This window comes from Melozone crissalis, unplaced genomic scaffold (genome assembly GCF_028551555.1).
Source record: "Melozone crissalis strain CALT ecotype California unplaced genomic scaffold, PUWL_Pcris_2 ptg000027l_1, whole genome shotgun sequence".
In the NCBI taxonomy this organism is placed as follows: Eukaryota; Metazoa; Chordata; class Aves; order Passeriformes; family Passerellidae; genus Melozone; species Melozone crissalis.
The window spans coordinates 30577320-30721498 of NW_026535805.1; the positions used below are offsets into that span (position 1 = coordinate 30577320).

General features: G+C 37.1%; 2 protein-coding genes across 2 annotated transcripts; both read right to left on the reverse strand.

The window, feature by feature from the left end:
• Window positions 1–9267: 9267 nt before the first annotated feature.
• On the reverse strand, window positions 9268–94702 carry ADGB (androglobin). Its single transcript, XM_054279029.1, has 34 exons — window positions 94632–94702; window positions 94126–94270; window positions 91010–91102; window positions 88619–88690; window positions 87167–87355; window positions 84399–84538; window positions 83035–83121; window positions 81293–81504; window positions 71189–71283; window positions 68664–68838; window positions 67849–67939; window positions 65021–65165; window positions 56993–57038; window positions 55257–55422; window positions 53341–53404; window positions 51627–51729; window positions 50382–50514; window positions 48805–48919; window positions 47205–47372; window positions 45096–45234; window positions 39602–39796; window positions 38137–38230; window positions 36448–36582; window positions 35492–35645; window positions 32337–32524; window positions 30662–30846; window positions 25453–25649; window positions 24171–24282; window positions 17414–17523; window positions 15736–15891; window positions 13816–13924; window positions 12610–12697; window positions 11278–11461; window positions 9268–9648 (listed from the first exon to the last, which is right to left on the reverse strand). The coding sequence occupies exons 1-34, from the start codon at window positions 94700–94702 to the stop codon at window positions 9499–9501; spliced, it is 4506 nt and encodes a 1501-aa protein (XP_054135004.1). The 3' UTR covers window positions 9268–9498.
• A 19187-nt stretch (window positions 94703–113889) lies between these two features.
• On the reverse strand, window positions 113890–134116 carry RAB32 (RAB32, member RAS oncogene family). The gene is made up of 3 exons (XM_054279947.1): window positions 133888–134116; window positions 117862–118139; window positions 113890–115692 (listed from the first exon to the last, which is right to left on the reverse strand). The coding sequence occupies exons 1-3, from the start codon at window positions 134114–134116 to the stop codon at window positions 115543–115545; spliced, it is 657 nt and encodes a 218-aa protein (XP_054135922.1). The 3' UTR covers window positions 113890–115542.
• Between the last annotated feature and the right edge of the window lie 10063 nt (window positions 134117–144179).

A 144179-nucleotide genomic window follows, 5' to 3' on the forward strand; every position in this document is an offset into this window, starting at 1 on the left:
GCCTGATTAGAGCTATGACCATACATAGGAGAAAGCAGTCCATTTTGGGGAAGCAATTTACAGGAACAGCTTGTTTACTTTCGGACAAACAGTGCTGCCTGTGAAAGCCCCATCTCAAGCACAGCTCCTGCTGACTTCAGTGGGAATCTGCTATGAGTCAAAAGTGGAGGCTCAGTGGTGCTCTATGGAGAAGTATAATCATAATTATAGCACAGAATATAACTGGAGGCTTTCAAAGTCAATCAGCCTGCTTCTGGTAATATCAATAGCAGTCTGGTGGTTAAATTGCCTAGACTAATTCTTTTTTAACACCTCAGCCATAAGACTCATCATTAGACAAATGCCATATCCTAATATATACTGCAGCTTAAACACAATGAGAGCTTCAATCTGTTTTTTAGTTTCTGTGATATTCTGTCTTTTTGCCCACATACAGGGAAAAAAAGTTTATTGTAGGCAGAAGACTGCACGGACTGTTCCCCTTCAGAAGGTTCTTGTCCCTGGGAAGTGTTGAGCTCCTGCAGACCTCTGGTGCATGATGACATTTGAAAAATAAGCAATAAACAAAACAAAAATTTGCTGAAAGAAATTATCAAACTAATATGTATCAGATTCATAAATGGGAGAAAAAGGCCAATCAGCTGTTAAAAAATCTAAGCAGCCCCCATTATAATCCAGTTTACTTGTACAGTTGGACCTACTCAGTCCATGCAAGAATACTTGGAGGGGAAAAACCCAACCCTTGCTTGTCCCATCCCACATTTTCCTCTTGTACAACAAGCAGAGTGTGGATTTGGTTCCAGCTGAAGAACATGTCCAGAGTCAAGCATTTGCATATCTAGCAGTGATGGCACTTGTACTGTGTCAGGCCCCTTAGTGGAGCAGGCAGGGTCAGTAGCACCGAACAGCACCCTGAAGTTGTCTGAAATATTTTTATGCTTGTTCATTCTCTGGATCTGTTTCTAAAGGAAAGCATTGTACTTGGTGACAGCAGCCCGTGTTTTTAGAGCTAGGCTCCACCAGCAGTTAATTCAAACCGGCCTGATTTTCAGTGCTCCAATTTGAAGCAATTTCCTCAGCTCCTCACTCAAGTAATTTTTAGTTAGAGACCTACCTTTGGGTAACTGACTGGGAACATTATGACCTGCCTTTAAATGTAATGTGTTACAAAATTAGAGGGACAATTTATGGGACAGCAGATACTTCCCTTCGCAAGTTTCTAACTTTCCAATGCATTATATCCTTATAATGAGTCAATAAAACAAGTCACAGCTGCAGCACAATGAATGTCAAGAGGCACAATGGACAGCGGGTATTTTTGATGATTTACTCTATCAGCCTCCTGAACAAGCACTTTTACTTTCAGGAAGTTCGCTGTGCTACACTGTAGGAGGTGAGTGCCTCTCGGTGCTTTGGCTGCACCTCCCGCACCGCAGTGAGATCGATACCGCACCGCCGTCAGCCTCGCTGGGGGAGGAAGGTCAGCCGAGTTAAGCCGTCAGCTGGCCCGCAGACAAACCCTGAAAACAAAAAGCGGAAAAGCCTTCAGGGGCTCTAAGGCTTAAGGCCATTCAGGCTGGGCCCGGCCAGCGCCTGCATTCCCGGGGCCCGGCAGCAGCCGGGGTTCGGCCGCGGGTCGGCGAGCCGGGCTCGCGTTTGCCGTGCGGCGGGGACACACCCGGGGCTGGAACGGGCAAAGGGGCTGAGAGACACACAATCCTTCCAGGCCACCCCGCTGCCTTCTCTTTCATGCGGAACAGGGGCAGACGGGGCACAGCTCTGCAGGGCCCAGAGGAAAGCACGGGGCTTTGTTACTCCGCAGACCTAGTGCCCCCCAGTTATTGTTTTTTACTTTATTTATAGCGCTACTTAAAACTGAGTACACATCTTGCTATGGGGGAAATAAAAGACTAAAGAAACAGCTATCCTTGCCTTCAGCCTCAAGGAAATTAGCCCGGGTCAGCGAGAATTCAGCACTTCTCTCTGTAGCCGGGAGCTGCTGAGGCACGGTGTTTGGTCCCAGGGCAGAGCGGGGAGCAGGCGCTCCCCGCGGGCCGCCCGGGCCGTGTCCCGTCCCCGATGGCGGCGGGGCCTGCGGGCAGCGCTGGAAGCGGCCCGGGAGGGCAGGGCCGGACCAGCAGTGCCGCCATCCCGGTGCGGTGTACGGGCAGCGCTGGAAGCGGCCCGTGAGGGAAAGAGCAGCCCTTAAGGGCAGGAGCGGCCCAGCGGCGCCGCGATCCCGGCGGGAGCAGGCACGGGCGCAGCGCCCCCTGGCGGGCACGGTCGGGAGGGAATGGCGGGGCCGGGACATCACAGGGAAAATCGCAACTCCTTTCGTAAAATATTCGCAGTGTGTATTACCTGTTCTCACCGACACGATTCACAGTGAGTTTTAAAAATTCCTCCAGGATACAATCATAATTATGAATTTTTCAAAGTGTCTGAATGACTACCGAATGACTCAGCCTCCAGATTTAGATGTTCTGGAGTTAGGCGTCCCCTCTATACTATCTGCACTATTTTTGATTAAATAAATAATTTTTTAAAAAATTTAAGAAAAGAAAAGAATACTGTGGCACAACATTTCTGTAGGTTTCTATTTAAATTAATTTCTATATTATTGCTCATACAACTACGCTGCTACCAAGGTGACTATGAAAGCAGCAATGAATACAGTGGAACCTGTTAAAAAGGAGGGAACAAGGAGACTGCATCTTGTTGAGTCTTAAAGCAAAGTACATAACTGGACTGCCAAGAGTGCTATCTGTGTTATCTCACAATGTTCTGCCCTGTGCATCCTGCTGGTGAACTCTTGGCCTCTTGCAAATCTCCAGCTGAATGTCACTGAGCAGGGACTTCATCTAATAAAATGTCTCACACTTGATTTGCAATTGTTCTGCACTGCACGCCAACTCTGTTGTCCAGTGCTGGCTGTGTGTTGAATTATAGCAGTGATATACTCAGCACACATGTGCTGATAGATGGGTGGGGGACAACAATAGACCTCCAGCTCATGCTAAGTTCAGTGAGAAGACTGAAAAGAAAACGATACTTGATATGGACTTGTTTGTCTCTGCATCCAATTTGTAAATGGTACCATGGGGATCTACATTCTTCTCAGCCATGTTTCCAGATTTTTTGTTGTTGTTTTGTGGTAAACAAATCAGTGTCTTTAGGAGAAAGCAGATATGGACATAGACAGACAAATACACTAAACAGAACTTAAATATCTCAGCATATGCATATGGTTCTTCAGAGCATCAATTATCAAAACAGTTTCCATCTGCTACATCACAGCTGCAATGTGCTAAGCCAATAATATATATAGGAGAAAAAAAGAAACTACTTGAAAAACCTAAGTTACCAATGAAGTCTTTTAAAATCATAACACTGAATAGTTCAGGTGAAGGCCATTTAAGCAAGTCTGAGAAATGTGCTTTTAGGAAACCCACCTTTTGCACTAGAACAATAGAAAAGCATTTCCTTGCTTTTCCTAATGCTTTTGGTGAAATGCTGTGAGAGGCATTCTACCATGAGTAGGGACAAGGTAAGAGGAAGTTTCTCATTCCTGTATTGGCTGAACCTCACATTCTCTCATGCCACATTTTTGTGGTGTAAGAAAGAGGAGTGCAAACATAGCTTTAGGCACTTGTGGATAATATTTAGTTCCTTATCTTTCTCCAGTTCCCAAGAGTGAAATATTTATGATTGCCTGATCTTTCTTTATGATTGCCTGATCTTTCACCTGTGATATACAGGTGTTCATTCCTTTGTCTGCTCTGGTGGAGTAGTTTTAGTCTTTCCTGGGTTTTTGGATCTGTTATTCTAACCTCTGCTAACAATAGTCTCCAGAGCCAAGTCAAAGCTTCTCTGTAGTAAAAAAACCAATCAACCAACCAACCAACCAAACAAACAAACCTATAATAATTGTGGCCTTAAAGATGAAGGACTGGAGTACAGCAGAGGAAGGACAGATTTTTTTCACTGCCCCTTTCTGCCCCTTTAGGCACTTTCTGTATGTCTGATGCAGTTCTGGTTGCTACAGTTGTGCCATCGCTGAGTGCTTGGACTGCCTCTGTACCTGTCTGACATCTACTGGATTTTGCCATGAGTAGAATGTCCAGACATTGGATGGAAATCAAATCTAGCACACTACAGGCTGCAAAACAGTAATCTCCTTTTACAAATACATTAGCAAGTCAAATCTTACAGAAGTCCATGGATATGCAGCTGCCCCTATCCCTCCTTGTCTGTTCCAGCTTTACAATGGGCTGGCTTATACACCAAGCCCTATGCTTGGTCTTGTGAGCATGGCTCTGGTGAGAATGGGTCCCCCATGGTGTCTGGGAAATACAACTGGGATGTCCTGTCTGTGGGCCCATGGAATCCAGCTTTCTCAGGCTGAGAGTAGACAAGCCTGGGTATTATTTTCCATGGATTGTGCTGTGCCCACAGGGCTGCCATGTGCAAGGAAGCACCTCACATGTACCCATGGAAGAATGAGCATTTTGGGGCAAGAATGAGCATTTGAGCATTTCCCTTTGAGGGAAAGCCGTGTGTTGGGCAGGGAAGCTCGGGTTTCAGAGAGAAGTCTGCCCCTAGATTTACCCAAAGTAACATGTCCTGGCTACACTTGGGCCTGTACATTATCCCATTTTCAGAATAGCCTGCCAGTCCCTGAACCACTGACCCTAACTGCATTCTTGATGCCACACAGATCAAAGCTCCTGAGTCCTATCTAACAATGTCCCCACACTCCCCCCACCAAATATTTTTTCTTATTGTGTCTACTGACATCTTCACTGCACCTTCCTATTGTGCTGTTGTCTCACTTCATACAATGCAAATTGTTTCCTCTCTTTTCCTGACTTCCTACTTCTCTACTTTGTCCTCTTTTGAGATGGAGGACAACATCTTGTTTTTCTGCAAACAAGAATATTTAAATCTGAATCTATTAGGACTGATTCAAAAAATGAATGAGAATTAAAAAGGGCTCTGAGAGTGAGATTTCTTCATTCTGCAAACTGCCATGTGATTATGCAAAGCTGTTCTCTTATGTTTTCTGCCAGACAAAATATGTAGACACTTTTCTTGCCTTTTGGAGGGGAAATGGTATGTATGTGCATAAATTCTGTCTTCCTTAAATGAAAATGAGACCTTACAGAGTGGGTAAATTGCACTTTGCTGGGGTGAGCAGACTGGCAGCTCAGAACCGAGCCTGGTTTCACAGCACATTGCTTGTCTCGGTAGCGACGCAACATGGAACAGGCTTGGTCTGCTTTTTGGTCTGTAACTCACTGTGTAAATGCCAGCCAAATTAAAGCAAAGCAGATGGGACAAGTAATATGAAGATTAATGAAGCTACTTGCATTTAAAAGTAATTGTAGATACATATTTTAATGGAAAATATCCTTTCTAATTCAGAATGGCTGGTCAAAAGAAAAGGATCAAGCAGTGAAAACTGCTAAAGCTTAGCAGAACACACCTACAAAGAATTATTACAAGTGAATAAGTCTTTATGGACTTAATCCCCATTAAATTGAATTATCAGGTCAAAGACTTATTTTCTTTCTCAGCTACCTGCACCACACTGTGAATCTACCATTTCTCCTAAAATGTAGAAGAAATCCAATTCTGATAAATTCTTTAGGGATTATTCACAATGAAATCTGACATGTTTTCATTCTCCTGTGGCTTTTGCAGTTTCCATCCAAACTTTTACAAATTTCTACTGAATAGTGACATTTTTCCTTTGTATAACTGGCTATACTTCAGTTGAAAGAGAAATAAGTGTCAGGGAAGAGTACAATAAAGAACTTCATTTAGTCTTACCACACAAAAAATGCAGCTCAACCTTAATGATATGCTGAAAGATGCCCTCTGCTCTAATCAAGTTCTAAATCAATATTCAGAATTCCAGCCAATCACCAAGGATATTTTTAAAACATTCCAGTATTACTCTAAACTCTGGGCTCAATAGGTATTTCCAGCTGCATAGCTGGTTCACAGGAAGAAAACCAGGCTTGTCTTTCACATGCCACTGTGCTGCTTCTTGAAGTTGCTTCTTCTTGATGTTTAGATACTAACAGATACTTCAACAGTGTTTTAAGTGTAGAGAGTGGAATCAGCTTTGTATTTTATTCATGAGTTGAAGGTACTTAAAAAGTGGGGGAATCACAAAAAAATAAAAATAAAATCTCACCATTAAAATGGAGACTCTCTCTAAGAAGCACACAGTCTTCTACCAGACACGGTTCAGGATTTTTGAACTGCTGAGTAACCAAATTCTCTTTATCTATGTAAAGAAATGGCTGCCAGACTCTTCTTCAGGAGTCAGACATGAAATTTCAGGGGAGAAGTATTACAGTTAAATTGCAACTTTTTGAGATCAACATAGATATATGTACTGTTTTTTTTACACAGAGTCTTTCCATGAAGAAAAAAAAGAGAGGCTGTGTAAGTGACAAATTGTGCCAATACTCGCAGAGAGGATTTTCTGTAAGAAACAGTAGAAGGTCCCCACTCCCACTCCCTCAAACCTCTTCTGTGAGTGTGATGCCACCAGATATCTGGTAGAGTAGGCTTTGATGCAACCATTCTGCTATTGCACCTCCAAAATGAGTGCCATCTTGAAAGATCAGCCAATCAGGTCTTGATCCAGAAAAGCTTGCCCTATCTGTTCTGTTCTGTAAAGGGCTTGACTCCATTTGTGAGTCCTTTGCTGAAGTTCTTCACTGAGTAAGAATGCACATAATTTCAGGGCTGTCCTTATGCCCCTACTGAATCTGGCCCAGTATGGCTGAGCTCAGTATAAGCAGGACTCATGACTCTCCAAATTCCAGTACTTTCATTACAGTAAATGTTATAAAGTTATGGTGCTTAAAAGTTGTGTTACTCCTACAGGGCAAAAGAACAAATATGTTTTACCCATGTGAACACATAATTTGGCTATTGAGCAACCTGGTTTACAAACTTGAGGCAAAAATCCTATCAATTAAAACACAACATACCGTTCTTGTTTCCCTTATAGTAAAGTGCTACACACAATGGCTCTTTAACTTACTGCAGATGCTGTTTTGAAATAGCTTTGGTTTAGTTTTTGTACATCTTTCCCCACTAACTTAGCTTGCAATATAGTGCACCATGTAAAAAAGTTGTTTTGTTGGTGTAAAACTGATGCATATGAAATGTCATCAGTCATCTGTTTCTGGTCCAATGTATGTAAATTCTTTGACACAATCTAAACAAGGCATTTTCTCTTCCAGGCTCCATTGAGGTAAGTGAATATTTTGTTCTTCTGGAATATACACAGGGATTTAGTAAAACTGTTACTGTGCTTCTCTTAAAACATTACACACTCCAAAGTACATGCAATTAAACAGTGTGACAATTATTCACACCCTCATCATATCTGCGTTGTTGAAATTATAAAAGAGCCAATGAAGACATTCTCAAATCACACAGCAGATTTCCATGATGCCACATTATCCATCAAAATGAGAAATTTATGAAACTTAGAATCATGTTTAACATCAGAGCAAGATTTGATAACGTAGATCTGACTATTCTTTGCCTGAGTTTAAGTCAGTTGACAGCTGATTACACATGGGGACAGGTTGTGATCATGAGAGTTATTAGCTGAATTTCTGACATTTAGATATTGATAATGCTGGCTTTTGGAGCTGGATTGATTTTTACAACAGAATGTCATTATAGCACTTGCAGTGACATGAAGAACAGAACTCCAGCTTGATCTTCCTCTACAGAAGCTCATTAGAGATTCACATAAGAAGACAACCAACACGTGCTATTGCCATGGAAACAAGATGGAATATTATGAAGCAGTATATCCCATATTCCAAAATAGAGAGGACAAAGACCAATTATAGCAAAAGACTGACAGGCTTTTTATTTGCAGACTGTATGGGGCAAAGCAAAACTTAGCTCCTGCTCTTTGAAATTAAAATCACCAGTGCAGTTTTAGGCCTCTGGTTTCAATTCTTCCTTTTCAAAGACAAAACCTTAAGCTAGTTAGTTTAGTTTAGTTTATTTTAGTTTAGTTTAGTTTAGTTTAGTTTAGTTTAGTTTATGATGTAGGGGAGGAAGGAGGCTGAATGGAGGCATTGGCATGGCAGCAGGTGGGTGGGTGTGATGAGGAACAAAGCACACATCATAGAATTGTCAGAAGACTGAGCCAAGTTCAAGCCAAATAGTGAGGCATGGATAAAACAGAGGTGAGCAAAAGCACCAAAAGGTGAACATTAGGTGGTCATTAAGACACAGAGGAGGGTAGTTTCAAAGACAATGTCTGGCCAGTACCAGTGGCCAGAAATGCAAAGGATAAAATTTCTTGTGATTGACATTAAATTGGTGAGTCTCATAGTTTCTTACTTTGCCTAGATAATGAAAATGCTTCTGGACATCCTCAACCTATTTCAGGTATACAAGACATACTTAGTCTAACTTCCTAGGCTTCTGCTTGTGACTATATGCATGGAAAATACTTTTATTTAAAACACCTGTCTGTTCTAGAGAGTTTTCACAATTGTAACAGTCTAGATCATTGTATTCAAGTAATAGTGATAACTTCTGAGTGATTTTATTTTTGGGAAAGAAAGATGGATAGGGAAGCAGCATTGTGTCATTGATGTCACAATGACAAACACAGGAATTCTGTGATAATGGAAACAAGAGCTTAGAGGAAATATTTTGCCCCTTGAATAAAAAGCCTGTGATTGCTACTTCATTCACAAATTGGTTTACTTTTAAGAAATATTTTAAAATTCCAGCTGGGAGTCTATTGTAATTAGTCATTTGAACAAAGTCAGCATGGGCAAAATACATCTTGGAAAAGAGAAATAAAGATAATAATAGGGCTTTAGGAGTGTTTAACAAGCCTTGGAAGGTTGTTTCATGAGTATGTCACTACAGAGAGTTACTGTGAGATTCCAAAACACTTTAAGAGAATGATGGAAGGGAAAAATATTACAGTACATAGAAAGCTTGTGAGCCTACTCAATCAGGATTTGGTAAGCCTCCCAGTGTTAGCATATGAAAAGTGTGGTTTGCCACTATTTAATTATGATAAACTCCACAAATTGTCATCCATTTAAGGAGCCAGGTCAAATGACTTTCAAAACTGTCAGGTTGCATTCACTGTTTCAACTCTGATTCATTCTTGACTGGTTCTGTTTTGATTGAAAAAAAAAGACAAAGACACTGGGATTTTGGGAGAAGAGTCTGAATGGAATATGAATTTTATTGCAAAGTTATTCAGCAAAGCATAAAAACTTAAATAGTAGCAAGTAGCTTTTTAGAATACTAGATAAATTTTTTCACTAGCAACAGGCAAAGAGATAAAACGTGATATAGTTGCCAAAAGTACTTGAAAATAAGAAACATTTTTTCTCATCTTTGCATATGAACTTTAACTGTTAAATAACAAACTGTTAAATGCAATTCACAAGTGCTAGCAACTACACTTTTTTCACTGAACCTTTACCGTTTTCTGTTTTTCTTTCGCTCTGCTTTCAGGGCTGCTTCCAGGGCTGCCAGTTCTTCTTCTTTTCTGCGCTCGGCCTCCAGCAGCTCATTTCTGTATGCTTCCCGAATGCTGTAAACTCTGCCTCGTGCTTCATCCAAGGATGCCTGGCCAAAAACAAACAGCAATACTGCCCTGCTCAACACATCAGTCTTGGTTTCACCACAAGCAGCTGCATCCCTCTGTTCTGTTTCACTTTGTGACTCTCTAAGTACAAGGAGGGCATTTCTCCTTTTCTTTTTACATGGATGCTTATTGACTTTTCAAAGGAAACAGCTATATGTCAATCTTTTCACCATGAAGAAGAGAAAGTTCAGGAAAATCCTTTTTCAACTGCTGGCATAATAAGATAGTTGTGTGAAAGAAGAATAGGACAACAAAGTAGTTACCTATCTGGACCTAGTCCCTTTTCAGTTACTGATTTGCTTTGCAGTCTTAAACAAATCTATTAAAATCTAGGTGTTAGAAATGCTGGAATGGCTTAGGAGTTGTGGCCTTTTAAGAGGCTAAAGGAGCATAAATCATAATGACCTTCAATGAGACTTGGGGCAAGTGGAACTGTGACACGTCTGAAAAAGGTGCCACCTTTTCCCTTTCCATTTCCATCCCGAAAAATGGGGATACCTGGAAATCTGTATATAGTTCTTTTTGGTCTACATATGAAAGTACTGCAAAAGTGTCTATCAGCACAGTGTGCATATTCACAAATAATCTCTTCTTAAATTCATACTGTGAAACATTTTTAACGGAAATAGTTTTTAGAAAGAGTCGAGGTTCTACTCTTGTGAAAAATTTGCCCTTCTAATATACAATATGTTAGGCATATAAAATCATAGCAACATCTGAACACCTGGACTGGCATCCTTACTAGGGTCAGCCACTGTTGGAGAACTGCGGCTCCTTGCTGACCTGTAGTTGAGTAATATAAATCAGGCTGTCTGGGAACTAGCTAAGGTGTTTTCAAGTAAGATTTCTGTAATTAGGTTGATTTGATGTAAAATTATTTTTACTGTCCCTTATCCACTTTTAAGAGCTCTGAATTGAGCAGCTGATTGATACTGGCTATTGTATCACCACTATAACAAACAAATTTTTCCTGTTGATGCTCAACAGTTAAGCCAATTTGGTAAGATACTTGTGCAATTTCATGTGCAGTGCATTGGCTGAGTTAATCCTCACAATGGATCTTACACTATTGCTACCACATTTATTATTTATATACATGCCTTTTTGAGGTTTAATAATATAAATTCTTCATTTGCTGGCATCGTGCATATTCCAAGGAAACTGCATTCTCTAAATTTTCTGAGATACATTAAGAACTTATCGCCCTGTATAATTGCTTTTTTAATTACTTTTCAAAAAGCTGTATACAAGTCTATAACCAAAAAAATAGTCAGACTGGAGATGCTTTACTTAATAAGCATCTGGTCATGTATGTCAGTTTTCAGTCAGTTTTTTTCTGACTTATAACCATCCTTTTATGGTGATATAATAGTGTTTTTGCAGAGAATGTATCAAGAAAGTATCAAGAATATCATATTAAAGATATCATGCAGTACTATTTTTTTACTTTAGAACTTTTAGTTTTAACCTTTGCCCAAGTGAAATTTCAAGTTTGTTTGTTGCTTCTAATCTGTAGTAATGATAATGGTTGATAATGGTTGACCAGGATATTCAGACTAGTGGTGGACATCCCAGCAGCAGTTAACTGGAAAGTAATCTTGAAAACATACCTGCAGGTTCTCATACATTTCAAGTATATTTTGCTTCAATAAAATTCTCTCATTTTCTTCTTTTTGTCTTTGTTCCATAACCAGCATGCAAAGTTGTCTAAAATGATTGAACTTTTCTTCTTTACGTATCTGTTGCTGTTGAATGATAGACTCATTTATCAGCACAGGTTCAGACATAGTTTTTCTGAAAGAAATACAAACCAGATATTTATCTCATATCAAACGCAGTTTTGGTTGATGTCTATTTTCCTTAACATCTATATGCAGGTATTTGGGTTATATTTGGCAACATCACCATTATATGCTTAGATATGGTTAAGGAGTCACTTTTCCTCTGCTTCTAGATAACACCAATAAGAAAATACATTCCTGAGACCAGATCTTATACTTGAGTGTCTATTTTAAATCTATTTGTAAAATCATGCTTATCTTCGAGCATATGAAAAACTCCTACATGTGACACCTTTAATTTGCAAGAAATATGTTTTCAGAAGTTTTTGATACTTCTGAAAATTGAGACAAATGCAATTTATTTTTTAGGGTTCTTTTTTTTTGCTTTCAACATAATGGCAGGTAAGTGGATAATACACTTTTATATTTTTGTCCTAAATGACTAGTATAAAAGTCAAGGAGGTGAAGACAAATGAAATGCTTACAAGATTTAAGCTCGTGGAAGATATTTTGTCATATTTTCGCCATACTGTTTTAATGCTATTTGCTTCAATATAATGCCAATTTCCTTCTCAATTTAAAAATAAATTTGAGCATATTTTTCAGCATTTTTGAAATCTTTTGAAGATCAATGAAATGCAAAAATGCCACGTTGAATACAAATGGACTTAAGCATGAAGTGCATTATAGCTGCAGCACAGCAAACCAGGAGGTGCATTTAAATTAGCTCAATAAGTTCATGTCAACACTTGTAATAAAAAATATAGTTCTTTTGTATAATAAATGTAACCAGTACAATTATTTCAGCTATTAACTATTATTAACTGCATTTGTTAAATATGTTATTTTAAAACTGCATAACATCTTCACAAATTTTTTATGACCCTGGGATTGGCTCAGTTGGTTGGAGTGTGGTGCTGATAACACCAAGCTTGTGGGATCAATCCCTGTATGGGCCATTCACTGAAGAGCAGGACTCGATGATCCTTGTGGGTCCCTTCCAACTCAGAATATCCAGTGATCTGGATGATCCTTTCAAGAAGACTGAAATAAGCATATTTGCCCAAACACTCATTTTCTTCAAATTTTTATGTCAGATACTCATTACATGCAGTGCAGTGATTCAACCCCTTTGACATTTATTATGTTAGGGCAGTTTACCTTGTGTAAGGACTAAGGTCTATAAGCTCCCATTTTTTTTGCTGTGTTTCTAATCTTGAGTCAATAGCTCTTTGTGGTGATTGCTTTCCTGTGGTAACAAAATAAAAAACAAAACAGATTAAACTGGTTATGTGGTTATGCTAGGGAGCTCCACCTAAATTCTTTTACCAATTTCTCTTCCTTTGGCTCAGCAAAATACTTTATTAAATGAGAATATAGGCTGGAGAGGTATAATATTTCTTCCCTTTTATTTCCAACTCTTAGGATAGAATCAAAGATGCTATTAAAAACCCACATATACTAGAGGGAAATTAATATGTGTGTTTTAGCTAAAACCCCTCTACTTATCAAAGTTAGTAAATCTAAGCAAGAACATTGACTTTGCAGTCAATGTTGACTTTGCCTAAAAGATATAAAAACAATTTCTGGGTATCATATTCTTTTGTTTAAAAAAATCAATAAAAATCTGATTCTGCAGTCCTGGCTGTAGTTTAAAAAAATTATATTCCCTCTTGGGAAGAAGATTTAATTTAAGAAATGCCTGTTTAAAGAAGAATAATAACATAGTAAAACTGGTATTCTGAAATCTTAGACTATATTTTTTAACCACATGGATAATGTGGTTAAAACATGCTGTGTTTTATTGTAGCATTCTTGCAGTACAATGACACATCTGATATTAAGCATGGCAATGGGCTGAACTGCTTTGTCATTATTTCAATGCTTCCTTCTTTCAATTTGTCTCACTTTTTGACACCTCACTTCCAGACCACTCTCCATGAACAGCTTCCATGAACTTTATTTAGGTGTATTAGTCTCTTACTGGCATGCTATTTTAGCTGTTAAACACTTTTTTAGCATTTCTACACTAAAGAACTTTGGTACTTGGAATTGAGGGAGAAGGGATTTTCCACTAAACTTCCAAAAATTTCAGATTAATTAATTTAGAATTGTACTACAGAGGGGCTACCTGAAGCTTGCTTAAGGGTAACTTGGCAGCCTCCAAGAGCTGTGAGGCTGTATCTGTCTGGAAATAGAGCAATGAAACAATTAAAATAAAGAGGGGATAGGGAGCAAGCCTGCCACTGCACACTTGGACACCTTAATCGGGGCTGATCTATCCAGCTACTACCAGTATTTAATGTAGAACCCTTTCCTAAGTAGTGGAACATGCTGAACAGAAGACACAGAAAGCTGTACTCTTACCTTCTTCTTCTGAAGTAGGTGTTAAGGTGTCAGTCTCAGCCTCAGCTATGGGTTCCTCTGAATCTCTCACAGCATACTTATTAATAAAACGCATACGTTCCTGAAAAGCCTACAGATCAAAGTTTTACAATCCAGATGACAAAACTTTTATTGCATATTTCAAATCTCAAAGAATTTTCAAAAGTAGGATTCTATAAGTCTTCAATAAGACCTAACATCAGAGTGCAGTGTGCAAGTCTGCCTGGTGCTGGAATCAGAAAAGATGCCAGGATCCCACTGAATCAGTCATGAGACATTGCACACTAACACTAAAGATCTCTGTCCAATGAAATGCTGGGAAATCACTGATCTCTGGGCAGTTTAAAATATTATTGGGATTAGAAATAAAATAAAAACTGTATAGCTGGATGTATGGCTAATTCATCTCCTCTGGGAGCTCCTATAGCCTGATGATTTAGACTTCATCTTGAAAAATGGGACCTTTGGGTGCAAACCCTTTCAGACTCAATTATCTTTGATGCCAAAACCAGACATCAGCACTTCTGTCTTTTCAGAAGATGACTTTGACTCACTTGGAATTCTCTTAAGGGCTGTCATTGCCAGAATGGACAGAGAAGCCCTTTGGCTTCTGGTCAGCCTGGAGTCAGGAACTCAATTTCCTGAGTCAGAGAGTCTGTGACCCCTGGAATAGGCAGACATTGGGCCAGGGTTGTCAAGAAGAAAGGAGCGGAGAAGCTACTTAATCTGGATAGCATAGCCCAAATGTACACCTTTTTTTAAGCATATTCTGTTGTTGCTGCAGTTTTCTTAATGCCAGCTGTTTTAAAAAAAAGTCACAAACCTAAGGGGATTCAAAAGTGGAACCCTGTAGTTGCAATTCAGTTGATTTTCTGATTAAAAGAGATAATGGTGATAGAACCAGATTCTGAAGAGTCTTCACACATCAAAGGGGATTTATTTCTAGCTAACCTTTAGGAGGCTGTACTTGCATTTTCAATCTCAGCACAACAAATCAAAGCTGCAGAGCAGCATTTCTCCTTAGTTCAGAATTTAACAGAGTAGTGTCAGGAAAAGTTTTGAGCTTTGAACACACTGAAAAGAACTGAGAAAATCTGAGAGTGTAACTGAGAAGGCTCATGTTTCAGGTTCATTTCTGAAAGTTAATACTAAAACCCCCAAATTTCTAAGCTGGGGATTCTAGCTGAACATACCTTAATGGTATTGGTGGTGATAGGGAATGACTGTCAGATGAGTTTGAAGACTGCAATTTGTTATTGCTAATGATGCTTCCAATTCTGAATCAGCACTGCACTTTTTGCTTTGCTAGAAAGAACATGTATTATTTTTCCATCTAAGCATATGTCACTTCAAAAGCACCCAGATGCACCTGGCAACTAGATCAGTATTGCTTCTCCAAAACTGTGAATTCATACTGAGCGTGTTACAGGCTCTTGGGTAACCTGCAATGCAGACTGAATTTGGAATCCTGGCTGGAAGGAACAATTTTGGTACTGATATGACCAGGTGCCAGTTCTTCAGGAGAAATAATTTTTGGCATGTTTATAGCAGTGTATTTCTGGACAGAATCTGTTCATGCTAAACATTAAACTTGTCACAAGTAGCAGCTTTGCAAATGTGTAGAGGTAGTGGGCTTTCTAAGGAGAAACTTATCTATGTTTTTTAAAGTAGAATCTAAAGTCTCAGTGATCCACAGAAGCCTGATGTAGATATCTGGATTCCTACCCAGAATTCAGGCACATAATCACTTTTAATTCTTTCAAAAGTAAAATTTCCTGTCTTCCAGAGGGGCAAAGAGGACAGCCCTATGAAGGCAGGTTTCTGTTGTGGCAAGTGCTCTAACATTACAACTCCTGGAGCTTGTGAAGAAACACCACTGCAGAGATAGCACTCTGATATTACCTTGACAGCTCTCCCTGGCTCTGCAGACTCCCATGCTTCTTTCATGGCTCTGATGGCATCTACTCGCCGGGTGTCCTTCTTCACCTCCAGAAACTCTGCCTCTTTCTGGTCACTTACTATGCGTAAAATACAGTAGGGGGCATTTGACTCTCCTGGCTGAAAGCATCATAAACATAATGTAGTCACTGGTATACATCTGCTACCACTCTTTAGGATGAAGTTATGGTTTTGCGTACTGGTAATTTTTCTGACTGATATACATTGTACATTGACAGACTTTGATGTGCATTATGACACAAACAGAGGCTGCCAAAGGAAAGAAAGATTACTTTGCAATGCCTGGAAGCTCTTTGAGGTGTTTTGTTCGCATGTTTTCCCCCACCCCCATGCAGCATGCTCCACACTCCCAGTTCTTCTGAACAGTCTGTCTGAACAAGAGTATTTTGTGTGATTTTTCATGCAATTGTTTTATCTCTCCTCTCCTCTCCTCTCCTCTCCTCTCCTCTCCTCTCCTCTCCTCTCCTCTCCTCTCCTCTCCTCTCCTTCCACAAGCTTCTTTACTAGTAGCCTTATTATATTCAAGTGGGATTTTTGTATAGAAATAAACCTTGCTCTGTCTTGTAAGGTTCTTTTCCAAGCACTTTCCAGTCTCTCCAACACCTTAATGCATGGCTTCTCCAGAATCACAGGGCAAGTAGGGCCTGAAGTCTATCAGACTATTCTTATGCCTGACCAAGAAATGAGATACTGTGCTGCATATGTTTCAGGAAAACATATCATTTGGAGAGGCTTTAAGTCCAAGACTTAGATTTAGGGTTAGGAGTTGAGCTCTTGTTTGAGACTACAGGTGGACATCTTCTCTTTCTGCAAGGGCTCCATCTCAAGATTTGTATCTGTTTTCGTGGTGGATTCTCAAGAACCATCATCACAGCACCTCTAGTGTAAGGCAGAATCACAGGGAAGTCTGCTGTGCAGCAAGGTTAGTTGACTAAAAAAAATCAGTAGAGATTTCTTAATGAAAACCTCTATGGTTTTTTGATTAAACTACACACCATGAGGCAGCAAAATTCCCAGCAAAAGCAATGCCATTAAACAAGCTGTCAGTTCCTTCATTGCTTTCCATTAATCTGTTTGCAACCAGTAATGTCAATTATTCCTTTTAAGGCATAAAGGCTGGCAATAGCTTTTCAGATAGCCACAGAACATTCAGATGATCCACCCCAGGGGATAAGAACTTCCAAGTAAGCAAGTACACACCAATTTTTCTGCCACTGTATGTCTGCATGCTACTGACAATTGTGATATATGAGACAGGAACTGACTACAGTGGAAAAACCTATTTCATCTCCCTAGGAACCCATGGAAGCCAATACAATGCAGGATTAATGTGACACAAATATGGTGAATTCTTGGAATTTGGTAAGCCTTCAGCAGAGACAGAAACTACAACAACAAAAGAAATAACCACTTTTTCCTTTATACATAAACAAAGAAATGAGCAAATTGTGTATCTAAATCCAGGACACACATCTTTTACTTTCAAATTTTTTAATTCAACATTTCTCAAGTGTTAAGCTAAAAAGGTGGCAAAGGGACATTAGAAGTCCTAGCAGTACTGATCTGCAGACCTGAAAATATCTCAACATTCAACAAATTGAGGCTTTGGCCTTGTTCTCACCTGAGATTCAAGTGGCGCACCTTCTTTCCAGGACTCCTCTTTTTCTGTCTTCTCAGATACTGTATCTTTTGATCCTCTGGTTGATTTAGGACTATTTGCAATCTTTTTAACTTGGAAAGAAGTGAGAATTAGGGGAAAACTGTGCTCCTCATACTTTCTTCTTTGTTTTACTCAAATGTATTTATAATGCATTAGGATTTAGAGAATGTCATTGTTATCTATAAATATAGCTCCCCATATAAAACCCAGGGTGGAATAACAGCACAAAACAGCCAAACAGAGAGGCAAAGGAAAACCAGTTAGTTAGTTGACACTTTCAAGTACTATCAGAAAGAATATGAAGACCAAACAACTTTTAAAAACATACTTACAAGGTGAATACATTGTGACAGCCCTATCTGTCCTAAATAAAACTTTATCCAGGGCTTAACTGAGAGTTTTCCATGGTGCCTGCCAGCAGTCACTGCATTGCTGCTTTTTGTATGGGTCAGTACAAAGACTGCAATGCACAAAATCACAGCCTGACTCTCACTTCCCTTCTACATACAATCTCTACATACACACAAGTCAGTGTTTGTTATGTTTGTTATGCACCAGGAAAGTATGAAGCTCAAAACAGGTAAAGTAAATGTTCTCATTATTGCCCATCCTAAGACTATCTAGAACAAAGAATGTAGGTACACCCTATAAAATGCAAGGAAGTTAAAGCAAAGAAACATGTTTGAGACTCAATGCATATTTAAGAAATGCAAATTTGTCATTGTCAGGAATATCTGGGGACATTTTAAATTAATTATATTATCAGTGCATATGTATACGATATGTTTGAATTAATGATACTGTTAATTGATATTTGCAACAGTTATTTTGCAAGGTCTTAGCTGATGAGAGCTGTAAACAAGACCATGCGTGTCATATTGTTTTTAAAATAAATTAATAAATAAAGCATGTAATAGCATATAACTTTATTACTTATAAAGAATGTGTCAGTTGAAACAACCAGGGATGAATCCAAAACACTATGACAAAGATTAAAAACCTGAGTCTGAAATCTCCATTTCCCTCCACCTTCCTACTGTCTGAAACATTGAGAGAAGAGCTGAAAACCTAGATTTAGCCAATACAGTACAACAGGGGACTTCTCTCAGAAAAAAAAGTTTATATGAGTGACTGTTTCACAGTCTGATGACAATAATAAGATATCTATCTTTCATTTAATACTTTTAAGGTAGATATCTTTCACTTAGTGCTTTTCCAATTTCTTTCCACTGAAGATAAATCATTGTACTGCACAATTAATGAGCTTTGGATGGGACCTGTATTGTCATGGCTGAGGTTATACGGATACATAAATATTAAAGACATAGAAACATATTTGTAGCTCACATATAGCTCCACATACAAATATATATTATATGGTATATAAATGTGTTACATCATACATCATACTCGTGTTCATCTAGAAATAGTATTATTCTTACCTCCTCACGGTACTTAAAAAATGTCCAGTGACATTTTACACCAAAGTGCAAAGGTTAAATTGGTTCAGTGCTACTAAGGCATATATTAATGAATAAAAGCAAAAAATTAAGGTGGTCTCCACAAATACCGAATATAGTAAAACAACTCCACAGGAAATGCAAATATAAAACAGTGATGACATAATTAAAAGTTATAAAGTTGTTACATAAATGGCTCTCTCTTTAATTTCACATTATCATTACATAGTAGCACCATAAATCAGTCTGCTGTACATACATTATTCAAGGTATTATTAAATTTTAGAGATAAATTATTTATTGTTTGCACAAACACTCAAACACATTCAGTGTACTTATCTAAATGATCCCACACAAAGATTTTCTATGTCATGGGATACTACAAGCTTTGTCTGGTTTCTAGAAATATTTTGTGACTCTGAATTATAACACTTTGATGCTCTGAACTTATAGCATACCCTGATAAGTTAGTAAAGAACAAACAAGCATAAGAAATTACAGGGGCTAGAATGAGTAAACCTACTTTAACTCCAGATATGTAGGCTTAGGGCAGGATTAAGCTGAGATCTCCAAGCTCTCCCATGTACTGCACTGTCCAGGTTCCCCCAGCCCTTCCCACTTCCTCAGCAGAGCAAGCAGTATCCCAGTTAAGGGATGAACCTCCAGAAATGCCTGGAGGGGTCAATGACTGCATTTTGGCATGCTGCCCACTCTGAATCAAGGGGAGATGTGAGCAGCAACTTGGGGCTTTTCTAAGGGCAAAGCCAGGCAAATGCTTTGTATGGGATATGATAAGAAAGGCAGGCAGATGATAAAGAAAGTAAAAGGCCATTCCAGCTCAGCTTATGCATCAATCATCACAAACTCTCAGTGGCAGTTTTTTATATCTGTGTGGCACCAACAAAAGCTTGGTCATCACACGGGCTGACAGTGATGACAAACAGCTGACAGCAACTTTAAAATTAGCTTCTCTACTTCTTTTCAATTATTTATACAAAAGTTCATTTAGTCTAATGCCAAATGGGACCAAAGTGATCATCCAGTCTGATGTCCTGTCTACAACAAGTTAAACAATTGCACCAAACGATTCCTAGCTGAAACTCAGTTTCAGATTGAGATACATAAATTCTCATTTTTAGATAGGCAGCTACTCCTGGTTTATGAGATTTAAATTACAGAGAATTTATCTTATTCATAGGGATAACACAGAGGAGTCTTTTGTAGCTTTCTTTGAGAAGATATCATGCTACTGCTATCTGAAATAGGCTCTGAGCATTTAGTGGAACTACCCAGTAGCTGGTAGCAATGACTGTTAGTTGCCCAATGAGGGACTTTCAGATTTCATTAAGAAAAGAATGAGAAGTTCAGATGTCACTTATCCTGTCTTTGACTGGACCCTCAGAAGGATTCTTAACAGATGGCAATGTCAAAAGTCTTTCCAAAGCTGGGCTCACACAGACACTAAAATTACAGAAAAAATGCACCAGGACAGAAGCAAACCAATAATCTGGTTGCAGTACTGGTGTGGGCTTAGGGCATGGCTAACAGATCTACAGCACCATCATGTACCCTCTGTGAACTATTTGTTCACTGAACACCAGGCAAGTGATTAATTACTACTGACAGGCAAGCTGGGAAAGAGAAAGAGAGAGAGAGAGAGAGAGAGAGATCTGAACATCCTGTTAAACATCCCATGGAATCCTCTCCTTGGCATGAGCCAGCAAGTTCTCCTGTGGAAAATAACACCTGTGGGAGAAACTTTGACCGCTCTGGAGGATAAAAGGGAATATTCCAAAGCATATTGTCTGTCCTGCCTTTCCAAACCTACCTTTACTACCTGGGCTGGGCACTCCATCTTCTCCTGCTTTCCCAGTTGCATAGACAGCCCTCATCAACAGCTTACACTCCTAAGTTAATTTAAGGCAATATGTAAAATACGTGCTGCAGTTAGCATTCAGCACACAGTGATGATTCAGCTCAGGGTTGTGACAGTTGCACAATAAAAGTGATGATCTTGCTACAAGAAAAATAAAACCAAAGAACCCAGAAACGTAATAGCCAAAAATCCTAAATACAAAATGAACCTTAAAATGATGTTGTTCACACAGTCACGCAACTGAAAATGGTGCTAGCAGTTGCAAGATTGCCTGCTTATTGTTCCCCTTTTATACAAGAATCTTGAGCTTACATTTTAAAAATTCTTTTTTCCATTGAAAGCTTGCTCCATAACAGTGCTCAGAAGAAAGAGGCAAAAAAAAACCAAAGACCAAACCAAACCAAAACAAAAAATGAATAAACAAAAAAGGGAGGAAGAAAGGGGAAAGAATAAAGACACTATAAATAAACTACATGGAACTTCCTAATTTCTGTGTACTTAGGTTTTCCTGCCTAATGCCTTTTTAATGTTTTGTTTGTACAGTGGGTTCTTTAATGAAACATTTAATGGGATTTTATATATAATAAATATGACTAAGTATTATTCACAAAGTAACTTTTGCTAACACAGTGCTTTTTACAAGTACAAACATCAAGAAATACAAAATTATCATAGCATCTGTGTATCAGAGAATTTACTTTCTTCAAAAATGTTCTAAATAAGTATTTATCAGATTGGTGAATAGGAAGAGTATAATAGCATGGGTCTTAATTTAAAAGGAGACTATTTTAAAAGATTTTAGTAGCTCTTAATACAGAGTTCAAATATGCTTTTGTCATGATAAATTAGCTTTAATACAAAATTAACTCTAGATGGCAGTCTTGGCTTACATGAAAAAAGGGTACTTGGGAAAACGTTTTGCATAAATTTTTCACCTGGCTCACTGCAGCATTCTTAAAAATCATGTGGTGAAACAATACCTTTATGGTTACATTCCAACATTATTATTATATGAATTTCGTGTCTGACAATTGTGTTGGCAATTTTAAATGGTAAAGGTCAGTTTTCAAACTGATTTAAGACTAGCTCACAATCAGAGAAAGGAATAAATGTTTGGGCTTTCCCCCAAAATACTGAACTATAGTAAGCACTTCAGATAAATATTGCTGTCAATAGGGGTACAAAAGATAAACACTAAATATCAAGTGAGTATTGTTGTTTCAACTTTTTGATATAAGTTGTCTTTAAACTCTGGTGGTGGCCTAGGCAATCTGTTGGTATCCTTGTATAAACACAGACACTCAGTTAATAAGAACTGTGAAATTGATTTGGTTACTTTGAAAGGCAGCATTTATGAGAGGGCACAAAAATTAAACCATTTAAAAATTATTATATTTACACCATTTTAAAATAATCCCAAGAAAAAAAGTGCTTGTGTTCACTGACTGCAAATGAGCATCAATTAGCATGGAGAAGGGGAGTTATGAACTGGAGTAGTGTTACCTTGAATTCAATGAGAGAACACTCATGACATTGCCAAGGTTTAGTGATATGAGTTGAGAACTAATGAAGAAATTTTCGAGATTAAGTCACCTCCTTTGACCTGCAGTTTTACAGACCTGCAGTTTTACAGACCATGGTGAAACTGTATAAAACGATATTGTCATGTGCAAGCTGTCACTATGAAGCCAACTCAGAAGGGTAAGAGGATGCAATAGAATGTCTATGGTGAGAAGGAGTGTAACAGGGAAAACTAAGAGAATGAATTGAATAATCTAAGAAGAAAGTATGATATTGTGAAGAACACAACAAAATACAAGCAGGTGAAATCACTAAAAGAGCTGTGACAAGTCTGTAAGCCCACATGACATAGCTCCTCAAATGCTACTAAAACTGGCTACAGTAAACCAAGAAGATACATATTTTTAAAGTTGTGTAATAATAACTGAAGAAATAATGAAAAAAATCTCAAATACTGCATATGTCCCAAACCCAAGGAATTAAATAATATCCATCAGCAATCACTGCTGCTGAATCTAAGTTCAGTCCAGAGTACTAGAAATTACTGAAAAAAGACCTGACCAGACATTTAAAAAGAAACATCTAAATAGAATAAAAAGTGAGGCATACCACTAGTAAATAAAAACCAAACCATCCTAAATAATTTTTTTGAGTATTAGCAAGTGTTTTTATATGAGGAAGCAAATAATTTTTTCATATATCTTTTAAAAATTGAGTTATAAAACTTTAATATTAATTATGCAGAAAATCTTCTGAATTATGGAAAGTAATATTTTAGGTTCTGCAGGAATCTACGGGTGAGAACACAGGAGCATCACCTGCATGTGTATGTGATGTTCTGCACCTGCAGCTGGAGTAGGGCTGCAGCCTCAGAGCCTGTAGGGGATGCAGAGGCAAGCTATGGGGCACATTAGATGCAGCTGGTGGAAGAATCTGCCTTTTCAGAAATACAGTCTATCTAGGGGATTCCATTCTTTCCAGCCTACGAGGGAAAACCAAGATAAGGCAGCTGGTGCTGTTTGTGTTTGTGCTGAGTGTCTGTCTGAGATCTCTGTAGCTGGCAGTGTGTGTGTGTTTCTGTGTACATATACACCCTTACATACATGTATACATCGTGTGTGTCTGTGTCTATGTGCACGTGCTTGGTGGAATTTCATCTTCAGCCTCACAAACAGTTGGATCTGGGAATGTGGAGTGGCAGAGCCTTGCCTCTCTCAGGCTCTTGGGTCTAGAGTGATAAACTTTAACCTAATAAAGATCTATATCATCTTGTGTCAACCTGGCTGATAAAAGAAGAAGAAAATATGAGACACTTATGTAATTTACAGAATACTGACTAGGATTCTAAGTGCTTTTAATATGTCTTGGGATTGGTTTTTACAGTCCCTTAGGAAGAAATGCTACAATAATCTGTAAAAAACCCAAAACCTTCTGTAATTTCTCTGTCCTCTTCATGACTTAGATATACAGACTGTACTTGGGAGCTTTCCTAGCCTTTTCTCTGGCTAAATTCTTCTCCCAGCAGTACAGAAGAAATACATTTCCCAAACTAGGCCTTTCCCCACATCTTGTTCAGTGCATTTTGTTAAATTATCAGCAGGCACACTTCTGATCTAGATCTCTACCTAAAGCTGGGCCCTAAGAAGGTGTCTTGCAGTGTAGTCTCTGTTTTTCTTATATTTTGTGAACTGAAGATGTAGATTTATGCAATCAAACTTAGTTTCTAAGAACTACAGAAGAAAAATTTTTCTTGCCGAGTTATTTCACTCAAACAGTGAAAAAATGTTGCTTGGAGTAATAGATATTTTTTTAAATCAGTGACATGATACATTTGACTAAATATGTACTTAGATTAACCTACCTTTGATATAATCTTTCTGCTTTTCTTTCAGTTCCTGAACAAGCAAAGCCTCACTCTCAGTAAGTGGCCAACTATCATGCAACACCAATGCCTCTATTGAATACTGGTGAGACTGTGAAAGAAAATGCAACATGCTGAAGTCATAGCAATTGCAACAAGCATTCAAGTCCTGCAGGTTAATAAAGTGCCAGCTATTGAATTCAGCAAATAAAACACATAATTAATTTACAAGCTTGCACACAGCAGTACTCACAAGAAGCTTAAAAAATTAATGTTAATTCCACAGATCTCATTTTAATTCCTGTGAAGTTAAACAATTACTCATGTGTTTATCAAGTAAAACTAAACTGGGCTACACAATAAGGAGCTACATTCCTGTAAGATTTCCATGTAACTTCCCTATGTATGCCATGTACTACAACAAAGACTTTTGTCTTTGATTTTAAGACTTACTACACGGCTTTGAGCCCTTGTACGAGCACTCAATAATGCCTTAATTTGAGGCAGAGGTGACAGGGTCCATGGGCTGTTTCAAGCATTGTCTAAACTGAATTGGAAATTATTATATTTAGAAACTGTTTTCCAAAATTCTAATGCCAGTTCTGAGTCAAAGGAACAACTTTGGAGTCTATTTCTCAATATTTTTTGTTTTCTTTCTTTATTTTGTTGTAATTTAATTCAAGTATCAAGAAAAAAATCACAGCAGAAAACCATGTGGAGATGTAAAACAAGAATTGTTTTAGAAAGTATACTTAGTTTCTCTAAAATAGACAATACTAAATGGCATCAAGAAAAACCCATGGTTTGACATTGGCCTCTGACAAACCTGACTTGAGAAGCAGATATTATGTGTCTGTTACTAAAACTTGCAGCTGAGTGGAAATAGTTGTTTCTCTATGCAAACTATTACAGATGGCCTTTTATAATATCATATTTCAAAGAAAGCTCATATTGAAGGATCAAAACTTTAGTTTTATTTCTGGAAATTTTTGATCTTTATGTGAAAGTTATGCCGTACTTGTATTTGATTTGCCAATTGAAGAACACTTAAAGATAGAGTAAATCACCTTGACATGAAACCCCCTACTTATTTAGTCATTCATACATGTACATTAACCTTTTTTTATCACCTCATTCAAAAGCTACCGACAATCTTAATTTTAGATTCTTATTTTTACTCCAGGATAGAAGATCTCTCCACATGTACCAAAAGGATTAGCAATAATACTTCACTGTTTGCTTTTTTTTCCTTCCCAAATCCCAGTGATTAACAAACTCTTACTTCTTCTGGGCTTCCAACATTATTTTCAAAGTTTTCTGAGGCTGAAGATTCATCTGTTAATATCACTGAGCATTCCTGTACAAGGTCTGCCTTGGAAGAAGCTTTGCTGTCCTTTGATGAATTATGACTTCTTTTTTTTAATCGTCCAGTTTCCAATCCCTTCACTGTATTACTTTGAATAACTTGTAACTTTTTTACTGCAAGATGACAAAAAAAGAAGTCCTGAAATTCTATGAATTACTGGTATGAGGTAAACAGATGCTCCCAGAAAGTATCAGAAAGAATTAACATAGTCCATTTTCTCATACTGGATTAAACTCAGAAGCTTCCAATTAAAATTATGCTTATTCCAAATACTACCCTAATTTCATTTTGCCTGCAAATCACAAATATCTTCAAAGTAAATAATGAGAAATTGAAGGCTGTATATATGACTGTTGTTAGTTTATAAAGCATATAATTTTTCCCCTGAAAGCTCATGCTTCTTTCCTGCACTAACCCTCATAGCATCATGCTATCCATTACAAAATGTAGAGAGCCTTGTGCTCTCTATGATGGGATCCCTTTGTGGCTAACATAATTTAGTAAATAATGTAAAACTGGATTAAGGGAAGAGGTGCATTGACCACAGTTCTGGCACTGCATACCTTTCCAGAAGTCTCTTATCTCTTTATGCCAGCCTGAAACAAAATCATAGATAACTTGAGCTACAAAAGAGCCAGTCTTGAAAGGATCCCTTGATTTGTGATCCATCCTTTATCAATGTATATAAATCTCAGCTAAGGAAGATGTTATGTGGAAAAACTGTGAAAACGAGACTATTCTAAAGAAGGTCTGGCACAGAAATATTAAGTCAGAAAACATAAATTTGTTTTCATTTCTAATGCCATTGTGATGGGGTCTTATGCCTGCATGTCTACAGAGAAAGTAAAAAAGAATTCTAAAAGTGAACATCTCATAGAAAATTGAATAAGGACAGAGAATAATACCTCTGAGCAAGCAGCTTCACCTGTGTTACACTGGACCATCAGCTGGGAAAGAGATATCATTCTGCCTTCATTGAGACAAGAGGCTTTACTCCTCTTAGGGTTCATTGCATAAAAATAGGATGATACTGCATCATTTCAACACTTTGAAAGAAAAATGCACACTTTCATGTATGTTAATGAAACATCCAGGGAAATTCACAGGAGGTGGCAGGACTATTAGACACCAGATGGAACAAAATATAATGCTGGTGTGTCAAAGAATAAATGCCCAATTAGAGGTTAAGTTTGCCCCTAGAAACTCAATTGGAGCCAGGAAATATTGTTTCTTATGAAAGCCAAATGCCATGGATTCCTTCCTACTGCATCTTTCCTCTACATAAGCCAGTGCTTCCTTGTTCCTAAGAAAAGCAGTAGAAGTCAGGAAATCAAAATAAGACCTTGCAGAGATGGTCTCTTAAAGAGGTCTCAAACTCCTAATCACAAGTTCTAAGTTGCTCATCTGCATTGCATTCAGAACCTTTAGCACCAGAGCCATCCCTCTTGCTGTCCCTGTAGCAAGGACGCCTGTGAGAGAAAACCACAAACCATTTTTAAGGTGCTGCAACTCCATGGCTGCTGTTTTGTAAAAGGTATGCCTAAGCAAGCCTGTAACTATGGAATAGTTTCTCACTCAGCTGCTGCTGAGCTTTCTAGGTATCAGTTAACATCCCATGCTGTGAAGGTGAGAGTAGATGTAATTCACAGCAGTTAGATTATTAGGTCTTTCATCAGAAGGAATAAAAATCATGAGGCTTTCACTCAATAGAAGTGCATTTGGATGAATAAGAAACAATATCCACAGATCTGAATTGTGAATATTCTACATCTGCAAGAAAACCCGTTTCAAAGAAATAACCTGTATTCCAGATGGAAGAATAGCTACATAAAGACATTTTCTAATTGCATAAATTGCCTTTAGTTTACCATTTGCAATATTTGCATAAAGGTTGCAAGTCAGGAATGATCTTCAGTGCCTGTCTGAGCACTGTTAGCAAGGGCCAGTGGAGGTAATTTATAAAAGGGTAGCTTTAAAGCAGTGAGGCTACTTAGATGTACTGCCTTGGAGTCAGCAGAGGGGTGAGCTCCACTCTAGATGCGTTGTGTTGGGGCTTTAGGAGATGTGCGCTGCCCTCTGCAGGACCTTAACTCCACCGAGCAAGACAGGTAGAGCTCAAGACAGGTTGTATTCCTCGGGCTACAACTGGTTTTCATGAATGCCTCGCTATTCGCCTCTTCTCTCTCTCCTAAACCTGAGTATTGACAAATTCTATAAAGATTTTCCCAGAGGAAGATCCTGTCATGAAGATAATTCCTCTCAGAATGGTGGAATCCCCCATAAGAGTCAATCTGCTTCCTTTACAGGAAAGATCACTCAGAAAAGCCCCCAAAAATACATACACAGCCACACAGCCACTAAATCTCGCAATGGTCACCAGGTGGTGCTGTAACACCAATTTTTTTTTTTTTAATTTTTTTTTTTTCTTTTTTATTTTTTTACTATATACAAAAATGTGCGTGTCATTCTTGGTTTTCCTAAATTCTGGCTAGAAGAAACTTCCACCTACCTTACTTCCATATTCAAACAAATATCTGAAAGATATTTTTATACTTTTTAACAGGATTGTATCAGACTGTTACTGTGGAAAATAAAAGGATTGTGAGCATTCACTTGCCTATCTGTTCTTAGGCAACTGCTGTGCTTGTATCAACAAAACACGTGCTTGCAATGTGTGTGTCAATATAAGTCCTTTATTGTCAAGCAAATGTTCAAGGTCCAAGTCATTTGCTACATCTCAGAAGAGGTGAATGTATTCAAAATCTGTTGGTTTAATGTAGTTTTTGAGCTGTAAAAGACATTAAGAGAACAGCTGTGACTGGAGATGAATTAACAGGATGTGGGTGGGCAGGGAGATAATGTTTTATTGGTGATGGTTGTGCAATAATGTCACTTAAGAGAACTTCTGGCAACACAGTGTTCAATTCTATGAGAGGCAGAACATGTGTGGTAGTGAATAAGTGTCAAATTTAGGGATTGTATGTGGCTTAACTAACAAGATTGGTGCCAATAGTATAGCAGTGCTCTCTGATTATTCTTATTCTGAGAAGACACACTTTTTAGAGAACAAAGAAATACTGACAGAAGGAATCTTGTTGTATTGAGCGTCATTTGTATGAATCTTCACCTGAACTTGGAATCAGTGTTTCTGAGAGTTTGTATATTGTTATTGTACAGGCCATAAAAACACTTTTGACAATACCAAAGAAACATGCTTTTACAATGCCATATATTGAACCCCTAATGAACCTAGAGACACTCATTAGATTGAGTAATACAGTACTCTCATATTGGTTATACTGAGTCCATTTCACAATATTTTCATTTAATTTGGATGCTATGAAAGATTATACACAAACTATCTTCTTTGTGATATACAGGATGTATATTAACAGGAGAAGAACTTCAGTGTTAAGGCCAGTTGGTCTAGCATTGTAAAATTATAAATATTGTAAAAATATAACTAATAGTAAAACAAAAGAACAAACAGTGATCAAACAGTGATCAAACAGCTTCACAGTCATTCATTCCAAATGGCAACTCTCTATATACTCACACACACCTAATGAGCATCAGAATATTAATTTCAACTTCAAACATAGCCTAAAATCATAACAGGATTTTATGTCCACCACTGCTAAATAGACCCTGACTAAAAAACCTTCCTATTTTCAATCAGGTTAATGTAACAGATATTTCATCAAATAATTCAAAGCGGATTAAAATAATTTTAAATTAACAGAAATTATTTGTATGATTGCATATTAGAGCTAGAATGTTTGTGTCTGATTTCTGAACATATTTTGCAAAGTTCTCACATGTTTGTCCTGGTAGACTGGCAAAAGCAAAACACCACTTCCAGTTATTTTTATTTTGCCCCATCCTCTCTCTTTCAGCCTCTGGTGGAATCCATTTCTCTTCTCTGTCACTTGATTGTGCTTTTTAACTTATTTCAGTCTTCAGACTATCACCTTTGCAAGGAGACATTCTCCCGAAGCAAAGTTTCTCCTTCACTTTACTGAGAGTATCTTGGCAACTTCCTGACACTACTGTGATGCTGATCCTAAGCTGAGCTATTTTATGTATTCCCCTTTCTATTTCCACCAGTCTACCATTAAGTTTACTAGTCCACTTCCACATTCCAAAAACATTAACCAAAAATAGCTACTGATTATCTTGGTAACTCAGAGAGAATCATGACAGGTTCTTCTCCATGACTTCCTTTAAAAACCTAATGCTTTCATCTGATGAATGACATTTTAAGAGCATGGTTTCCATAGGACTAATTTTTTTTTAATTTTTACATTTCTGGTAATAACAAGGTGCAGTTGAGACAGAAATCAAGATATTTCACAAATATGATGAATTTTTTTTTTCCCATAAAGCATTGGAATTTCATATTGCACATTATGCTAAAGGATCATGTTTGAAAACTTCACAGTTCAAAATAGTGGAGATGAGCATAAGAAATATAATGCTCTTCTGGGCTTTAGCAAAGCAATAATCCAGTATTTGAACAATTTGTCTTTGCCTCAGGTTCTCAATATGCTCAAACAGGCAAACTCTGATTTATAGAAGATTTATTGTTTAGAAGTCTTCATAGAAGGACTGAAGACTTTCATATCTTACATATCTTATGTATAGTGGTGTCACTGGAGAGTACAATAGCAGACTTGGCTTATAAACATCTGCTTTATTTAAGCAAACTTGTAATTCTTATGAAGAATTAATTTTAAAATTGAAACCCAACTATAACGAATAACTCAAAATAGCACACAAATGAAATGGAAATCATTTGATTTACAAGTGAGGTGTAAAGAAAACAGGAAAACAAATGTAGATTATCAGAGAAGATGGCATGGCAGTAGTCTTAAAATCTATTATGTATAAGAAGTATAATGGAGACAGGCAGATGGTACTTAATTTTTGTCTAAAATTACCTGAGCACTACAGGGTCCATTGTTGAAAATATGTCTAAGAATTATGTCCCTCATTCAATTGTACTTCTTGGAACAGTAATGAAAAGAGCAGGGGAAAACAGTATTTTCCATGATTATCTACAGTTACTGAAAAAATATATATCCTGCAGTGAATAAAATTATTAAATATGGCATACAATACTTACACTGGGAGCTCAGAAGTGATTGATTACTCCTGAAATTAAAAACTGGGATGACTGCATTGCCCTTTCCAATGACACTTGTAATTTCCTTCTCATTATCTAGGACTTGTAGTTTAATGAGCACATCTGAATTAGAGGTTTGTACCTGCAATGTAGCAGTATGTGGTGCTGTGACCTTTACAAAATACCTAAAGAGGAAGAAAAAATTATAGCAATATAACCAACTATTCTTTTTAGGAAAGTACCTAAATGTTGTGCTGAACCGGAAGCAAACGCTTAAAATTGAGTCACAAATCAACTGTTTTCCTGGAATCTGATGGGCTAAGCTTCCTGTAGTGAAGTTTAATGCAGTGAATCAGCAAATAAAGCAATTGCTGCTGCTGAAAAATTGGGTGGTCTAGCTATTTATTTTTTTTTTCATTGCCTTATCTAATGTCCAAATAAACATTTGAATGCCTACTGTACTTTTATTTGTTGAATATCATTACCCAGATTAGGGAACTGTACCATTATAAAAGTACCTGAGGAAAAAAATAAAAAAGATCATTTGCTTTCAAAAGGGTAGGTATATCTCCTTTGATGGCAATAGCTACTTTGGTCAGCTTAAAAGAACATGGTATTAAAAACCTGTTGAATTAGAGTCTGAAGAAAAAAAATCAAATAATTGTTATGTTGTTCGAATAGTTGTTATGTTGTAACCCATTGCTTTATGCATGATATACTTTTTGTGCATAAATTCAAATTGTTATGACTAATCTCACCAAACAAGCAAAGAAACAAAAACACACAAAAACTCCATCACCCTGACTTCAGCACATTTGGAGTTAAAAATATATCATTATTTTTAAGGTTGGTAACATCAGAAGGGTGAAAAAATGAAAGTCATCAAGAAAGAGAATGCTTACAAAATTTTGGTTTTTGCATTTGATTTTTTATCATTACATGCTTTCTTCAATTATGTTGGAACTGATTCCTTCTCTTAAAGAGACCTCTATCCCAATAATAACAATTTGTTGGTTTGAATATTGAAAATGCTTCCAGGAATTAGGGTAAAATGTTTTAGAATTAATCTTCAAAATACACATATTTAATTAACTCTAAGCACAGGGCCTGTTGTAGTGCAATGCAAAGTTCTTTGTGTAAAATCTTAAGTATAGCAATTTAGGAATGGTTAGTTCTTAATTCAGAATGGATTTTAATGAACTTTAATTAATTTAAAAATGATTAATAAAACCTGAAACTCATGTTTGTTAAATATATTCTCCTAAAAGAATCAGCACACAGAAATAAAAAAAATATAAATTTTTCTGTCAATACTGCAAGATGGAAATTGGTCTGATATATTGGGAAAAGAGTGTTTCATTACATGTTTATTTCCCAAAAATACGATAGAATTTCAGCAATTGGCATATGGATAAGACAGAGCTTACAGAAGTGCAAAACACTGAATTTTGATTTTAAAGTTATAGTCTGTGCACTTCACACCTGTTCTTCATTAAGTAGTGACACTATTTCACAAATAACATTTTCACTAACCAAATGTTAATTTGATAGCCCATAACATTCAGATATTTGAATCAATATTTTCCCCTTCTAAGAAAGAGGAAAAACCACACTTTTCTGCTAGGGATGACTGATATAAACCTCAGAATTTATTAATCCTTCTCGCAATATTTACCTAAACAGTAGGAACTCCTTGTTGGGTATGTAATACTCCTTAAATTGAAGAGTAGAGAAGGTATCATTGACAGCCTCACGAGAGAGAGATGGAAGGGCACTCTGGGAGGTGCAGAAGCGCAGCTTCCATTTGCCACCTGGCACAGGCTGCTCACCAGTGTGTGCTTCAGCCACAAAAGTGTATCCTTTCTGAAAGGGGAGAAAAGTCATTTTTACATTTTACAACAGTTTTGGCAATAACACTACCCAAAAGGCACTCTGTGACTACATGCAACATACTTTTTTGTCCATTACACTTATTATTATAATAAGATGAGCTTCATCAGCAAGAATCTTATTACTCCAGTCTACTCTAACCTAGGGAGCATCTCTTATTTTAGCAATTTATATTTGGCAAAAAGGTACATGGCAAGTTAAGTCCAATTTCATCTACCTGGAAAGCTGTCAGGTGTTTTTAGGGGCAGAAACTACCAAAGTCCTGAAGTCACTTTCTAACAAAATTATTTGATGATTTAAAATGCTCCTTCATGCTTAGGGAGTGTGAAAGTAGGGCTGGATGAATTTGCTATATGGAAATTTAGAGATCACGTTACTTCAGTCTTCAAATCTGAGTCTTTCAGACTCAGATTACTTCAGTCTTCAAATTAACATTTACCCTAATTTAATAATGCCATTGCAGATATAGCATGAAATGACAAGATTTTTATCTTATTTTTATTAATATATTAAGAAAAAATATTTCTAGTATTACAAAATTCAAAAAATAATAAAAAATGCAACACACAATTAATAAGGCTGATTCAGATGCTCTTTATGAATCCTGAGAATAGGAATATGAGGAGCCAGGATACAACATAAAAAGATTCAAACCTTGATTAATTTGTATTTGTGAAAATGAAGGCAATGTGAATGTGATTACTTGAAAGGCAGGGACAGGAAAAAAGGATATAAGGAGTGAAATGGCCACTTGTAATGTTGCAGGGGAACTCAGCATTAAATCCCTTTTTCATTTTGTCTGACTAGCCCTACTATCCCCATATTTCAATTATTAAAATTTCATGTTGCACCTAAGAAATGGTCCAAATGAAAAAACTTTGAAAGGATCTGTTTCTTTCAGCCCTCTTCTAAACTCCTTTTAAAGAAATTACCATTTGCCAGCAAAACGCTTTGTTGAAAAATCCTTATAATAAATAGGGTTGTGATTTCAGAACTATCCAATAATTCAGGGCTGTGGCTCCATAAATACTGAATATTTAGAATGAAATAATGCTTTTTGACAGCACAGCATGCATGAGAAGAAAAAATTCTCACCATTTCTCTTGTTTACCTATCTATAAAGCCAATGTTATACAATCCTAATGTTCACTAAAAATATTCAGAAAATTCAGACTTAGGACCAAAAGTTTGTTTGAGTGGGCACTTTGTGAATACTACAAGCAATTAGAAAGCACAATAACTGAATTTTGTGTCTGGTAGGAAGACCAAGTCACTACTGAGAAATAAGAAAATATATGTCAACAACCCCATTAAATGTATGTCTCTTTTGTAAATAACCTTCAAGAGGTTTTACTACTTACTTAGAAACCTTGTTACAATTCACTATCTCTAGAATCAGAAAGGATTGTTTGCTAATATACCACCCAAATTAACTTTATGGCAAAGTAAGATGAATCCCTTACATCCTTCTATGTCTAGTCAAGAGAAATATCTGAGCAGTGTCCTTGCTCAAATAGACTTCTATTTTCTAGACTAAATATGGTGGTAGTGATGATTTCTTAAACTCTTATCTATGTAGGTCAGCTGAAGCTTGAGTGCTTATCTCTATCCTTCTCTACAATCTATTCAAAAGACTTGTGAATAATAAAGAGAGTAGAATTTAAAAAAAAAAAAAAAAAGCACACCAAGAACTAAAAGAAATTCAACTGTATCCAGCATTAGGGAAAAAAAACCACCAAAAAAACTTTAATGCAACCAAAAAAATCCAAATAATGCTAAGCAAGTACCCAGTTTCCATCTAGGTTGTAAAGTCTGCAAAAAGAAGACAGACTTTATTGCTAGTGTGCAGATTTTATCTTCATTGTCAATCATTCTGAAATGAACTTTAATGTGTTCCAGAAGTGTCTCTGCAGCAGAGTACCAGTATCTGTGACAGGATTCCTTTTTACCACTGTTGTAAATTTCTGAGTCATAGTTTGGAAGCAGAACTGGTGAGTGTATTCTTTTCAAAAATTACTTTTTATGTTATAATACTGACATTTAAGAATTCAGGCATACTGAAGAATTTCTTGCTTGATGTACTACATTGTTGACTATTTTTTACAAAATACTGTTACAAAAAAATATAACAGATTAAAGTAATACCATTGTATTCTGTGTTTACCAACAGCAAAATGTCTTGTCAAAGCATCAACAGAACTTTCCAAAGCATGTGCAGGTCCACTGAAACAATAGTCAACTATTTGGAAATAGGAAGAAGCAAGCTAAATTAGAGAGCATAAGGTGATATCCATACTCAGGAGCTCAAGAGCTAAGTGATTGAGAAATGTAATAAGAACAAGTAAAAAAAATACAGTATGCCTGCACAATTCTCTTTTAATACTCTTAAAATCACTCTTTACTCTATTAACCACATTTAATATTACAAAATATTAACCATTAGTTTAGCAAACAATAACAACACTGTGGGTTTGAGGGGGTTTAAGAGAGGACTTCTTAAATAGGGAGGAGCAGGAATCCAATGAAAAGGGCCATTTTCATCAGTAGTTGACAAAATCACTAGGGCTACTGTGCTGTACCCATGGGAAGAAAATATGTACCCTTATCATTTCTTATGCAAACTTTTTATAGCCACAAGTTGGGTATAAAACATTGGCACCAAATTTACTGTGCTCAGTGTTATGCACGATAAACAGGAAAAACCCCCAAAAAAACAGCAGCTGGAAGGAGTATATAGGAGAAATAATCAAAAGTTTACTAATAAATATTTAGCACGGAAGCAGATCAGGGGTGGTCTCTGTTCAAACTTGCTAATAAATAAGGGTATGCTTTTAAGTAGAACACTACTAACACTATGACATAGCTAAAAATCTCCACAGAATTTGGGCATTGTTTATTATTTTTAAAATTATACTTTTCACAACAAGTTCTTGCATTTACCTTATTTTTGGGATAAACATGAGGTGCCACATTGAAAAAGGCATGTGGCATTTCCTCCTGTGTGTCATTATCAAGAACATGAAGTCTGCAGGAAGGGATAGTGGTAAAGATCTTTGTCAATACAAACATGTCTTCTGGGACAATAAATATTTCTCTAAAAAAGAAAAATTAAATTATATCAAAAAAAATTTTCCCAAATAAAAGGATATGTGCAACACAAAGCAAAAAATATTGCCATGATTTAACCGCAGCCAGCAATTAAGTACAATGCAGCTGCTCACACACTCCCCACCCTCAACATACCTGAGGGAAAGAATCGGAAAGAAAATACAAATCTCATGTGCTAAGAACACTTTAACAATACAAAAAATATATACTAATAAATATTCTAATAATATGAATACTTTTAACGATTAGGAGAGGGAGAGAGAGTAACAGAACCCACAAGAAATGAATGATGCTCAATACAATTGGTCACCACTCACTGACCAATGGCCAGCCTGTTCCTGAGCAGCGATCAGCCCCCTTCCAGGTAATCCTCCCCCAGGTTATATACTAAACAAGACATTCTCTGGTATGGAATATCCCTTTGGCCACTTCAGAGCAGCTGTCCTGGCTGTGCTTCCTCCCAGATTTTTGTGCACCCCCTCACTGGCAGAGCGTGAGACATTGAAAAGTCCTTGACTTGGGGTATGCACTCAACGACCAAAACATCAGTGTGTTATCAATATTGTTATCACACTAAATCCAAATACGCTGCACTCTACCAGCTACTAGGAAGAAAATGAACAAATTAAGAAGAAAATGAACTTTGTTCCAGCCAAAGCCAGAACAAGTACATGCCAGAATTTAAGGAAAGCAGACAGGTAAGTAAGTTTTTAAGCAGCTTAGTGAAAAACCAGAGTGTATCAATACTATAACCCCATAAGAGTTGTATAGGACTTTGTGAAACTCACCTGAAAACCAGAAACCAGGCATTTGGTGGTTGATCAGCATATGTTACTGCATAGTCAGTGAAAAACATCTTACATGATTCATCTTCATAACAAGGAAACTTTTCAACTGAATTAAAGTTTCTTTTAAATATTTCTCTGGAAAGCAGAAAACAAGATAAAGACTTCAATCTAATCAGGGTGGCATACATATATATATATATATATATATATATATATATATACACACTGACTTTTACTTAATGCTGATCATGAAGAACACTACTTTGTTCATGAATGAAAAACAACAACATAAAATGTGCTACTAATGTTTCTCTAGTAGTTGTAGACTCTAAAATAAAAAAATCATGGAGGGATCAGTTCTTTCAGACCTCATGGCAAATATATACACATATTTCTATCCATCAGTCTACCTGTGACTATAGCTGCTTCTAATATCCCAAGATGTTATGGTTTCTACAAAACTTTACCTTTTTTTTTTTAATAAATATCAGTTAGCATAAATTCATTTTCTTTATATTAAGTTGTCATCTTAAAGCTGTAGATTCATTAGGATATTAAAATCCTTTTATTTAGTTTTAAAACATTTTGGAACAATAAAGTAATAAAACTTATTGGTCAAGGTGCTAGATTGTTATGTTAAATAGAAATCTGTCAGCTGTTAAAAAAAATTAAGCACAAGCACATTAGCATGATTTTAACACTCAAATGTATCCCTCAGGACAATGCCTATGAACCCCGTAAGTTTTATAGTTGGAAAGCAGGCTAAAAACTGCATTTAATTTTTGCTGATGCTACAGATCTAAAATGGAAGGCTAATATTTGGAACAAGGTTGTGCTTGCAAAGTCCTGATCCCATCAATGTATACAGGTTTTACAAAATTAGAAACACTAAAAGGTGATATGAAATTATACCTGGTGTGAATGTTGCTCAAATTGCTGGTTATAAGGAGTGAGGATTTATATCCACAGGCAGTAATTATTGCCAGTTTTCACTCCTCACCCCTGGAAGAATTGATTTACTGCTAGATCAGTTGTGTGAACACTTGCAGAGAGATTTTTGGAGGACTTAATGGAAATATGTGATCCCCAGAGAGTGTTAGGCTTGCAAATGACTTAATGAACACTGTTGAAATTAGAATAGCCATCTTTCCAAAAGCTGTAATAAAATAGCAGGAAAAGCATAGAAATACACCTACTACATTCCTACTACCTAGAAATACACCTACTTCAAGCAAGTGAGACAAAAATGACCCCTGTTGAGACAATAAACTGTGTACAAACTACATAGTAAAGCTATCTTCTTTCTACTGTCAATCATGATTGCTTAACAGATAGCACAAATAAAAAAAATCCTTAAATCAACTGGTTAACTGCTTGACTAAGGAATCAGTATCAGATCTATACTTATGGAGCAGCCTGAAAAATACTAAAAAAATTAAACATATGCAAAAGGTAATATTTTAGATCCAAAAAATTGGGAAAAATCAGTAACATATCTAAAAATTAGATTTTACTCATGTAGGGTATACACAATAAAGCATAGCATACATTTAGTAAAAAATTATTTCATCCCTTCCATCAGGTTTTTGTAATTTTGACACTAATAATGCTCTTACTGTGCTTATTTAGTGAAAAAACAGTTTATGAAAACTGCCTACAATAAAATAGTTTGATTTATTGCATGATTACCTTAACAACGTTACAGCACAATCTTCAAAATTTAACTCAATCATAGTCCACAGGTTTTTCAAAGTTTCTTCAACATCAGTGTTTTCTTTAGTACCTAGAGATAATCAAATAAGTTACAAAATATAACATCCAATTTACACCTGCCAAATACTTCTGAAAAATATGACTTATACAAGTAAACTGCCTTATTTATTTGGAGTTTTACAGAAGTCTCACTGAGCTCAAAACTGTTTTTTCCTTTGACAGAGTATTTTCCATTCATCACCATCTTTGTACTTTTAGGCACACCTACAACTGCAGAAATTATGTGATCAATATTTTGTCCAATTTACAGTTTTTTCACTGTAATATGTTGTTGTGATATTTGGCAATCTCTGTCCTCAGAGAATATGTTATTTAGCTATTGCTATTTCCCAGAAACTTTCATCTGCAGATACCAGGAAGGGGTAGGGATGCACCTAAACTATTTGTGTAGCTAACAGGAAAAGAATTGGGCAGCTCCAATGGGTAATTCGCCCCATCTGTGTTGGATAACTCACATAACAGGATGTGATGTCACCTCAAGGCATCTGCTTCTATACATGGAATACGGATGAAGATGAGACTGATTTGAAAGTTTTCAGTAGTACAATACAAATGTTGGTTTATTTCAATAAATACCTTATCTTTTTAAAAATAAATATCACTTTTCCTAACATGAATGGGTCCAGATTCAAGCCACAAACTTTGAATCTCAGACTAAAGATCTTCTTGTTAACCTTTGGATATCAGCCTAAAGAGACTGTTACTATGAAATTCCATTCCTCCTGTGGGTACTTAAAAATTATAGCAAAGTCTTTTCTTATCTGGTCTTTCTGAAATGACAAACTAAAGTAAAAGGCCTATATTCAATCCTGATCCTTACAACTCTACTCAGAATTTTGTGGTTGTTATCTTTCTTTCTTCCTGGACTGTGGATACTGTACCTGGACACAGTATTCCAGCTGAGATAACAGAATTGCTGAATAGGAAATATGCTATGAGTCCTGAACTGCTATGCAAGATTCCTCTATCTATATGCACAAGAATGAAGGATAGTATCAGTACAGTATCTTTGGAGGACAGCATCAGGCTTTGATATTGTGTGTGTTCCACTGACTGCTCATTATGAGGCTTAGGTTCTTGTATGATTTCTTTTACATTTCCAGAAAAAAACCTTAACATTTATCCCAGCTCTGACCTAAATCTACATTAATACAAATTCTGGTTTAGTATCTATGCAAATCTAGGGGGGGATGTATCTTTCATGAACTTTTTAGTATCATATGTGCTGAGTGGTTAGGAATACTTAAGAAAACTACAAGTTCTATTTTATTAGCTTCAGTTAATTTTACCAAGATATTAATTAGTAAAAAACTCTTTACAGTGAAGATTTTAATAAGATGAAGCATGAAACATTTTTGAAAGGCATTTATAAATGACACACCTGGTTCTCTGCTCTTCAGTATTTTCCTAATATAAGTCCCTCGCCAGATGGCTTGAATTCTGAGAGCTGCTGCTTCTTCTTCAGATGTGGGAGTTTGATTCTCACAACTACTAAGGGATTTCTCCTCACTGATCTCTGAAGGATTGGAAGAATGAGTAGCATCAACTAAGCTGGAAGTCTCGTTCCTGTTGCTTTCTGTAACAAATTTAAAAAATAAAAAACAAACAAATAAACACAAAACAGCAGAAGAGTGATTTCAAGCATAAATCTTCTATGATGGAAATATCACTCTTGCAATTTTTTTATCATAAGTTGAAGAAAATATACTGTATAATTACACAAAGTCAAAATGTCAGTTAATTTGCTAGTTACAAACATCGAATAATTTAATTTTTCTCTTCATGGACAGCTATTGCAGGGCATTTTTAAAAATCACATCTCTTACTGTGGCTTCAAAATGTTCTTCCAATCATGAACCCAGATGGTACACTGAAGCCTGACTCTGTACACAGCTTAAAAATGCTTCACTAGATTTTAATTACTTTTACCTCTCAATATGATAATTTTATTAAGTAATAATTTCAACACCAGTGTTGTTCAAAACATTTTTTTTAACCTTCACAAAGGAGCCATGGAATAAGGGTAAGATCTATGATAAAGGGAGAGCTCATTTATTGGACTGACTTTATGTTATCAAGGAGTTTCGAAGTGCAACAGAAATTAGTGGGTACTGACAGGTTAGCAATGAAGGCATTCTTGCCTAGAAATTAGCATCCTGGGAGCCATCAGAACCAGGACTTAGGGAAGGGTGTGGAGAGCAACACTCCAAGGGGCCAATACCAGAGGGGTAGTTTGGAACTGCACACATATGGAAAAAAGGGAGCAAGACAGTGTGATAGGAAGGAAACAGTGCTGAAAAAGGAAGTACCAACAAACAAGAAAAGTGGAATCTGCTTGAAAAATGTAGACAACATTGCAGGCAAACAAGCTGTCTTAAGATATTGCTTTCATCAGCCAGATAACACATTTCAATCTAATCACTTTTACTCAATATCGCTAAATCTGGCTGTGTTCTCAAACCATCATTTCTTGTCAGTATTGCAACTCCAAACCCTAAAAAGCCTCTTTAATGCTTGAGGACTGGAAGATTACACAACCCCACTTCAGTAGAAACCTAATTAGAAGTCAACAATATGAATGACAAAACCACTTTTATAAAACAGAAACATATAATCAATCACAGAATATAGACTTGAGTGAACCACTGAAGGTCATCTGGTCCAATCCCATATCCAAAGCCAGATGAATTTAGACCAGGTTGCTCCTGTTCCTGAATAAATGTCCAGTCCATTTTTTAATATTTCCATAATAATGGAGATGCCATAATTTAAATAGGCATTCTTTTCCAGCTTTTGACTACTCTCATGGTGAAAAATGCTACCCTAATATCCAGCTGGAATTTAACATGTTCTAAGATGTGTCCTGTCTGTGCATCTCCAGAATGGTTTTGGCTCTTCCATTCATTCATCCCTGTAACACACTTCAAAGTGAATTTGTTCAATCTACAAACTCGTCTATTTTACAATTAAATAACCCAGTGGCAAGATGACTTCTGACCTCACTAATCATTGTCTTCATGGAAGGGAAATAGACTTTGATTTTCAGCTCGTGCTTTGGCCCAGAAAAATGAGTCCTGCTGCAGAGCCAACATTCCTCATATAAGGCAAAAAAATGTATTATAAAGTAACAGTTGTATATATATGAACACACATATACACAGATTGACCTAATAGGTAAGAATATTCTAACATGGAGCAGGAATCAACAACATAGAAAAGTAAATACAACAAGTATTGGTGTGGTGTTGCCCTGTGAACTAGCTAAAAACTTCATCCACTGAAGATGCCAAGTAGATCCCATAACTAGAAGTAAATACCTATAACACACAAAAAACAATTCAATTTATAGAAACTTTCAGAAGCTAGCACAGATCAGGCCAAAACCCAAAAATTATGAGTATATATTCCTAAAGTATATATTCATAAGGAGATTCTTTTTGTTCTAATTTTTTAAAAAATCTCATAAGAACAAAATTTTTTTGCAACATTTAAGGCAAAATAATGAGGTCTTAATTAAATATTCTGAACTTTCAAGGCTTTTTTAACTTAATATTTCTTAATATTTTTTCTTGTAAGCAGAGAAATGTATATTGTGAAATGCTTTTAATCAATCAATCTTGAGCTAGTGAATGCTTTAAGTCCATCAGTATTGAAATAATGGATGTTTCAAATTTGACATTATGATTGAAAAAAATTTGTCAAAATTCTCTGACACACCTTAGCTGTTAATCAGAAGACACTGTGCTAGTAATAAAACTGAAGCTCTGAAAGCAGCCTAGCAAGACACTGTTCACCATAAAATCACTGCAGTTCCTGGAGGCAATGTAGGAATGAGTTTTTGAAAAAGAAGTATTTTGCATGAATTCAAGAGGCGTTTTACATATTCAACCAAATAATGCCAAACTTTCCCTCACCCCTCCAGTTCAAATCCAAAGTGCAAGAAGAAACAAATGTTCAGAATTCTCTTTTCATTCACATAATGCAACACAACCATATAATCAATCATCTTAACCTATGTTTCTGGAGGAGAAAGAAGCTTGTTCTGAGAAAGAACTGAGCAGGACTTTCCAAATACAGTTTCACAGTCAAGCTTATAGAGAACAGCTTGGAAGCTGGAACAGCTACAAAGATAAAATTTCAGACCAGAAAGTTTTAAGAGAACTGTACACAAAGGGCACTCCACTTCCAACTTGAAAGTTGGAATTTAACTATGAGAAAGAAATGTAGCCCCTGAAATGTGCCTAAACGACTGTTAAGTGTTTGAGACTCTTGAAAATCAGTGCCACAGACCTCCACTGGTTCACTAGTGGAGGGTCCACTAGTGAACTGAAACCAGGACAACGTAAAAAAAGAAAATGTGCAACTGAGAGCAGGCAGGAATTCTGATATGCTTCCTTTCCCAGGAAACATCACATACCTCTGTAAATTCACTACCTCATGATTGCCCAAATTCTGCAGGGCCTCCTTATTCACTCTCCTCCCAGAATACATTAGAAGAGCCATGCCATGGGGAAGCACTCAGCTTCAGATACTTCCATCCTTTTTTCATATGTTCATATGGTATGGTCTTCCACTTGTTTACTGTGGCTCTTCTGCTAATTGCTCCTTAGGGAGGGATGATACTTGGCAGTCAAACAGATATGACTGGATCATTTTCAGGATCGCTTCTCAGAAAATGTAGCAGCCATGACCACTAACTGCAGTCAATCATAATATCCTTGCCCGTGATAAATCTTGAGATTAATTCAGTACACAGTGAAAAATGAATATGCCAATATAAAATGGAGGTGCTGTTTTAGAAAAATCTGAGATTTGACCTGATATACTTGCAGATCCAGATGACAAAAATATTTTATTCATCTGTTATGGTAGGTTACACTGATGTCTGTTAGGTTCCAAAAGGTTACAGCCTCAGGTCTTGACAAGATTTGAGCAACCAACCTGACAATGCAGCAGAGCTAATGTGGGGGCAGGGCATTCAGCTGATGCCAATCCTTCTAGGCCTTTCTACCATGTAGTTTGCAACTGATATTTCCTGCTATCTACCTCTTTTCCCTGACAGTTCACTTGGTTTTTGCTTTATTTCTTTAGGTTTCTGGATGGAACCTGAACAGAAGCATGCATTTACTCCAAAGCAACTTTTATTAAGCAGGGCAAAATGTCAATAAAGGTCAAAAAATATACAATATCAATAAAACCAAAGGGAAACAATTACCCTTCCAGTCCAATAGGGATCTCTTGTAATTTAATTTTAGAAAAGCAAATAGTTTAAAAGGATATATTGGACACTGGAAGAATTAAAACTGAAACAGAACTTTCTTTCTCCATATATTTTTCCACTTTTTTTCACTGCACAACTCCTAAATAATATTCTGTCACAATGGATCTCATCCTTTAGTAATTTATATGAGATCTTTGCTACAACCTGTCAACTGTGCTAATTATTCAAATCTATTTTAAAAATGTCTTCTAATGCTGACAAGTGTTTAAGGGTTTTTTTTGGAATGCAGAAATCAGTAGCACAGTAATCTTTAAAAAATGTGACAGGTGTTGTTTACTTTAAGTGGTTTGATAAATGTCAATATGCTGACCCTTGCAACATACTCTTGTCATGGGATGCAATTCTTTGAAAAATACCTGATGTCTCACAGTAAGAATAACCTTCAGAAGAGAGGAGATTCAGAGGAAAGTTCACAGTAAAGAGAGACAAATATATGCACTTATAAGTGCTTTATTATAGGGATAAAAATAACATTATTACAACATTGTGTCAGTAAAACTATTTGTGTAAATTTCAATTTAGTTTTTATACTATTTTTCCAGAATAAACTGACTAATCAAAAGGAAGTTAGTATAATTTTGTTTGATCAAGTAGAAACACTTTATTCAGTAAGTTCACAATAGACAAAGAAAAAGCTAAGTACCCATAAAGAGCCTTCAAATGGTGATTGTGTCTCTTCCCACCCATCAGATAAATTATTTTTCTGTTGTGATATGAAACCAAATACATAAGGCTTTTATTGGTAAACTAGATGCTAACATTAATAGATTAAAAAGTTATAGACACTAAAAAATAAATCCTAAAATGGAAAAGAGCCAAATATTTGGTTGCCAGGCAAACTTAATTCTAAATGCACAAAACCCCAGCCTGCATAAAAAATGAAGCAAAGAAACAGTAGGAAAAGAATTATCCCATATTTATTGTAATAAATATGTTGGCCTTCCAATGGCTTCTCTCAGAGTATGTTCAGGTACACAGCACTCCCTGGCACAGGCGGTAGCAGAGCCAGTTGGTGCTGTAGCCAGTACTATGCTACATGGGTACGGCTAGCCAGCCAGTTAGCCAGGCAACACAGTCATTTCCCAAATAACAAGCTTAAAAAACAAGCAAGCAAGCAAGACAGAAAAAATTTAAATACCCCTCCCCTCCAAAAAAAACCAAACAAAAACCTCTCAACCCAACATTAAGAAATAGCCGAACTTTCAATGAAGGTACTAACTTGAGTCTTCCTTCACTCTCATTTTGTGAACAATACAAGCATTTAAGGTGTTTTCAGCTGATGATTTGAACATAAGTGGTGAGGTGCAGTGCAACAGGTTTGCTCATGTTTGTTAATACTGACAAATGCTACTCAAAGAAGACCAAGGGCAGTTTTATAAATTAACAAAGGGTAAACAGACTTTCTGGAGCAAAGAAAAGGATAATTTCCATTCTGAGACGAGCCTCGGATGTCCTCTCAACAGTAAAAGTCTTAGGCTTAAAAATTAATTGTGCCTACTTAAGCAAGAAATAACAAGAAGAGAGAAGAGTTGGCTTCCCTGAAAATAAGAATGAGCAGACATATTTGAAGTGATTAGCAATATCAATACATTACCTGAAAACACAATGTCACCTCCAGAAATATCAGTGATTTCAAAATCCAAAGTAAAGGACCTGAAGGCAAATTTATATCTGTAAAGATCCTTCTTTTCTGATACATATTCAATCAAATACCAAAATGCATTATGGAAAATCTAAAATCAGAAAGAAGAAAAGAATGATTCATTTATAAAGATTGATTTACATTGCTTCTCATTATTGTTTCAAAACTTGTTTCCCTCTTCTCTTACAATGTATAAATTAAACTTTTAACTTCCACTAACAAATACTGTATCTGAAAATTAATCCCAACTGTAGGACTATAATGCTTCAAGACAATTAACAGGGACAAAAACTGTTTCATGCCTGGCTTATAAAAAAAATAAAATAGGACTTATTATACTGTGTGTTTATCATCCAGAAACATCCTAATTTATGTGCAGAGGGTTGGTGGCCTCATACTAGAGGTCAGAAGAACATATAATTGCTATAATGACAAAGGGAGTTGTAAACTTGAGGTTTCAGAATGGATACAGGTAACTTCATGGGAATGCTTTCAGGATTAGGAAATGCCACAGCATGGGAAGATTTGGCTCTATTTTTATGCTTTGACATATTTTTTCTCTTTAAAGAGCAGAAATCCAGTCTTTTCCTCCCCCACTCCTAGTAGATGAGAATTTTAGAGTGTGTTTTACAGAACTAGTTTCATAATCTGAGTTTAAGAACATAGTAACAACTTACTGGAAAAGACAAGATTTTTATGTTTCATTGCCCTTAGTTTCAGATTTTTCTGCTTTCTGGAAACATATTTTATGTATTTTAATACTGATAAATATGTCCTTTATTTTTAAATTTGTAAAACTAGGAAAGAAAGAATACAGTATATCCTTTCTTGTATTCAGAACAATTTTTCACTGTTTGTATTAAAGACAGATAATTTCCATATTTTCATCCTAGAATCACTGTTAGCTCAGTGCCTTTCATTTATCTAATTTTGTTGGGGTTTTTTTTCACCTATACATCGGTCTTCTTAGAGGAGGAGAAATTAAGGGATATATGTATTTACGACTACAGAATTTTTCTTAGGGTCTCAAAGTTTTGCACATATTTCACATGAACATCTGCATTTAAAATTTTTTTATTCCATTCATGAGTTCAAAGCAATTTTTTTTCCTGGTGGACTTGGCATGTAAATTACCTCTTTCATGAGTAGTGCACCTGTAATCATTCCTTATTAATTCTGTTATTGTGCTGCTTTTCAGCTGGTGTCCAGCCCATGTATAAAAGTGCTAGTGTTCTAATTTTTAATAGCAGTAATTATAAAAAATATTAAACCATTTTTCTATTCAATCTTCTAAAATATGCATAAACAGTCTAAACTGCATAAATATTCTAGTACTTTGATGAAAATAAATGAATCTGGAATATATAAAATACTGACTTTAGAAAAATCAAGTTATAGCAATATGATCAACATTTGCATACACATAAAAACTAGTGTATCTTCTACAAAAATGTTTTGTTGCAATCTTTCTTATAATATTGGAAAGTTATAGCATAGAGATCTACAGAAAAGTGTAATATTTTCATCATGTATCTTTAATTTATTGTGCATAGAGAGCAGAAAAGTTGAATAAGAATGGTGTAGTTTCAAGAAGCAGAGAAAACCAAATTGGAGTCCTGTGAATGAAAGAACTCATTACTGCCTTCGGAAATATAAGCTGTAATAATGTTTTCCTGTTCCATCGACATTAGGCACAGAAAGCCAACATTAGACTTTTCTGCATTTCAGGTAGTATCTTTCAAATTCAACATGAAGTTTTAATATAAACATAGCTATTGCTTTCTAACCCAAAGTATGCTAAACTAGATCAACAAAAATAGACTCTATGAAGAATGTGCTACTCTGTGCACATTAAGTTTTCTCTTCTTAAAAGAAGATAATTATCATACAGTTGCAAGTTATGTAATTTGGGCTTACTTTATAATGAATGCCACATTCACAGTGTGCAGGCGGTCCTTGTTAACTGCACAGGCATTGTTTTGAAGAGGGTAATGACGACATTAAGCAGTTATCCAGCTTCTGTAGCTTTTAGATATGCACTCGTTCAAACTATTTGCTTACCTTGATGTTTTCTTCAGCTCTTTTAGTGTCCTGGAGGCCAGGAGGACAATAAGCTACTTCCAATTCCTTCAAGGCTTTAGGAAGCTCATCCTCACTGCTGTAATTATTTATCACATTTCCAACAGCTCTCAGGATAACTGTACCCTGTTCTATAAATCGAGAGCTCTCCTGAGGAAAGAGAACAAACCAACCATTGTTAGAAACATTGCTTTAAGATTTTTTTTTGTTTTCTTTCTGGCCATGACAGAATACAAGCATTTTTTTTGGTGATGAATTACAAAACTTATGGAATTCATTCAGTTGTTCTTAATATTATGAACTGTAAAATCAATTATGTCTCTGATACTTAAAAGCATATCAATTTCTCACTGATTTTAGCAAGCGAAATAAATAACAGGCACCATAAGATATATCTATTAATTGCTTTATTTTTCCTATATCATTAGTCCTAGGAAACTTAAAAATAAGATCTATATGGAGACTTTCTACTGCAGTGATGATGGTGTCAGCTGAAGTGCTCAGCATCTTCTGTTATGGAAGGCAAATTATCATTAGTATCCTGCTGAAAGCAATGATCAAATGCATGCTGCCTAAAGCATCAATAATCTTCATCAGGATTTCTGTGCAAGAATGTGAACACTCTCCTTCAAATGACAGCCTGCAAAGAAGTTGCTTCAAAAAGAAGTACAGGAAAAACCCAAGGATAAAATTCTGCTTTATTTTCTTGATGAGAAATACCTTTTCATCCAAAAATTGAAGGCAAGGAGATAATACAGCCACAAGATATTTTTAATGATCCAGCTTCTTATATTTCAACATTTTTATCACAATAAATGTGATAAATTTGTACAAGCTGTTTTAGAGCTCTATTATTAGAACCCAGAATCTACACTGCTATGTAAATTTGCTGTTACACTCACCTTTTAAAACATTTTTGCACAAATGTTCTCTAGAAAATATATTCCCTCCTCTCAGGGACTTCAACAAATATTTGGACCTACTGCTTGCAAGAGAAACCTTGAAAATATGGATGACAGTGGTGCCTGGATTATGGACAATGAAGAGCGAAAGCTGTGGTAATTTCTCCCCTGAGCCTCTTATCTCAGCTATGAAAAGTTGTTTGATTAAATTGCTCACTTTACATATAAAAGCTGCTTTCAGACCTGGTGAGTAATATGTGATCTCATGGGACCAAACATACTTCACTGATGCGAGGTTTTATTTAAATAGGCAGGTATTTTTTAATATTAATTAATATTTATACATGTATTTTCTGACATGCTTCAAAGAGTGAGTTATACCCTACCCTCACATATATATTTCAACAAAAGCATTTTTCACATTTTATGCTGCACTCCTATGTAAACCACAACACTACCCAATTTTAATTTATATATTTATGTAAGATAATTTTTGCACTATGCCTCCAGTACCTGTTGTGCTGTAAAACACATATCTTTTATGCCCTTAACAATTTCATTTTAAAATTAATACTATACCATTGAATATAACAACTCTAAATGGAAATCCAATACTACTTTACTTTAATTAGTAGTCAGAAAAACTATTATCACGATGTTTGATTATTCATTATGCACACCTTCTGAAGAGCTGGCATCACAGCATCCTCTTCTCCAAAGACACATGGCACCGTGGTACACAGCTGAATGTGGTGCCCCATGGGACAAGCTACTGCGAAGAGCAGGATGTGTCGCCTAAAATCAAGAAAAAACCCAAACAAACAACTTTTTTTTTTTTTTTAATTGCAATAATTCTTAAGCTTTTCCTTTCATGCATTTGGTAATATCATTGTCAGAATTGTATTTAGGTGAAGAAGCTTATCCAGGCCACAGCTACAACGTGTTAACCAGAGATTCAGCAATGAGAGTAAGAAAGGAGAGTTCATGCCCCCCAGACACACTGGCAGTTTTTAATTACATCATTTTTGACTAAAATTTAAATGCTCCACAGCCACTCACAGACAGTGGGAAGAGACTGCCTTCCATTCTTACCAAGTGACTTCTCTTTTGGAAGGAAATGGGGGAGTGGTCAATAAGCCCATTTGTCTCCCACACCTTTTGTAAATTAAATCTGACTTTTGTCTCTGACTTGAGTAGAGAGAATCAAAGGTAGGAAGCTTATAAATTTGAGCTGATGGTATCTCTGTTAGCTTTGAAATTTACAGGTGCAAAAAAATACACATTTTTGGCCCCCTTACAGTACAGAGAGATATAGCTTTTAGAAACTACACTGAGAAAATACATGTGAATCCAGAACTGGATATGAATGTAGTCTATAAACATAATAATAACCATTCCAGTTTTAGTCTGAATCAAATCAAACAAAGAGCACTAATAAAGATCTTTGACTTAATTTCAGTATGCTAGTGTTTTGGTATTTTCTTTCTATGCCTATTTATTTGACAACTTACTTAATTTTAAAAAATACATTTTGTTTCATCTCTTTGAATTTTAACTGATGATTTTCTCTTCTTGGGAAAGTAGAAGGCCTCAGTTAGTTAGGAAGGAATATTATGCTTATGACAGGACATGAAGATGTCATTTTCCTGGTTTCCCTGGAAGGGTTTTCAGAAAATAACATATCAAAGGCTCTTGCTTTTTATCTATTTCTTTATTTAAATAATCAGGCAATGTCTCACACTATTTACAGTTACATGCAAAAAGAAAAAATCATATTAAGCAATATGTGAATAGGAAGTAAGATATGCAAGACTTCATGAATAATTTCCCCTGTCATGTTTCTTAAATTCTTTTTCAAGAAAAGCATTGAAACCTCCTATGGTAGCACCATGCTTTTACAGTTCCACTAAGAATGCTAATTCTTACATTTTTCTTGCTACTCCAGGGAATATTTCAAATCATTCTAGTTAGAATCACTTTTAAGTAAGAATTTATAGGAATTTAAATATATTGTTTAGCAAGTCAGTGTGATTTTTCTTGTTAAATGGTCCTAAATAAGAGTAAAGAACTCAGAATTGTTATGAAAATGTTGGTAAATTCACAGTAATTTGGCAGTCTTACCAAATCCTAGCTATCAACTAGTCTGATACTCCCAAAACTTATATTTTAGGAAATAAACTCTTACTGAGTTACTGTGTAAACAATCATTTCAAGCTATAACTAAAGAGTCAGGACAGAAATTAATCCTCATACATACCCAACAGGAAGATTTACTATAGTAGCTTTGGTTGCAGATGTATGCATTTTTAACACAAGTTCTCCAGGAGCCACAGATTTCCAAGAGAAATATTCAATCCTCAGCACACCTGTTGAACATTCTTGTTGAGTACCTAGGTTAAGAAAACAAAATAAAACAAAGCATAGCCCACATAATATGGGAGGGTGAATGACATTCAGATGCGCCTATGCAGAATCTGTAGCTACTTCACAATCATTAAAATATTCATTTAGGTTTTGCTAACACAGAAAAAACCAGTCACTTAAAATGCATTGGTGGTATAAAGCATGGCTTATTTGTACTATTTGATAGAAAAGAATGGTTATAAAATGTGTTACTAAGATGTTTACATTTGATGCCTTGAGAGGCTACGTAGAACAGAGGCTAGATGGTGTTAAAGAAATAAAGTAGGTATTTATTAAAAACTTAGGGTATCACATCAGACATCTTCCAAATCACTTAAGGCTGCTGTAAAAGTCCAAAAAAACCCTTTATGTCCACATGAAAATTAGGTAAATAGCCATAAAAATATATATTTATTTACATTCATAGCTTACAGCTTAATTATTTTAACAGAATGGTCAGTTTGGTTTTTTAAGCATTCTTTAGTTCTCTCTACTCCACTCTAGATGCATTAAATTACATCCATGTCAAGTGTTTAAATATCTGATTAACTTAAGCCAACTACCATAAAATGCCATCACTCTCCTGAATTCTATTCTAAGTTTTTAATGAAATACAAGGAATTATTATTTAAATCTTTCAAGTTGTTAGGTTTTGAAAAAGCCAACTTAAAGGTACTTGAGAGCTTATTGTGTACCGCTTTAAAAGTAATTTCAGAAAATTGCTTTTGTTACATTGCTGGTTTTGCTGCATTGTGATCCGCTAAGGCATAAAGTAGTTTGCAAGAGTGGAATTTGTAGAAAAGAAACTACAAGAAACACAAGGAAATCCATTCCAGAAATATACAGATGAAAAACTTCCAGAAAATCATAATAAACAGAAAAGGGAGAGATTCTTTCATGAAAATGCTCATCATCAATGAAATAATGATGAAGCATTGCTTGAATAATAGTGTATTCCTTAAAACCAATTTGACTATTTCAAACTATTGCTAAACTCTCAAACTGTGCCCAAGTAAACAACAGACAAACACAACAGTACAAACATATTCAAGAACGGGAAAACACAACACTGACATGTACTCCTGTGTGTTGGCCTTACCTTCAGTAACATACCAGTGCACTAATGCAGAAAAGCTAACCAGCATTTCAATGGGCATCAGACTGTCCACAATTAAATAATAGAAGACTTCCTCATCAGAAGACTGTATAGAAAAATGGACATTTGCTCATTCACTTGCACTAAATCCTGTCCAACTGGCTTTATACAAAGTAGGTGTAAGATTTTGGATATGGTGACTTAAGGTATGGTATGGGAAGTAAGCAATTAATTGTCACTTCTTCTTCCAAATTTCAGAACAAGCCATTTAAGCCCAGAGCCTCATGCTGCATTTAAAATAGTGTTCACTTAAGAAATAAAAGGAAACAGAACTTTTTATTTTGCATGAGAGTATATCTACTTCTATATTGTACTGGCATATGTACCAAAATGCAGTACTTTTAATTGCCAAACAATAATTAACAAAAGACCAAAAATTTTGGGTTTTGCTGCAACATTCTGATTCTAATTAATTACAGAAAACTTAAAAGAAATAAGTACTCTTTGCATTTGTAGTTATGAGGGATCCTCCCTTACAAAGGGGCTTTTCTCCTACAAATCTCTATGAGGACAAAATCTTTCTCTCTTAACTTTAATACATTATTCCTATGCCAATATTAGAAACTATAGAATGATTCTATTGTTCCTAGTAATTCTTCAAAATCAAATCTTTCTTCAGAACTATTACAGTACAGGTCTTCCTGGATATTCCAGAGCTATATAAATCCATTTTTTGGATATATATATCTTCCTATCACAATATGAAAACGTTCTTTTATAAGCATGATACAGAATTTACCTAATACTGTAAACATATCATCTCTTTCAATGTTAGAAATTGAAATGGTTTTACAGCAAAGGGTTAGGGGCTTTTTTGGCACAAGAGCAAACAGGCTTACACAGTCTTAATGATGATTATGGCTTACAAAAGTATATTGTGCAGTTACTAGGAAAATTTCTTGTGATGTGATTACAGAGAGGTGGGAAATTGCAGGTGTACTGCAATTATGGAGCATTAATCCATGTAGTTAACCTTCTCAGTGCAGGATTTTACATGAACTTCATGCCTGGAGTTTACATTTCAGTACTCTACAATTACACTTCAGATACACTATAAAAAAGAGCTGGGACAGGATATTCAAGCATGTTGAATAACCTCCTGATAATATGAACTAATGGCAGGTTTAGAGAAATTCTATTATTTGAATGTAACTAGAGAGTATTTCTAAATCCCTGCAGCGGGGCACTGTAAATAACAAAAGGACTTAGCATTTGCAGAGAAAATGGAGTGTTATGCTAAATAAACTCACAGTGTGGATTTTAGGTAACAGGGGAAGATGAAGGAGAATTGAAAAGCAGATTCTGTAGCCACATCATCATTAAATTCAATTTAGGCACCAAATTGTTAAAAGGTAGTTTTAAATCAAAATAAAGAGTGGTTGGAGATCTGATTCACTATAATTTTTCTTTACATAAGCCATTTTTTGTCATTGTGCAGTAGCATTCCACAGCATTTCTCCTTTTCTTAAACACATATATATAATGCTACGTATTTGCTTGCAAACATACATTTGTATTGACTACAACAACCTTAATGCATTATTATTTTTCAGTAATAGCAGTTCTATATGCTCAACCAGTTTCCTTTAAGAGGATTATATGTATTATCTAATTACATAAGACTTTGAAAATAAAAAAGCACAATACAGTCATTTACCTTAAAACTTGTCTTCTGATACTTATAAGCATATGTATCTGGCTTGTGGAAAACATACAGCCTCCTAAGAAAAATATAAAATTCAAATATAAGATATATATGACTTTAAGAAAATCAGCAGAAATTACATAGTTTAGGCAAATGCCTATTTCATAGCACAAGACATTAATTTTACTTTCGCAAGTCAGACTCTCAGCTATTTCTCAAAAATGGTTCAACATTATTGGTTATAATAAAGGTGAATAAAATTAATCTCCAGAGAAAGCAGCTGAAATTAATTCATATATTTGCTGCATTTCTGCACTTTTCCATTGGAGGTCAGCCCACTAATTTGTTTATTTTCAACCTGCAAATGGTAACATGCTAATATTAATCTAATACTTCCATACCCACATAAAAATTACTGGAATGAAGTTTTATACAAAGTATAACTGAAAGATGGACTGTTTTATATATTTTATTAATTTTTTTTAGCCCTGTGCTGTTTGCAGACCTTCAGAAAGCTACATAGTTCCTGACTACAATTTTTTTTATTTTGATTTCACCAAGGGAGACATAAATGGCTTCAGCTTTAATTGAGGATGGAATCAGATTTGAATCAATGCTTTGGTTACTCAGAAATTTCACAGGAATCCTGATCTAGTTCTGGCATGTCAATTCCTACAATGACTGAAATATTCCTCACTTCTATGAACATTCTTCTTATTTTCATTGTATCTAAGAGGTAGGCATGACAGAGAAGGAAAAGCTTTCAACTGAACAGACATGTAAAATCAAAATCTTAGGTGCCTAATTTGTTCTGAGGGATAAATTCTTCAAAGGTCAATGAAGATGCTCTTTAACAGCTACTTTATCAGTTGACTGTGAAAATAAACTCTCACTTAGAGATAAGAAACTGACAAATGCTTTTTGCCTTAATTAATATTAATATAGGTCTACAAAAGGTCAACAGTAATTTAACATTTGGCTAAAAAGGTAGAAAGTTCATATGAAATATTCTCTGTATGTGACCAAGACTTTTAAAGGAAATTAAATTTCTTGTGATGCTTTTTTTTTTTTTTTTCTGAATGTCCTATCTTCCAGGACCTAGGACTACCTAAAACTAGCATGGAAACCTTAACAAGGCCTAAAGTGATCTATGAATTCTTATTCCTAAAGTTCTTGTACTGCTGGCTGGTATAAAAGTCATACATTCTACTTTAGAGAGTGAGTAGAGTTTAAACATTTCAGAAAATAGAAGCTTCACAAAGAAATCTCAGTTACACATTCAAACAAGAAAAGAACTAGATTAATTTTCTCTGATAAAATTACTTCCCTCAGCAATCTTATATTCTCTAAAGGATATGTACTGTACCAGGGTCCTTAAATCTGAAAGACAGAAACTGAAGATATGATGCTACAAGTACTTTTTTCTGTTTTCAGGGGCATAAATGCCTTGGAATTGAATATTGAAAAGGGAGTGAGACAAAACATCTAGTTGATCAAGCAAAGCTGTGCTGATGGCAACAGATTTCAACAACTTTTATTTTTCTTTAGAATTGTGTTGTCTTGATGCAGACTGTGCCTGCACAGTGCCTCATGGTTGGTAAAAGCATTTACTGGCCACAACACTCCATGACCCACAATCTTCCACCCCAGCTGCAGTCTGACAGCTGCTTTATGGGCTGATGTTGTGTTCTCCACAGTATTCTGGAGGACACACCCAAGGCACAGAGCAGGGCTGCAGCCACAGACCCTCTGTCACAGGGACAGTGTGCCTGGTCTGAAGAGTGGCCTTGAAGCCACCCTGAAAGGCAGGATAGCTATACAAAGAAGATCTGTCATGAAGATGCAGTTTTTATATAGCCATGTTTTGAATTTTATCATTGTTATACAGTATATTGTATGGAATAAACCCCAAACCCTCTATTCCTTACTGAAAACAAATGCAGAAGTCTTCAAAGGTAATCCACGTTTCCCTGGAAACTGAAATCTTTTCTGATGCTGTTTCATCCTTTGATTTAGTCCCTGTCTGGCTCCTCATATCCGTATCAGCTTTCTCTGACGTTTGTTTTGAATCTAAACTGATATTGTCATGCTCTTCTGCAAAGATAAAAAGGCACACAAGAGCCAATACAGTGACAATATGCAATTTAAAGTAGTATCATTCTAAAAAACTACCCTAAAATTATCCATACATCAGTTATTATGCGTACAGTTTAAAACTAAAAGCTATCCCACTAATCTAAATAACTCAAATGGTGACTGAAGCAACTCCATACAGAAATTTAGTGTTTGAATCTGCAGCAGCTTAAGTAGTTTGCCTCAATAAACTACCACGTATTGAACTGTGACCTAGAATCTTCAAAATTAGCTTGTTAGGTATGCATACATATGATTTCTGCAAACCTAAATTCATCTACATAAAGAAAAATACATCCCCTTGTCCAAAGCTTCTATTCAGGGAAGGCTAATGCGGCAGTATTTGACAATCCACAGAAAAAAATAAAGAGAAATTTGGAGGACACAAAGGCCTAGCCTTGCCTCTGGTACTTAGTACCCTTATGATGCTCCTCCCTTTACCTAGGTCTCCCTTTACCCTCACACAAATCAGTCTAGCTACTTCTAAACAGAAATAGATTTGTACTAAATCACATCAGAAAATCAGAATTAATGTCAGATTCATACCAAAATATAAACACGTAGCCAGGTTTTGCAATCACTCAATAACTTTTGTGTTGCAATGTAACTTTCCCTACATTTATTCCCTGAGATTCATATAAGTAGTTACTGAAAATCTTTGACCTGGCCCAAAAAGAAGTTTTGAGATAGCTCAACAACTGAGAACAGAAGAACTGAACACCTATTAATTTAGAATGCTTGCTGAGGAAAAAAGATGAGATAATATTAACATAAGGTATAACAAATGAGAAAACTATTAGAAACATACATAATTTATATTTAAATGTGCTTTGCAATATTTCATTATCACCAATACACACATAGCTAATGTGTGGCTCTAAATTAGTTTGCACCTATTTTTCAAGAACTGAAAGAAATGCAATATAAGGAAAGGCACCAAAGGCCTTTTTCCTTTCCTTCAACTATGGAAAAACTAACTGAAAGCTAAAAAATCTAGACTTCCTCTTCAATTTAACTTAGCATGGGTGTTAGGCTTCTAGTAAAACAACAACAGTACTCTTATTTTTAAGAGCTTCTTACTTTTCTGACCAAATCCTTCAAACATTCAAAGTAACTTTAAAAATGCAGTATCAGTTTTGAAAAAAATTTGAATACTGTTCAAATAGTGATGTAAAACACATTCCAAAGGAACACACATTAAAATGAAAGCTGGGTTTTGGGTCTTTTTTTGCCATTTTTAAGGAAAGAAAGAGAAAATGCTATAATTCATAGTTCTTAAAAAAGAGCTCTCTGTACAAAATCTACCATATGTTCCTGGAGAGTAACTTATGAGAAGTGTTTGAATTTTTTTGAACATCAAACTGAAGATTTTACGTAATTATATATACTATTAGCAGTTCTTTGAAATCTTTTCCTGTAAAACCAACACCCATAAATAAGGAAGACTGCTGATATATGTACATGAGGATTAACAGACACCAAACAACATGGGAATGGTAAAACTCCGACTATAAACTTTACACACACTTACCTTTACTGAGTACCTCTGCATTTTGTTGCAACGAGGGACTGGTCTTCTATACAGTGAAAAAACAAAACAAGGAAAAAGTAATGATGGTGATTATAATCTTGCATTATTTTGTGTGAGAAAATACCTGATTTGGGGCAGTCCTTCCAGAGACAGAAACAAACTGGTAAGTTATCATCATGGATTTGGGCTGGGTTTTTAAATGAAAAATAAAAGTAGCAAATTTCATCATAATACCTACGTACATATCAGCAACAGAATGATGTTTTTCTAGAGAAGTACATGTCACATGCAATGTGAGATAAAAGCTGTTTCATACACCACTTCACTATTAAAACAATGTTTTTTGATATTACTGATTTTTGACAATAAAGTAAGTTTTATTCTAAGAACTGATATTCATATTCTACAACTGATTCAATTTTTTTCTGTTTCCATTCTTGAAAAAGATACTTGAAAGAGGAACTCCTTTTCCAACAAGCATTTCTTGCTGTGCAAGTGACAGGACACAAATGTAATTAGCAAGAGCATCCTTGATTACAATAGCATCTTTTGTTTTCTATCACTGTATAAATAAAAAGTAGCGTCTTTACTTCATGCTTTTGGCAAAGGACTTTATCCTGATCAACCCCAGCTCCAAGCTAGGTTTGTTGAACTAATATGCATGCAATATAGATGCGGACACTTGAAGTTTAAATGAAGTTAGCCTGCCTTTCAGAATGTCCACTCATTAAATTTACAAATACAGGGTCCTAGTCTTTGAGAGATTAAAATCTTAGACTTAAAAACATGTGCCTAGTCATCCTTCCTTCTGACTGCCCCCTTGTCTGCAATATGACATACACTGAAATAGTCACTTCTACCTCTTTCATTTTCTTTTGTGAAGTTGGGCAGGAGAAAGAAATTGCACAGTTTCCAGCTTACTTCCTATTTCAATGCAGTATGACTAATGGCTTAGCTGGACTAACTTTGCCTTTTCAAAGGCAAATATTAAAGCCTAAAAAAGCTTTTACAAACAAATTTCCAAGCTTCCTTTCATCCCAGGTCTCCCTTTACCCAGATTTGCCACCCAAACTCCTCATATATTCCCTCATGTATCTCCACATGTGTTAAAGGTGCTGATGCTGAAGCTGGTAGCACTGACCTGGCCAGCAGCTGGACATGCATAGTGATTTTCTGTTCTGCACTTCAAAGAAGAGCTGTGGGAGCTGTGCTGACTTAGAGCTTTTATGCTTTTTCAGTATAATCAAGAAATATATTTTGAGGGGCAGACAGACATAATTTAGACAGTCTGAGTTAGCCTGGATAGCAGGTCACAACAGTACCTAAACCTTGCACAAGGCGATTGTGCTGGAAATCCAGGTCTGCCTCAACCCTCCTATTACAGACTACCCTGCATGCACTATGTGAAGGGACCCATGAATGCTTCCTTAGAGGAAAACCTCATGGCTTCCTACTTTAATTTCTAGCCCCAGTGAAAGGCTTCCTGCACCATTTCACAAAATCTCTATGGGCTCAGGACATGGGAACAGGCTCAGGCAAAATTTTAGGTGTTTGATACTCTCTGAATTAACAAAGGAAAGAGCTGAGCAAATAAACTACGGATTTAAGAGTCTCTATCCCAAAGCTGGAAGTGGCAAATAATTTAATACACATAATTTAACTGTAATATTGTTTATTATGGAAATTTGGAAGTCCCATTTTTGCACAGCACTAATCTGAAATTCTATTCTGAGTCTGTTATGGGCTTTTGTGTTTTTTTGATGTTTATGAGTCAAAGCTGGGGACAGACCTAAAATTAAGAGCAAGTAAGAGAAAAATTAAGACACTGCTGAAATTGTTAACACTTGGGTTAAGAATTTAGTAATGGAAATATATTGTGCTTTACAGTTATTTTTAAAGATTAATTTATTGTTTTTCTATGAGCTGAAAAGAACACATCTTGCAAATATCCATGTACTTCAGCTCCTGTTTGCAGAACTCAGTACACACAACTGTTCAGAACAAGTCAAGCTATGATCACTTGTCATGTCCCATTGAGAGTCATGTCTCAGCATACAGGTATGAAAAATCACATGGACTATCTCTTCCCTTGAAAATGTGATTTCAGAAGTACACATGCACAGAGCTGTCATATTTCTCCATGTGAACCTACAACTGTCAAAATTCCAATGTTGCCAAATTTCTTGTGGGAGTCACAGGACTTACCAAACAGATACATGTCAGCTGCACAATTTATTGAGTTTCTTCTCAGAAATTCTGGGCATGTCCAAAGCATAAAAGGTATGAGATCTACTGTATAAACCTTGGAGACTGCAACATCTGTCCAACAAGTCTAGCACTTTCTGCCCAATATACTGCTCATGGAGAGTACACATGATCCACACTTCTAGTACGGACATGAGGTAGCTTAAAATAGAGTTACTTTGTCAGTGCTAACAGTTGGCAGCAGGAAAGCCTGGAAAGATACAGAAAATCCTCAAAAATGGCATCAACAGAATTTCCAGTAAAGGAGAAGGTGCCCTGGAAAATCTGGATTCTTAGTAGCTTCATGCAGTCTGAGCTGTGAAACCAGTCTAACCACAGCTGTGTAGAGACTCCCTAGACTCATTTACTCAGTTTTTGGAGCACAAGCATAACACAGTCAAAAGCTGCCTGCTTTTTCAGTGGTACAGGATGTGTTCATCTACCTAATTCTCACTGACTTGGAGACAACTGGAGTGTCAAGAAAGTTCTCATTCTTTTATACTATTGCTTCATGCACTGTGCCTAAGACATTGGCACAGAAATAGAAAATAAAGTAATTTTTCCTCCTTAATGAACACACATTGTCTGAAAAGTCAGCTCTGCTGCCACAGTATCTTATAAAGAAATAAATCAGAAAATACTTAGATCCAGCTGTGAACACGGAATGATGCACACAGATTCGGGAAGAAATAATTATTCTTCTTCCTTCAATGAATGGCAAATATGAATGAAAATTCTGTAGATGACTTAAGAATCTAATTTATCATCTCTTAAATTTCATAATCATTAGTGCATATTAGTAAAAAATAATGGTAACTCATAAATTTATAGCTATCTTGCTATGTTCAAGGTTTCAATTCATATTTTTCAGCCTCCTTACATTAGCTATATTTTTATTTTATTCAAATCTAACACAAAATAAGTTTTAAAATTTATCTGATATTCTTATAAAAACAGTTGCCATTTCTATTGTACAAACTATGCATGGCAAAACTTAACACACAAGTTATTCTGTGAAAAACAGCAGTCTTCTTAAAAAAATAAACTCTCTGACTCTAAGTGCACGTGAAGGAATAAAGTTTTAGGTACACTTTTTTAAGATAAAAAATCCCTTTCAATTCCTTCAAAATTACAAAGATGACCAAAAATATTTCTTAAGATCTAAACCTGTATTAAATTTCAAGGTTTAATGTTGACCTGGGAGTTATATCGTCAAAGGGTTTTGCATCTACAGTCATTTGGGGAGTCTTTTTTTTTATTTCTCAGTCACAATGCTCACTTAATGGAATATCAGTTTTCATTTTACCTGTAATAAGAGAGTAGGTAACAGAGGTGGGTTTTGAAAAAAGGAAATGTTACAAAAGAACAAACATCTGCAAAGCTGTACCCAAACTGAGATATAGAAATAGCTTAAAAATACTGGATTATGAATTTGTCACCTCTTTTACTCAGCCTCTAATGTTGAAGCTGCCCAATATGCATGCGCAAGTAGATAATTGTGGGCCCATTAAAGTGTCTCTATACTACAAATGTCTAAATTCCTCTTCTCAAGTCTCTCTTTTCATTTATGTGCCTTATATGTCATGTGTAATTTTTCCCTGAAAATACTAAGCAGGGAATTTCCATTTTATGCAGGGTGAAGTAATTTTCAAAATTATAACATTTGTGAGGAAAATAGATTTGTTTTATTTCCGACCTAGCTCTCCTGGTGACTCAATACCAATACAACACAAGAAGGATTGGAGAGAAAAGAAGTAAAAGCTTGTTATGACACATCAGTCAGTAACTTTTATGGGGAACACGAAAAAAGCACACATGAGCATGCAAATTAAATAAAATGGTATCAGTTGCACACAAGAAGATAATGGACTGAATTAAAAAACATGAAAAAAACATGAACATTGAAGAACAAGTTTTTTGTATTGTATCACTGGGAGAGTTTGGAGACTCTAACACTTTTGTGCTAGAAATTGGCATTGCCAGGGAGCTTGACACTGAAGAGGCCACAAAGAGAAATATGAGTGTTCTGCTTAAGATGTATGAACATAGCAATCAGTTCAGTATATTAAATTATCTACTAGCCTTTGCACATACTGATGGTAAACATATTCTGGTTTTCTTGCTTTGCATATCCTAAACCAGAACACATAGAGCTTTATTCTCAATGGAATTGGAGATAACTTCTATCAAAAAATTCATCTCAATGAAGAATATTCAAGTAGGCTTTTGAATGGCAGATCTACAAGGAAACATCTATCTACTCCAGGATAATCTTTTTCTCGGAAGCATTTGACAAAATTACTGTTGCAGAAATCTGCAAGACTGTGCAATTTATATATGATGACAGTTTTGGTTTTTTCCTGGCCACAAAATACTTTCACATGGATTTCAATGTGTGCTACACTTATAAATTACTTACCTTTCTATTGAACAAGCATAAAAGAGAGTCTCTCCATATAAAAATTTGGCTCTAAGTTATGGAGTTTTTTTAAAAAATTGACAAAATGCTTTTTCTTAAGAACAGTGATTCAAGATCAATTTAACTGCCAAAATTAGCTATTTTAAAATATTTTTCCCTAGTGCAAATCCAAATGCTACCAGGACCATAAAATCAATGAATGGGAAAGTCATAGCAAAAAAAAAAAAAAATTGAAAAATTAAATAATGAAGCATTTTTATATTTTAATATGATTATTTTAAGGACATGAGGGATAATGGCATGTCTTTCAACTTCATATTTTTCAAAGAAGGTACATCTAGCTCCTAGAATTTTGTCTTTCGTGTATCACTTGTCTCTGTTTCTGTGACAACAGACCTTAGGAACAGTGAATCAGATATTCAGTAAAGTTACTTCATGCAGTTTACACTAGAGTGAATTGAAATATGCCAATTTAAACTTGTTGAGCATCTAGCACTGCAGCTGACTGAATTTCAGTCAGCTTAAAGCATAGAACTGCTGTATCCATAAGATTTACCAAATCTGTATCAAAGGTTTTAAAGCTGATGTCTCCTGACTAGTAATCACACAGTTTAAAATGGAAACAAAGTTATTCACATTCAGTATGTTGCAATAAAAAATTCTAAAAAATAGCAATAATAAAGTGAATTCAGGATATCAAAGTTTCTCTTTCAGTGTTTGCTTTTTTAATTACTAATTGATTTGTTTTTAAAAAGTATACATTACTATCTCAAGTTTAAAAACTACAGAAGGCAAGCTCATCCTTTATGAATTTGCGAGAGGTATCCACACAATTTTCTTAATGAAAAGATTTAATATATGAAATAAAGAAGATTGTCCTCCAAGTTAAAAACCATTTTCTTTTCTAATCTGTAAAAATGAAGTTCTCCTTGCATACTCTAGCTATTAACAGACATAGAATTTTCAACTGAGGTTTAAATTGAGACAAAAGTAAAGTTCATGTACAAGTCAATTAGCTGTTCATAACTTCTTACATTCCATGCCTGAATCAGATTACCCTGCCTACATCACATTCATGTCTTCTTCCAACCATTCCAGTTTTATCATGTATTTTCATACTTGCTCTTGTGTCTCCTTGATTGCATGTCCTACTGTAATAGATCATCCTTCAAATCACTCTTGGACTAGGGGAGAAAATCTAAGCGATGTTTCACACTCCTTCAATGCTTCCAGCACATAAACTTCTATTAATTTGTAACTAGCCAAATCTATATTTGTACACCTAGAGACACCTATGAAAACAATAATTATTATGTGCTATAAGATGCTACTTTGCTTTATGTGATTTTATGATACTTTTATTTCTAATCATCTGTCCTGTTCATGTTGGATATTAAGTTTTGCACTTTTAAGATTGGATCTAAGAGTGAAGAGGGGGGAGAAGAAGCACAGAATTTGCAGAAATTGCGCTTGTTGGTTTGCATTCTTTCTTCTGGTGCGTGTTGTTTGTAGCATGGACAGTGAGAAAGAACTTTATTTTGCTTTTAGTTAGTTTTTTTGCTAGCTGAAACAGAGAGTTTTTGCACTATAGCATGGTTTTGTTTTGTTTTTTTTTGGAACTGTCCAAACTGATTTTGGATTGAAAATTTAGAAAAAATTTTGGAAGCTCACACTGTGTCCCACTGAGGCCTGGGATGCAGCATGTTCCAGAGCAGGAGAGACTGAAAAGAGACTGAGCAAGCTGAGCTACAGCCAGCAAAAAGGATTTTCTGAATTTTCCATCTCTTCAGAACAGCAAGTGGTTCCATTGTTCAATATTATTCATTTTTTTCATATTTGTGAATACTTTGCTTGTTAAACAGGTTTTTTCACTTTTCTCCAAGGAAATCTTTCCCAAACTGGTGGGGAGGAGAGGCCACTTGAATTTGTTTCCAGAAATACCTCATTTCAGAGGTTTTTTTCCAAATTTGTCCCAAACCAAGACATACTTACCTTTTAACCCTTCTGCTTTTTGTAACGATTTTTATATTATGCCATTATTAAAAACACTTTTAAAGGTAAAGTACTATTGAAGTACTAATTAGGCTATTGTTTATAAAATGCACACAAAATACTGAAGAGCTAAATATATCACAGAATCACAGGTCATAGATATATGCTATTGTAAAGCATTCTTCTTCACTGCAGAATTGCCTTATTTTAAAATCATTAAATCCACTAATGATAACCACACATGTACCTTATCTAAACACACAGCATACATATAGATCTGAAATATAAAAATGGTATGAGGGTACTCTGCAGAGGAAATATAAATAGACACTCCAAAAATTACATAGAAAATTACCTCCCATTAATTTAAAAATTTAAAGACAAAAGAGAAATGCTATCAAATGATCTTCTGAGTAGTGTTTGCTGCAGTCAGAATGAAATTGAAGAGATGCGGGCTCTTCCATATTGAGTTTCTTTGTACGTATTGAGCAAATGAAATAACTTCAGAGGAGTTCTGTTTGCTTCTTTTAAAGTGAGTATTTAAGTCTTTATTTCTCTATGTTGCCCACTATTTCCCTATATGAGATATTTTTTCATGAAATGTATTGTTCAGAAAGTCCTTGAAAGCATCATTTTTTCTCTGTTACACATGTAAAATTTAAATATTAGAAGGAGCATTTTGTTAAAGATTTATCTAAAAGCAGACTATGGTAGCATATACACATTCCATTTAAAAACAGAAATAACAAAAAGCAATTACAAAAATCAGTAATTACAACTTTCCAAAGTCATCCTGGTAATGACTCATTAAATTTATGTAAGATTAATGTTATCTATCTTGGAAAACGTCATTCCCTTGCAGAGTTGCACAGGAAGCGTAAGCTTCTGGCTTACGCAGAAGTCCTTCCATTTGGTCTTAAATGAGGATGCCATTTTAGGGCATGTGTTAATAAAGTTTACATTTTTCTAGTCACATGCAAAGGTACATCCTCCTCTACAGTCAAAATAAACTACTCATAATATAAAGTAATATTTATTTAAGACACTGCAGACTATCTTCCTAAGATACTCCCATCAAAAGGATTTTAAAGAGCGAAACCAAGACAGTGTTAGCAATAGAACTTTTATAATGTGAGGGAAAATCATAAAAAAGAAAGTTGAAGAAAAGGCACTAAGAAAGATTTCCCAAACAGTACACATCAATATAACTATAAAGTGGAAATGATAAGGAAGTTAGTTAAATAGCAAAGGAAAAAGCTTTCCGAAATGTCTTTGAAAACATATATTTCAGTATTAAGTAGTTTTATTTTAACTTTCCCTCTCCTTTGTAATATAAAATTAGGTCAAGTTTAATAAAATAGAAATACTATTACCTGAGAATAATCTTCTGCATTTGAGTGTCTCCCATTTTGATTCATATCCCCATTACTGTCACTTTCATTTTCATCAGTTTCAGTAACAGAAGCGAGATGGGACATAGACTGAAATCCTTTTTTGAGGATAGACTTTGAAACGTGGCTATATAATAAAAGACAATGCATACACTTTAATCCATACATTTTCTTTCAAATGACAGTCTTCATAACTATTCTTAACAGAATTTTGTCAAAATAATTTGTGTTTCCTTTATTTTGAAAGATTCCTAGGGCAGCACAGAATCTGTATCTTCATATATTTCTTGTCATTACTGTTTGGCACTACACACAAACCTATGATAGAAAGACCTTTTAACTAACCCTCAAAAAAGTAAAATCCAAGCCAGCTGAAAACTAGATGATAATGTCAGAAGTGAATAAATTACTATGGCCCCTAAACAAGAAAAAATACTACTTTAATGGATGTAAGAAAAAAAGTAAAATGTTTTGTGTCAGAATACTTTTTTTCTTTTCCCTCAAAATGGGTCTCCATAGCTACCAGACCCCTAAAACACAGGATAACCAAGGAAAACTGTGCAGGCCTATTCTGGTACTAGCAAAAGAAAGCTCTGTTGCTGACTTCACTGGAGGCAGGAGTAAAAACTGAAGGAAATGTAAGTAACTCTTTGCTTGTTAAGTGAAGAACGAGAAGAACAAGACCAAAACAATTTTGCATTCATGCTAATTAGACTTAAGTGTGTAATTGTGCTATTACAGCAATAAAGAACAAATTAAAATTCAAGCATGTATTATCTAGCCTCCTTTCTAAGGACTGAGATAATGAAAGATCAAGATCTTTTCCAGCAACAGTCAAAATTATTTCCCTTTTAAATGTTTCAAAATAATTTATTTGAAGAAAAGGAAAAGATTAAAAAATTTCAGTCCCAACTGTGTATCTAAGTCCCTTATCTTATTTAAACAGCTATTTTGCTTGAATGAAATATTAATACCTGCTATATATTTTTTGGCTACTACCTGTTAATTAAATCACAAAGATTAAAGTAGAGAATTGTCATGGAAACTTAACACATTAAATAAACTATCCTTCCCCAAATGGGGTAAGTTGACCATGAAGCAATCTATCAAACATAAAAGAACAATATAAAATCTGTTAAAGTGCAAATACTTCAACATCTTCAGTATCAAATCTCTCATTACATTGATAGCCTGTTAATTGCTTAGAGCAATTATAATATATTTCTACTCCTGCTGTTTGAAAACAAGCAGTAATTTAAGTACTTTAAACTAACAAAATGCAACTGTACCAGCAAAACAATTACATTCCCAGAATATTCCAAGGTCATGTCATCCATGGGAAAATGCTGCTGTTCAATGAAAATTACAAATATCTAACTGGCTTATTATTAGTCTGTCATATTATGATAATCAAAATGTAGAACCTGCCACCTATTAGTAATTTAGTCAGTTTATTTAGAGATGTACTCAGCAAAAGGTGTACACACCCTAAGAAAATACACAGATGTCCAACAATTTACAACCTATTGTTAGACTCAAGTCTCAAGAAAAGGCATATCCTCCAAAACAACATAAATCTTTCAGTGAACACTGGGTATAAGACACATTCAATTCTTCATGACAGAAGCTCAATCAGAATAAGAGAGACAGGATGAATAATTCTAGACCTTGTCTGAATGTTCACATCATAAGCTGAAGCCTGACAGAAGTGCATTATGCAGTGTGTCCCAGGGAAAAACCCACAGCTCTGATACATTTTATGGTAATCTTTCTTTTCTCGTCAGGGAGCAAGTATTATTCTGAGCATGGAATATTAACAAGAAGTCATGCATACAACAATTTCTGAAACTTCTCTAAGACACCCTGTACAAAGACTTTAGTTTTCAAGGGTTTATAGGACTTCCAAACAGTCTTCCAAACAAGGCATTTATACAAAGCTGTGTTTTGACCATGAGCATTTTCACTTGCACTCTCAGGCCTATTGTAACAATCATGAACAGAGAACAGCCTCTTTTATTCATAAACATTAAGTGTTCCATATCAAACCTGTGATGCCTATGAAAACACTGACTGGCTAGCCAATTATTTCCTTGTAATATGTTATAATTAAAAAAGACCAGTAGTTTGAAGAAAAATTTGAAATACTTCAAAGAATATTCTTATTTCTGGCAGAAGTAATCTAGCAAAAATTCTACATCCTTGGGCCCACTGGGTAGAGAATCTGGCAATGTGTCTCTGCCTGACAGCATTCCCTGTCCTCCAATGTCAGAAGCCCTGAGAAGTGTACATCTACCTAGGGAACTGTCTGTCCTGGATGTGACAAGTTTGCATGTCCACTCCCTGGGACACCTTCTCAGCAGTGCAGACATGAGCAGATTGTAGGGAGAAAAGCTAAGCCCAGAGATTCACATCCCCAACAGAAGTGTGTGCTGCACTCCCAAAACAGGAATTGTTTGTAAGCCTCAAAGACTGGAGGGTGAACACAATTGTGTATGTATGCACCTGTGAGCCTGATTTCACCATCTTGGGATTAGCTAGAGAAAGCTGTTCAGAAGTTTTTAGGTGTTTATTAGCATTTTGTAAGCATCTAGTATACAAACTTAGCTGTTGTATTGCCAATATGGATCCTAAATGTACAGTTCACTGATAGGTCCTTAATTACACGACACCAATACATCAACAGAATGCTTTCTCCTGAAGTGCTTCAGACATGATCTGAGCAGTTTTCCCCTGTGACACAAGTAAAGAGCCATTGCACTTTCACAATACACTTTCACAATGCTAATGCTGAAACTACATTATATACTTACGTGTTCGTTGGTATTTTGATAATATCCAATTTGTATTTAAAAAATAGGCTAGCAATCTCAATGAATTTTTCAGGTTTCTCTACCACAGGCTCTGGGAAAAAAGCAACTTGTTAAATATTTACATTCATAAAAGTAATTAATACTATTAATGTTGAGAAATAATTTCCAATGGGGACTTGTCACCCCTAAATAATTTTCAAAGTATTATCATATGCACTTGAAGATAACAGAAAACACAGGAGTGGTTCTAGGTGACATATAATGAAAAAATAAATGCATTACACTCAGTTCCTCAGCCTGCAAAGTATTAAATTATGCCAACTTATATGCAAGGTTGTCCAGGGTAGCTCAAAACAACTATGGCAGCACTTTTTGCCTTTGCCAATTTCCTCTTTCTTATCCCAGTATACTTTGCTAGCCTGCCTGCAACACTTTCATGCTCAAGCTATCATCTCATATCATGCATCTAACTCCATTTTGCAGTACAGACAACCCTAGAAAAAAATTACTCTAAACCCGTGAGTTGACGTAGCAGGACTAGTCACATACTTTAAATTTTTAAAAGGTGTTCAGAAGCTTTCATGGCTCTGCTTCAGAGAGCTTCTGTGTTATTTTGATAACATCCTCTCTTCATTTGCTCCACTAGAGTGCTTTTTTCAACATAAATTAAGACACTTAAAGCATGTAGGAAATATGGCTAAGAGGAAGTAATACAAAGTTGAGTTCAACTGAAATTAAGCTAACAGATGATAAGTATGGTCCTGAAATAATTAAAATGTAATTACAAATTTATTTTGGAGTTTTAGCAGACAGACCTGGGGGTTCACATTTCAGAACAACTTCCTTTTTTGGACGGAAAAGCTTCCAAGGAGGAAGTGCTGGTGGTTCTGGAGGTGCTACCAGAGGACAGGACCTTGTTCTAGTTATCAGGACAGGATGGCTATGTATATGGCAAAGCCCATATTGCCTCATCTTCTCTGAAGAATCAGCCTACAAAACATGGAAGGACAACCTGACTGGCTCAGATCTCCTTTCTCCTCATATTGGTGTAACAAACAAGAACAGTATGCACACAAAGGAATGTAATAGCTTGTATAACAAATAAAATTAATATAGTCAATCTGGCAAGACTATCCAAAAACATGCTGATTGAAATTTGATATTCAGCACCAAAAGTATACTTAGAAGTGTTTACAAGCATTTTACTTTTTATAATAGATTCACCACTTCTTTAACTTATTTATATAACCATAACATACAAGTGAAGAGAATGAATATGTAAGAAAACAATAGGCACAATATTTTATTTTGAATAATAATCCTTAAAAACACTTTCTGGGAGAAAAAGTCCTTACTCCATGCTGAGTTTATAGAGTGTTAAAATTCTAAAATCAATTGTTCTTTTAGATAATTTGTAAAAATTCCATAATGTATTGCTTTGAACCAACACAACACTAAAGCTAGGCTTTTTATTTGATGGCCCATTTATAAAACACAATAAAGTTGACCTATATACCAAAGCCCTTAGGAACAGACTTAAGAGCAATTTTAGATGTGGACATCGAGTGGTGCTCTTCCCACTAAAATAATAATGGTCTAGTACTTAACATCACACCTGAAAGTTTTGTTAGAAGACTTTATATATCATTTCAATTTTAAAAGCACACTTTCTTTTACATGCTAAATAAATCACTGATAACTTATTTCTTCAAAATACTAATCAGCAAGTCTCTGATTGCATCTACTCATTTTAAAATGTTCCTTTGGTTCTTTATTTATGAGCTCTGTAGAGAAGAATGCTGTGGTTGTCAGTTAGCTGAAGAGTGGGGAACAATTTAAAATAAAAATGCCAGTTAAAACATCCACAGTATCTTATAAAGATTGAAATGGATTTTGAAGATAACCAGTTAGGCATCATAAAGGAGAATTTATCTGTTGAGTACACTACAGACTTGTATGACTCAATTACTGATTTTTTTTTCATTTTATTTGAGCAAACTAAGACAAATTCAAGACACAACAATCCAAGGAAAACCACACTAGAAAGTAAAGCTAAAAGGGGATCCTGCAAAAATTCATGAGGGAAATTCTGGCACAACTGCAGTCAATGACAAAATTTTTTCCAAGTTTAGGGAGCAACTCTTATCCCAGTGAATTAATTTTCTAGACTTTGTATTAATCAGTGTAGTTTTTGTCTGCCCTTGAATATGGTGGGCTTTTTATCCATAAGAAATCTTCTACACTTCTATATTTAATTTCTGTCCACTTCCATTTTTCTGTCAAGTCTTTACTAAAAAACTAGTTTAGACATATAGATTCATCTGTCTCATCCTATTTGGTCTGCCATACCTCTTTTTCAGTAATCTCTATATCTCAACAGACTGTAGTCGAGTTTGAGACTCAGGGTGTTAAGTTGGCAGGAAAGATGCAAGCCCATGTCCCTGCTTCCACTTTGCTTTTTGACGACTAGCGTTACTTATTATTAGCAAAGAGACAATATTGACTGAGACCTTATATTAAAATTAATTAAAACAATATCACAGATAACAAGTTAATCTACAAAGTTGCCTAAAACACACAGCACAATTTTTAAGAAGAAAATAGTGCAAGAATTAAGTGCACTAAAGCATTTCTGGAAATTTCTTTACTTTATGAAGCTTACCAGTTTCCTGAGAAGGCAGCTTAAAATGTAATGATCTAACTACGATAGATGTAATTTAAATGTACAAAAAAAAAAAAAAAAAAAGGAAGCCTAGTTAATAATCAACTTAAGAAAGCCTGTTCTGGCATTATAAAAAGCTTTCTAAGGACTGTGAGTGACTAAGTGGTCACTAAGCTGCATTAAGGGCTACACTTTTTCCAGCTGCTTTTACCAGTTACAACACTAATGACAGAAATTGATATAAACATGGTATTTCTACAACATGCTATAACAACAAGCAACATACTGGAAAATGCATATCAGGGAATCTTAACTGCAGTCTTCAAAAAATTAAAATTCATGTTTTTCAAGTAGCCCTTAAAATAATTAGACTTTTCATTCAAAAGTATCTCATCATGATACATATTCTAGTCCACATCTAGTCTCTCCCAGGAGACTTCAGCTTCTGGGATCCTGAGGAAAGTGGAGGAAAGCTGAGTAAAATCAGCAAGCTTTGGCAGGAAAATGCATATTCAGAACACAGAAGTACCAAAATATAAATTTAACTGACAGTCATCATCTAGCAGCTGTTTCACTGTGCTAATTGTATTCTTTTAGTTATAACATTGTTGCAACAAAATGAAACACTCTGATAACAAAATAAGTAATGCTTTCCTGTCCTGAGAGCACAGATCTCACCATTCGTGTTAATGAAAAAATGTCCTCTTCAAACAAGTAGAGCGGTGTGCAGACAGCGTACGCCACCACTTCTGGCTCAGGTGGTGGAGGTGTTTCTACACAGAAAACATCAACATGCTTTAGAACAAGGCAAACAGTAAAAAATGTAGCTGCAGCTCACACTAAATTATTGTGCTTTCTCTGCCTTATTTTTATTACTATTTTCTTTGTCTGACTGTTATTTTATTCAAAAGAAGAGCTCATTGTAATGCACTTTGAATAGAAACCATGGACAGAAAAAACAAGTCATTTAAATTGTCAACAGCATTTGCATGTTTTACTTATTTTTCATAAATTAGTAACATAAAATACAATTTTAAAATATGACAGGTCAGAGGTAGCTTTCAACATTTTTTTGTTTTATTTCAAATTTTAAAAATGGTAGATACTAGCATAAAGAAAACAATACATGCAATCCGTGAAGATGAAGCAAAAACATTCTGATTGGTCAGTACCAGTTAAATGCTTCTCACCAGTGAAGGTAAAATTTTATCTTGCCAACAAAAGGATCCAATGGCCAGAGCTCTGGCCATTGCTGCCAAGGGATATGGAGATAGAGATAAGTAATTTTAGAAACATAGTGCCTGTAAACCTGGGTAGCTGCTCTCACTTCTGTCAAGCAGACGAAAAAATGGAGGTAATGATGGCTGCCTCAGAAAGTATGAAGCTCTTATCCCAGACACCTTATAGAATTGTGTGCCTGTAATTCTGCTATAGGCAAGGAATAGAAACAGGGGCACATTCACTTTGTTAACCCCAGAAATCTGTTGCACTAGGCAACCACACGATCATCTCTTACTCTTATCTGTGAAAGAAGCCACTGCTAACTCCTGAATCATGAAGAGAAGACAAAGATGTCTGGTAGTCAGTTCATTCATGCAGAAGGGAAATTAAAAGTCTAAAACATAATACTTGAAATATACATTTCTGGTTTTAACAAAAAGGCATCTCAAAAAGAAAGGTATCTATTTCTCTCTACTTTTCCTTAGTCATCTCAGAAAGTTTGGAGACAAGGCTGGGACACCTGTTTTTCAGCAGAATGTTTTTTAGGAAAAAATTTCTTCACAGAAGGAGTTGTTAATCATTGGAACAGGCTACCCAAGGAAGTGCTTGAGCCATCATTCCAGGAGGTATTAAAACTATATGTATATGTAGCACTGAGGAACATGGTTTAGTGGTGGGCTTGCAGTACAGGTTAACAGCTGGATTCAATGAACTTAGAGGTCCTTTCAAACCTAAATGATTCTCTGATTCTATTCTCATCTAACACTCCAGTAAAATTATCTGTATCTGTCATTGTTCCCTTCAGCTTAACCTCAAATACAGGATAATTTCTAACTATATTTAATAAATATTCAACTGGAAGTTGCACTTAGAATAGATATTTTCTGTGAATTAAATAAAACAAAGCAATCTGCATATAAATGGGCAAGTATCTGGAAAATATGATTTATCAGACCTAAAATCTATGTATTTAGAGGGTATGCATAATTTTATTCTCAAAGTATAATATCATTGCATCTTAAATATTCTTCCAGGAATTCAATTATCCAATTAAATATAGGCTAAAGCCAAGCAAGTGTTATTTTCCAATCGATTCTTAGTTTTTCTCACTGCATGCTTGTGATTCCCATGTTAACCACAGCTCTTGTGTGAGATGTAGGTTTCAACTTATTCAAAAGCAAGGCTATAATTAACATTAATATCAATCCTTACCAATATATCTGATATGTTACAAACACAGCAATATTAGCTATGATGCCCTGCACATTTACAGAACACTATGTGCCACAAGGCATACCAATCTCACTTCAGAAGTATTTCTGAAATAAAAGTATTTACTCAAATACCAGGTGGAATGTAAAGCTGTCATCTTTAGTCCAGATGGGTTGTGAAATAAAATGTTTTCAGGGCAGACAATAAAGAGCAATGAACAAATTATTAGAGCATGCAAATGATTAACCAGACACATCATATCTACTTTAAAAATACTACTACAATACTAGCACATTATGCCAGTAGACTTAAAAATTGCATATTATTTGATCTTTTTTCACTGTCCAAAAAATGAGGTTGAGGTATGCAAATTATTTGGCACCAAGTGTAATGATGGTTAGTGTGCATTCAATATTTGGGGAAACTAGTTAAAACTGATAGCTTGATAAAATTGCATTATTAGATGAAAAATTTTATAATACACAGTACAACAAAACAGATTCAGCAAAGCCTATTATTTCTATCCATCAGTGTGGATATAAGAATTCTGCAGTGCTTTGTTAAAAAATTCTGATTTTATACTTATAAAATATAAGTATGTAAGAATACTTATGTTTCGCACTTGCAGCTTTGCAAATTCTCTTACAGAGAATGAGTACTAAACAACCCAAAAAAAATTCCTCAGTCCCTTTGCGAAGGGAAAGTAAGATTTTAATTGATTGATGTAAAATACACATCCAATCACTTAAAAAGAAAGGTCAGGAATTAAAACTGTTGATTTTAATAGATCTTAACAATTTTTATTTGTTTATCATATGTTTTACATATGACTTGCAAAGAATTTTCTCACTCTTAATGTTTCTTTTAAATATTTATCTACCAAACAAGAGTTGATGACACAGTATAACTTCCCAAGGACTAATGATGGCAGATGAAGACCACAAAGGTGGGTCTGGATCTGAGGGCTGGCGAATCTCTCCTATGAAGAAGGGCTGAAAAAGTTTTTGTTGTTCAGCCTGGGTTAGAGAAGGCTCCATGGGGATCTTAGAGTAGCCTTCCAGTATCTAAAGAGGAGCTTACAAGAAAGCTGAAGAGAGATTCTTCAGGAAATGGAGTGATAGAGCAAGGGGCAATTGTTTTAACTGACCCCTCTGAAAGAGGGCAGGCTTAGATGAAGAAAGAAAATTCTTTACTGTGAGGATGTTGAAGCACCAGAATAGGTTGCTCAGAGAAACTGTGGATGTCTCATCCCTGGATGTGTTCCAGGCCAAGTTGCATGGGGGGGCTCCGAGAACTCTGGCTTAGTGTAAGGCATCCCTGCCCATGGCAAAGGCCTGAAACTAGATGATCTTTAAGGTTGCTTCCTACCCAGACCATTCTGTGAAAACACAACAGTTGGCTTTCATTATCCGACCATCAAGTCTGCAGCTCAGATGTTAACTCTGCATATTGGATTAGCTTTGCATATTGGAAGTTTTGAGTTTTCAGAAAAACAACCTGTGTGCTCTTCAGAATTGACATAAATATCATAGAATGATGGTATGCACTTGAAAACCAAAACATTAGGCTTCAATCCATCTTGTAAATGAAAACTCTTGAATAGGTAAAAGAAAAATTATAAGAATGTTACAGTTATGTGATGTTTATCTCATTGACTCTGATGATTGCAGATCTACTTGAGTTCAGAAACTTCTAAGTATAATAATAATCTCAACACTTCTGTGACATAGAAGATATTGTCTTTAATTACAGAATTTGTATCAAGGTACAATGAGATTAGCAAAATACATGGCTAATTTGTAGAAGAAACTCCTAAATTCCCAGCTAATGACCTTTCAAATGGAATAGCATTCCCTTTCCAGCAGTTCAGAAATTATTAAGAAACTCAGTAGTTTGGAAACCTAAATACAAGCAAAGTGGTGACTCTTTATAGGAACAAGGTGATTGAGCACCTTTTTGCATATAGGTAAAACCTTACAAAGGGAAGGCCTGTAAAATCATGGCTCAGGCCTGGTACTTAAGCTAAGCAGAAAAGGACTATGGAAAAGTGACTCAGCTGAATTAGAGGCAGAAAACCAAGGCATGTCACCACCACGTGTTCACACCATGGTGTGTGTTGGTTGGTTGAATTATGTCTGTTATGATTTAAAAGTATGTAACTGATAAAGGCCTGACTGTACAAACTTCCTGTTTTTTACCATAAAGCAGCTCTCCTTCGCACCTGCCTGGGGACCCTGCGTCACTTTGGACTCTCACCTAACAGTACCTTATATCATATATCATATCACATCACATCATATCATATCATATCATATCATATCATCATTTCTTATAATTTCAGTGTAAAAATTGCTCATGAAACAGGGGGATACCGTAAGCATGAAAGCATTGCTACCAGAAGAAAAAGCTGCTGAGTGGAAAAGTACAGGTTTGTATACTAAAATGGATCAGTAGGAACACATGAATTGTGTGCCAGAACTTCCCAAAGACTGTCTGATTGATAAAGTCAGATCAAAGTCATTCAGATAAGTCCTTTATCAAAGACTAAGTTGGTTGCTCTCAAGAAGAGTTCAGACTGACCATATCAAGGGCTTGTTATTCAGCTGGATCCACACAACTGGATGAACAGAGAAACAAGTTCAATGCTCCAATGATCATACTGTGTTTGTGGGGTGCAGCAGGCATTGATCTGACTGTGCAAGTGATTCAGAACTGCATATGTTTGTAGTGAATCTGGCTGGGATTGAGCTTTCATCAGGGCAGCCCTTGTGGTGCCGTTTTGGGTACATCACCAAAATGCTGGGGGAAACACACAGTATATCAGTGACAGCTGAGCTGAGCTCACACACCAATAAATCCTCTGTTTCTCACTCTACCACCCCAGCAAGAACACTGAAGGTGGGCAAAGGGTTCAGTCCTCATTCTCTGCCCCATCCCACTGTGGGGAAGTGACCAGGTGGATGGGTGGCGGCTTAGCTGCCAGACAGCATCAATCCATGACAACATTATAGCCCACACAAAATCAAAAGCCTGCAAGAGAAGTTTCCAAGTAATTAGCAGTAACTGGTACTTCACTGTGTAATGAATAAAATACAATGAATATACAATGCAATGAATACAGAAGGTTTTGCCATTTTAAAAGTCAAATATAAATAATATCTGGAGCAGTTGAATATCTCTTTAGAAATAGTCCATATTTATCACAAAGAAGTTTCCTTGAAATCAACAGTCAATGGGTAGAGTGAAAGCTTGCAGCTGGGAAATAAGCACTTTTATCATGATGGGAGTGAACCACTTTTCAAATCACTTAAAATGAAAAAAAAAAGAAAAAAAAAGAAACGAAAAAAAATTTGCTATATTAAGTTAAGTCCTTATTACAAAACTCTACCAGAACAATTCAGGAACTTTTCACAACTGCTGCCTCTGGAGTCCGACTTTGAATCAAGACCTAGTTTGAGATGTTATTTTATGCACGGCAATGGTTCTACTGTCCTGGGCCACTCTGCAGACCACATGTCTCATAAAGCCTTCATGATTTCCCTCTTTTGGCTACACTCTCACAACAAAAATGCATCATAATTCAGTATTATTTCAAACTTCAATTCCTTTTTTTTTTCCTTTCAGTCCAATAATTTTAAATTTGCTCTGTTACTGTACAGATACCTAGCACTAACTCTTCTCCAAAAGTCTTTTTTGATTCAAACCTAGGATAAAAGATTTCTCTTACCTGTGTACTTGAGACCTGAATTAATCTTTCTAAATAACCTCTTCACAGGACACTATCTGTCTTTCACAAAAAAGCATAAACTGTGCTTTAAGTGGCAGGATAAAGATCTAAATATCATGTCACTTTTCACATGGAAGCACTGCCTCTTTTTTTTAAATGCTTTCACTCCATTTGCTCACTTTCTAGAATACATATCTTAGATCCTTTTACTTCCCTTTTGCTTTCTTTTCTCCATCACATGCTTGAGTACTACTTAGTCACTGTACTTATATTCACATGAAACACCTCATTTTCCTATTCCACACCTGCTGCACTAAAGCAAACTACATTCCTGCAATATATTTTAAAATTTACTGCTGTTTAACTCATTTAGTGGTATATAAGGTAGGAGTTTAAATAAATCTATTTGCTGAAGACAAACCATAATCTTGGTTTGCTGCAGTTTAAAATTATTTAAATCACTAATTTTAATCAGGATTCAAATTAAGAAGCAGGAGTACCATTTATGTAGTACATTTCATTTTTACTTTGCAGTTATTTCCCTTAGGAAGATGTCATACCTATTCGCACCTACTGATTTGCAACTGCAAATCATTCTAGTTAAAGAATGGTTTTTGCTGCTAGTCACATTGAAATGACACATGTATCCGAACATAAACAAAGTCAAGAGCATGTAAGCTTAATGTATATTTGTGAAAATCTTCTATAGTTTAAGGTAATAAATTTGAAATATCTTGGTTGATTGTTTAGCTGTCTGATTAGTATTTACTTGTGATTTGTTTAAAATGTATTTCCTTGAGGTTTTTTGTTTGTTTGTTTGCTTCAGCATTAAATATAAATGCACAAAGCAAGAATTTACTTAATTTTTATGCTCTTACGAATATATCAATACAGAAATCAAATTCCCCACTTTGTATTTCCTGGACAAAGATTTAAAAAAATTTATATTTACATCATGGAATGAATTTTAACAAACATTTCTTCCACCCCTCCCGCCTGGGCTCCCCTGCCCTTCGACAAAGAAGTGTTCCTGCTTTTTCCAATTGCAATTTTGTGTATAAAGTGGATATTGAACAAATAAATTACAAAAGAGGAAGGATTGCTGTTTTTTAAACACAGAACAACTGTAAGACAGTTTGCCACTAAAACAAAGTACTGCAAAATACTATTTTTAATCTATGTTGCAGAATAGATTAGAATGACTTCAGTGTGTAATGTGAGCTATAAATAACTACAGTTTAAATAAAACCAAAAGTAAATACCTCCTCCCCCCAGTTAAGTTCAAAACAAAATTAAAGCAAATACTTTTGCTTTACATATAACTCCTGTCTGTATTTTTATCTTCAAAACAATAGGACTTACTTTCAGTTAAGTCCTGAAGGGCTTGGGCTTTTGCCAGCTTTCCTGTAGACTTGCCTTTTTCTTTCTCTCCTCCTTTTATTTTCTTTCCTACTTTTTTCTGCTCTGCTTTTTCTATTAAGCAAAATAAAGATTAAATATTTTTCTTTCTAAGATAAAAACTTTCAGTCATCAAATGTCGTACAGTGCAAATGCTTCAATAAGATTTTAGATAAATTTTAAAAACAATCAATCACAAACTCTTTGAAGTCAAGAGTTGAGATACAATAAAAAAACTAATGTAATTTAATTAAACTAAATAAAAATAAAAAGTAATCTTTAACATGTAAATGAAGATTTATTGAGAAGGAGCCAGAATGGCTTCAGTCCCACCTTTTAGTTATTGCACAATTTTTATGTCCTTACTGCAGTATAAGAAATCATTGTATTTCTGGCACTGTGCCAAATATTTTCTTCCTATCCTTGCTCTCATGCATCAGTAATTACAAAAAAAACCCCAAAGTCATACAGACAATGCATAGATTCCCAATGGACATGGAAGAAGAAAGTCTCCCACAGACCAAACATTCTCTGAAGTCTTAGAACTTACAGGAAAAGACTTCTTAAATGCATTAAAAAAAAATCATAGAATCATGGAATGGCTTGGGTTGGAAAGGACCTTAAAGCTCCAACCCCCCTGCTGTGGTTAGGGACACCTTCCATTAGAGCAGGTTGCTCAAAGTCCCATCCTGGCCTTGACCTCTTCCATGTACTGGGCAACCAGATCTTGTTTGGGTATTCTGTGTCAGGAACTTCCTATTGTCAGAAAGAATTTCCTTCTAACACTCAATCTAAACCTGCTCTCTGTGAGTTTGAAGCCATTCACTCTTGTTCTACCACTACATGCCCTTGTAAAAAGTCCTGCTCCAGCTCTCTGCAGGCCCCCTCTAAGTACTGGAAGGTGCTATAAGGCGTTCTCCCCGAAGCTTTCTCTTCTCTAGGCTGAACAATCCCAGCTCTCTGACTGCCTTCATAGGAAAGGTTCTCCAGCCCTCTGATCATCTTAGTAGCCCTCCTTTGGACTCATTCCAACAGGATCACGTCTTTCTTGTGCTGGGACCCCAGAGCTGGATGCTGCACTCCAGGTTGGGGTCTCACAAGAGCAGAGTAGAGGGGGAGACTCACCTTCCTTATCCTGCTGGCCACACTGCTTTGGATGCAGCCTAGGATACAACTGCCTTTCTGGGCTGTGAGCACACACTCTTGGCTCATGTACTGCCTCTCGTCCACCAGATCCCCCATGTCCTTCTCCACAGGCCTGCTCTCAGTTCTTCTTCCAGTCTGCACTCATGCCTCAGATTGTCTCAATCCAGGTGCAGCACCTTGCACTTGGACTTTCTGAACCTCATTAGATTCTCATGGGTCCAATTGTCAAGTTTGTCCAAGTCCTTTTAGATGGCATTCCTTCCTTCCTTCCGTTGTGTCAGCTGCACAATACAGCTTCACAGAATCACAGAATGCTTCAGGAGGAAAAGGATCACAGTGGGTCATCTGGTCTAACAGCCCTGTTCCACCAGGGTCATATAGAGCACATGGCACAGGACTGCATCCAGACAGTTCTTGAAGATCTCCAGTTTAAAGCCATTCCCAGAGAGGGAAAATCTACAACCTCTCCAGGCAATGTGTTTCACTGCTCAGTCACTCACACAGTAAAGAAGTACTTCCTCGTGCTCAGGTGGAGCTTCTTGTGCACCAGTTTCCATCTATTGCCTCTCTTGATATTGTTCAGCACCATGGAGCAGGGCCTGGTTTCATCTTCTTGGAACCTTTCTTTTAGATACTTATACACATTGATGAGGTCCCCTCTCAGCTGTCTCTTCACAAAGCTGAATAGGCCCAGGTTCCCCAGGCTTGCCTCGTCAGGGTGTTCCAGTCTCCCAGTGATGTTCATTGCCCTCTCTGCTGGACTCACTCAGGAGCTCCATGTCTGTAACGTGCTGAACAGCCCAGGACTGCACACAGCACTCCAGATACAAACTGAGGGAAGGGGCAGGATCAGCTCCCTTGCTCTTCCTAATGTATCCCAGGACATCATTGGCCTTCTTGACCGCCAGGGAACACTGCTGACTCAGGACAGGACCCTTATCCCCAGGTCCTTATCTCTCATGGTGACATGGATGGCTTTGTGTCATCCAAACATTAATCTCAAACATCAACAGAACATCTCAACAAAGCTTTTAGCCTCAGAGTTGGAGATTACAGAGCTGTATCAGACACAATGGCTCCCTGATTCTTAGCTATTTCAGTTACTAATGAATTTTTAAGTCTTAGGCATGATTACATTTACTTAGTTTTAAGGGAAAAAAATGACAGCACCCTGTTGGACGAACGACAGTGCTATTGCTACTGACATGTCCATTCCAAACTCTGAAATATCTACCCCACTGATGGCTGGGTGAAAATTATAGCAGGTTTTCCTAAGAAGAGAGAATACTGCCTCAGCCAGGTAACTTCTAAGACTTTTATAACACTTTAGACATTGGGACATAGTATTTAGATTCAAAGTGAGGAAGTCAGTGATTTTTCTGAAAATCTAGGAAGAAATAGAAATTTTAGCAAGTGATTTGTACTCTCCAAAGGCATGAGAAGTGTTGTGAAATTGCACCCATGACTTAAAGTTAAAAACAGCAACTAAGAAAATTCATTCTCAAATAAAAAAAAGAAGACTAATATACTGGAACAAACTGGTTTATAAATCTAAATTTTTAATTTTAAATGTAAATAGAATTAACAGCTCTTAAAGAAAATTATTGCATATACACAACAGAATAAAATAAAAATTGCAATAAATAAAAATGCAGGTAGATGTTAGAACATATTTGTCATAACTTCATAGATAATCACACTTTACAACGCCCATTATGAAATATATAATTAATTGATGGTCAGAGCAGTGTTGCCTTTGGAGAAACTGTGACCTCTCTGATTGGTATCTCTCTGCAAGGAACTCGATTTTAGAGAAATGACTGTGACATGAAGCTGAAAAAGTCTCTGCCAGAAAGGGAAACTATTTTCATAAAATAAAAGACTAGTACTGCTTTTCATGACATTTATAGCTAAAAAAAAGTATTTTTAATGTACATCATTGCAACATGTTTGGCGAAACAACAAACCCACAGAGTTGTATGTGGCAATACATGCAAAACATACTTATTTGAAACAGAGATAATGTTAACCTTATTTAAGCTTGGCCTACAAAGATTAGACTATGTAAAATTACAGACCTTTGCTAATGTTACCGGCTGTATCTGCTCTCTCAGTTGAATCTGGCAGCTTATTCACAGATGACTGTTCACTTTTTATCTCTGAGTCTCTGGTTTCTTCAGTTTTTGTATCATCCTGAGTAATCTCAAGTTCTGGAGACTTTCTCTCTGGCAACGTGAATTCTGGCACAATCTCTTTCAAAAAGCCCCAAACTTTGTCCAAGTATTCAGGCCTTTAAGAGAAAACACAAATGTATATGTCAATGGTAGGGATATTTCCAAAAAGAGAAGAAATTTAGACAGCACTATACCACAACTGACAGTCCAACTCTGAAAAATGCTACTGGGTTATTTTAGAATATACAACACCCTCTGTATCAGAAATATTTGTTGAGACAGCTTATGAAAGGCCCATAAAAAAAGAGATGGTGGTTAGAAATACATGCAAATAAAGCATCCTTTCTCAAGATTTTTGGTAGATACAAGTTGTGACAGAGAAATTTGCAGACTACTTTACAACTACACCATATAATAGTGTGATTCTATCTCTGTATATTAAAAAGCGTCCCAAAGGTACGTCCAAACTGGAGAGTTTTTGATATGATGTAACAGTTGCAGTCATGTTAATCTTCCACAGAAACTCAGTCATTCAGAAATAATCTCAAACAGGGTCATGCAGAGTCTCATTCAAGCTAACTGCATTCAACTTTTTTTTAAAAAATAAAATAAGTGATTGTAAAATGAGATAAAGTCATCTTAGACTACAATTCCAAAGACTCTGTAGTATTCACATTCTCATATTCCATGATATAATGTATTTGTAGTAAGTGAATACTGTTTTTTGCTGTTGAAGTTGTAAAACTAACTATAGAAAGAAATAAAATTTAGGCTACTTAGATTTTTAAGTCCATGAGCTACATACACACTACTGTAGGACACAAATATATCAAAAACCTAAATTGCAAGGGTAGCTTGAGACATAAAAATTACTGAAATTTTGAATAAAATATTCTTTGTCTGGAATTATTTATTAGCAAAATATGGTTATAAATAAACAAGTATATCTAAGTAAATTATATATAAACCATAACTATTTGTTATCTAGATTTTCATTTGAATTTATATATCAAAAGGCAAAAAAAAAGTATAACTCAAAAGAAAAAATCTAAATATTTAGTATCAGTAACTTGATAATTAATTTAGTAAAAAGAGTATCAAGCTGAAAATCAGAATGTCGTTCTTTAAAAATAAAAAATGAACATAAAACATGTAGGAAACAAAAAAAATGTTATTGTAGTTAGGAAACACTATTTTTCGTTGAAACTAGAAGTCCGCCAACCGTTACAATTTGAAGGGTGGAAACACCACACTAGCTGACACTGATTACTTCGTATTCATGATATATACTTTCTATGGTATATTCAGATATAAAATTATTATTATCAGCAGACATCTTAATACTGCATACTAAATTCAACAGATTTCTCTAACCTTGTTTTCCTTATGCTGTTTAATATTAGTTAAATTAATTTATAAAGAATAGGCATCAGTATGATAAATAGCTTTACAAAAAACTGTACAAAGAAAAACACAATAAAATTGCATTTCTCAAAGGTACATTACCCAAGTGCCTGAACTATAAACCATTCACTTTCCAAAATTGATGGTGAAGAACTTCTAGGGCTCAGCTTTATTTTTCATAATGCCTTACAGAATTAAATATTAAAAAACTGACACATAAATTGTTTAATGAAAGAACTTACTGGATAGGAATAACTTCTGGTATCCATCCAGTCAGTGTTTGCAGAACTGTAAATTCCTCCATCTCTCTTTTTCCAGTTGCATATATACTATAAGACAAAAGCAGACTTTTTACAATTATAATGTTACCAACTACAGTAAACTCTGTAGTCTACATTGCTTTCTGTAGTAAGACCACGTAATAAGGAATAAGATCATACACAGAATAGTTTGATGAAAAACAAGTAATTACTTGCAATTTTAGGAGTTTTCCAAACCACTGCTGACTACTCCCCTACAAAGTCAAAGCCTTCACATCAGGTCCATTATTTTAGTGCTCCCTCTGGAACAATGGCATTCTTTTCACTTTTGTTAGCAAGCATACTATGTATACTTGCACACAGTTGCAGGGTTGGAGAGGTGGGTTTGAAATTCCTTGTGCTAAAACAGGGTTATGATTCTATAACTTCCATTTGCTAGCAGCTTCTCTAGCTCCCAGGTTATTCTAAACAAGCTGGTTCACTCTGGCTGGTTCACTTCCACTCCAGCAAAGTTCACTGTTTCAAACTGACACTCTGCTACTCTCTGGAGAGGTTTCCTGAGAGGACCAAGGCCAAAGATACCAGCACTTCTATGGCTAACCCTTGTGCTCTGGAGAAATGCAGTATGTCAATCACATTCCTGCAAACAGTTTCCTAACAAGCACCTCTTGGCAACTCCTTAGCCTGTGTCAACATACTTTAGATGACTCTTCTGACAAACATAACTTGATATGACGAAAACAGGGAAGCTTCACTATCCAGATGTGTGTTTTGAATTATTTTCTCAAACGTATTCATTTAAACTATTGATCTTCATTCATCATTTCATAGGAACCTATAGCCATAATTGTCAATTATGCATCATAGGCCACCTTCTACTTTTCCAGTCAGTTCTAGGGAAGTAGATCACTGTACACAGCAGCACAACTGTAGCAAAGGTATCAAAAGAAGCTCACAAAACTCTGCTTTCAACATCAGTTGAGTCAATACTGGTCAAGGCTCACATTAACAATTTCATTAACAGTTCACAGGTACTTCTGTTTGGCAGGAAGCCACATGTGAAGTTGTCAGGAATATAGTCAAACAAATGAAGAAAATAATGAGAGTACTCCAGTTTCTTTGTAAGTTTTCTGTGAATAAATTTACAAACACATCTAAAAATGAAATCCTGTGCCTTCTGTGGCTGTAGAGGATTTTGTTTTACCAATTTGCAGTGTCAGCTTTTGGAAGTGCCTAACTGTCATTACAAAATGTAGCAAAATACATTTCCTAGTATACTAAATCAACTTTTTGCTGTTACCATGTGACTTCACAAAACAAACCAAAAGTGAAATGACAAAACATACCTAGTATTTGCTAACTTAATTATAGCTTTGGACAGCAACATTGGCCAAAGTTCATTTTGGCTGGTTGTAGCTGGCAATAATAAATTCTCCTCTTCACTGAAAGGCATAGTGTCATCCACAATGATCTTTCTCCAGCACCCCTGTGATAGGGGAAGGGGAGAAAAGCAGAAAGAAAATAATTCGTTTGTGGTCTGGCAAGTAAAGAGTATGCAAGAGAATTTTTAATGCTTTCCCAAGAAACCAATTCTACTGTAACTCGATCTAAATCACAGATGGCTTTAAAAAAAGTTCTCACATAATTGATGAGAAACATGGAAACAGCATTCATAGCATTTTATTACTGCTCTGACTTATTTGTTCCAGAGATTAATCTAATTGCTGCTATTTCCAAATATATTTCATCTCATATGTGTAGTACATCATGTGCATGCATTCAGTACTGTTTCTTCAGCTGCCATGACAGATGCCTGAGAAACACTAATGATTAAAAAAAGGCTTAACTAAGATAGCAGTTTTTTAAATGTCTCTTTAGATATCAGTCTGGAAAATACTTGTGACATAAGCAGTCCCCCTTTCTTCCCAAAAACTACCTGGGAATACTGACTGAAGTTAGTCTCCTGTTACACACTACAACAGTATTTTGTGGAACACTATACTAAACAACACAAAATGATCAAATGTAAAAAAATAGAAAAATATAGATATGTATATTTTAAAAAAAATCTGTATTTCCAGGATAAGAAAAAAGAGGTAAGACAAAGTACTGGTATCTCCAATACCAGATACTTCATTAGTAAACTGAGCTAATTTTCCACAAAATAATCTTGTCTACCATTCTTCAAATAAAACTCTCTGTCCTAGTGATAAAGATATAATAGAAAATAGGTGGGCCAATAGCAAATACTTCTCCTAATTTACCCAAAAAATGATGAAGAATGACCAAATCACTAAAGTGTTCACCATATGTTATCAGAGAGTGCAAAACTATTGTCCTCTGCTTGTAACTAAGCTATGGATTCAAGCTGAAATGACAGCTGATTAATGCCATGAATACTACAGGTCTAAGGAGAAAAAAAAATTAGTCCAGAGGTCAAAGATATTCAAAAATCATAAAAGAAGCTAATATTTTAAGGATAAGAACCATTTTGTGACAACCAAAACAAAATATCTAAACTTCCCTAGTTTGAAAAGGACCTAGTCAGGGATATGATAACATATTCATCTCCTCTTCCAATAATTGCTGAAGTTTACTAGGGAGAACAGAACAAGTTGATAAGTAAAGGAAAAGAAATAAAAAAATAATAAAAAAAGTGGGGCAGGTCTACAGATGAAAAAAGTGAGAAAAAAATAACTACAAGTTCAATAAACCTCAGGAAGGCAAAGTGAAAGTAGAACGTAGGATGGAATTTATATATTTTGTCAAATATGTGAAAAAAAATTATTATCCACAGGTCTGATGTTGTGTACAACAATGTCTTCAGGACTCAGTGCAGAACATTAGTGAAATCAGTTCATTATTCTTCCACCTTTTGCACTCTTTTTCATTTATTTTTCTACTTTGTCCTATGAAATATATTTCTCCTCTGTCTCTTCTGATATTTGTCTTTCCTCATTTGCACATTTTGTTTAAACTTCAAACAGGTGACCCTCTTTTTTCCTGTTTTTCTTCCTGTAAAATACAGCTGTATACCCAGAGGAAAAAAAAATTGAATAAACACACAGGCCCTAACAAAAAAAAAAAGACAAAGAGTGTACCAAAAAGTGACAAAAGTGACAAGGAGAATGAAGCGCTGGTAACTCTTGGATATGCTTTAAAATGTAGTCTTTACCACATGACTTCATAATACCTGCAGCATTAAATTCACACACAGAATAAAGTCTTCTGCTGAGGAACTTGGACAATACAATTTGTGACCTCTCAAACTCATGGAACTCATTTCTATATGAAATATAAGTTATTCCACAAGTGAAGGCATTAGTAAGGGGTGAGGAAAGCACAGGCATGTAAATCATGTGTTCCCCTTACAGAGAAGGTCACTTTCAAGTTTTTGTTTCCAACTGACTGTCTCAGAAATATTTTCAGCTTTGGGCAACTGGAAGTTTAGTAGGGTTAGTTATAGGTCTTAGCATGCTGTGACATTTTCTGTTTCCAAAAGGCAAATGTAACTGAAATAACTCCAACAACATAGGTAACTTTTAGATGTCAGTTCTTTTACATGTTACTATTTCTCTATTAAAATAAGGCTCAATATGCAATTAAGTGTTCCCTGTTGACTGCCAAACGTGTTAAGAAATTATTATCTATTATCTTTAGAAACCCTTGGGATGTTTTAATTTTACCAGTACCTCTTCAGAAAATGGTCTTCACACTGGAAGTATCTATCTTTAAACACATTTAGAGACAAATAGCTCTGTAAAGTCAGGCAACTGAATTACTTAAATACAAAAAGAAAAAAATTCAGCCTAATACAGCAGAGGTGTGGGCCACATGTTTGACTCTACTAAGCATTTGCATCAAACCTACAAAACTACAAAAACAAAATATTGCCTTTGCAAGTAATAATACTTTTATCAGGCCAAAAGTTGTACAACAATCACATGAACTGTAAGAGACATTTTAATTAACAAGCATTCAAATCAACAATTTGTCAGTTTTTCTACTCCTAAAAATCTATGTATTTTCAATAATAAAATGTATGCCCAGTAACCATTAAAATTTGCCATGCTAGCTGCATCATATTTTTATATTGTTGGAGGAAACCACTCACCATCCAATAAAGTTTCAATGCATATTTTCCAAATTTATTGTACACTATTATGGGTTCCTTGGCAGATTTACATAAGCCATAAATGTGTTCCCAAGGTTTCCAAACAACTGTGGGTGTTTCACTATTTAAGGAATTTTCATTATATATCCTCCAGAGAGCATAGATTTCACTTACAATCCATCTCATCAGCTAAAAGAAGAGAAAAATAGAAAAAAAAAGATTTTTCAAGTAACAGATTTTGAAAAAAATACGAAGTTATAATGATCGAAGAATAAACCAGATCCTGTTGTAAATAAAAAAGTGACATAAAAATATAGCTGTAGTCTAATGGAAAAATTAATTTTGCTGTTACAACTTCTCTTAAAATCATTACAATACCTATCTACAACACAAGACTTCATGCAACTAACTAAAGGCACAATATAAATAAAGGTATTCATCATTTAACAAAGACAAACTAAGAAATATGATCTTAAAATAAATTATGTTACAGGGCTTGTGAGTTTTCACTTGTTTAATTGCTTTTTAAAAGCCAGCTGCTAAAATAGTCATTATTTGTACTCAGTAAAGGAAATCCTAAATTATTAAATATACTTAGAATTCTTTAATTGTTAAAATAAGAACTTAAACTAATCATGTTTTATACATGAGTTTTTATGATATGCATATTTATGATGTATACACTACTTTCACAATTAAAGGATATATGTATATATCCTTTTATTGTGAAAGTAGTGTATACACCATAAAAAGACTATAAAAGGATTTATGTATACTGGAATGAAAAAAACTTTTACTACAAGAAATGTGCCCTAAAATTAATAATTGGTTCTATGGACATTCTAAGAAACTTGTCCTAGAATAAATTAGTGGTTTTTCGGACTTGAAAATTGACATGACCCGTCTTCTGGTGTTTCTTCCCTTATATCTCTGGTGCTGAATTTTGAATTTGCATTAACGTACTGAATGAAATAGAAATTATTAAGTAATATTACATTCAGTAAGGCACTCAGATGACTTGGTTCCATCTGGTTTACATTTTTCCATGACCTGCAGGAATTCAGTAAACCTTTATTCAGCTCTGGAGAGACAGAAAAGACTGGATCACAGACATTTGCACACACATGCAGGCCCACTAGGACTTCCAGAAAGTTTGAGTAAAAATTAGAAATCCTTTATAACATAGCCTTTATTTACTCTTTTCTTTAGACAACAGTATCCAGCTGGAAAACTTCTCACCATCACTGATTTTTCAACTTCTAAAAAAGATAAGCACTAATTATAATAATCTAGATAATTTCTTGCGACTTAATCCCCTTCATTCATTTTCCACTTAAAAAACTTCTCACAACATATTTCTTTTTTGTAGAAATTTGGAGTGAAATTCAAAAAGTCAAAGAAAGATAAAAAGGAAATAATTTTTTTAAGGGACCTTAATGAATTTTCACCTACCTCACAACAAAATATGTGCTCATTTGCTGAAACAAGGTCAAATGAGGTTTCATTTTGGACTATCACAGGAACCTAGTAGAAAGTAAATCAGTTAGGTCCATAACTAAATTATCTGGAGAAAATTAAATTAACATTAGCATTTAACAGCAGTGGACATGAAAATGTTGGACATCTGGCAAGCATTCATTACACATTTGAAAACTAGAAGTGATCATCTTGTAGATGGTTTGGTATTTCTTTATAAAACTTCCTTAAATGTAGGTTCAGATTTTTAATAAATTATTATTATTATTTTTACCAGGAGATTTAAAGAGTATCAAATTGAATAATCACATAAGTAAATTGAGATGCCCTCAATTTCTTAAGATATTTGCAGTTCTGCATTTAAATCATGATCATAACACTGTCTCATACTTTGAGATTCCCTTAGCCACCCACCAGGGTTCACAGGGATTTATTTGCTCATGGTCAGTTAGTGGTAATGTCTGAACAGCAACTTCATCATATCTTTGGCTGCATTATGTTATGTTCATGAATATTTTCTTCTTGTACAGCCCATTTCCTTTTTGTAAGCAGTTTAGTAATAACAGACTGGGATTGCAGTTTATTGAACTAAATGTATCTGTGCCTCTCATCATGTATTGGTGTTCATTGCTTGATTCTTTGATTACCACAATATTGGCTTGTTTATGCTTTCTTTTAGAGTTAAAAATATATCAGGTAACAAATAATTCTTAATAGCCTTTCATCGCTTGACATTTATATTAATTTTTATATAAAATCTCTTGTAATCATTGCTTGTTGATTCAAAATATATTGCACCAAAAGAAGCATCAAAGTTTTAATCAGGTCCTAAAGAAAACAAATGCTTTCTTCATCATACTCCAGAGATAGATTTTACAAGCTATTTTTAATACAGATACATGTTTCCATGACTTTCTGGGCTGCCAGCTCTCTTACCCTTATCTTTCAGATACCTCCACTCAGTTTATGCATTTTGGCAGTGTTTCCTATCCAATCTTTTGGCCTTGTCAATTACTCCTCTGACCTCTCCCCCTCTCTCCATTAAAAATTAAACTTAGATCCGTTTAGTGTCTAGTTAATAAAAAATGGAACTGACAAGCTGACAAAAGGAAAACTGACAAGCCTGAAAAAGTTGGAAGGGTGGTCCAAGTGCTTTAAAACTTCAATATATGATGTGAAGTAAATCACATAAACCCTTAGATTGGTAACAGTATTCGAGAACACTAACCTTTGAAATGCGAGGCTGTTTATTTTCTCTGCAATTAATTTTAAAGCTACACACAATTTTAAAAGGCTATGGTTACCTTGCAGACAAGTACTGTCAAAGACATGTACTCTGTGTAGCACAGAAAAATATGATGGTTGAAGTGAAAACAAAGTAATGTAGTTCTGGCAAAGTTAGTTCATGGTTTTGTGACAACTATGAATACTTCAGACACCTGCTCAGGTGGAACATACAGAAATTTTTCTGCTGTGACAGTAATTCTTAAGTGAGAATAGAGAAATAGAAAGCATCTATAAAAACAGAAAGGCATCTCTCTGTCCAGTTGTCTTCCAAATGAACATGGGAGTCAAAAAGTGAAGCCGATGTGGGGGGATACACAACCATGATGTTTTGCACCAGGAAGTGCTCATCCCACTTATCCCATTAATACATTGAAATAATAATTAAATCTCAGATTCTGTACAGTATCACTGAGAATGCTATTATTACAGCTAACTGTAAAGAATAGGATTAGTATAGGTAGTCTTATGTCCTTTTAGACACAGAGAAACCTGTGTTGTGTGGCATCAAGCAGACCTCTGAGTCATCTCTGCAGCATTCTGTGCAGATCCCATTCATTTTGGTTTTGCTGACCTATGATTCAATTTGAGCTACGAAAGAATATTCTTACAAGAAAATAACCCTGCTCTCAATTTCTGCTGTAAAATGAAAGGAAGAAATTGCTGCTGTGGTTAGATAAAGTAAAAGAGATGCAGCTGGTGTGATTGCCAGTAAGGAGCAGGAGGTGCCTGCAGGCTCCTCCATCACCATCAGCAGTGTGAGCTCACCCTGGGCTCAGGGTTTCCAATACCAGGGCCCAGCAGAGGAAGTTTTTTCAACAGGTAAAAGCCACTTGACCATGCGGTCAGTCCTGTCCTGGAGACCAGCACTAGTGCACCTTTATCTTTCATGACCATGCAAGCAGCACAGCTGAGCTGTCACACAGGTCACTGAGCCCTTGTGTACACCGGTCTCCAGGACAGGACTGAACACATGGTCAAGTGGCTTTTACCTGTTAAACAAACTTCCTCTGCTAATTTCACTCTACTTTTCACAAGTTAGGCAATTGGGATTTTTTCATCATGACCTTGCTTGTTTCTTACCTCTTTTGTTAAAAACTCTTGTGGACGTTTCCATGAATGCACTTTTAAGGATGCTGGCAACTTTATTTTCCCTTCAGGATCATCAAATGCAGGCTGCACAAAATATGCATGAACAAAAATGGACCACCTTTAAAAATTATAGCATTGTATATTCCATGAGATTTAAAATTATATATTGTTCACAGGATAATTCACTTAAGGAACAAAATAGCATAAAAAAGAACTAATAGTATATACAACTAAAAAAAAAAAGCCCAAAGCCCAAGATGAAAATGCAGCACAAAAAATGCACCACCTCTAGTATTCAGAGAAGCTTATATGGTCTGCACTTTCCAAGATGCCTACATGAAATTATTCTTTTTCTTTTCCCCTTTCAGAAAGATCTCCAAAAAAAGCTTAAATTTTTAAGTCAGTTACTCTTCTGTAACCAAGCTATTCCTATGTACTTTTTCTAACTCACTTATTTCTATAGCTTTTAAGTTGAACACTGAAAGTAAATATCTAAAGTGATTATGAAGAAACAAAAAACTCATGTTCCATGCATTTAGCACTGCCATAGAAACCAAAGAGAGCTATAATTATACAGCATGAATTAGCCCATTAAAAAGAGAGGCTTCTACAGTTTTCAAAGTTGCATTTTTAAGTGATGCTTATCCTCCCTGTGCAGAGAAGGCGTGAGGATATACGCTGTCTGTTTACTTACTGGCACAACGTGGGATGAGAACCTGCCTCTGATACAGGTTGTGCTGACTGAGAAGCTAACCAGTTACATGGATAATGCCTTTTATTTGTGCCTAGATTTTCAAGAGATTTTAGGCATATTATATATTTGTGAGTGTTTCATAGTCTATGGTGCACTCTGTCTTCTACAGACCAGAGAAAGAGTTGCCGGGAACAAAAATCTGTGATACTCTGAGTCCTTAATGATTAAAGGAAGACAAAACAAAGTGCATCAGAAAAGCATAAAAACCAAACACAAACCAAAGATCCCCAAATAACCTTTTCCCCATATTTTTTTTTCATTGTGTAAGTTCCTTCAACATGATAATCTGCAACAACCTATTTCAGTACCTGAAGGAAAAAAGAGAAGCTGGGGAGGAGGGGAGGGATTGAATGTTTTAGGAATACTTTCTCTTTTTTTCTGAAAGCTTAAAAAATTTCTTGGAGCCCGGACAATACAAAACTGTATTAACAGTGTTTATAGTCTGTTTTCAGAGACATCCAACCCTGACTTCATGGCATAACAGGAAAGTTTAGCTCTTAAACACTAGATAAACCAGAGAAAGGATGCAGATGGGAATGACATGATGCTATGCAAAGTTAAAAAACAAAACCAAAACAAAACCAAAAAACTCCAAACAAACAAAGAAACAAACAAACCCCCACACCTGGAAAGATACAACCTTTCTTTAGATAACTAGTGCAAAAATTTTTTGAAGCAGAATATTATAGGTCCAGGCTGAAAAAATCAAGTTTTAACTTATCAAGTTTAAACTAGTCTTTTATTTAAGGTGGCTATAAGAGGCAAGTGCCAAGTTTCAGGGGTTCATGCTCTAAGGGCAGGAGTCTCAACCACCAGTTCTACAGGAAGAACATGGAAGAAATGAGCACAAAAGACAAAGACAAGATCAAATGCATAATCTCAGGAGCACAGTGCACAGCTCTAAGAGAGAGCATTGTGTTCAGGTGGTTGGTAAAAGACTTTCAGTGTTACATGGAAAGAGATCACTTCAGGTTGACTTCTTTACCCACACAAGAAAATAGGACTGTTTATATTCATGTTCCAAGTGTACTTAAAGGTTCTGGTTGACATTACTAATTTTGTTTCCAACTGAACCTATTTGATGTTGAATTCTGGCTATCTGCTTGGATCAAAAGAGGTCATATTACAAAATACTTTACATCTGTAAATTCATCTGCTGTGACTGGCATGTAATTCCTTTAAACATGTAAAAGAAGCAATGTTTCATACAGCTTGTAGCTGAAGAACTGAAGAGTCCAGTAAACAATTCAGAAGATCTCTTGTGCTAAAATAGAAGAAAGGTTTTAATATATAGTTCATTTGAAGTTTATGTATGATAATAATGTCTGGTGGACCTGAAAATTAGTGCTAGATAAATGTTTAGTACAGCCCAAAGACACCAAAATTGGTAAAGGAACAGGAGAAGGACACAAAGGAAAATTATTTGCTTGACAAGTTAAGACAGTCTTCAGTACAGAATGTATATCTTCTCTCAAAACAATACCTTGGCCCCATAGGAATATAATATATTCAACCTTAGGATAAGAAAAAAAATAATCTAGAAATATAAATAGAAACATAAACATAGTACACAAGGGGACATTCAGAATAAATATATTAACAATGCAGAATGTGCATGTGAAATAGGTGATAAATCATTGTATTTATTGCATTTTAAATTTAAATTTAAGGTGCTGAGTTTAAGAATTTTTTTAAGAAATAAATTTACTACTACTCTGTATAGAAGACCCATACACTCTGCAATGATAACCAGTGTGAAGGAGTAAAGATCAATGAGATTTTTTAATTCATTCCAAAGTTGGAAAACAGGAATTTTTCAACATCTGGCAGCTGCTCACTTTCTGCAAAATGACAATATTCTCTCAAATCATTCTGTACATTCTAGAACTGCAGACAGTGTTTCACATGTCCATAAACTTCAGTGTACAAAAGAAAGTACTTCAGCATCCATTTCTGCCACAAAAAAGACCAATGCATGAAACCTTTTGAGCCCACAGAAACGGCAGTGCCCTGAGCAGTGTGTCAGTGCCCTGACATACTACAACAGTTCAGCTGTTGCCACATCCCCAGTTTTAGTCATGCTATGACATAAATTTGAGGGTTGTATTTTTTTAAATCATTAATATGCACACAGATATGTTAAGAGATCATTTTAAAAGCAGCAAATAAATAATGCACAATTGTTTCTAGTTTATTACTGTAGTTTAGAAAGGACCTACTTAAACCTATTGAAAATATATGATTGAAAATAAATATATTTATCAGTAACACATTATTTAGAAGTTGTGGCAAATACTCTATTAAATAAAAGTATAAAAAATGAAGTAGAAATAATATGCGTCACACAACTTACTGAAATTTGACCTTTTCCAGGTTTTTCTTTTCCAGCTTTTCCAGTATCCCATTTTTCTGCACTGATATCTGCATCACTCCATTCTGGCCAAATAGGAAATCTCCACTTCTCATTGGAAGCAGCTTCCTTGGAAAGCATAGATGGCCTGGAAAACACACAAAAGCATAAATAAAAATGAACAGCATTATTAGATAAGGGTAGTAGAATGTATTTTATCTTATAAAATATTATTTTTTTAATGTAATAGGAATTTTAGTGCTTTTAACTATGTTAAATTTTGTCACTAAGATAAGCAAACATCTTAGAAGATGCTCGATGTTGTTATTAGGTATAAACCAACAAAATATTTAGCGCATTTATACTTCTGCTGAAGTAAATTGGGTAGCTGAGCACAAAACCAGAATTTGAGGACGGTTTCTTCCCTCCTCTTTTCCCCTGCTTCAAGCCACATGGTTCTCCTTTCTCTCCTGTGCCAGTCCTAGCATTCATCACTCAGTTCAACTCACTCACCTATCTGAAGGTGTTCCTTCATTTCATCTGACTTATTTTCTTCAGATAACCAGAAGGAGCTTGCCATGGATCCAGGATGCCCTGGGGAAAGGATTCCCACTTCCAGGCATCTGGGAGCTGCTAGACCAGCCAGCACTGTCTGCAGGCACTTTCATTCTCAGGGCTCTTGTGCTACCAGCAATCTCACTACTTTCTCTTGGCTTTCACAATCCTGGCAATAATTTTGCTGAGGCTGAAAGGATTTTCACAAGACTAATGCACAATGTGTTCATAGCCACGAAGTAGCACTAGTGTACCTTCATCTTTCAGTGCATACAAAGGGTTGAAAAACTGAATTAGCTAGAATATTCATTCATTGTTCCTATATATAAACGCAACAAAATGTGTAACCATGTTCCAAAGTCAAACACAGACTACATAAATGACTAAGGAAACTACTTAAATGACTAAGTCTGACTAAGGAAAATGTTGTCTATGAAATGACACATGAAAATCATATTAAGCTGCATCACCCAGAAGGTGGAAGTGTCTTGGGGGAACAGAGGCATTGCTCAAGTGTAGAGCAGTGAAACTACAAAAGCAAAAGCTCAGCTGGAGTAGAAATAATCAAAGGATGTTAAGGACAAGGAAAAAAGCTCCTGTAAGTACACTGGCAGCAAAGGACATATAAAGAAGCACATTGCTGCTCAGCGGGGTGGGGAACAGCTTAGTGACAAAGAACATGGGAAAGGCCAAGATACTCAATGTCTTTTTGTGTCTTGGGTTTTGTTGGCAAACTTGTCTCTCCCAAGTCCAAGAGTCTATTTACAAAGTCTGTGGGAGGGGAACTTTACCCACAGTAGAGGAAGGAGTTGGGCAGCACTTGAGGCAACTGGACGCACACAGCTCCATGGGACTAGCTGCAATGGGAGCAAAGGTACTGAGGGAGTTGACTGGAGTCTGACTTGGATTTTGGTAAATGCAGTGCTTGGAGACACTTTAAGTTCAAATAGACAGGGATCTAAGCAATCTGGTGTAAAATGGTCCTGCTTGAGTAGAAGTTTGACTAAACAGATCCCAGATGCACTGTTCAATCAATGTTTTTCTATAATTCCATAATACTTTAGCAATAGTAAGGACAAAGACAAGGATAAAAATTAAGATTTCTCACTGTCTAGACATTAACTACATTGATCCACACTACCAGTAACTCTTAATGGAAGACAGCTGTTAAAATTCAATACCATCTGTGCCTTCTGCTGTGCAAAACCCACCCAAACATAGCTTCTACCTCTCTAACTGGAAGGAAGATGAATTCTGTAGAGTGATACTTAGCTTTATTTTTTTTCATTTTTTTCACCTCAGTCATCTGTAAATCGACTCTATTAGGTTTGATCTTACATTAATGGCATAATATTTTCTCCAGTGTTTTCTTGAAGACTCAAATGATACTTCATTCTGTATTCAATAATATTTAACCAGCAATTGAAAAACCCTGTGGTGTTTATCAGTTTCCCTGTATAATTTCCAGTTGTTTCAAAGAATCTATTGCATCTGTGCTAACCACATGCATGAAAAACAATGAAAAACTAAGTGCTGGCTCTATCAACAGATTGTGATAAAATATCAACATTTGTGATACTTTAAAACCTGAACACTTCTAACACTGATTTAAATATTACTCCTGGCAGTTTCTTACACATAGTAAAAAATTTGTAAGTTAAAATTCTCATTTTTTGTACTTTTTTTGAATGGCATACTTATCAATTTTAAACATTTCAGGACTACTCCTAATTTTTTTGTATCTTTTTTCTACTTCTACATCTGCATCTCCTCTTCTACATATTTTATAGAGAAGCATGGAAATTTCACTTACTGATACCAATAATAAAGATATTCTGACACCATTCACAAATAAAATTAATGATAATTGCAATAATTCACAGAACCATAGAACGGTTTGGGTTCGAAAGGACCTTAGAGATCATCTAGTTCCACCCCTCCTGCCATGAGTAGGGACACCTTACACTAGACCATGGTACTCAGAGCCTGTCCTCATTTCTTGCTATAAGTTTTCTGAGTGCTTTGGGACAATAATGGAATAATAAAAAAGCATAATTTTTACATGCAACAATGAGATATGGAAGACTTACTTAGCTTACTATCATACTAAGACAGAAAATCACTTTCTACCACACTTTGACATGACAGAATATCCTCAGCATTAACAATCTGGAATACATGGAAACAATGCTACCTATGATTGAGATGCTTAAACTAAGTTGTAGATGTCAAATGCTACTGTATCTCAGAAATAATAATTCAATAAGACCTGGAAAATTCACAAATAACAGCAATTTAATTGGTCTACAAATATAAGTAATAAATGAAAAAAGACTTCTGAATTAATTAAAATACTGCATTTGAGTAATGCTATTAAGAAGTTCCTCTATTACAAGAATTGAATAATATAACGGTGAGACTTCTTTGAAATGAACTGTAAGATACGAGGACAATGCAAATTACTGCTATTTTATGCTCAGGCTGGATGGGTTCATTGTGCAACAGTATTTTTAAAACCAAATTACTGGCAGACTTCCTTTTAATCCTGTGCTAAACCCTAAAGGAGAAAAAGGAAGAATAAATTGCCTAATGAAATACCATGAAGTTGGCACTAATTCACCTGTGACCCTTAAAGCATCTTCTCCAAGAACACTGGTAGAATTGATACAGTGCCAACAGAGGAAAGAGGGGATGGCAGGACAGACAAGCACAACAGGGAAAATGCAGACAGATTGCAACCTAAGTTTTTTTCAGAGACTTCAGATTTATTACAGAGACAGGAAATAAGCCCACTGGAAATGTGCTTTCAAGCAATACAGTCTGTAGACATGTGCACTACCACATTCTGCAAGCAAGATCTTGTCAGCTTGGTTAACGGACTCTAGGAAGCTAGGAAGCAAATATTTTCTTCCTAAAACAGATAAATCTACCTGCAAATTTTCTATGGCCATTCGTTAGAGAGGGAACCCAGCAACACTGATGGGATTATTCTCAAGAATTACAGAAGCATTGGTAGGTACTTTCAAACAGCATGGCTACTCCCATCTTCCTTTCCCAATAATCAGGTCATTCTGGATCACCAAACAATTTCATGATTTTTTTAGAAATCATGAAGACACCAAGAGGTAGTAAAAAAAAAGTGTCCCTTTCTGTGAATTGTCTGAACAGTCATAAAAAAAACCCTACTTCTGTCCTCAGTAAAGCTTTTATACTAGTAAAAAGAGGGCAGAGAACAGAAGCTTCAACTTTTTTTCCAAATCTGCCCTGCAGGGAAGCTACTTAAGTATTTCTTTAATCTCTTCCAACCTCAAAGACAAAAGACTCCTTTGAAGACCTTATTTATAGCAGAAAGTTCTTTTAAACTATAATCACTGAAATGATTTTTTAAAAGTACCATCTGAATATCTTAGAAACTCAGAGCAGAAACCATGGTAACACTCAAGTTCATAAGAATCTCTAAAGGATACAGGAAAGTTTGGCCAAGTATCAGTAACTCTGTGGCAAAATGATTTGCTCTTTTTCTTCATACCTAGTATCATTCTTCAGAAGAGGAATGAACATAATGAGTCACAATCAGACAATTTAGTCAGCAGCTAATAAAGAAATACAGTTTTCTCCTTATTATTAGCATAGTCAGCAGCAATTACAAAATAAAACCAAAATATGAATGAGTGGTTTACAATACCTTGCCATTAGTCTTACCTTGGATACTGGAGCCAAAACATACAGGATTCTCTGCAGAAGCAAAATAGTCTACATGCTCAGAGCTCTCGTGTTTGGGGAGACCCAAGCCATGGATGCAGCTCAGGTATGATGAGCAGAACAAATAATTGTAAACCATCTATGCTGCAATCACAGTTGCTTACAAAAGCCTCTGACAATAGGTTTTATTGTCATTTTACTTTTGTGTACTGGGGCAGGATTTCTTCCACAAAAAGCACAGAGTACTTTCTGTGTGAAGCAAGTTCAAACTGGAAAATTAAAGTGATGATAGAAAGAAAAGATGAACATCAACTGATTATTCTTTATAGACATATCATTTTTAAAGGGGTCTGTAATTTAGATCACTGCTTCCAAGTGTGATGTTCTCATTTCTAAACATAGCTGATGTCTTTGTAGGTGTCAGACAAACTACTAATAGACCTCAGTAACTTGTGAAGGATGAGCCTCTTTTGAAGGCACACACACACATTTGCTAAGAGAGATGGTTACCCAGCCTCACATTTAGCTTTGCCAGATAGAAGTCCACATGTTTTCTTACTTATATTTGCCTTCACATTAATGGAAACTAAGTTATTCCTTCTTGGTTTGCTTTCCAGATTCTGGGAGGTGGAAGAAAAACCCTAAATGCCAAATCCTTTGTGGAAATTTTACACAGCAGCATGCCTTGATCGTTACTTAAAAGAAAAATTATTAGAAAATAGAAATTTAGAGGCCCTGTAGGTTTACAATTTTAATTTTTTTGTTTGTTCTCCTTGTTTTCAGCCTGATTCTACTTGTTGCCCTAAAAATATTGTCTGAATTCTGATCCTTGTAATTTTAGAATTCCAGCTAAAATTGAGTATCTTCTACTGTTTTGATCCATTTATCCCAAATAAAGCTTTTTGCTATATAAAAACTTGAAGTCAGAAATTGAATATAAAGCACAAAATCAAGTAATAGACTTTTTCCATGTGTTAGGGGAAAAATATGAAGATGTATTCAAAAAACTGGTGACAAATAGACTGATAAGCAACTGCATATTTAATATAGATCACAAAGGATTTTTTTATCCTGTGTGAAAAAATCTATGTAAAGCAAAAAAACCCAAAAAATTCCTTTTTTTGGAGGAATTCCTGTAAAATTCAACCTTCATGCTCATAGCTAGGTCATGTACAATGTTAGAATTTTGGATCCTGATCCTTCAATTTTTGCATTCCAGGAAGAAAAGTTTCTATTCCACAAACTACTATTTGTAAACTGCTCAAAGACAGAAGTAAAGTCAGGTGGCATTATATGCTTGAGAAACAATATCATGTATGTGCTGCTTTCAAATGGCAAACCAAGACCCTGTAGCCTGCGAGAGCAATGCCAGAAAACAGCTTACCATTTTCTGTGCTGAGAGGCAGCTGTAGTGAAATTCTCTGCTCCTGATTCTATGGAACCAAAGATCTGCTTTAAAAAAGCAGAATACAGAATGGAGAAAAATACTTTTTACTTATCTGAAAAACATTTTTCACATCGGAAGGTATCAGATTGCCTAGATGCCATTCATTGGACAGCCTTTCACATTCTACCACACTGGAGGTCACTTAAACCTTTGAAAGACATCCTTCAAATGTATTTGTTTTTTTAATTACATTCTCAAAAGTGGAACATTGAAAATTAATTCCAAGAGATGCCTGCCAAGGCAGAAGCACTATATTATCTAGCTCTTAAATGAGCCCTTGTAACATACAGAAACAAACACAGTCTGCAGAGGTGGGCTTTCTATCCAATGTTAGAGGTGGAAATATGATATACCAATACCTAGATAATATAGCAAGAGCCTGGAAAGAGGAATGTCTTTTCCAGTCATTTTCAGGTGCCAATCTCAGCCAAAATAGTGATCTCTGATGATTTTTCCAATATGGTTAAGGCTGACTCTGAGTTGTGCTCCAGGTGGGATTGTGAGCTGTCCAAATGTGTTGACGTTAACTGCTTTCAAAAGGTGGTGGGACAGGCCAAGTGAACAGGCTGCCACAGACAAGAAGGGCTTCAAGCTGTATCTTGCAGTTTTCCACCAAGTCACAGATTTGAATGCAAGTAACATTTACATCCAATTTGTAGATCAAATTTCTGTCTGATCAATGTGCTCTTCTTCCAACTAGCAGCTAATGAGTAGTCTGTAAGGCATTATAAGGCTGTAAGATGACCTTAAACCAGATGTAAGAATGCTATGGCTGCTTTCGACACTAAAGTTTGATACTCAAGTATCAAGTAGAAGAATATGAACTGCACAGTACTGCTTCTTTAAAAACCCCTTGTGCCTTCTGTAGGGCACCTGAACAATTAACCAAGAGCTAAAAGTCTCTGCATGGCAGAGCATGCAAGTACTTCTGAGGATTTAGGCCAACTCATTTAAAAAGCACTTTGCATGCATTGTTAAGAAAATCAGGAAATCCCATTTCTTCCATGGTGGTTACAGAGAATTCACAGAAGATAAATACCATTCTGCTTAAATAGATGAATAATCCCCAGCAAACAGAGTCTCTAACATTATACTTTTAGAATGCTTTCTAGTTTCAAAGCACAGTTATTAGTATTTTTCTTTTGACAGTACATTTTCTGCTATGCAGTTCTGCTGAAAGCTGCTTTTTTCCATCACACTGTTCTTTACACTGTTCACTGCAATAGAAGTCAAAGCTCCTCTTGCATTCTCTGATTGTGCAGTCTCCAACCAGGGCTCATGGAGTGTTTGCCTGTAAGATTCTTTGAGAGTGCTTTGAGTTTCATGGAAAGAAAAACCTAAAACTAAAATCAGTAGGGAGTACAGCATTTAGTGTGATATTGCCACTAGTAAATTACTTAATACTTTCGTGCCCATGAGTCCGTGAAGTTTGAAATCTACAGATCAAATAAGCTGAGCTCTCAGGGGTTCCTTGTTTTAATTAGAATTAACTAGGAAAATTAATTTGAATACATAATTTTCTAATTAACATGTAATCTAGTTAATAAAAAATTAAACTTATTGGTCAGCTTATATGCTATTCTAGTATGCTTCTCATAATTACCGGGGGGAAAAAACATTATCTAACCACAAAACATGAAACTAAAAAGAAAGTTAAAAGCATAAGAGAGTAAAAAGTACCAACAAATTGACTATGTAAAGTTGTACTGTGTTTACACACTGAAAAATTTTGATTAATGAAGCACAGGTACTGAAAGCAAGAGCTTCATTTTTCTGCTCAGAAATTCTAGGTCTAATTTAGATTTTTTTTTTTTTGTGATACTAACAAAATTACTACCCTCAGAAATATGAGTTGCTTACAAAACAAATAGAAAATAAAAAATAAATGAAAAGTGGTTCTTTCAAGCTTAAACAAGACAATGTAAAATCTTCAGGAACATCTCTAGCTTTAGTCAGGTTAGAATTTAAGTATTAATACAATAGTACAGTGGTAGAGCTTGCAGATGGTCAATGATGCAATAAATAACTTCTGAAGAACAATCATGAACCTAAGATCACAACACATTTATTCACTAACACCGCTATGTCTGGGGAAAGTACATAAGTGCAGGATGGTACCATTTGCTCAGCATTTCAGATGGTTAAATTTTAAGGTACATAGATACTTTTCCCTCCAGTTATGCAGCTGGATGCCCTGGAATCCTGGGCCATCACAAATTTATGTTGTGCCTAAATTATTTGAGAGATCAGGAAATGCTTTCCAAAAGCCTGTAGACAAGCACTCAATCCAAAACAATTATTTATCTTTGGATTGCAATTAACAGTGTGCTGAAGAAGACCATGATCTCAAAACATCCTCAGTTTTGTCAGGACAGTAGCTGCAAACTGGAGATGAACAGCTGCTGTAGCTCAAGATACACCACTCACAGGGTCTAATGAAGCCTTAACTGGCTTTGGTTAGAAAGGATCTGAACTGAGTTGTTTGAGACAGAAGAGCCCCACAAGTTATCAAAAATCAGCCTTGTACTAAGAGTATAAAATCTTGTAATATATTACCAGTTACTATTGTAAAGCAGATTATGAATACAGTGAAGGTTTAAAATTTTTCATTCAAACATTTTCCCTGTGAAGAAGTCTAGTGAGTAGCTGTACTGAGTTTGGCTAGGTTTGAAGTACATTTCCTCAGAGCAGCTTGTAGGGGAGATATGTTTTAGTTTTGTGATGGAAACAGAGTCAATAACACGGTGATATTTCAGTTACTGCTGGGCAGTGACTACACAGAGTCAATGCCTTTGCTGCTTCTCACACAGTTCTGCCTGCACGTTGGCTGGGCGTGCACAAGAAGGGACCAGAGGGGACTCAGCCCAGACACCTGACCCCAACCAACCAACCAAAGAGACTTTCCTTACCATACATTCTCATGCTAAGCAATAAACCTGGGGGAAGAAGAAGGAAGCAGATGTTTGGAGTGGTCACATTTGTCTTCCTAAGTCAGCAGTACATGTGATGAAGCCCTGCTTTCATGAGGGATGTCTGCACACCTGCCTGTCCATGGGAAGCAGTGAATGAATTCCTGTTCTTTCTCTGATGTTTACCTATTAAGCTGTCTTTATCTGCAACAAGTTTTTGCATTTTTACCCAGATTCCTGCCCTCATCCTGCTAGGGTTAAGCTAGCAAGCAGTGTGAGTCAGAGATGCCATATGGGGTTAAACCATGACACTTGAAACTAATTATATTTTTTAAACCAGCCCAATTTCCAATAAATTGGGCAGAATTAACCATAGAATGGGTATAACTAATTTTAAAAAAATGCAAAATCTGGGCTAGCATCATCAATGTCTTTTGTCCAAAACGTTCAGTCTGTTTCAAGTCTCCAGCAAAAGTTATAACCTCCAAGCCACACTCAACTCTGACTTTAGCTCATGCACAGTCAAAAACAAGCATAAGCAGCTCCACAGGAACATAACCAGATTTTACCCTAATAGCAACCCCTTCTCTCAAATAAAACATGCTGCAACACATGTTGCAAGTCAAAGATGTACCACTGGGCTGCCCCCTTGGACCACAAACAGGAGAACAGGAGCGCTGAGTGGGAGAGTGAGTGAACTGTAGCCCAGCACTTTGTCTCAAACAATGCTACAACTGAAAACCTTTACGCAAAGAGCATAAAGGCATATCTAGTATATCCATCAAATAATTTCACAGGCTCTAAGTATTTTTAAGAATAATGCTCAAGCACTTCCCACGCTTGATGTAGCTGCTATGTATTCATATAATCTTCAACGGGTTTCTTTTCTGCAGGCTTGTTCACTGATTCCAGGTAAATTTTTAGTGCCCATTAAAACTTACATTAACCAACATGAGAGGTCCACTAAAAGCTTCAAGTTCAATAACCATGCTTTTACCCACAAGTCATGAGTTCTTACCATTCTCAGTTTTCAGCCTATCTAAAAACTCAAAACATCAAAAAATTAATCTGGTCAGTCTATATTCTCCAAATTACCAAACCTAAAAAACAGATGCTGGCAGTAGATAAAACCTCAATCAGAAGCCATGGCTGAAACCTTATTCTAGGCCTACGGGAATTGAAGAATGAACTAGCAATTCTGCTCTTTTTTTCTGCTCTTATTCTCCCATCCTTTAATCTTAATAACAAACATTAGGTAATCCTAGACATTTGCACAGCAACCTGCTACTGATTGCAATCAACCAGGCATACAGCTAAAAAATAATTTCTTCCAGCTAGTGCCGGCTTCAGCCTGTCTCTGCTAGTCCTTGAGGATACATCAGCAGTACATATTAGTTAGTGACCTCTTTAAAAAGTACTCCAGCATTGCTCTGACCTTCCCCTATATACACTGGTGACCTCTATCTGTGCCACAATTACCTCTAAATCACTTGCTTCTCTTGGCTCTGACCATTACCTCTTCATTTTTGTCCCTAATAGCCCAAATCCTAATTGTGATAGCTGCTGATGGCTTAATTCAGAAGATTGGGCTTGATGGCATAGAGCTTCATCAAATTAATTTAAAAGCATTTTAATTCATTATCCATTCTTACTAGCCAGAATCTCTTCCAGTGCCACCAAAGACATCAATTCTTATCCACCATAGCTATTGAAACCTGGGAAAGATCAGATTCTCAGTAGCCTCTAATGGTGTGATTCAGAAAAGCTGTAAGGGCTGCAGTTCTTTTGGGCTTGAGTTCTTCAGCCCATCATCTCCAGCAGCTGCCCAGCTCCTGAGGGAATTGCTATCTAATTAGAAAGCAGAAATGAAGAGAGACCCAATGGAGAATCCTGCAGAGACCCAGGGGAAGTCTGGCTAGCAAGTCCAGAGGAATTTTCCTGCCTTCTCCATATGTTTCTGAGGTCCCACTCTAACAATGCAATATATCCACCCATAATCCTGATTGATTTTCCACAGTGCAGATGTACTGTTCTGACTGTTTTAAACACTTGGGGGGGTGGGGTGGGGGAAAGAAGCCTGATTTAGAATTGAGAAAAGTAATTTTAAGGTGATCAAAATATATTGCACAGATGTTTGTACACATTACTCTCAGAGGATTTCTGCATTAATTTTACCCACAACAGATGAAATTATAACACTAATTCGGTTTGGTAAGTACTAACAGATTTCAGGGGCTTTTTTTACAAATTGTTAAAAGAAAAATTAGTATTTTTCTTTGTTCTATTACTTATATTTCTATTTAGTATTTTGATCATTAGAGACATATAAAAAACAAGTCACGTTTGCTGTCAGGGGGACAGTATTAGTCAAAAGACAAAGTATTTTTAACATTTTTGTCCTTGCAACTGCAAGCTTTGTTCTAAAATAAAACAGAAAATCTATCTTGCAATTACAACAGAATAGTAAACTTACAAGGCAACTCTCGGGCAGTCTGCAAATATCCATTTCTCTTTCAAATACAGGTACACTTACATTATGTTTTCATAGATTTAGACAAAATTTTTACAGTAATTGTCTCTGCCTCATAAACATCCTGAACAAGCTGGGTAACAGAATGAACAGAATGAATGAATATCAAAGAGAATCCGAGAATATTCTGAGTTGGATTCCACTAGGATCATCAAATTCCAACTCCTGGCCCTGCACAGGACATCCCAAGAGTCACTCCTTCTGCCCAGGAATGGTGTCCAAATACTTGAACTCTCTCATGCTTGGTGCTGTGACCACTTACCTGGCCAAAACAGGAACAACAACAGTTACTAAGCAAAGGGTGCAGTGGGGAGAAGGAACTAGATACCAGCAGCTTGCAACAGAAAAGTTGGCAAAACGGGAATCAAGGTGTGAAATATAAAGTAGAAACATGAAAATATAAGAAATTATTGTGTAGTAAAGGCTCTGTAACTACATATGAAATAAGCACAAAGGGGCATTTGAGATTGACTTCAGGAGAGAAATAAGTGATACAACTGAAACCTTCATGTATGGCAGAAAAAAAAAAAGTAGCAAAGGCCATAAGCACATATATGAGATACCTTTTTCATTTGAATCCCAACAGCATCATGCATTCAGGCTTACATTAGGATGAGAAAGCTGCTAACACCATAGAAACAGAACTCACAAGTCAAAACAGTGACAGTGAATTTCAATATTCTCCATTTATTTGTCTTTTCAGGAAGAAATAGACATTTACACAGAAATATACAAATTCATACTAAACACCCAGCAAATAGCAAATAATCTAAAAATAACTCAAGAGATGCTACTTACACAGAAATATTTAAGAAATTAATAGGAAGAATTCTTTTCTTTGTCATACTTGCTTTCCTCAGATTCTTTATAACATAAAGCAAACCTTCCAGACACTGGGAATTTTATTTCCTTTCTGTAAGGGAAACTGATGTGCCATAACCATCATTAATCATTTCGCCTCTAAAACTGCAGCTAGTTTGGTTCCTCTCCCTGATGAAAATAGAGCGCCCCCATTCCCAAAAATTATTGTCTTGGTTGACAGGTTCGAGATTCTTTTAAACCCAAAATCATTTCAGTGAGCTCCTAACTTCTGATGGCTCCCGAGCAGAGGCTGAAGGCCTCGTTCACCTCGCTGTATGCAAGGTCCGAGGTCTGCGTGCCCGACCAGGGATGCTCCAGGACACGCCCGACTCCGGCGGGGCAGGACGGCCCCCCAAGGACCGCAGAGGGAGGGAGCACAACTTCCACACGAGCCGGGCTCCCGGTTTGAACAAGCAAACAAAACCCCTCCTCGGCTTTAGGAACCACTTTTACTGAAGCACTCACGCCAGCAAGTGAACTTTCTCAGCACAAGTTGTTTGCCCGCACGGCGCTTACGGGCACGCACCCGTGTCCGGCCGGTGACACGGCGACAGGGCCGTCTGGCACAGGTGCCCACCTGGCTCAGGTGCCCGCCTGGCACAGGTGCCCGCATGGCTCAGGTGCCCGTCTCGCTCAGGTGCCCACCACGCTCAGGTGCCCGCCTGGCTCAGGTGGCCGCCGGCATCGACGGCCGCCCGGGCCGGGCCGAGAAGCCTCGAGGAAGTTCCCGGCCGGCCGCAGCAGCCCAGGCCGGGCACGGCGGTGTCTCCATCCCGTCCTCCCGCGCCCACCCTCCCTCTCTGCCGGGGCTCTCACCTTCTGGAGGAGGTACCGGCGCCGCTTGAGATCTTCTTCTTGCCCGCCTTGGAGGCCATGGCCGCGGGTCGGAGCCGCCGCGTCCGCAGCGTTGCCGGGCGACCCCGCGGGAGGGGCCGCGGGCGGCTCAGGGCGAGGGGCCGGGCCCAGCCCGACCAGGACGCGGCCCCGCCGCCGCTGCGCGCCCGAGGAGCCCAAGGAACGGCGTGGAATGGCTCTGCGGGCAAAGGCTTGGCTTGGAGGGTAACAGCTACCGCTTTCTGCGGCAGCCTCACGAATCCGTCCCAAGAAAGAAGTTTGTCTGCTGGCCCGTGATAATCAGCTGTGAGAAACTGCCGAAGACAGAGAGGCCCTGCAGAGAGACCTGGACAAGTGAGGGGACTGGGCAATCACCACGTGTACGAAGTTTGCCCAAGACCAGTGCTGGATTCTGCACCTGGGACAGAGCAACCCTGCGTGTATGGACAGAGTGGGAAACAGGCTGGAGAGCAGCACTGCAGGAAGGGACCGGGGGGCCTTGGTCCATGGCAACCTGACTGTGAGTCAGGTCTGCCCTGGCAGCCTAGAGAAATTTTAGAGATAGATTATGCAAGTCTTTCTTTTTAATTTCAGATTGAGACAATTAATTAACTCCTGCTATGAAGCCCATGATTACCAAAGTGAATGCTGTTCCACCAAGGTCAAATAAAATAAGCATTAATCTGCTGGTTTTGAATTAGGCAGATAGTTTACTACAACTTCATTTATAAGAAGACTTTTTCAGATACATTCCAGAGACTGCACTATTGTTAACAAGCTCCTATTTCTAACACCATATTTGCTGTTTCCCAATCTGTAGTGAATGATAAAAAATTCTTGATAAAATAGAATATACTTTGCTTATTTTTATTCAAGATTTTTCAAATATAAAAATCAATGAAAATCTGTTTGTCAAATTGCAGAGGGCATGAGTAGATTAAAAATAGGAGGAAAAATAGGCAGATGTTGCTACATCTAGAGGCTTATTTTAGACAAATTTCAGATCTTGATTTATATCAAGATGACAGGCAGTCAGATAGACACTCATAAATTTCAAAGTGCAGAATTCTTCCACAGCTTGGCGTTTCCTTCGGCGTTATGTCCAACAGCATCCATTTTAAACAAGGTACTTTGGGACACTTCTCACTTGAGAGACAAGTAAACATTTCAATTTTATTTATTTCTTTTCAAACTGAACAGCTGGTCTTCTTTTCATACAATTATGCTATCAAATATTGATTAGGGCAATAAATAAAATAAAAAAAGGAGAGAAAGAGGTGAGTTCAAACATCTGGATACACCTCTTCAGTACCAGCACAGGGCTGTTCACCTCCACACCTTGCTGGATGCTGATGCAAACTTGTAGATGGGGGTCAGGATTCAGTTTGTGTCCCAGAATGCAGATAAAAACACCATGGAAATTACAGACTTTCTATTCCTCTGAATCCCGTTTCCTATACTTACTGGACAGAGAAAATACTATGGAAGAGTATCTATGAAATATACATAAAAACGCAAAAGGCAATTATGAAAGTTCTCATAGTAGGAAAACTACTTTATTGAAAGAAGGAAAACGTTTCCTTCTTGAGGAAGAAAAGCTTCCTTCTCCTTTTCCTTCTTGAGAATTTCCATCTTGAGGTGACCAATGCAATTTGCAGCATCCCAGCAAATAAAACTTTCATATTAAACTTCTGTGAAAGACAACATAAAAGTAACTGAAGTTTGAGTGCCTGGGATGGTGGAGGAGGAAGAGCACAAATCAGAAAAGCATAATCAGGTACAGAGGCTTTAATTCTTTGTTCTGCTAAATGATAATTACTACATAGGAAGTTCAGAATGGACCTGACCTTTACCATAAAATCCTACAGTAAGTTTGTTTGCTGAGTGATGGCATTAAAAGAATGTATCTGTGTGCTTTGTGAAGGAAAAACAAGATCTCAAGTTTAACATCCATCAAGTTACATCTCTTTATTTATGCAAGAAGTTCATTTAGAATTCCATAACCTAACAGCAATGACAAGGACAGCTTGTTTGGAAAGAGAAATTAATCTGAATTTCAAACAAGCTAGTTTTCTAACTGGCAAAGAATCTCTAAGGTCACATAGGCTGTTTCACTGCCCTAATGTCTCAAGCTATGAAGTATATCTGACAGACACTCCCTGAAGGGAAGAAATTGTTAGGATTGAGGCGGCTGGCAGAAAATGTGGAATAAATTCACAAGACAACAAAACAAGTGTTAGGAACCCATTGAGATGTCAGTAAACAAATACTAAGGCAGCACGTACTGATTAGCAATGTATGGATGACCTTCTGGTCATCATTCTTCTAAGGTACCACTCAAAACACGAGCTTCTTTGTTTTTCCCTGAAAGCATCACAGCAACAACTACAGCACACGCAGATCACTTACAGAAAAGCAGCCTTTCAATCTTAACTATTTTGTATTTTTTTATCACAACACATAGTAGCTGGTGAGAGTAGAAAGAGAGTAATTATGAACAGCAACACTACCAAAAGCCCTCAGGGGTTTTGGAGCTCAGACTTAAGTCTCCTCTGATTTTACAGAAGGCACAAGGACTTCAGAGCAAGAGAATAAAAGTTTTTGCCTTAAGGAGTGTAGGATGGGGCAAAGCAGAATGTGTAGAATAAGTGATGAGTAGGCTAAAGAAACTCATTCTTCTCAGAGATGCCAAGTGACAGGATTAGAATCAATGTGAGAATTTAAATATGAGAAATTCCCCTTTAAAATAAAATTTTATTTTATTTTTAATTACTGTCAAGCTGGTCTAACACCAGAACAGGTTTTCCAGCAAGACTGTGGAGCTTTTTTATCAAATTGGGCATGACCATGAGCAACCTGCTCAAGGTCTGAGCAAAGGTGTAGGACTACACTGTCTTTCAAGGCCACTTCTAACCTTACCAATTCTGTGGTTCTGGGAAGTCTTATGTGAAAAAATGGGTTAAGGTCAAAAGCACCTAGAGGCTTCTGTAAGAGATGCTTCATTTTCAAGCATGAGGTTGCAACAGTCACAAGATGAAAGGATTTTTGTGATGTGTTTTTGATACTTTTTTCCCATGTATTTTTATCAAATGACAGGAAAATCTAGGTTCTGAAATTAATGCTTTTAACAGATTAAAAAACCCATTGCCCTTTAACTTCCAATACCCTCTTTTATCTGTTTGCTAAGTGAAAAAGATGGTGGAAGAGATGTAAGGAAGTTACAGGTCAGTGGGAAATAATGAACAGAGGAGGACAGCAGTGCAGGCAGTAAAGGATCAGGAAAAGAGTGAAGGGTGACCAAGAAAAGAGCAATTGTGAGTGGAGAACGGTAACCCTGAGAGAATGAAAACACTGCACTATGTGATAAAGCCTGGGAGGAGCAGTCTGTGCACTGTGTCAGGAACAGTCAGTCACTGAGGTGACATAGGCCAGGGAACAGAATTTGAGCAAAAGCATCCTCAAACAGATGAACTGAAACTATGCACAGGCAGCCCATGTTTGTTAACTCTTTAAGTGAGGCTAGGGAGTAAAGGGGATTATGAGAGCTTTCCTGGGTAAACTGATGGAATAAGACAAGATAGGGGTAAAAATCAGCCAGTTGCATAATAGAAAATAGCGTTTGCCTAAGCACAGGACTTCCCTGCCATTTCAAAAATATTTTATGGTAAAAAAAATCTGATTTTGTCAGGGACATGATTTTTCCAACATTCCAGCCTCTCTTGAATTTGACAAACTGCCAGAAAGGTGGGGTCCATCAGAGTCCTATGTTACTATTTCCAATTACCCTTTTTTTTTCATTTTATTTGCTAGAGCACATTCTATCACATTCTCATGCTATAATCTCATTTTGGAGAAAACACAGACCCAAAACATTCTGTGTCAGCTGTTCATGTCCAATTTAAATACAGCAATACCATCAAGTCCCATGGGAATGCTCAGGGTACTTATTTATGTAAAAGTGTAAACTGAGGCCCACCACAACTTTGATCATCTCTCTACTCTAATGTAGGGATAAAACATTATCCCTATGTATTATCCCTGTGTATGCCCCAAGAGCAGGCAGCAGAGGAAAATCAAAGTAGCTCACAGAATCACAAGTTTACATTTGATGATACAGGAATATCATTCTATGTCAAAAGAGAAGGCTTTCTGCATTTGATATAGTGTAAAAACCCTATCTGAAATCTGAAGTTAAACAAGACATCTGTGATTCTCTAACTATTGGAACTGTTAAAAAATTCAGATATGGACAGAAGAAGTAGTATTACTTCTTTAAAAAATTCTAGATATTTGACTAAAAAGATACAATGAAATTGTGACAGTAGCCTGAAGGACAGAAGGGTATTTTTTTTTTAATTGAAAATACAGAGTCTTAATGTAGTGTAAACTACAGAACCTATTAAATCTCTTAGTACACTGCTTTACTTTAGTATTTTGGTTTTAACTTTTTTTTTAATAATTAAGAATATAACCTTTTTTGCAGGGGATTTAAAAAGTTAAGTCTTCTTGTTCTAAGTAAAGGCATACACCAGATCACAGCAAATCCTTTTTAACAGTGATTAACTTTAGTGTGTTTTAATTGTGGCTGCAGTTGTATATGCAGGCTAAAAGCAAAAAGCTGTACTATCTGAAAAATGCAAAATGTAAGATTGCTGCATAAATTTGTTTTAATAGAAATGTGATTAACATTCTTCATGAAAAGTTAGAAACAAGACCACAAGCTGATGTAAGATGTCTTCTAACTTGTTTTAACCAAATAAAAATATATTTTCTACTCTAAATAATAATAAAAAAATCTACAACAGTTTACATTCTCTGACTTCTGAAACTCATACAAATTACATAAATTATTGTCACACGTATGCCATCATCCATATGCCATGTGCCACAGCCCTAGCCATTTGAGCTGTACATTTTCTGATATAATTGTACTTAAAACAATAACCCAATGAAATGAAAGAGCATCCTGGTGGACAATCTGACAGAAAGTTCTTGCTCCTTAAGATATTAAATAAAAGAAAGCAGTGAGTTTGGGGATCTTGTGGCAAAGTACCATTGAAAACAACAATTCTTTAAGTTTCAAGCAAAGTAGTTTCCCTGTGTGGTGGGTTGACCCTGACTGGACAGCAGGTGCCAGCCAAAGCCACTGTATCACTCCCCTCTCAGCTGGATGGAAGATAAGAAATACAAAAAAAGGCTCATGGGTTGAGGTAAGAGGCAGTGATCATTCACAATTGCTCTCATGGGTAAACAGATTAGACTGAAGTAAATTAGTTTAGTTTACCGCAAATCAAATTAGATAAGGATAATGAGAAATAAAACTAAATCTTAAAAACACCTTTTCCATCCTCTCCCTTTTTCTTGAGCTTAACTTCACTCACAGTTTTCTCTACCTCCTCCACCCAGTGGTGCAGGGGGATGGGAAACAGGGTTTGCAGGCGGTTCATCACATAGTCTCTGCTGCTCCTTCCTTCTCATGGAAGGACTCCTCACATTTCTCCTGCTCCAGCATGGGGCCCCCTTCCCATAGGAGACAATCATCCAGAAACTTCTTCAATGCGAGTTCTTCCCCTGGCCTCCATGAACTGCTACCATGTAGGTTCCTTCCATGGGGTGCAGTCCTTCAGAACTGACTTCAGCTCCAGCATGGACTCCCCCCAGGGTCCCAAGACCTGTCAGAAAACCTGCTCCAGCATGGGCCCTTCCATGGGGCCACAGGTTCTGCCAGGAGCCTGCTCCAGCATGGGCTTTCCACAGGGTCACAGACCACTTTGGGCATCCACCTGTTCCATGGTGACATCAAGTACTGGGTCTCTAGGAATGACTTAAACTATTCCCCACAGATTAGATTGAATAAATCTTTGTTCCTCTATAATAATTAAGGAGTTAGTACAACTCAACAAACCTGACACAGTTTAAACAAAACTCTGGAGCTTGGAATAGCTCATGTTTTTCTAGTACTGCAGTTAAGATACTGAAAAGGTCACTGTTTGTGTCTGTTTTCCACATATTTTTCCAAATCAAAGGTTTTGGGTTAATGAGAATAGGGTTTCATGACTAGTTTAACTAACCTATACACTTCTGCATGAACTGCAATCCCATTTCCCGCTACCAGGAAGACACTACCATTTCCTTCCTCAGGCCAGTCTTTTCTCAGCTTTCTTGTTCTGCCTGGATCAGCTTTCCCAAGCCACCTGCTCAGTTTTAAATATCACAATACTCTCTCTCCACAGAGGGATAGTGAAAATGCAGTTTGTAGCACAAAGCAAGACTAGCATTCTATTAAAATGCAAATTCTTTTCCTCAGACAAGTGACAGAAGATTAAAAAAAAAAAAAAAAAAGACTACATCCTGCAGGTAGTTTTATACTACTGGCCTCAGTAATAGCAACCTGTATCTAAACCAGTACCATTCCACCAGTTTTAGAGTCATGTTCTTCCTACATTCATGCAGAGGTTTAGAAGATGTTATGTGCAAAGTAAGGAAAGTGCTTAAATATAGCAACAGTAACTCTTCAAGTAAAAGTTTAGACATTCTTGAAAATAACCTGCATAGGATTATATTATCAGTGACAGGACCCAGATGAGATTCATGCAGTCAAAAAGCTTGAGTTTGGTCTCCATTTTGCTGTTGAATCTAAACCCTAAAGCAAAAAAAAAAATCCACAATCCACTACAACTGGGGAAACTTTCTGTGGAAGTAAAGTTGGTATTGACATTTGTGCAGCTTCAAATGAAGTTGAAACAAAGACAGTACAGCAGAGATTAAACATTGAAAATGTGTTTACAGTCAAAATGGAGTTGTTCAAGTGATTGAATAGGAAGATTGTGATAGTTTTGACTCTCAAGGAAAGTCAGGCATTGAGACAACTTTCCCAGGGCCATACATGGCTTGAGGTTATGACCACACCACATGAACACCTAAGCACTGTGCTATGACCTTGCTTGGAGAAAGACACTGGCTTAGAAGACATTCTAAGATTCCTTTCACCTGAATTATCTTAGGATTTTAAGCTTAATAAACTCAGTTTTGGTTTATGCCAAGCCTTGCTGTGGTAACTTTAAATAATTCTTTAACATAGCACACACTAGAAGATAAAGTTGTTTTCAAATGTCAATGGAAGTATTTGAGTATAGGGTGGAACATATGAGAGGATTCATGTTCTCAAAAGCATACACCAACACACAAAAGATGCCCAAATATATTTATTTAACTCTTAAAAAGTATGTTACTCTTTAGAAAAAAAGACAGCCTAAGAAATCTCAATACAGATTAAAGTATGTCAAATCCTGCATATACCTAGTTCTGATGTTTACCTAAACATCAGCACCATCAAACCCAGCAAGGTAAGACTTCTGAAGTAATGAGGTACCAGGACAGAAGAAACCCTTAAAATGAAGAGGAGCTTCAAAGCCTTTCAGCCAATCAGAGCCAGAGTTCCAGAACACATTCAAGAACCATGAAATATCTCTAATCCTTTTGAACTTCATTTGCTGCCAAAAATACATGAGTGTTATAACAAAGAAACATAAGTATCTCAGTATACAGTTACAAGCTGGTAAGCCAGTTCCTTAGTTCAAAGCAGTCAAAAGAGTTCTAAAACTGACAAAGACAGAGCTTGGGGCAGAAAGGTTGACAGACTAGCATGAACCAATTAAGCTATTTCCCTCAAGACCTCTCTCCTTGCTCATGGTATTCTGAACCATCTCTAGACAGAAGAAAAAGTTCATCATCACAGGACAGTAAGATACTTACTTTTTGTACTCTTGGTAAAGTTTTCAGTGTTAGTGCATGAAAAAGTTACTAGATGCTTATTTCTGGATGTGCATAGGGGTGAGGTTACTACAACTATGTGCCAGCAGTACAACTGTATTCATTAATGTGTTTCATATGTAAAGTATTAGCTGAAAATATTCAGCCTTAAATTGCTGAAGATGCATTTTTATTAGTATCTCTATAACAATGTCTTTCCCTTGTTAAACACAATAACAACCATCTTGCTTTTACTCAGTGGTAAAAGCCATCTACTTCACTCAATCTTAGTGATCACACTAGGAAAGATACCTCCCATCTGTCATTGGCCCCTTCAAGATTTCTGGGAGGTGTTGATCCAGGAGAACTAGCAAAGAGACAGATCCTCATGGTGGGCATAATAAATAGGGACAATTGTGCTGGTGAGAAGGCTCACGTGGGACATAAGTGGTGACAAAGAAATAGTTTACTTTAAAGGTGCAAGAGTCTAGTCACCTAAAAGTGAGTCCTATTTGGAATGTAGCATATGTCCTAGAAACAAACTAGACACTGAATGTTGTCTTTGTTCCTTTTAGGAGTGTAAACACTACCTTATGTTCTCAAGTAAGAAGACACTAATCAGACTTAGATGCAGACACTCAAGCAAGTGGAATGATAACTCACAAGATACTCAGTTTCATGCTAAACAAGAATACGTAAACACCCAAATGAGTCATCATTTCAGATAGTACCAGACACCCCATATGGATTGTCACATCGCAGCACCATAGCAGCATTTTGATTTAAAGCAAAGTCCTGCTGCTCATCCCATCTACTGAACGGTGGTTGCATTAGCAGCACTGTGATTTACTCTCTGCTTTCAATGGGTCTAGGTCCAGTTTTGGTTTCCCCACATCATTCTCTTCATTAGGAAAGGTTTTGTAATTGGCAAGGATGTTTTCCACCAAGAATCGAGCAGCTTCGTCTATGTTGATGTTGTCCTAAAAATGTTGAAAACAAGGAAGTCAGTGATCTTTTTGAAACAGTCACACATTCCTATTAACAGCCACACTTTCCTAAAGCTATCCAAAGAGAAAATAATTTTTCAGTCTCATCAGTAGAACACAAAGAGTTTAGATGCAAGAAGTCATTGCTCACCCTTTTTTTTCCTGAAAAAGTTAGCAGAAAGGTTGGACACAAAATTATTCATCCATATTACAAGCTGAAATCTGATTTGAACCTAGTAGGCAGTCAGGGGAATAAGTGTCACCTGCATTTGGAAGACTAACAAATGCCTAAGTGCATTTCTGCATCAGGAAAGATCCTAGGCAATTACATCATCTGCAGTATTGTCCTACCTTTTGGACCCTTTTTCTGTTTCTGATGGAATTTGGATGCACTTATCTTTTCCATGAACCTCAAAATCACAACGATTTCCTAGTGCCCTATCTAGCTACTCCACATATTCTTGTGCATACTTTGAAAAGTCCCTTCCCATACACCCTAAAGAATGTATGTGTGCAGGATACTTAGAGATGTACTTTGCCAGAATATCCCAGTTTCTGAGGGTCCAAGCTGGCCTAGTGCCAAGGAGTCTCCAGCCACAGGTTTGACCTGTTTGGGCCATCTGGTAGCACAGGGCTGCCATGTTTGGAATTGCTCATCTTCAATTCCAAAGGAAATACCAGCCCAGTATATTACTTATGACTGAAGATCCAATTATCAGTTCCAACAGAAAGGCAAAAGCAGATTAATAGGATATCCAAGTGGGCAGGACTTAAAGCCATAAGCTATTTTGGTATACTTAGAAAACAAGATACTTGTCCTAAATTTTTGCTATTTCAACTACAATTCTTCAGAGTTCTAAACAAGTCAATATTAAGCCAGAACTAATTGCCTGGATTTTTCTCTGCAGCAAGAACCTTGTTTTACACTGTCCCATCTAAAATGCCACCTAAAATACAAGTAATACAAGTTGCCACTAGAATTTAACATTAGATTTTTCCCCAATGTTACTGGCATTTATTTTTAAGCCTTAATGCAGTTTATACATAGCAGTATTACAGGCAGGTAAAGGTTCGGGGAAGACTTTTACCGAAGCAAAAATTTGATATTCTTTTTGAGTATAAAGAGCCTTAAAACAGAGCTTTTCGCAGCAGACGGGTGAGTTTGGAAATACCTTTTCAAACACAAACAAATTGCTAGCTAATTTAACTAATTCCTTTAACTGTGTATCCTTCTCTTAAAGTAAACAAAAACAACTTGTTACTTTGTTTCTTAAAGTCTTCTTAGAGACTCTTTGCTTTTTAAGAGTTGTCTAAACATCACTGTGTAACACCTCAGCAGCAGCCACAGAAGGAAGAAAGTAGGCAAGGCAAGGGAAAAGCAGGACCTTGAGGCCTATCTTGCTTTATAAAGGATTTATCAGCCAGACCAGTAAACTGGTCTGTCAGCCACACGGTCCTCATCTAGAGGAGTCCTTCATTTTAAGAACCAGTTGGGCTTTAAGGAAATATTGGATTTCACTTCCAGCTAAGCTGCTGCCAGTTTAATCTGTGCATTGACAAAACATCTGTAGGCTAAAACTGTACAACACATTAAATTACTCCAAGTTAAATGACTAAAGCAGCTGTCTTTCTTAACTTAAATTACTATACAGAACAATTTTTTCTCCAGTTCGGTCTTGACATTGCCTGATAAAATATAAAAGTGCTTTAGCAACACTGTGGGTAGGTAACAATGAGTAAACAAACAGCTTCTTCACTTCAAATCTTGCTGTTTCTTACATAAAACAGTGACAAAAGAAAATGCAATTTAAAAACCTGCACCTAAAGATGACCTGAATTTTTTGGGGAGCTTGATCAGCATTTAGCAGTGTTAACATCTAAAGAATGACTGATCCTCATGCATGCAAGATGAAAAAACTTATCAAACTCAGATAATCAAGGTTTCCAGATAGTTTCAAGATGCTCTGAATTTGAAATATCTTTTCATCTAAATCAAATATACCTCATCTTCTTCAGGAATGAAGCTAGCCAAGACATGAGTTCAAATTTTGCTGAATTTGACTGTCACTTCCTATACTTGACAACTTTATTTCCTACATGATTATATTCACCCTTCTTATGCCAGTGCTCAAGAGACCAAAAGTATTTTTCTATTAAGCTTACCTTGGCAGATGTTTCAAACCATCCAACAAAGCCACCTTCTCTGCAGAACTGGTCCATTTGAGAGGGATTCTGGCTGCCATCTTTCTTCTGGTCACACTTGTTTGCAAGGAGAACAGCAGGGATGGGGCTGCCATTGGGAAGTAGTACTTTACTGTCCAAATCATGCTTCCATTTTGAAACAGCCTCAAAAGTGGAGCCTCTTGTGACATCAAAGACCACAAAAGCACCAACTGCCTCTTTGTAGTATACTCTGGTCATATTTCCAAAGCGCTCCTGGCCTGAAAGAGAGGACAGTCACAGAGTGTATTTCTATTGAAGCACAAACTGTATTCAGTGTAAACAGATTAGTGTATCAGCTTAATCCACAGAAGTTTGGCATTTGGGTCTAGTCACCTAGGGCATAAAACACTGCCTTCTCTATCTCACCTAAGTTCATTGTAGCAGCTATTATTTACACCATACATGACAAGTCAGATGCTTAAAGTAGTTTGCAGTCCCAACTACAACGTAGAATTTTTCTTAAAAAACCCCTCAACTTCTACACTTATACAGTCAACTTATTTGTTGAGTAGAGTTGTTTGACAAGTAATGCCTAAAAACACTACCAACACAGCTATACACAAATAATTATTTCATCAAAGAATATTAAGGCTTGTATTTTAATCTAGTTGCTTCAGCTAAAGATTTAAACTCAGCCTTTTGCTGAATGGTGAGCAATAATGGGTTTTGCAAGCTCCTAGGCTAACAATCTTCAAAGTAGCCTCTGAAGACATCACCTATATTATAGATTTTTCCTTATGGACAAGTTCAAAAGAAGTTGTTAGCTTAACAGTTCTGGCTAAATCTGTTAAGTGTGACTTCAGTTTTTCAAGTCTAAGATTTACTCTGGATTAATTTTCAACTATAGAAGTTCTACAGCAATCCCAGGATTTAAAGCAAGAACAGTTAGAGTACAATTATTCGCAACAAAAATCCAAGGGAAAAAAAAAAAATCAATTGCCCATAAGCAGAGAAAACTCAAAAAAAAGCGCCTTTTCTTAATTAAGTACAACTACTTTAGCCAGAATACTTGAAATACAGAATTAGAGTGTGCCAGTTCACTTTTTCTTCTGTTTGAAAGGCCAGACTATCATGGTGTGTTAACATTTGAGTGTGTCTAGCAGTATCAAGTCCTAGCACATTGTTTGGAAAGTCCAGGCTACTAAAATAGCTTTCTGCTTTGTTTGGAAGTCTTCACTGGGAAAAGCAGTCCCTGAACTCTATGATTTAGTTTTACAGTGTGTCTTCACTTGAGCTTTTATTTTTTCATGCATATCAGGTTTAAAAGCAGCTAAAGGAAGAGCTGTATTTGGAAATCTAGTTGTCCTCTGTTTATAAACATTCAAGTCCACCTTTGATTAGCAAGGACAAAGACATACAAGAAGAATTGAGTGTGTTATCACCTTCTCAGAAAGAGACCAAAATTCAATAAATGAAGTTGACAAGAGATCCTGTTCAGCAGTGTTCTTTTCCAGCTCATTTACATTATTTTAATGTCAGTAATTCAGAGTATGATTAGCTCATTTGCTACACAGAGTTTCAGAAAAGGCTGCCTAAGCAGCTATTATAATGACCTGAAAACAGCAACAGCCACATTAAAGATCCAAAGAACTATAAAGAAGCTGACTTTATTTCTGGCTGTTCACTTTAAACTATGATGCTGCAGAAAGCAGCATCACTAGCCAGCATATTCTTCAGAACAGAGCTTACACATTATTTTTTTCCACGACATTTTGTGTAAGAACAAGCACGATCCAAGAAGAAATCTCTTAACTCCATACTCAAAAGTCAAGTTCTAAAGCAGCACTAATGCCATGGACTTTAAGACCATGCAACAAGCCAGGCACCAAGCCCGCATCTCTGTGACTGTGCCTCTGGAAAAGCCACACTGTTAACAGAATTCTCCTAAACAGAGTACACAAATAATTCACATTGTCTCCCTAGACTAGGCTTTTATGCCTAAAAGAGGTTTTTAGAATAGCCTTACTAGAAACCATACCACTGACCACTGTTTCTACTAATCAAGTACCATTGAGGAGGAGTTAGATCAGAAGGCTTTTACTACTTCTGCATGTCACTGATGTCACATTTAAAGAAACTCCACCTGTAGAATGTAGGAATTTTTGTTTTGGGAGTTTTGGTTGAGTTTTTTAATGGAGTTCCACACAGTCAAATTTAGTTACATTAAGCCAGTCACTGCACAGGGCACCACACAAGTTTTGAGGAGCTCCTTCTCAGCTTCCTCATTTGTTGAGCTGCCAGTTTCACCACCAATTCCTGCCACATGGGAACACCTTGGACTGTGCTAAAGCACTGACCCCAGTATCCAATACAGGGAGATATCCCTTCACACTAAAGGACAGCCCCACAAAACAAACAGTGTAACCTCAAGGTCTACAATGCTCTGCACCAACCTCAGTCTTCTACAGAAAGAGTTCTTCAATTCAGCCCTGAAATGGTCCAGAATTGAGCACCACTTGCTGTTATTTACATGAGACTGAACATGAATCTGAAGCAGCAAGGAAAATGGTCCCATAAGTCCTCGCTATTCAGGTGCTGGAGAGCTGGGAGGCTTCCAGGCTTTACTTAAGGCTGCTTTTCCAAATATTTGATGAACACTTACATAAGAAAATTAAGCTGTATTGATTAGTTGCAGGAAGGGTTACTAGATTGTTACCGAAAGGAATAGACAGAGCATGATTACTACATAGGAAAACTAAGTTATTTAGGAATTGCAGAAAAGATCATCAGGCAGTTACCATTTCTCAGATAGCTGTGCATGCTGCACATAAACAAGGCTGCAATCACTGAGCACAGTGCAGGACATTACCATTGACTGAATCCCTTCCTGCCTATTGCTCTTCCATCCCAAACAGCTGTAAAGACAGAAACAGTTGACAGGGTGGCCAGATGAGCCTCCTATAGCAATAACCATTCCTGAAACATGCACAGCAGCACATTTAAGGTGCACAAAAAGGTGAAATTAGTACAGTGCTACACAGGGCTTCCAAAGCCAAAAAGTGACAAAGCATAGCTCAGAACCAAACCTGAGGAGTCCACCAAAGGTAGCCTTGTACTGTGGCTGCTCACAGTGTAAGAAGACAGCAGTCCTGCTAGGAATTGAAGTCAGCATGGAACTGTATGTTGCTTAGTATTCTATAGCAGCCACAGTATAAACCATGGGCTTTGCCTGTCCACGACAAGCATTTAACTCTTATTTCCAACAACTCTTACCTCTCTTGTAGTATGAGTTTTAGAGAAACATCAACATATATGGTTCCACAGTTTTAATTTGGGTGAAAGTAGAAAACTGATGTGCCTATCAGCAAGAAAGCTTCTATTTTTACTTATTAGATTAAAGCTTTATATTAGGATGATTCGCTATCTCTTACCCTTAAACACACACAAGCTCAACAACCTTGGAATCTTAGAGATTAATGCCTTTAATATGTCAAATACCACCCAATATGAGTACTTCCCTTTTCTAGAGTAACCCAAACCAGGTTGTTCTAGAGCTGTTTTCACCTCTAGAATTCACATCCACCAACAATAAACCTGACCTGAATACTACCTTGCCAACTGCTCTTTCATCCTGTCTGGAGCCTAATGAAGATGGATATACTGTATTTCATCCAAAGACAGAAGCAATAAAACATGGCCTGCCCAGGAGGTAAGAGTTTTGTTTGGTAAAAGGTATACTGCATGAGGCAGGAAAAGAATTCAGTTTAAACTGAGTGGACTTTCTTTATAATCATGTCATTACTGAAAAAGCACATGCTGACCTTCTTGTCTAGGATGCAGAGCATTCTAGACAGTTGTTTGAAAATTTAACAGGAATTTCAGACAGAGCTTTTGCAAGGCAAAAAAACCCAACTACAAAACCAAAACAAAAAAAAACAAAACAACCAACCAAACCCACAAACCCTCATACAGAAAAATCAAACTACAAGACACTAATCCTCCAAATTCTCAAGGGTGAACATAATTCTTTGTTCTTAAAACTAAATGTCTCAGCTTCTGCCATGCACAGTTCAGAGATCCGTCATGCCCCTTCCTCTGTCCAGCAAGGTATTTGCTAGTCATTTCTCCATATGTGACAATTGAGCTGTACAGAAAGTGGATCATACCCCCAGAGAAGAAAAAGGCTAAAAGTGATCAGATTAGACTGGACTTAAAATCCCCAGTGTGTATACCATTAGAAAGAAGATAGCAGGAAGATAACTAATTGCTTAGTACAGCAGTAAAGAAAGGACATCCCGAGATTAATCATTCTGTTATGTCCAGTGACTAGGCATAAATCTGATGACACTAAAGTACAGTTTTTAGTAGTTCAGGTGTAAATGAGGAGCTAAGATACAGGACAGTCACAGGGACCAGAAGTTTAATTTGGAAGTATGGAAGTGATTTCATGTAATGCAAAACTTCCGCATTCTCTAACCACAGTTTCCATACCAAAATGACTCAGCACCTATCATCACTGTATTTTCCAGTAATTGCAACAACCTTAAGTGAAATATTTGCGCAACGACACGCATCAGGAACTAATTCACCTCCCTACAGCAGCACCACAGGAATAAAGTTGACTTTAAAACTGCATTAGAACTTGGGAGCTATTGTCACTCCCCAGTTTATTTTGTAATGGGGGTGGAATGCAAGTTAAAAACTACATGAAAGAAATCATGGGCTGTAATTTAAGATTAAACATTAGAAGCTTTATTGTAAAAGTTGTCCTTTACTGCAAAAGGTAGGTTACCATTGCAGCCTTGCCTTGAAGTACATTTTAAAGCGTATCTAGAGCAGTCCCAGTGTAAGACTAGTGTCTCAGAGAAACACTAGTGTCCTGTTTATTACAGCAGTGTGACCTACTATTGTAGCAGTTCTTGTGGATATTTAGCAAAAAAGATACCCTAGGCTCCTATTATTTCACTCATAATTTCAACTTTTAGCTCCTCCTACACGATGGGAATTGGAGGCAGAAAAAGCAATTTAAATGTACAAATGACTGCTGGATATGTACAATAATGAGTTTTTCAAGCTTCCTTCCCCAGACTATTTATTATATTAATGAGTTGATAGGCAGTTTATATCAACTAATAAGTGAAAGCTTTTTTTTTTCCAGAAACACCTGAGTGACAATTTCAACTCTCAGTAAAGTTACTGTCACCCAGTGTGATAGATTTAAACTAAATCCACATCCAAAATGGCTGGGAACATAATTCAGTCCTCTAATTGAGTTAGAACTACTGAATTGAGTTAGAACTACTGTCACTTTCAAAACATGCCCTTCAAGAGCCACAGGCAGGAAAAGACCAGACTCTGGATGCCAGCTGGATGTTTGGCAAAATACAGCAAATACTCAGAACTGCCCTGAGGATGAATCTCCCAGTTCTCCAGACATCTAATGTACATTTCAGCATTACCAGGGTCAGGTGTGAGTTGACTGAAGTTCCTTTTTAGAGAGGTATACAAACATGTTACTGGCAAGTTACCACTGCTGACAGCTATCCCCCATCTCCCCAAACCAGCACATCTTGTCCCAGAAATGTCCTACCTAATTAGATTGGATCTGTTATTCTGCAAGAAGTAGGTTAACCAAACCACTATCAATATTACAGCTCACATTCAAGTGTGTCTGCCTGTTGTTTCCCACAGATAGTAGCCATAGATTGAGAGCAGACAGACTACAAGACTGTTAATACCAGATGGCTCCCCACTCCTCAGTCTCAGCCATTTAAGCTAAAAGTGCAAAGTTGCCACAAGCGAAAACCATGGAGGTGTTGAACTATGCATTTATTTAATGACAGACAAATTTGCAGATGACATCAATCTGAGTGGTGCAGCTGACATGTCTGAAAGATGGGATGCCATCCAGAGGGACCTGGACTTGAGAAGTGAGCCCATGGGAATCTCATGAGGTTTAACAAGACCAAGTGCAAGGTGCTGCAGCTGGGTTGGAGTCCCAACACAGGCTGGGTAATGAACAGACTGAGAGCAGCTGGGCCAAGAAGGACTCAGGGGTGCTGATAGATGAGAGGCTGGACATGAGCCAGCAATGTGCACTTGCAGCCCAGGAAAATCCCTTGTATCCTGGGCTACATCCAGAGCAGCATGGCCAGCAAGGCAATGGAAGTTGATTCTGCCCCTCTGCTCTGCCTTTGTGAGACCCCAGCTGGAGTGCGGTATCCAGCTCTGGGATCCCCAACATAAAGACATGGATCTGTTGGAGTGAGTCCAGAGGCAGGCCATGAAGATCATCCCAGGGCTGGAGCACCTCTCCTAGGAACATAGGCTGAGAAAGTTGGGATTGTTCAGCCTGAAGAAGAAAAGGCTTCAGGGTGACTTGAGGCCTTCCAGCACCTACCTAAAGGAAGCCCTACAAGAAAGACAGAGAGGGGCTATTTACAAGAGCATGTACTGACAGAACACAGGGAAATGGTTTTAAATTAAAAGTAAGTTTGGATAAGATATTAGGAAGAAATTCTTCACTGTCATGGTGGTGACGCCAGAACAGTTTGTCCAGAGAAGCTATGGATGCCCCATCCCTGGAAATGCTCCAAGTCCAGGTTGGGTAGAGCAACCTATGGTCAAGTCCCATGGCAGCAGACCTGGAACTAGATGATCTTTAAGGCTCCTTACAGCCCAAGCCATTCTGTGATTCTATGACATTAGCAGCTCTAGCAGATGTCAGAAACCTGTAAATGTTAAAGAACATCCAGCTTGACTTTTACTTTCCACCACAGAGAAAAAGTGTTATTTGTGGTTCTGGTGACAAACACAGGCTAAGAAGTGGGAATTACTAGAATGTTATATCTTCCTGTATGAGACAAGTACTAAAAATAACCTCACTGACTGCAGTACTTTGTTTCTGACAGACAAAAGCAGCCTCATGCAATTACAACTGCTAGTGCCCTTTCTTACTAAGGGTGGTATGAGTAACTTAAGTGACCACTGGATGGACCTCTTCCCAACATTAACCCTCTCCCAAATGCTTCAGAACAGTCTTCAGGGCAAAAGCCAGTTAATCCCTGTTCAACTGACTCACACTTTATTGTAAGAGACAACCTTTGATCCCCTTGTTAGGTCTATATTAGAAAGCTGCAGGGTGCAGTTGGAGCAGTTCTGTTGAACAATGCAGTGTCAGAGGCATGACATTGACAATATATACTGTACACACACTGTATGTGTGAGACCCTGTAGCCATTGAAAAGTTACTGATGAATTTCAGCTCAAGTGCAGCAGTATTTTGATTAGTTAGATCATATCACAAAGTATTTCCACATGTTCACAGAAGTCACTATTTCATTCTGAAATGTTAGGAAGCAGTTTGCTTTGAAGTTCCATTTCCCAACACAGCTAGTTTCTAAACTAACAATTTGTTAGCTACATGAAAATTCAAAATCAATGACTAGTCCTTCCATTCACTGCTTGCTATCATTATACTTTAACACAGGACAGTCCTGTTCACTACCTGTGAAACAGCAAGAGCACAGAGATAGCAAGTGTTGGAAGCTAGATCCCAGATTTGCACCAGGAGCTAGGATCACTTCTACCAACCTAACAGAAAAGGCATGCCATTCTCTCCCACAAAGACAGAAAGTTTTCCCTCAAATAATTGCACAGCCCTCCCTGGGAATTTTACAGCAAGACTGTAACTTTTCATTACTGCCTGTAGTCTTGGGCTAATCTAATTACTTAATTGTGCAAACTGACTTCAACAGCTTAGTGTTGTGCCTTTAAGAAGTTGAGAGGCAACACCCTGCACTAAGAGTTCAATGGGTTTTGCCCAACATCGTATGTATTTTATGCAGCAGTATGACAGTCATGTTTGTATAAGAACCCACCTGGGTTTTTTTGCATCTTTGCTCCACAGCAAGTGAGAGACAGTCCCTGTTTAAGCACTAGATTTCAATCCCCAGAAAATCAGAGTGCAACCAAGCTAAACAATTTCTAACTAGCTGTCAAATCCAGCATGTATAGAACAATTCCCCTGCATAAGTACTCAAAGTGGTTGACATAGTCCAATTAGTGCCAGCAACATCATGAATTGGTACTGCCTACCTTGCTTCAACAAGACTTACCAAAACAAGTAATCTGCCAGAGTTAAGCTATTTCATGCCTGCCACCCTCTGATCCATATTCCTTGGTGTGCCAGAGCTGCACTGTGTGCTTCACAGTGATGCTTCATGGCACTACAGCATTTCACAGCACACAGCAGAACAATTCTCAAGTCAGTTTGTCTCCAGAATAACTTTATCACGAGATTGAAAAAAATGTTAATCTCTAAAATGGTCAATGTGTCATAGCACATTGTGTGTGATTGGAATTTTGTATCAAATTGCTGCCACTTTGCTCTACCCAGCACTCTTAGCCTGGGAGCACTTAAAGAACAAGTTCCCATAAGCTGTTTGCAGTGACATTCAGAGACTACCTCTCAACCTATTATTTGGAAAGCTGATAAAATCCATAAAATAAGGAATATTTGTTTTCATTACCTGCTAATGTAGAAGCCACTGCTGCTCAGAGCTTGCCAGCCTTCTCTAGACAGTTAACACATTCCTAAGAAAGCTCTATAAAGCCCTAAAATCCCTCCATTTCTCAAAGCATAATCACACTCCATTTATCCTCTTTTTGTGTCTCTATAGCCAGAAGAAATCTTTGAGTATTGAATACTGTACCACAGTAGCTTGAGAAGCATGCTGTGCTTTGTAGTCACTGCTTACTGCTGGTCATACTAGCTTTAACATCTGCAGGAATTTCACAAGAGGTATCCCTTTATTTCCATGCAAAAATATAAATAGACATTCCCTTCCTGCAAACTGCTTCTTTCTAAGTGTGGTGTATCACACTTCTGAACCTCTGAAGCAAGTATTTGGAGGGAACCATTTACAGCAGACTACAAAAGCAAAGCAATGGTTACCACTGGAATTCATGGAAGCTATGTCTGACAGCTGTGAGACTGAATCCAGTGGTCTCACTCACCACTGAGAGGAAGAATCTTATTTTTTACAGCATGCTAATACCTTTTCTGGAACCAGTCAGCTAAGATTATTTTCTTTGCTTTATGTCATAAGTTGAGAATTACCCCTTTACAGCACTTGCCAACTCAAATTGTACTTGTGGATATGCACTTTGGTAACACCCTGTCCTAATGTGCACCTAAAGCAAACCAAACTGGTAAGAGGCAAAGTGGAGATGTAAATAAGGCTAAGCACCAAGACTCTGAAGCTGCAACTTCTGAAGATAAAAGGAGAGTAGATAAAGCTTGATTTACATTCATGTGAATGCCATACATTAAGAGAAAAGTGTATATTCAACATTGCTTGACTTCAGAGACAAACTGGTGCAGACAATGTGCTTGACTTGTCAAACCAGCTTAATTTCTGACTACTTGAGTCAGTATTATATGAAGGGCAGGAAAGTAATACTTGCCTTCAGAAAAGTGGGCAACCCACATGAGATTATTATTTCTGCAAAGAACTCCAGTTTTATAAACTAATCAAAAAAATAGTTATGTTGAGCTCTATGTACTATTTTTCCTCCTGTCTACTCTATTGCATGTAAGAATTTAGGTACTGTTTGCCTTTAAGGTAGATTTCCCCCGTCTATTTGATGTATACCCACTCAGCCATCCCTGACTCTCTGTATCAGAGTACTAGGAAAGAGTTTTTATTCTGATCTTGTAGGAAGCACAAAACTTCTGAGAAACTGCTGTGCAACATCTGAGCCTTAAACTGCTGTGCAATGTCTGAAAATAAGGCTGAACACCATCTATTCCATAGGGAATAGATGCTCAAGCACAAAGTGCATTTCCATTGCTGACAGAAATTAGAAGTACCTGTAAGATAAATACACTGAACCCTATTTTAAGCCTGTACTGGATCAGGTGTCTTTTAGGATAACATCTTTAACCCCATTTCTCATAGAATACCTTGAAATGCCTAATGAGGAAATTCTAAGCTAATTTCTAAGACAATCAAAGAACATCTGCCTCAATTCTCCCATTTAACTGAACTGTCCTGCCTTGCATAATCAAAATTACCACACTAGACTATCTTACAACACCAACATCAAGAAAGTAGCATTTCCCATATACTTATGGAATTTAATCAGCATAATGGTTATAGGCTTAGTTCAAAATAACATATGCAATACTTGGAGTGGCTACATAACATAGTACTAAGCAAAAGAACCTTTGCCATTATGAATGCTTTGGTACTCGACTGATAAGATGTGGAAATTCCTTCATTAGACCAACAAACACACTTCATACCTTGATAACATTTCATTAAAAGTGTATTTAAACAGGACTCCCAAAAAAGAAAACATGCAGAATCTGTTTGTATTCAGAGATGTCTGAAAGTTGGAAAAACACCAAAATCCCAAGCTTAGCACATTCAGAACTTATTTTGATATTTAGCTGTAGACCTCCAAGCACAGCAAGTCATTCTGAAGTGAAAGCTCATAACCCAAATCCAGCTATTCCAGAAAAGTCATAAGAAAGAACACCCACGCAAGATTTCCCACAGAGGGATGATTTCTAGAAGGAAACAAAGTACACCTTCAGTGCTGTTTCTTGCCTCTGTGTTCAAAATCTATGTGAACAAGCCTTCTACTTCCCATCCCCAAACTAAATCTGCTAGTCTTGCATGTTTCCAGTAAGCATAACCCTTAAGCAAGTTTTCTCTCATGAGATTTATATTTAAACATGTGTGAGCAGGAAGCAGTCAGAAATTAAGTCTTTCACATCTCCATGAGTCTGAAGACAATCACATAGAAGATTCCCCAGCCCTGACTGGGAGCTTTCTGACCTCAGCTATAAGCAAAATGATAGCACTCCTAATCTCCACCTGAAGGCTGCTCCTGGAACCTCCACCACTCTGTAAACCAGGAAACAACCTCAGAAAACTTACAAGTTTCTGAAAAACTCTGAGCTCCAAGTTCTGCATCCATTTCTGACATGGTTATTTATGCTCAGTCATTAAGAGTATTTATAGTGGTGAGAAAAAAAAAATCTCCACATTTGAGGGAAGGTTACGCCTGGATTGTCTTGCCTCCACCTTATGCTCACTTGTACCAGGCACACAGCTAAGCAATTTTTTCATGTTTTTTTTCTGCAAGAGTTGCCATTTTAATCCCTTTAACATGCATTGTGGCTAAGGACAAGTTGTAACAAGAATACCTCAACTACTTTTAGAGACAGCTGCCTCCAGGTTCTCCACACTTAGGAGAGACTTCCCCGCAAAGAAACTGAAGCATACATGCCTCTGGCACAGAGCCAGGTATGGATGCAGAACAGCAGAAGCTTTCTGCTTGTTTTCCTATAGACTTTCAGGGATGCATTAATATCACTTAACACTTGCTTTAGACCTTATTTAAAAAAAATAAGGTCAGTCCACAGTTCAAGACACAAGCTAATGCCCCAGTACACAAAATCAACTTGGCAGCCTCTAGGACATGCCAATGGCACAAGTGCAGACCAGCTGGAATACAGAGCTGCCTGAGACTAGGGTTTTCACATGGAAGTAAGCTATCTCACATACTGTAACTGCCTGGATGCTTTTGAAAGTCAACCATATCCATGGTTTCCTGTACTCTCTCCCATTTCTCATGGCTTCCTGTAGAAAACTCTAACAGTTACTTAAAAAGTTAACTTGCTCTTAAAATCCATTCACATATCTTAACACTTACTGGTCTTCATACAAGAGATGGGTTATTCCAACTCTTCCTCAATTTAGTATTTAACCAAAATACTTGGTCTGATATCCCCATCCTTTTGGGATCCTGTATATACTTATAACAATTTACAGTTCAGTTCCTCTCAAGGAGGCATGCAAGATTTTAGTAACAAATACATGCTGCTTATCATTCAGCTCTTGAAAGCCTGTAGAGCATGTTTGCAGTACCAAAGTACAATGATTCCTCTTCTGTTTGGCAAACTTCATAGCCATACTCTGCCAATTAAAGCATTACTTCAGTTTCAATAAATATTTATACAAAGAAGTTTTAATAAAATCCTGGAAGTAGAATGCTATTACATAAAAGTTAATTTAGAATTCCTCAAAAAAAACTTTAAAATCATCTAAAAGTTGCCATTAGTGACATTCTTCATGAGAAGCCAACCTCAAGCCGCTATCTATGCTCTTTACCACTCCTGCTCCTCAGCAAACTGCACTTCACACAGGCTGATGTGAGTGACAGTGATAGTCAACATGAGCACAAAAGCAGCAACTAACATAGTTGCTGGTTTTACTAGATTAGCTCAAAATTTTCCATGAAACTGAAAATCCTTTTAAGTGCTCTTTCAATATCACCTGACAGCTTCATCAATATGCCACACACACCTCCTGAGCACGCTGTGGTCAGTGCAGTGCTCACTAAAACAGCACGTCCTTCAAGTAGGAATCTCTACTGTTTTGAAAGACCATCAAAACACTTCCCTATCATTAAGATTTCTTTGGTTTGCATCTCTGTACTACAATGACTCATCCCTACATCCTATTTATGTTGCCAATCATTTATGCCCTTTGATCAATGTTTTAACATTTCAGAATTTATCCAGAAAGATAATTTTTCATTACTTCACACATCAAAACAAAAAAAAGGCAACAAAAACCAAAAGCCAACCAAACAAAAAAGCCAAGAATAATGCCTAAAGGCAGCTAAAGTTCCTGCATGAACACACATATAATCTGTTCATCTCCTTTCAGAATGCTTCTTTCTTTATGCTGCAACCAAGATAATTTGACAGTGACCAATCAGTCTTGCTCTCAAGCTTTTTCATCACCTTCATTTAAGAAGTTACAACCTGTGTCTAAAAACTAAAACACCTGACTATCTCTAAAATACAAATGTCTAGGTACAACAGTAACCTTCCTCCCTCTTCATTATTTTACATTCCTTCTCCTTTGATGCTGCTGCAAGAATTTGTACTACTTTGTACCTTACAAGAGGGCTATTTTCAGCAGAAGAAAAAAAAAGCATAAGCAGTGTAACGTGGTCATGCTCTATTTGACAGAATTATCTAATCACAAAAAAAAGACCCAAAATCAAAACAACCTCAGCAAGCACAAGAATTTGAAGTCATCCAGTAACCTACTGCATTGCAATAAACAGCACAACATTCATAATTTTTCCTACAATCAAATCAGAAGCCAGCAGAGTATCTGCATTATGATCTTTAGCTGATGCATGAACTACAGGGTCAGTTCTTGTCATTGACTGAGGTACAAAACCTTAGCTTGCATCACCCAGCTCTTTAAAGAAAGCTTCTTACAATGAACTGTTACGTACAAGCTTTGATCTAGTGAAAATAACATCCCTTTCTATGCTTAAGGGTTAGACTTCAATTCAACAGCCTTTTTAAATGCATCAAAATAAATTCAGAATGCCAGCTCTATATTGCTTGCAGGGAAGTCACATGTAACATTACTTACCATGAGATTCAGATCTCTTCAAGAGATCTAAAGCCGTTTGTCTGCACACACCAGCAGGCAAAATTATCTACGAGCTGTTGAAAGCCAGAAGACAGCTGGGCTGATGAGTTAAAAAGGAATGACTATCACATGCTCAGACACTGCTACACTTCAATAAAGCACTTTAGAGAATGGTGTCTATGATTATAGAAGCCATCTTCTACCTGGTTCTTTAACTAATAACTTCAATATAAATCTGTTAACATCCACAAGTACTAAGAAATATTCCTGACTGTACACATAAAGAGCTGCAGAACACACTCCCAAGTTGAGGACTTCAACAGCTTTAAGACCATCAAATACCCTTACAGACACTAAAACACTCTTTATTTTACTAATTAACTTTCAGATGTCAAGGGCTATAGGAGTCCAAATTGTTGCTGTCACACTGGCTCAGCACAACCCAATCAAAAATCACGAAGATTACTTCTCTTCTTTGTATTGTTTCGTCTTTTTTTTTCCATTGGGCAAGCTTCCCCCAGCCCTTTGGAAACAGAATACCTTAAACTAGCAGATTAGACTAAGAGTTTGGAGTGCAAATTGCAGAACAGTTGTAACTTCCTTTTTAATTTCTGCTAGGGGAAGACTAGTCAGGGGTTTCATACAAAAGTCTTATAAAACAGGAAAAATATTTCAGTGACAGGAAAAATTTTAATTCCTCAATCAATTTAATTCTTCAACCAATTTACCACAAGCTTCTAGGGATTTATCAGCAGCTCTTAACTTAGTCTTCAGCTATCAGTGTCAAAAATACTCCAAGGGCAATAATCAAGAATAAAAAATACTGTCTTTTGGATCAGGACACTAATGCACGGACGCACTGATAGAACTTGCAAAGCTGTAAATAGGTTCTGTCCAAACTTTGTGACAAGTTCAAGCTAAGTTTCTGCCTATCCTGTTGAAACAGATTGCTTTGGCAAAGCACACAGCCTACCCAAGTCTGAGCAATGAAGGACTGAGAAGTCAAACACAAGGATGGCAGCCTGCCAAACCCCAGCATGCCAAGAGCCTCCCGTCTTCAATCTTTGGAACCCCAGGCTCGCTAAATATACCCAGGGGACTGCAGTAGCTTGTACTGATACTGATAATTGAGTCACAGAAAGTTAAAACTGATCCACAAAAGGAACACATCAGAAGAGAAAGCTTGCCAACATCTTACTTGCTCTTCAAAACAGCAATTAGAAAATATTTTCATTTGCCCTGCAGGCCAGCAACAGAAAGATCCATGGTGTATTTCAGCATATGGCAGTACGAAGGATTTTTAGTTTGAGGAATCACATTTGAAGCATTTTAGAGCAAAAAGACCAGGAGCTGAGGTACAGCTGGTCTGTCACAGGGTTACAGCAGCCACATGTCACACTTCCTCTGAACTGAGCTTCTGAGCTTCTTCTTTCTGAGCTTCCACAGATAAGTATAAAGTTCATGGAAACAGTAACTACCGGATTTTTTCCCTTGTGTCTTCCAGCAGTGTAAGTGTAAACACTAGCATTTGAAATCAAGTCTGCTTTGTCAGATACAAGGAGATATTTTGAGGGTGGTAGACAGAGATGAGGGGAGCTGCAGGGTAACACTGGGCTGCACACAAAACTAGAAATGCAATACCAACCAAGGTGATTACAGAGCTAAGAGATAGACTTTTTATGAGACCACGGGAAAACAGAGATTGTTCTGTGGCATTTGACTCCACAGCATAAGCAAAGTTAACCATGGTAGGTATACAGTCCGAGTCTCAGAAACAAGAGATGCTGAAGAACAGGTTTGAATCATATATAGGAAAGGAATAATGCATGGTTTGGACAAGTAGACAGGACTTTTCTGCTTCCATGTGCTCACAGTATGCTTCTAACACACAAATATGTGACTTGAATATAGAACTAAGCACAACAGAAGTTCCACTCCCATAACAGAAGTTCCAGTCCCTCGCTCAAAACTACTTGTAAATTAACCAGGTGACTCCCAGCATGCAAAGTTTAAGCATTCTTCCTTAAGAATTGTCCTTTGAGGACAATTTTAGCTGTTTGAGTTACCTTTAACCTGTAAAGCATAGTGCATTAGATGCATTACAGAGTCACGACCCTGAATTTATTTCAGCAGTAGCCATAACCAAGGATAACCAAGGCCACCACCACGCAGACAAGCAGGTCAGGCAGAGCAGTACGAGCAGGAACAGTCCGGGAGCCCTGGATCCAGCAGCGAGAGCAAAGTAGCTGTTCGAGGACTGCTGTAAAACCCTGGGCCAAGCAGAGAGCCCCACAGTCTGCTAACGGGAGAGGGCAAAGCCCGTAAAAAGTGAAAAACTTCACTCCCACGTCAAGACCTCCTTCTACTTACATCTCAAACGCAAGAATGAGAAGTTGCTTATAAGGGGTAAGACAAAAAAAAAACCAAGAAGAGACATTTCCCAGCCCAACCACGCTTTTCTCGGCAGAGGCCGTGTGCCAGGCCCCTGACAGCCGGGCTCCCAGCGCCGCCCGGCGCACCCTGCGGGGAGCAGCCCCTCCGTCCCGCCCCGTACCTGCGATATCCCAGAGCTGCAGCCGCACCAGGGTCTTGCTGTCCCAGTTGATGACTTTGAGCGCGAAATCCACGCCGATGGTGGCCCGGTAGTGCTGGGAGAAGAGCTGGTGCACGTAGCGCTTGATAATGCTGGTTTTGCCCACGCCCAGCTCCCCGATCACCAGCACCTTGAAGAGGTGCTCCCGGCACTCCGGCACGCCGCTGCCCGCTCCTTCCCCGCCGGCCATCCCTCCCTCCCGTGGAGTGCGGCGGAGCGGCCGGGCTGCCGGGGCCGCGGCTCTCCCGCTTCTAAACTTTCCCAGGCAGCAACTTTCCTGCAACTTTCCCCAGCCGGCTCCCCGCAGGGCCGGCCCTCGCCGGGCGGGGGAAGATGAAAAGGGACAGAGGGTGGGAAGGAGCGGGGAGCGCCAGCCACCACCTGACTGCAGTCACAGGACACGGAAACTCCGTGGGCTTATAGCGGCCCGGGGGAGGGCGGTGGGAGGGGCGGGGAGAGGGAGCGGCCCGCCCGCCCCGCCGCTCCGGGACACCGGGCGGGAGGTGGGAACGGGAAAGGCCCGGGCCGGGAGGAATTCCCTCGCAGCCGCTTCGGGCGGGCCGGGCTGGGAGTGGCAGGGCAGGGCAGCGCGGGGTGAGCCTCAGAAGAGGGCTCGGGTTGGGGAAGTGTCAGCTCTCTGTTCGTACCATTCTTCGGTACTTTGCTTCCAGTGGTGGTAGCGGCTGCGAAGTTTTCTCTGAAAGCGCCCGGGTTCTCTCCCCGCCGTCCGGCAAAGAGTGTTTTACGGCAGAGAGGTCCATGGGACAGAGGGCCGTGACAGGATGCGCGCCGATGGCAGCGTTCCAGTGGCCGTGCGCGCTCCCAGCCTGCATTCCCAGGAGCCAGACTGGGGAGCTGTAGGTGCGGGGTGCTGCGCCCCCGGCCTCCTCCCCGTCCTCGCAGGCCCTGCAGTGCGGCCTAAGGCTGCGTGTGGGCTGGGCTGGGCTGAGCCCGGCCGGGCAAACAGGGCCGACAGTGCGGGCAGGGCCGTGCTGAGACACCGGGGCAAACAGGGCCGACAGTGCGGGCAGGGCCGTGCTGAGACACCGGGGCAAACAGGGCCGGCAGTGCGGGCAGGGCCGTGCTGAGACACCGGGGCAAACAGGGCCGGCAGTGCGGGCAGGGCTGTGCTGAGACACCGGGGCTAACAGGGCCGGCAGTGCGGGCTGGGCCGTGCTGTGCTGAGCCTCTCAGGGTAAACAGGCCTGTGCCCAGGCGGCAGCAGTGGCACAGCTATGGCTCTCCGGAAAAGGCTCGGGTGAGCAGGGAAGAAATCACCTCCTCATCTGCAGGATTGCCATCAAACACCTACAGCTAAATTTGGTTCCCTCCTGTTGCTAAACTGATCTAATAAAATATTTCAGTTTTTTTCCTGGTTGTTTTAAAAATTATCCTAGGCAGTTATAGAATCGTAGAATGGTTTGGGTTGGAGGGAACCTTACAGATCATTCAGTCCCGACTCCTCTGACATGGGCAGAGACACCTCCCGCTAGACCAGATTGCTCAAAGCCAGATCCAGGGATGGGGCATTTGCAGCCTCTCTGAAACAAACACCTTGTTAGAAATCAGCATAAAACATGTTTCCTGACCTTAGGACCATGTAGTACCATGGGTGCTGACTACAGGTGCTGGGGAAAAATAAAACATCTTTGCTAACATACTCTTCAAACTAAACACACAACCCCAGGTGTCTGTGCCAGTAACAAGAGAATGAAGTTGTGTGGAAGTGTCTCATGCTGTAATGTTTGTTTATCATATAAATACCTAAACAGAACTATTTTGTGCCACAGAGCAATGGCAACCACCCCAAACGGGAAATGTTACCTGGTTGTCTGGACAGCCTGTGTGTACAGAGGCAGGTAACTCAAGGGAAGATCTAACTAGCAGGGAAGGGATGCCCCCAGTGGAAAAGAAAGCAGCACTTGAATGTTACCATTAATATGTGTCAAACAATCCTCAGTTGCTCCTGATACTATAACAGTTTTTTGCACATACTAATTTCTTTACAATGTTTTAAATTAGTGGCTTCAGTAAAATGATCCAGGTATCCTCAGGTGATTTTTGGAGAATGTGTATTTCCATGTCACACAAAGATGGTGCATGCAGTGTAGATGGGAATAGCTGAATAGAAGAGCTGTTTGGCAAAATAAGGCAAGAAAGGACAGTATTCTTGGAGAAAAATTGTGTTTGGGGACTTTGGTTTGGTAAAACTGTTAATTTGTCATGCTATATTAACTTCATGACAATTTCTGTAATTAGTATTTACTTGCCCAGCAGTAATGATGGCAGAATATAAACTGAGGGAAGACTATAACTTAGAAACAAGATTTTTCTTTTCTTGATGGAGGGAGGCACAGGGCAGCCCAGGTTCCTGCTAAGAGATGAGACAAGCAAGTAATACTGTCTTTATCCGGGAGGTTGAAGGCAGATGTGAAACAATATCATTTTAGGTACAGGTAGTTTAACCATTGTGGGTTCTGGTAAACCTCTCTGGCTATATCTAGACTGAGGCCTTTTTCATCACAAGGGTCCATTCAAACAGGGAATTTGCCTGGCATGCACTGAAATTTCTCCCCAGATAGGTGCCTTTTGTCAAACTTTTCCTTTGTCTTGCAAAAACAAAAGTGGTTTGGAAATGAATTGTCACGTGCTCGTGTAAGGATGGCTGGGGTTTAGAATGGATGCAGAAGCTTTGTTCCCCAGGCTTAGATGGAGTCTTTGAGCCTTTATTCCTCACCTGTGAGACAGTAATTACATTACTTTCCTACCTTCTGGGAGACTTTTATTAATTGATTACTAGGCACATTCTGTAATTATATACCAGGGTGTGGAATGCTTGCATGTTAACTGCAGGCCTCTCATGACACAATATAAATTGTGTTCCCTTGCACAGACAGGAGCAAAATTGTATGTATTTCCTACCATATTTTAGGCCTGCCTACTACCCTTTTTGATTTTTAAATGTCATAAAAATTCACTGACACCATAGAAATTAATTCCTCCCATTACTTCTTCCATTCCTGCTACTTTTTGTTTTTTATACAAGCAATCAACTAAGTGAGATATTATTAACTGTACTACTAGTAGTAAACTGAATACAAGTACTTCTGGATACTTGAGTTTTATATCAACAGTGCAAAAGAAGGCTGTAATTTAATTTTTTTCCACACATACTGATTTGGAGTGATAAGAATCAATATTAAAGCCAAAGAAGTCAATAAAAGTCATCATCTGTTCACAGAGGAGTCAGTATAAAAAAGCAAGGGCAAAATGTGACTGATAATTTGCCATGATTAATAGTTTAATCAGTACTAATTACATTACATAATGCCAAACATATAGCAGTAGATCTTGCCTGAACTAATAATTTGCCTTAATTTCATTAATATTAATTTTCATCAAGCTGGCTGATACCTGTGTGAAACAGCTTGGAAAAATTCAGTGATTTGTAGTCCTGTGTCTCTGGGGCAGTGCAATCAATCATGCATGAGGTTATAGAATAAAATGTAATCAACATCCACCTAATCTTCATATTGTGAGCTTAATTTCTGTGTCACTTGATCTTTTACATGTAATTCTGTTTTTAACTGACTTTCCTTTGTCACTTGAATGTCAACAAAAATGCTCTAGTGAACAAGGGCTATTGACATTATGGTACAGTAATTGGGATAAAACCATTCAGTTGCCTGCACTGAGAGATCAGGAAAGGGTTATTTTTGGGCATATTACTTAGTTTATCTGGTTAGTTGCCTTTAAATAAGATGTGTACTTCATATTTCAAATACAAAATCAAAAGCTCTTTGGTTTTGGTGGATTTTGGGTTTTTTTCCTTTCTCTGCACTGGAGGTCTCAGGAATGAGGAAGAGAAATGTGTATCTTACAAAACAGGCTTTTGGTGCCCTCTCATCCTAAAGGCTGAAATTTGGTCTGAATTTTTTTTTTACCGTTATTCTTTATTGCAACTAGTGGCTGCCCAGCCACTGGGTTCCTCTGCTAAATTATGTTTATCCACGTGTCAGAACACTGGCTTCCAACAGCAGTTGGATTTAAGGAACTGTCTGGCCACTGGAAATGCTACAGAAATTTTAATGGCCTCATGATTGTTACACAATGAACTGGTGAAATAGTTTAGCTTGTAAGACAGCACTTTAGCTTCCCTTTTTTCTGATCCGTAATGGCTTTTGTATCTCTCTTCCTTCAAGACTACTTCTTCTAATCTTTCCCATGTTAGTCTCTCCTCTACTTCCTCTACACACCATTTTGCCTTATCTCTTTTCTATTTTCATCATAACAGCTGCGATTCTTGTAGCTCTTTAACAGCTTTTCTTTTTGCCTTCTTTTTCTTTCATTTTTTTTCTCCTCTATTTTTATTTCCTTTTTCCATTAATGTTATTTTCCCCCTGACCTCAGTTTAAGCTTTTTACCTTTTTACTTTTTACCTTTTTTTTATGATTGCTTTCTTTCATACTCTGTTTCCTATTCTTCTGAGGTTTTTCCTCTCTGAAGTGAATGAGATTTTTCATGTTTCTACTTGTCAGCCAGTGGTGAGAAAGGGACCAGCAGCAGGTCCAGCCAGTTAGACCAGGAAAGCTGTAGGAGGCACATTCTTGCCTGAAGCAGAGGGATGCATTTAACTTACTCTGCAGTTACATCAGAAGTCAAATTCATAGCTGAAGGGATGGTGTGAGTGGCTGAAAAAGTGGATGTACAACACATGGACAATTTCCCTGTGCATATGAGGATGCAGAGCTGCTTGGAGACTATGACTGAGCAGGTTTGCACATCGTGTTATTTTTCTGTGTGCCTCCTTGATCTGGTGGGGGATGCACAGAGCACTTCCTCTGCTCCACAGAGTGTTTCCCAGAAGTCAAGGGCAACATAAATCTGCATTGTACAGAAATACCATGATCACAGCCAGAGTGTTCTGCTGGAGCAGCACAGGTGACTGAATCCTTTCATTTAACAGTGGGGTTTGAGGGAAATGTCCCAAAGTGCTGTGATGGTAGCATATAAACAGTGGAGACCAATGCAGGAATGGAGGGCTGGGGATATTTTGGAAAAGTGCTTCGATGGTCAAGTAAACCAGTGGACAACAAAGCATATACACAAAAGCACTGAATTAGTATTAATTGAAGGTTATATGTGAGTTTACAGTCTACAAATGCATGCCTAGTTTTTGCCCACTGTATGCCATCAGCTGTGTGAGAGCACCCATGAACAGAAAGCCAAGATTATGTGATAGTATTAAACATGCCTGGGGCTTTGCTTCCTGCCAGGCACTATGACACAGTGTTGTCTCCTGACCACAAATTTAACTGAGTGATACAGGCTTGAACTTGTAAAACATTCTCAGCATATAGGAGAGTTCTACTCGTACTGAAACTGATATAGTTGGAGAAATACAGGTACTGCTGTAAAATATTTCTTGGGTACATGCATACAAAACTATTATTAGACAGCCATAAATATATATTGGAAAATCCAGAAAAATAAATACTAATTTTAATTTAAAGCCTGTAAAATAATGGTGCAAAAAGTGAAGTAATGGAGGGATCTTTCTGTCCAGGAGAGTAAGAGAAACCAGCCATGAAGAGGTCATGTCAAACAGTGACATTTGCTGGCAAACTCCTGGAGAGGGTCCCTGATGATCACAGGCAGCAGTCTCCTTAAGGAGGCCAGATGGTCCTGCACAGAAGATGGGATAGTCTTTCTCACCTATAATCTATGCAGGTAAATGATGGACTTGGAATACCATTTTCACATGGCTATCAAGCTTACTTGTTCCCACTTGCAGGCTTCCAAATTCTGTTACCCAAATTCTGGGCTGTATCCATTTTATTTTTACTTCTGTTCTTTTGGAAAGTCTTTTGTGGCTTTTCTGTTGTCCAGAGGTGAATGGACACCATACTGCTGAGGCACTGAGTGAAGTGACTGAGAGACTCTCTCATCATCTGTGACTGCAACACATAAAGCAGGAGCAAGCTGTAGTGAAGGTGCGACAGATCTGCTGATTCCTTCCCTTACTTATTTTGGTAAATCTCCGTCTGCATAGACAACAGACTGAGAGAAACAGCTTTAGAATTATCTCCACTACAAATATTTATTTTTTCCTCTTTATGCATGAGAATGGTAAACTCTTTGCCTTCATTATGAGCACTCTGAAGAAGATAGTTCAATACTCTAGTATTGAACCAGTGCAATGAGCCCCCAGTGTGTTGTTGGCAGGCAGATTTGTGGCAAAATAGGTAAATACTTATAGAGCATCATTGCAAGTGTGAAGAGTGAGGCCAGGAGGGAGGACAGCCATTGACTGAGATTCACATAAGCAAGATGGAATAGTTATTGAAATACTGAGGGGATTGTTATGATATTCTTTCTTCCTTTGCTAGCTGCCCACTCTAGCTTGTGTATGGACAATTATTCCCCCAACAACTTTTCCCACATTCAGTAGCTATGCCCTCAATCCTTCTCAGTACTCCCAAGCCATGTGCTAGGAAGGAAACAGAGGTTTTTCCATGCAAGGCCCTTACTTTCCATCCACAGTGACTCCCCCTGATCTCTTCCATACAGTCTGGGTCATTTTGATCCCTCATCAGCATAGAAGATGAGGCAATTATCTGTGTGGTGATGATTAACTCTCAGCATCTACAGCACAACATAGAGGCCGTGAGGATCTGAAGGTGGGGAGCGATGAGAGGATTTACTCAATCAGCAGCAAACTGTAGCATCTCCAGCTGGGCATGGGTGGGGTCTATAGTAGGCACCACACAGACATAAGCTGCACTAGGAAAGCATTTTTTGAGTGTTTTAAATGGTTCTAAGATGGAAGTACTGAAAGGCACTAGAAATTCCTGTTTATGTTCATGTTGATAACTCACCATATTGTTTTGTATCACTCTTAAATAAAAATCCTTATAGTTCTTAACTTATTTTGTTTAAAAAATGTTCTTTTCACGTATCACACTGAATAATATCTGCAGCTACAGAAATGTGACTGAAGATATGACTTGGAAACATAGATACCAAATTACATGGTAATTTGGTATCTGTTTCCAAGATGCTTAGAGTGACAAGTGACAACCAGACACTATTGCAAATAAATCCATGGTGATTGACCCATATAATTTTAAATTATTAAAATGTATTTAATCTGTATCAACCCTTTAAAGGAACAGCATTTATTGCATGGGAAGCAAAGTAGGAAAACTGAAACAAAAAGCATTCTGTAAACTTTTGTAAACTGTTGTAGTAAGTCCCCATTGTGCTCACACACTTAGGCAAGAGAAATTCAGTCATCATAACTCATCCCATCCTCTGCACCTTCTAGAGTTCACTCCTGTGCATGAAGTTTATCACATGCAGCCAGCTTCTTGTTTTTTTGTGATGGGACACAGAATGGAAAAGATAACTATTACAGCAGACCTGGAAATACAGCTAATATGCATGTAGACTTAAATATACACCATGGTTATTCACTCATTACACGTTCAGCTGAAAATATAGATATTTTCCACTGTCTTTTTTCCTGCAAAATTTCACAGCAATCACAGAAGACATGGAAGTGCCCTTTTCTCTCTCTCTTCACATTCAAAAGGGCAAGCTTCTCTAACAAAATAAGCTTAACCATACTTATGCATTTTTGTCAACCTCAGTGCTGCTGTGTGGCTTGAACATGAGGCCATGTAATGGAGCAAGCTGTATTATGATAAAAATATATAACAATTTCAGTCTCATTTATGTGCAGATTATGTTGGAGTTTACGTTGCAACATAATGAGTGTCTTTCTTACAAGTGCCTTTAACTGTGAGTTGCTAAAATTAATATTTGAATTGAGGTGTCCAAAACCTGACCAATTTGAAGGGTTTTTTATGGATGCATGAAGTTTGATGCATACTACCCTTTGTCAGTTTACAAGATCCTACTGCCAAAGAGGAGTTCAAACCTTTCCAGTTGGTTTTTGATTTGGGACAGTCATTTCCCCCCTCTCCCTGCCCCAAAATTAGTTTATTATTGAGAAATGGTTGAACAGGTCTTGTTGACAGGTTTTAGAGCTTTTCAGCCCGAGGCAGACACCTGGCATGGATAAGGTTTGCTTAGGTTTCAAGCAGGTTAAAGAACAATAATGGAGATTCCCAGTCTTCATTACTGAAAAAGCTGGTAGCTTCTTCTGCAATACTGTATTGTCTTATCCTCATTGCTCCTCTTTTCTGTAGGTATTTGGACCATGGTTTTATAGCCCTGCTCTCAACCATACAAAAACCCAAACAAAACAAACCAAATAAACATACAAAACCTCAAGTCAAACAAACAAACAAACAAACAAAAATCACAAAAAAAAAAATCTGTCAGTCTCAGTCTGATCAAATTGTATTTGATAAATAATAAATGAGAATGTATTTGACTAAACAAAATAGTGGTTTTTTTCAGTCATCATTTCTTAAGGAAAAGTATGGAAGTAACATATTTGGAAGACAGTGTGTGAAGCTGGGTTTAATGCCCAATCACTTTACCTGTATTTGCAGACAAAAAAATCTTTAGATTTATCATTCACTGAGCAAAACACTGCTCTTTAAATTTTTTTTTATTTTTTAATTGGTTTGTAAGCAGGATTAGAGTGACATTGAAGCCATTTTCTTTCTTCAGTGTGTATCCCATCACAGTGTTCCAGTTCTTAACCTGCCCCTGGCTGTATGTGCCTTTTGTGCTGGATCCTTCCTGAGGAGCAGCACCACTCAGCCCTCAAAGAGCTGGCAGCCAGGGAGTGAGGTCTGAGCACTTTTGCCAGCTGGCTGATCAGCTGAGGGACAAAAACAATAGCTTATCTATGCTGGCTCTGGTCAGCTCCCAAGACATTCTTGTCCTTCAAACTGGCATGACTCCTGGCTCAGTGCCAGTTTTCATCACTGTACTGCTGTTCTACATGCACACAGCTTCTTTTTGCTAGTTATTTATCATTTTTGCATAATTTTACTTTTATTTCTGGTGGCCATCTAAACAACTGCTGTCTGTTTTCTGCGTTGTTAGCAACAGTCAAAGGCTGCTCTCAGTTGGATCTTGTTAAGCTGCAGCTTTATTCCATCAGCCTCTATTCTATGGAGCCTACACACCTCTAAACTATCTGAATATAAAAAGAAATAAAGACCCCACTCCAGGCATAAATCCCAGCAACTGAACATCTGTGTTTATGCTTTTGAAATACCCTTCTAAAAGGTAGCTGCAGGTGGTTTTGTCAGTAAATAATTTTGCACTTATCCATACATAATGTTTCAAAAGCCCAGTTTCGCTGGTTTTTGCTTGCTTTTTGTAATCCATTAGGCTCCATAGCTAGTTAGAGAGGTGAACTAATTAAAGAAAATAATGAGCCATACCCGTATCAGATCAATATATATTTGGAAATTTTTTTTGTAAGCTGAATAACAATCAAGCTGAAAATTAGAATATAAATGTTGCTAATTCCATGAGGAAGGAAAGGGGCATCTGGTTTAATGTCTGCTATCAAGATTATTATTAGATAGTTTTCAAAGTACTGCCAAGTGAGTACATAAAACTGCCACTGAGCATATTTAGGTTCAGTATTGTTCTTCCAACTGGAGTACTTCGAGCACAGTTACAATCCTTATCTTGCTTTCCATCTCACCATGGTAACATGAGTTATGTACCAAATCTTTCTACTTCCAAGTACCTTATTTTGTGAACAGTCTGTTTATGTCAGAGATACATTTTCAGGCTTTCAGTACACTTTATATCATTCACAAGCAACTAATTCAGCACAGACATCTTGCAGTCCAGTCATGATGAAAATTGTTGTAGCCTAAAATTAAGTGCTGATTTTCTATCAGTTCCTATTTTTGTTTCTTCAATGTCTCTTTTTTGTTTTTTTCTCCTACTTTTTCCTGGTAAGACATTCTATTGAAGAAATGTAACTTCTGTAAACATCTTTTTGAGATACCTTTTAAGTTTACAAACCAAACACTATTTCTTAGTCTATATTTTAATTTATGGAAACAAAGAGTACCTGAATATTTCAGAAGTTATATTACCTGCAGTTTGTTCCCTTGTTTGTTTAATCTAATCCTGTAACTAATGGTGATGATCTCAACAAATTTAAGGGTGTCTATTTGCTTTTGTCATAGAGATAGTTCTCAAATATTAACCCTGCCTCAAATATCTGCACATCAAATTCAGTGGGATGAAGTATTGTGGATGACAAAAGCAATGTCACTCCTTTTCAAAGCTGTTGCAGCTCTGAGTCA

What these genes read in the sequence shown, in the direction of transcription:
- ADGB (XM_054279029.1), bottom strand. Translation starts at nt 94,702, where the DNA reads ATGGCAAGCTCCTTCTGGTTATCTGAAGAAAATAAGTCAGATGAAATG. An exon ending in AGCACATATTTTGTTGTGAG is followed by an intron (nt 87,356 to 88,618) that starts GTAGGTGAAAAT and finishes CTCTTCTTTTAG; the next exon opens with CTGATGAGATGGATTGTAAG. An exon ending in TGATGCCAGCTCTTCAGAAG is followed by an intron (nt 47,373 to 48,804) that starts GTGTGCATAATG and finishes CTCTTTCCTCAG; the next exon opens with GAGAGCTCTCGATTTATAGA.
- RAB32 (XM_054279947.1), bottom strand. Translation starts at nt 134,116, where the DNA reads ATGGCCGGCGGGGAAGGAGCGGGCAGCGGCGTGCCGGAGTGCCGGGAG. An exon ending in GCAGCTCTGGGATATCGCAG is followed by an intron (nt 118,140 to 133,887) that starts GTACGGGGCGGG and finishes CCTCTCTTTCAG; the next exon opens with GCCAGGAGCGCTTTGGAAAT. An exon ending in GGTTTGAAACATCTGCCAAG is followed by an intron (nt 115,693 to 117,861) that starts GTAAGCTTAATA and finishes CAACATTTTTAG; the next exon opens with GACAACATCAACATAGACGA.